This window comes from Bubalus bubalis, chromosome 24, assembly GCF_019923935.1.
Source record: "Bubalus bubalis isolate 160015118507 breed Murrah chromosome 24, NDDB_SH_1, whole genome shotgun sequence".
NCBI lineage: Eukaryota > Metazoa > Chordata > Mammalia > Artiodactyla > Bovidae > Bubalus > Bubalus bubalis.
Window position 1 is genome coordinate 20,878,517 of NC_059180.1, and position 102,297 is coordinate 20,980,813.

General features: G+C 45.0%; 4 protein-coding genes and 1 non-coding gene across 9 annotated transcripts; 3 read left to right on the top strand and 2 right to left on the bottom strand.

The window, feature by feature from the left end:
- Window positions 1–826: 826 nt before the first annotated feature.
- Window positions 827–24,936, top strand: ERN2 (endoplasmic reticulum to nucleus signaling 2). Its single transcript, XM_045164267.1, has 22 exons — window positions 827–992; window positions 3,205–3,310; window positions 3,650–3,683; window positions 3,908–3,980; window positions 9,007–9,079; window positions 9,219–9,326; window positions 9,649–9,750; window positions 11,284–11,548; window positions 13,589–13,667; window positions 13,760–13,907; window positions 14,010–14,131; window positions 15,784–15,939; window positions 16,200–16,374; window positions 21,127–21,211; window positions 21,341–21,530; window positions 21,612–21,711; window positions 21,787–21,986; window positions 23,479–23,626; window positions 23,716–23,843; window positions 24,359–24,482; window positions 24,566–24,633; window positions 24,724–24,936. The coding sequence occupies exons 1-22, from the start codon at window positions 909–911 to the stop codon at window positions 24,934–24,936; spliced, it is 2,781 nt and encodes a 926-aa protein (XP_045020202.1). The 5' UTR covers window positions 827–908.
- Window positions 24,937–25,026: 90 nt separating this feature from the next.
- PLK1 (polo like kinase 1) lies at window positions 25,027–36,671 on the bottom strand. 2 transcript variants are annotated; one of them, XM_006071163.4, is made up of 10 exons: window positions 34,800–36,659; window positions 33,971–34,139; window positions 32,705–32,849; window positions 31,674–31,767; window positions 30,207–30,426; window positions 27,470–27,625; window positions 26,381–26,458; window positions 26,037–26,191; window positions 25,757–25,939; window positions 25,027–25,520 (listed from the first exon to the last, which is right to left on the bottom strand). In XM_006071163.4, exons 1-10 carry the CDS (start codon window positions 35,199–35,201, stop codon window positions 25,314–25,316), a joined length of 1,809 nt encoding a protein of 602 aa, XP_006071225.1. In that variant the 5' UTR covers window positions 35,202–36,659; the 3' UTR covers window positions 25,027–25,313. The 2 variants fall into 2 exon arrangements, with proteins under 2 accessions (XP_006071225.1, XP_025130945.1); XM_025275160.3 differs by lacking the exon at window positions 26,381–26,458 and having other exon boundaries at window positions 34,800–36,671.
- Window positions 36,672–46,331: 9,660 nt separating this feature from the next.
- LOC112581903 lies at window positions 46,332–46,438 on the top strand. The gene has a single exon (XR_003106578.2). It is a non-coding gene; the product is annotated as a U6 spliceosomal RNA (small nuclear RNA).
- Window positions 46,439–47,819: 1,381 nt separating this feature from the next.
- DCTN5 (dynactin subunit 5) lies at window positions 47,820–77,092 on the bottom strand. The gene is made up of 6 exons (XM_006071168.4): window positions 76,935–77,092; window positions 76,118–76,186; window positions 61,192–61,310; window positions 58,152–58,263; window positions 52,275–52,377; window positions 47,820–49,171 (listed from the first exon to the last, which is right to left on the bottom strand). Exons 1-6 carry the CDS (start codon window positions 76,980–76,982, stop codon window positions 49,074–49,076), a joined length of 549 nt encoding a protein of 182 aa, XP_006071230.1. The 5' UTR covers window positions 76,983–77,092; the 3' UTR covers window positions 47,820–49,073.
- A 113-nt stretch (window positions 77,093–77,205) lies between these two features.
- PALB2 (partner and localizer of BRCA2) lies at window positions 77,206–100,668 on the top strand. Of its 4 annotated transcripts, none has more exons than XM_006071169.4 (13): window positions 77,206–77,414; window positions 79,582–79,641; window positions 79,777–79,879; window positions 82,022–83,512; window positions 85,699–86,513; window positions 86,846–86,917; window positions 88,864–89,025; window positions 90,091–90,176; window positions 90,434–90,595; window positions 91,717–91,833; window positions 94,623–94,710; window positions 96,833–96,981; window positions 100,161–100,668. In XM_006071169.4, exons 1-13 carry the CDS (start codon window positions 77,340–77,342, stop codon window positions 100,366–100,368), a joined length of 3,588 nt encoding a protein of 1,195 aa, XP_006071231.4. In that variant the 5' UTR covers window positions 77,206–77,339; the 3' UTR covers window positions 100,369–100,668. The 4 variants fall into 4 exon arrangements, with proteins under 4 accessions (XP_006071231.4, XP_006071232.4, XP_025130939.3 ...); XM_006071170.4 differs by having other exon boundaries at window positions 85,846–86,513; XM_025275154.3 differs by lacking the exon at window positions 88,864–89,025.
- Window positions 100,669–102,297: the final 1,629 nt, after the last annotated feature.

Genomic DNA, 102,297 nt, shown 5'->3' on the forward strand with positions numbered 1-102,297 from the left:
AACCAAAGGATTCATGATGTACCTATTTCTAAAAGAAGTTTTGCACCATGAGGCAGTTGGGTTTTCCAAAGCTAACCATGTTGATGGTTAGAGGATGTTTTAGATCTGGTAGGTTCTTAAAAACAAAGCCAGAGACAGGAATTCTTGCTCAAGTGCTGGGGATGGGGAAACTATATGAGAAGGCAGTGTGGGATATCCATGGGATTTCCCAGGCAAGAATATTGGAGTGGGTTGCCATTTCCTTTTCCAAGAGATCTTTCCGACCCAGGGATCCAACCCACATCTCCTGCATTGCAGGTGGATTCTTTACTCCTGAGCCAACAGGGAGGCCCATCTAACGCTTGGGAATCTGTAAGTATTGTAAAAACAGGGACTTTATCTTTCCTGCTTCCCAGGCTGAGATTACATGGTTAATTTAATTAATTTAACGTAATAAATATTTATTGAACGAGTAATTGATTTGTATTTCATCATCTCTCAGTAGAGGCCGCTAGCATAGTAACAAACAGCGCAAGCTCTGAGGTCAGACATGTGAGTTCGAATCCGAGTTCTGAGCCTCAGCTTTTACCTTGGAAGTGTCGTGAAGAGTCAGTGAGTTAATGACGGATGTAAAAGCACTTGGTACAATACTTGGCAGGTGGGAAATTCTCCATAAGGGCCTCCGTTGGGAAAATGCCTTTCCCAGGAAAGCTCGGAGCCATCCTTCGCGGGGTGTCCGGTGGTTGCGGGTGTGAGTGCGATGGGAAGGGCAGGGGAAGGAGGGAAACAGCCGCTGAGGTTGCGTCCTGGCTCGAGCACCCAGCTGGCCCAGCCTGGGGCGGAGTCTCCTCCGGGCGGGCGGGGGCCGGGCGGTTCCCCGGAGGCACCGAGGGACCGGGCCAGCCGTGTGGCGGCCGTCTACGCGGGCTATGGCGAGCGCGGCCGGGGGGTCCGGCCCGTGGCTCCCGCTCCTGCTCCAGCTCGCGGCGCTCCTCGGGACGCTCAGGCCCCAGGTGAGAAGCGGGCGGCCGCGGAGCCTCCAAGCTCCGGTCGGGGGCGCAGGCGTCCGGGGGTGCGGCGGGGCCACAGGGGGCGCCTCGCCCTCCCCCGGGTCCGGGTGGCCCCAAGTCAGCCCCTAGCCGGAGAAAACCTCCTCGTCTGGGGGAGTTGTTAGTTGCCCCACGAGCTGCAGAGGGGACCCAGCATCCCGCCCCTCCTGCGGCGTGGGGGTGTGGGAAGAGGGAACAGACCGAGGGAGGGGGCCCTCGCTTTCCTGCCAGGCCTCTTAAAACTTCTGGAACCCGGCTTCCTTGGAACTTCAAAGGTCCCCTGTGGAGAAGTGCGCCCACACACCGATTTTTACAAATTCAGGGGGATCACAGCACTCCCCCTTACCTGTGACTGGACCCCGAACTTACAACCTCTGGGATAAGTAAGCTGGACTTATGGGAATCTGGTTCAACCGTGCCGGGAGCGGAAAAGTCCAGTCTTACAGAAATGCAGTGAGAGGGAAAAGCCAGGACTACAACCCAAGACTCTAACCTATAACCCCCAGAACAGTTATTGGGCTCCCAGAGGCAACTGTGCCCAAGTGGCTCAGATGGTAAAGAATCTGTCTGCAACCTGGGAGACCCAGGTTTGATCCCTGGGTGGGGAAGATACCCTGGAGAAGGAAATGGCAACCCACTCCGATCTTTTTGCTAGGAGAATTCCATGGACAGAGGATCCTGGAGGGCTACAGTTCATGGGGTCACAGAGAGTCAGGCACCACTAGCAACTAACATACACACACACACACACACACACACACACACAGAGGCAACTGCTCGTGCCACCCAGGCCCACTTCCAGCTTGAGACCCACCCCATGGTTGCCATCTAGGAATGTGAGCACAGTGTGGCCAGATTGGGTATTTCCAGGAAAAAAAAAAAATGAGAAAAAAAGCTAGAAATGACAAAAATTAGAAACTTGACTTTTTAAGTGAAATCTTTCCAATTTTTAGAAATTGGTAGCTAACTGTAGACAAAATTTTAAACCCCCTGATGGTCAAACAAAACTCAACTGTGGACTCAGTCTGCAGCTTCTTGCCCAGGACAGTCTCCCTCCTGCCATGTGGCAGATCACAAAACAGGGCGGAAAAAGAGAAGGCTCAGAGGCAGCTTCCTGACTCTACTCCAAAACCATTGGCTTGCCCCCAAACCTGAGGGTCCAGGGGCAGGATGTGGCCTTTGCAGAGGTGCAGCAGGGCCACCCGGATGTTAGAGTTCCTGCTAGGAGCTCAGCCCCACCCTGTTTGCTCAAGGAAGGGCTGGAGCAGGTGAGTTAGCTCAGCGGGGGCCAGCCTCCCTACCGTGGCCACCCCCAGCCTTGATCCAGGGGGCCCCCTGCAGGCTGGCACCAAAAGTAGCTGGGCCGGTTTGGGGGGCGGGGGCGCAGAATGGGTCTTCCCCAGAGAGGCAGACAGTGAAGCCAAGGAGAAAGGGACCAGGTGCTGGAACTAGAGAGATGGTGGTTCAAGTCCCAGTCCTGCCATTTATCTGTGTGGCTTTAGGCTGATTACCTAACTTCCTAACTTTTCTGAGCCTTAGTACAGTGGTAAGAATAATAGCACCTCTTTCTGGACTCCTGTGGTGGTCCAGTGCTGAAGACTCTGTGCTCCCAATGGCGGGGGGCCTGGGTTCGATTCCTGATCAGAGAACTAGATCCTGTGTGCCAAACCAAGAGCCCTCAAGTGAAAGTGAATGTGTTAGTCACTCATGTCCAACTCTTTGCGACCCCATGGACTATAATCCTTCAGGCTCCTCTGTCTATGGAATTCTCCAGGCAAGAACACTGGAGTGGGTTGCCATTTCCTTCTCCAGATCTTTCTGACCCAGGGGTTGAATCTGAGTCTCCTGCATTGTAGGCAGATTCTTTACTGTCTGAGCCACCAGGGAAGATCTCATGCTGCAACTAAAATCCAGCTAAGCCAAATAAAAATTTTTAATAAAAGCATCAGTCTCTTAGGGAGGCTGTAAGAGCCACTGATGTCCTTTTGTAAAGGAGCCAGGCTCCCAGCTCCCACTGTCGCCCCTCTCTAGGGTCTTGGAGATCAGGGGGTGGAGCCAACAGCTTTCCCAATCATCCATCCTTCTTTCTGTTTCCCTCTGGGAGACAGGGAGTCCCTGCCTGGAACAAGGACTAGGGTGGTGCCAGGCCTCTCAGAAGGCTTTGTTTCCACTGCAGGTTCAGAGCTTCACGCCAGAGAACCTCCTGTTTGTGTCCACCCTGGATGGAAGTCTCCACGCCCTGAGCAAGCAGACAGGAGACTTGAAGTGGACGCTGAAAGATGGTAAAGAAGGGCTGTCACTCCTTGGACCTCGAGCTGGGGGAGATCATCTCAGGATAAGAGCATGGGGTCTCGAATCCAATACTCAGGTGTCTTCAGTCAGCTTTACCATTTACCCAGGCTGTGTGGCCTTGGAAAAGTCACTTCACCTCTCTGAGCCTCAATGTCGTCACCTGTAAAATAGGGCCAAGGGTAACGACCCTCCCTACAGGAGAGGTATTACATTACGCTCATGACAAAATGCTCGCTTGGTGTCTGGCACACGGTAAGTACCAATGTGAGGTATGCCTTTCAACGGAGAGTCTGGAGGGACTGCTCATGGTCGTGTCCTTGTTCCTGCAGATCCCATCATCCAGGGGCCAATGTACGTCACAGAGTAAGTGGACTGGGCTCTCTCAGGGCACGGACAGCTGGGAGATGAGGAAGCCAGGGTTGCCTGGAGGGGCAGGTGGGCTGGAAGGAAGGGAAGAACTTTGGGTCTGGAGTTCTGTGGTGCCTCCTGTCGGGGTGGGCTCCTACTGGCAGGGAAGTTGGAGGGAAGGGGCCCTCTTGGAATCAGGGGGCATGAACAAACCTTTCCCCTGTTCCTCTGCCCCACAGGACCGTCTTTCTCTCAGACCCAGCTGATGGCAGCCTGTACATCTTGGGGACCCAGAAGCAACAGGGATTAATGGTGTGTTGCGTACTGTGCTTGGATGGGCAAGGATCGGGACTTCTGTAAGCCAGGGCACCGAGGGGGCTGTAGGGCCAGAATCTGAGTGTCCTGCAGAGGATGAAGTCTGAGAGCACCAGGGCGAGGCTGTCTGGAGGCTGTCTGTCGAGGTTGGGAGTGGGGGGCTGGCTCTGGCTGTATCTGTACAGCAGGCTGACTGTCAGGTCGCTGAGAGTGTCAGGAGCTTCTCTAGGGGCTCTGAGGGTTTTTAGGGGAAACCTATGTATTAGTTGTTTAGTTACTGTCATGTCCTACTCTTTGCAACATTGTGGACTGCAGCCCACCAGGCTCCTCTGTCCATGGGATTCTCCAGGCAAGAGTACTGGAGTGGGTTGCCATGCCCTTCTCCAGGGGATCCTCCCTACCCAGGGGTCGAACCTGCATCTCCTACAATGGCCAGTGGATTCTTTACTGCTGGGAAGCCCATGTATCAGTTACTTTTTGCTAAATAACACGTCGCCCCAAAACTCAAACTTCAAATGCAGACAGTTTATTTAACTCATTTTCGTGGGATGACAGTTGAGGCTGGACTCAGCCGGGTGGTCTTGCTCAAGCATCTGTGGTCAGCTGTCGGTCAGCCGGCTCTTTTTCTGAAAGCTGGTTGGTAGTTGGCTGGCTTTGGACAGGGGCCACTGGGCCAGGGGTCTCTCATCTTTAAGCAGACAAGTCTGGACTTGTTCACGTGGTATCAACAAGGGAATCAGAAGCAGCAGGAGGGGGCAAGGCCAGGGCATGAGCAGTTTTCAAGCTTTGCTTATTCTCTTATCCCTTAGTATCCACAGAGGATCAGTTCCAGGTCAAGCTCCCACCACCAAAATTAGAGGGTGCTCAAATCCTTTATGTAAAATGGCACAGTATTTGCATATAACCTAAAGGTATCCTCCCATATACTTTAAACCATCTTAGATTACTTATAAGACCTAATACAATGTAAATGTCATGTAAGCAGTTGCCAGGTGTGCAGCAAAGTCAAGTTTTGCTTTTTGGAACTTTCTGAAGCTTTTTTTTTTTCTTTCCAAAAAAAATATTTTCAATCTGCAATTGGTTGAATCTGTGGGTGCGGAACCCCTGGATAGGGAGGCTGCCTGTATCACATTCGCTAATGTCTCATCAGCCAAAGCTGGTCACGTGGCCAAGCGCAGAGGCCGGCAGTGTCTAGAGCTCTGACTGTGCCATGGGAGGCCTGCCAGGACGGGCTTACTCTGTGATTAGGAAACTGAGTTGATAAGAGATGTTGGTGTGTCCATGGTGTGTCCAACAGGCAGGCCGCAGCAAATAGACAGCACCCTCCTACTGGAGAGCTTAAGGACGTTTTATTAATGGGGTTACTTACAAAGATGGGGGCCTAGTGTTGTTGTTGTTCAGTCGTGTCTGACTCTTCGCGACCCCATGGACTGCAGCACTCCAGGCTTCTCTGTCCCTCGCCATCTCTCCAAAACATCTCCCGAAGTTTGCCCCAATGGTACTGGAGTGGGTTGCCATGCCCTCTTCCAGGGGATCTTCCCAACCCAGGGATAGAACCCAGGTCTCCCTCATTGCAGGTAGATTCTTTATTGTCTGAGCCACCAGAGAAGTCCAAGAATCTGGAATGGGTAGCCTTGCCTATGCCTTCTCCAGGGGATCTTCCCGACCTAGGAGCTGAACTGGGGTATCCTTCTTTGCAAGCAAATTCTTTATCAGCTGAGCTACCCACGGGGCCGAGGGTAGGAGAGGGTAGTACCATGGGGTGCTATTTATCAGCTCTAAGACAGTGGGGGGAGCAGTTATCACTACCTGGAGCTGGAAGGGCTTTGGGGAGAGGACCACGTGACAGGAGGCCTTTGGGGGAGAGGCACAGCCAGCCCACGATGACTCTGGGAGAGGAGCCCAGGGAACCCTCCCCCTGTCCCTGCCCCTTCCCTTATCCCAGCCCCACTGGAAGCCAGAGCACAGGGCGGCCACTGATGGGATCCACACGAGTGTGTCTCCCAGGAGAGAGGCAGAGAGCAGACCTCCTGTTCATCCAGCTGTGTGTCCGCCATCGGGTCTCATGGGGCAGGTGTGGCTGTCGGTGACATCACTCCCCTGCGTCTGGGATAAAGTCCAGTTGCCCCAACAAAGCACATCAGGACCAGCTCACTCCTGCAGCATCTTCACTCACCCACGGGCACCTATGTGCACACACACGTGCACACACTCACACTGATTAATTTCTTGAATATGCCAGCTCTGGGGCTTCACCCAGATTTTCCCCATAGGGTTCCAGACTGCCTGGGTTCCAGCTTGCTGCAGTAACAGCACATACATCCCCGTGGATCCACAGGGCTTGCTGTCTTGCTCACACCGTGTGACCCATGTGGGTCCTTGGGGGCTCTGTCCACTATGGTCTCTTGCAGACCCAAGCTGTCAGATGCTCCGTCTCAACCTGGGCTTCTCCCGCAGCAAAGAGTTTGGAAAGTGACATGGTTTCTTCTGCACCCTCCCTTCGGCTAAATTGGGTTTCATGGCTGTGCCCACTTTAAGCACAAAAGAAGGGTAATCTCACCAGGGCCCAGAAGGAGAACCAGAATATTTGTGAAACGTGCTCCCCTTCCTCATGCTGGTTCCTATTCATCCCCCAAGACCCAATTTAAAATCCAAACTCCTTTCCAGCCCGTGATCTTGCCTCCAGCTTGCCTCCACTTCCGTCTGCCCTTCTCCATCCCCACTCCCAGCACACTGGCTGTTCCTCAAACATGCCACTTGGGCTTGTCAGTAGGTGGCCCTGCTGGTGGTCTCAGCATTCTGTCCCTCTGCCCTCCACATGCTCCTGAGCCTCACTGCTCCCTTGGATTGAGTTCTTACTCTCTAGCCTCCCTATGTGAAATAGCGCCTCTAATCACTCTATCCTAGCTTTCTGAGTTTGTTTTAATAACAGTTACCATTACCCGGCATCGTCGTTTATGTGCTTTTGTTTGTTTATTATCACACACACCGGAAATGTAACTCTGTGCAGAAAGGCACTTGGGCCCCAGCACCCAGCTAGTAATAGGTGAAATGACTGAATGAATGAACGCACCACTGAACGTCCTCCTTCAGTCCTTCCGTCCTGCCCACCTGCATCAGGTACCCTCAGCTTCTGCGCTCCCCTATCACAGCACTAACCTTACACGCCAGCTGTAGGTTGTATTGCCTTCTTTTGTTGTCCGTTCTGACTCAGTACATGTTTGTGCCTGGGGCACTGTCTTCTAAGAGCTCTGTATGTGGAGTTTAGGGATTTTTTTTTTCACTTTGATATAATTTCAAACCTAAGGAAAAAAAATGCAAGGAGAGTACAGAGCAATTGTTTATTCCCTTTGCCCAGCTGCATCGATTTTTTTAAACATCTTATCACTTTCACTTTATTATTCTCTCTTAGTAGATAGATATAGATAGATAATATTACATGTATGTGTGTATATATGTGTATATATACATATATATATGTATATAAAGGTCTTCCCTGATAGCTCAGTTGGTAAAGAATCTGCCTGCAATGCAGGAGACCCCGGTTCGATTCCTGGATCGGGAAGATCAGATGGAGAGGGATAGGCTACCCACTCCAGTATTCTTGGGCTTCCCTTGTGGCTCAGCTGGTAAAGAATCCGCCTGCAATGCGGGAGACCTGGGTTTTATCCCTGGGTTGGGAATATCCCCTGGAGAAGGGAAAGGCTACCCACTCCAGTATTCTGGCCTGGAGAATTCCATGGACTGTCAATGGGATTGCAGAGTCAGACATGACTGAGTGACTTGCACTTTCACTTTCATATATATAAAATTTGTATTATTCTATCTTAATAGATAGATATAGATAATATTAAACATGTATATATAAAATATATATTATTCTATCTTAAGAGATATAGATTGATAATATTGCACATGTGTTTATCTATAGATATAGACAGATACTATTACATGTGTATATATAAAATTTCTTTTTCTGAACTCGTTGAGAAAAAGTTTCAGACATTCTACCCCTTTATTCCTAAAGCATCATTGTGTATTCCTAAACAAGGACTTTCTCCTATACAACCTGAGTGTAAATTCTCAAAATCAGGAGATTTAACATTGAGGCAATAGTGTTATCTAATCCACATCCATATTAATGTTTCATTTTTAAAAAGACTTTATTTAATCAATTATTTGTTTTTGGCTGTGTGGCAAGCGGGAGCTACTCTCTAGTTGCATCTCACAGGCTCCAGAGCACTCAGGCTCAGTTGTTATAGTGTACGGGCTTAGTTACTGTGGAGCATGTGGGATCTCCCCATAGCAGGGATCAAACCCGTATCCTCTGCATTTGCAGGTGGATTCTTAACCACTGGACCACCAGAGAAGTCCCACATTAATTTTTTCAAGTGTCCCAGTGGTGTGCTTTATTGTTTTCAGTCCAGAACTTGAACCAAGACCACCCCTTGCATCTGGCCCTCATGTCTCTTGAAAGTGAAAGTCTTAGTCGCTAAGTCGTGTCCACCTCTTTGCAACCCCATGGACTGTAGTCCACCAGCTCCTCTGTCCATGGAATTTCCCAGGCAAGAATATTGAAGCAGGTTGCCATGCCCCTCTCCAGGGGATCTTCCTGACCCAGGGATCAAACCCAGGTCTCCTGCATTGCAGGCAGATTCTCTACCATCTGAGCCACCAAGGAGGCCAGCCTTGTCTCCTGGGTGTCTCTTAATCTGGCACAGTTACCCAGCATCTCCAAGGCCATCATGGCCACTGAAATTTTCAAGTCTCAGCGAGTGTTTCTGAGGTTGTTAGTCCAGGAGCGAATGATCAGGTGGCATCTTGGTGCTGGGGGTGGGATTTACTGCAGCTCCTTCGGAGGTCATGTAGCAGAGTGGTTAATTGTGCAGGTTCTGGAAGCTGGCTCTGCTACTTACAGCTGTGTGACATTAGCCAAGTGACTCAGCTCTCGGGAAATGGATATGATCATTGTTGTGCCCAGCGAATAGGTTGCATGTGTTTCTCTGCTCTTCCCGCTCCCCAGAGGCTGCCCTTCACCATCCCTGAGCTGGTTCATGCCTCCCCATGTCGCAGCTCTGATGGCGTCTTCTACACAGGTAAGCATCCCTCCAGCCCGGGGTCCTAGTCCAGCAGGGATAGGACCAAGGTCCAGCCAGGCCAGCGGGGCATGGCGCGGACAGGCTGCATGCCCTATCTAGCCCATCTAGAGAGCAGGCACCCTTCCTACCTCCACAGGCCGGAAGCAGGATGCCTGGTTTGTGGTGGACCCTGAGTCAGGGAAGACGCAGATGACACTGACCACAGAGCGACCCTCTACCCCCCGCCTTTACATCGGCCGGACACGTGAGTCAGACCCCAGCTGCTCCCCAAGCTCGGGACAGCCCCCGCTTTGGCTCTGCCCAGGCCTGGCAGTTGCTCTCCACGCTGAGTTCGAGCCAGTGAATCACTCTGTCAGTCAACAAACTTGTCACTGAGCACTGAAGGAGGAGCCAGGGACACGGCAGTAACAAAGCAAACCTGGTCCGGCCATGGTGATGCTCACAGAGTCCGGCCTCCAGGCTGGGTGCTCGGGAAGCCCCTGCCTCCACAAAATGAGGTCCCCCGGGTAGGGGTGGAGGAGCGTCACGTGGGCGTTCCTGGTAACCCTGCTTCTGGGTGTCCCCAGAGTACACGGTCACCATGCACGACCCCAGGACCCCGGCCCTGCGCTGGAACACCACCTTCCGCCGCTACTCCGCACCCCCCGTGGATGGCTCGCCTGGTAAATGTGAGTGTCTCCCTGCCCTGGCCCCACCTTAGAGCAACTCAAGGAACCCTGAGTGGCATCCACAACTAAGCCCCACCACCTTCAGACCCATCTCACCCCCTGAGGAACCCCACATACTGAATGCCACCCTCTTGATGGACAGCCTAGGTCACCCACTCAGCACACAGCCTCTGACCCTCCTGTACCCTGAGAAGCTTTCAGCATCCTGAGTCCTTCACACTTGCAGTGAGCTCAGCCAGGTCACCCTGGGTGCTACTCAGACCCCAAGTGACCCCCAAGCAACCCCTGCACACCTGAGCAGTCCCCATCTGTGTGCCCCAACTGACCCCCAGTGTTGACAGAGATGAGAGATGACCCTGAGTGACTGCCCCTAGAGTCACCACCCTCCTTGATATAATGACTGCCCTTTCCTGTGTGGGCATGCTTCCTGCTGCTGCTACTGCTGCTAAGTCACTTCAGTCATGTCCGACTCTGTGTGACCCCATAGACAGCAGCCCACCAGGCTCCCCCGTCCCTGGGATTCTCCAGGCAAGAACACTGGAGTGGGTTGCCCTTTCCTTCTCCAATGCATGAAAGTGAAAAGTGAAAGTGAAGTCGCTCAGTCGTGTCTGACTCTTCTCGACCCCATGGACTGCAGCCTACCAGGCTCCTCTGTCCATGGGATTTTCCAGGCAAGAGTACTGGAGTGGGGTGCCATTGCAATCTTGGGTAGTATAATATTACAAAGAAATTGCTTTTCTTCTGTTATTGTTCAGCTCAGTCATCTTCATATATCTTTAATCCATAGTAGTCACTTGTGTTATTTCATTTCCTTCTGTTTTGGGTTTTTTTTTTTTTTCATTTCCCTTAGTATATCAATATATTTGTTACTGGTTTCTAAGAACGCATTTATGACTAAAGGTGTCAACCATTTGTCATGCAGTATAAATGAAACACCGTATTTTATTGCCATCAATTTACTCTGGTATTCGGTATTTTGGTTGTGTATTAAAATATAATCATGTTGTGTTTAAAAAAATAATAGTAACTGCCCTTCCTAAATGCCTGAATGACCCCAAAGGTACCCTAAACCACTCCCAGACCCTGACTCCACCATTCCACCTGAGAATTCATACAGGCGACCCTGACACATCACAGGTGACACCCACAAGGCCCCTAACTGAGCCCCCTTCACATTCTAAATGACTCCCATGTTACCCACATGTGTCCAGACCACCCTGACTGACCAAAAGCCAGACCATGACTGACTTCCCCACATCCTAAGTGACAAGGACTTATTCGCACACCGGAGTTGCCTTTGGATGACCTCAGCTTACCCCTACATCTTACACAACTGTCCCATTGAGCCTGATCAAAGTGACCCAGTGAACTTCCCATGTCCTGATAACCCTCCAGTGATCTCACCTGACCTCCACACACCTGAGGGGCCCTGCTGACAGCCCATCCTCAAAGCAGCTTCCCCACCCCAAGATGCTCCAAAGAGCCTCAGGGCAGGGCTCCCTGACCACATCTCTGCACCATCTTTCCTGGCAGACATGAGCTACCTGGCATCCTGTGGGATGGGTCTGCTGCTGACCGTGGACCCAGGGAGCGGGGCAGTGCTATGGACGCAGGACTTGGGCGTCCCTGTGGTGGGCATCTACACATGGCACCAGGAGAACCTGCGCCAGCTACCCCACCTCACACTGGCTCGAGACACCCTGCACTTCCTCGCCCTCCGCTGGGGCCACATCCGACTGCCAGCCTCAGGCCTCCAGGACACGGCCACCCACTTCCCTGCCTTAGACACCCAGCTGCTGTAAGTACCCATGTCTGGGGGCCAGGGAGGAGCTTCTGGAAGTATTTTGACCAGTGTAGCCCAGGTCCAATGGGCAGGTGTGATGTCCAACCATGACAGACCAGTATAGCTGGACCAAGGGTCACAGTATTTCAAACAGTTTGGTAAATAACCAGTGCCCTGCATGCCCACCATGTGCTCCCAGGACCCCTGGATAGCCTCACTGTTCAGCAACTGGTAGGGTAAAATCTGGCCAAGGGAGGGCCTCCGTATCTCCATCCCAGTGCTACAGCAGGCATCTGTTCTGATTGGTAGGTACTGTGTGTTTATTGGGGCTTTCCCGGTGGCTCAGTGGTAAAGAATTTGCCTGCAATGCAGGAGATGCGCGTTCCATCCCTGGGTCAGGAAGATCCCCTGGAGGAGGGCATGGGAACCCACTCCAACGTCTTGCCTGGAGAATCCCATGGACAGAGGAGCCTGGTGGGCTATGGTCTATAGGGTCGCAAAGAGTTGAACTCAACTGAAGCGACTGAGTGCACAGGCACATGTGTTTATTGATTTTTAAAAACCTTAAAAATGACCCTTCCTTATAACACCGAATACCTTAGTATCCCCATCTTGGGGAGCCAGGAGACAGACTGGGAAAATCAGGGATTACCCATTAATTCAGTTGGTTCTCCCAATATTAATTGAGCATTTGCTACGTAGCAATCACTTGCTAGGCTCTGGGAGTACAGTAATATAGCCAGTGTTCTGACCTACAGAAATCTCAGAGTCTAGTGCAAGAGACAGGGGTGTAAAGAGGTAATCATGATATGGTATGATAAGGGAAGAGATAAGAGAAGTATACTGTATCATGGGAATGTATAAAAGGGCACCTAAATCAAGACTTGGGGCAGGAGGCAATCATAGAAAGTTTCCTAGAGGAAGGGACATACAAGTTGAAACCTAAAAGGTGAAGAGAAAACAAGAGAGACAGATCATGGCAACCAGGAAACAGAGTAAGTTAACAAAACAAGGCTGGAGAACAACTCTGAGCAGAGAACAAGGTCTGAGGCTGTTAAACAGGGATCTTATCAGATCATTTGAAGGGTTTAGGATAAGGTTAAGGAGAAGGCATTGGAAGGTTTTAGATAAAGAAGTGATTTGATCATATTTTCATTTCAGAAAGATAACTGGCTACAGTGTTAAGTCATCTTAGTGCTGTGGGGATGAAGCAGGCACAGAACATTGCCTTAGTTCAGGCAGAAGACACTCTGGACTAGGACGGAAACAGTGGAGATGGAAATAAGTGGAGGCTAACACATATTAAGAGGAGAAGACAGTATTTGGTGATTAGAAAGTTTGATGATTGTGAGCAAGGAGTCACCAATTACCATCAGGTTTCTAGAAGCACATGAGTGCTGTTGTTTTCAAAGGTAGGGGGCACTAGAGGAGGAAGTGGGGGAGGAGGAGGAGGAAGAAGAGGGGAGGAGGAAGAGAAGCAGGTAAGGAATGAGGTGATGAATTCAGATTTAGAAAACTGAGCTCCTGGAAGAGGTCTGGGCTAGAAACAGATTTAGAAGCAATGATTGTAGAGTTTGTATCATTAGCTTTTGCTGTATAACCAATCACTCCCCAAATTTAGGGCTTCAGAATGAACATTTCTTATTTTTCAAGATTTTGTGGGTCAGCTGAGTGGTCTTCTGGTCTGGGCAGCCAGCTGGCAGCTTGGCTGAGCCTGGACAATCTAGAATGGCTTCACTCACCTATCTCATACTTAGTGGATTCTTTGGCCTATGGGGTATCAAATAAGGCCTCTCATACGCTGCACAGTAACCTTGTTTTCCTCTTGTGGTGGTCTCAGGTTCCAAAGAACCCCATGAGAAGGCAAGCCCCCATGCACAAGCATTTCTCAAGCCTCTGATTGTCTCATTTGCTATCATCTCATTGGTCAAAGCAAGTCACGTGACCCAGGCCAGAGTACGTGTGGGCTGGAACAATAGAAGGACACCAGTACGATGGGACTGAAACTGCCTGCCACCTTCACTCATTCTTCTCCCCTTTCCTCTCCCCCACTAGGATGACCCTGTATGTGGGAAAGGATGAAGCTGGCTTCTATGTCTCTAAAGCACTGGTTCACACTGGGGTGGCCCTAGTGGTGAGAAAGGGCCTCTGAGGGGCTGGAAAGAGGGGATGAAGCAGGAGAGAAGCCCCCCGCCACCACTCAGGACTCTCCATCTTCTGCCATAGCCTCGTGGCCTGACCCTGGCCCCCACCGATGGCCCCACCACAGAGGAGGTGACACTGCAAGTCTCAGGAGAGCGAGAGGGCTCACCCAGCACTGCTGTCAGATACCCCTCAGGCAGCGTGGCCCTCCCTAGCCAGTGGCTTCTCATTGGTGAGACCCCTTCCACTCAAACTTAAAGGACCTGTGAGCCCAGCTTCTGAGCTAGAAGGCTGAGGTCACCTTCAGCCCCCTGACCTTGTCCCTGCCCCTTAGGACACCATGAGCCACCCCCAGTCCTGCACACCACCATGCTGAGAGTCCATCCCACCCCAGGGAGTGGGGCTTCTGGGACCAGACCCTCAGAAAGCATCCAGGCTCCAACTCTCTTCTTGGAGGTCAGTGTTTGATGGGCAGAGGGCCTGTGGGGAGATGCCGCAGGGATGGGCAGCCCTGGACCTTTTCCTCAGGCTTCTAGGCATAACATTTGAGGTGGGTCAACTGACCTCACAGTTTCTCAGAAGAAAAACTTTTTTTGTTGTTATTGCCAGAAAAAAGCATTACAAGTGTCAAAACGGTATTGGCTATCTAAATTGTGAAACATGGGTCACGGTTTTCTTTATTCTTCAGTTTAGAGGTGGCAAAAGATTTATCAAGTGAGAAAATGAAAATGGAAAAACTATAAAAGTATGCCCTCCTGGGAGAGGACTGGACAAGAGTCGCTAGTAGTTCAAGGTTAGAAGGAACAGACATGCTCTGTTCTCAGAATGACATGATTCTCAAATCTGGTTGCTCATCAGAATCACTTAGGAGCCCACTCCAACCTCACTGAATTCAGAATCTCTGGAGGCAGATACTTGTATTTTTTGGTGATGGCAGGTCAGGAAGCAACAGTTAGAACTGGACATGGAACAACAGACTGGTTCCAAATAGGAAAAGGAGTACGTCAAGGCTGTATATTGTCACCCTGCTTATTTAACTTATATGCAGAGTACATCATGAGAAATGCTGGACTGGAGGAAGCACAAGCTGGAATCAAGGTTGCCGGGAGAAATATCAATAGCCTCAGATATACAGATGACACCACCCTTATAGCAGAAAGTGAAGAGGAACTCAAAAGCCTCTTGATGAAAGTGAAAGTGGAGAGTGAAAATGTTGGCTTAAAGCTCAACATTCAGAAAACGAAGATCATGGCATCCGGTCCCATCACTTCATGGGAAACAGATGGGGAAACAGTGGAAACAACGTCAGACTTTATTTTTTGGGGCTCCAAAATTACTGCAGATGGTGACTGCAGCCATGAAATTAAAAGACGCTTAGTCCTTGGAAGGAAAGTTATGACCAACCTAGATAGCATATTCAAAAGCAGAGACATTACTTTGCCAACAAAGGTCCATCTAGTCAAGGCTGTGGTTTTTCCACTGGTCATGTATGGATGTGAGAGTTGGACTGTGAAGAAGGCTGAGCGCTGAAGAATTGATGCTTTTGAACTGTGGTGTTGGAGAAGACTCTTGAGAGTCCCTTGGACTGCAAGGAGATCCAACCAGTCCATTCTGAAGGAGATCAGCCCTGGGATTTCTTTGGAAGGAATGATGCTAAAGCTACTTTGGCCACCTCATGCGAAGAGTTGACTCATTGGAAAAGAGTCTGATGCTGGGAGGGATTGGGAGCAGGAGGAGAAGGGGATGACAGAGGATGAGATGGCTGGATGGCATCACTGACTCGATGGACCTGAGTCTGAGTGAACTCCAGGAGTTGGTGGTGGACAGGGAGGCCTGGCGTGCTGCAATTCATGGGGTCTCAAAGAGTCAGACATGACTGAGTGACTGAACTGAACTGAACTGAAGAGTATCTGGGTTTTTTAGTGACACCCCAGGTCTCCTGGGGCACCACAATTTTCAGCACCACGGAGAGCGCCAGGTTTGCCATCATGTAGACCACTCACTTTCCACCCCTTCAGCTAAGCCCAGCCCTGTACTGCATGATAAAGAAGGGTTAGGGGTTCCATAGCAGGAGGGGCTGCTGAGAGTGAAAGCCCCTTTGTCCTCAGCTCCTGAGCCTGAGCCGGGAGGAACCTCCGGACCTGGAGCTGCATCCTGAGAAGAAAACCTCAGCGCTGTATCCAGGCCTGGGACCCCAAGACCTGCTGGCAGCCAGTCTCACTGCTCTCCTACTGGGAGGATGGATTCTCTTCCTAATGAGGCAGGTAAGCCCATCACCTCTGACCTCAGGTCCATCTTATGGTCTTCCTAGAGGAACTCTGCTCCTCTCCAAGACCACTTAGCGAGTTTCTCCACACCCAGGTCCAGTTCTACCCCCTGCCTTCCTCTTAGCAGCTCCCAGAGCCCTCGATACTGTGCTCTTTATGTCAATGCTCCAGGGACTGGCCATCTCAGGCACAGCTTCTGGGCCCATCATGGGGCAGGGCTGGCCAGGGCTGAGCCCTCTTCAGCCCCCATATTTCAGCAGCAGCAGCAGCAGCAGTTGGCAGAGAAGCAGCAGCACCAGGCTCCCCTCGCACCTGCAGGCCCTTCTGACATCTCACAGGATGCTCAGCCCCAGCCCTCCAGTGCCACCCTTCAGAGCCAGAAGAAGCTTCAGAATCCCCCAGAGCAAGGCCAGCCACTGGAAGACCCTGAAGGTGAGCTCACATGAGCAAGAAATGTCAGAGTCAGGGACAGAAAAGAGAGAGGCAGGTTTAGCTCCAGAATCAGATTATTGGAACAACAACTGCTGTTGTTCAGTCCGTGAACTGAACAAGTTGTGTCTGACTCTTTTGTGACCCCATTGATTGTAGCCCACCAGGCTCCTCTGTCCATGGGATTTCCCAGGCAACAAGACTGGAGTGGGTTTCCCATTTCCTTCTCCAAGGGGTCTTTCTGACCAGGGATCCAACCCACATCTCCTGCCTTGGCAGGTGGATTCTTTACCACGAAGCCACCAGGGAAGCCAACCCTAAGTGAGTTAACAGGAGAGAACTTTGAATAGTGCCTGCTGTGAAGTGGAGCCCTCTAGAAATGTTTGCCATCATTTTTGCTGTTGTCATTATGTTCAGGGACCCTGGATACAGATAGAACTGGTATAGATCTAAGTCCACTGTTAATTTTGATAAATTGCTTGACTCCTCTGAGCTGCAGTTTTCTCATCTGTCAAGTGGGAATGATAACGCCTACTCCATTACATCACCTCATATGACTGGTTTACCATCAACACTATTATTAAATCATGCCAAGCTGATGTTATTAATATGTGTTAAAAGAATATCCAATTTGGTAATAATAATAATAATAGTAAATTACCTAGGTACCCTTTGGTTCCTTTTCCCTTTAGGGCTTTTTATTTTTTTTTTTTTAACATTTTTCCTCTCTTCTCTCAATTTCATCCTATAAAGAAGCCCTTTCAGGCTTCCTCTGGAACCTGTGGGATGCCCCAGGGGAGCTTACATGTGCTTTTATTGGTCAGTCCACGCTGCTTCTCTCCTGCTTCTTTGGCACTGCTCAAGCCACTGCCTCCTACCTTGGAGCTACTCTGCTGCACCGCTAACTCAGCCTGAAGTCCGCCCCATGTCTGGTGGGATGCTCCCATGCTGCTTCCGAAGTTCCCCCTGTGTTCGCCACCCCCCCCCCCACATCCTGTGCTGAGAGGAAAGCAGCTTCCTTCCTGGGGGCTCAGATCCTGTAGAAAGCCCCCCACCGCAGAGTTGCCTGAGCCCTGTAGGTTGCAGTTCCAGTCACTTTTGTGGCTCTGGGTGGGTCCACCCAACACTCCATTGCACCCTGAAACACTTCTTCTTGGACCTTGTGACTCAAGCTGAGTCTTTCCCCAGATGACCCAGATTCCATGTCGTCCCAGGTGGTTCTTGTCAAAAGACCTTACTGTCCCTCACCACCACGGTCTACTAGACCCAGTTATTGACGGGATGGAATTCCTTCCCCCAGACATCTCTTCAGTCCCCTCATGGGGCTGTAGATACCACTAACCCACAGAGGAAAAGAGAAAAGAGGATGTTGAATTCCAACCCTGGTTCATCCAGGCTCCCCTGTTATATGAAATACTTAAACTTCTTTACTCACTGTGAAAAAACAATCAAAGTATTATCAGTGCTTCAGGAGAAGAATCTAAGAAAATAAAATACCCAGCTAGAGTGTGGTCATTTTGTGACAAAACTCAGTGGTAACAATCTCTATATAATATTGAGTTCCCTCTGCACCTTAAAAGAAACCTTTCTATTTCTTTTACTTTCTTTAAAGTTTCAATAAGCTTTACTTTGGTATTTTCATAACTTCTAGGAAAGCATGGAAGGGACAGGTAATTATTAAGTGCTGTGATAAATGCTGTGATGGGGATGGAAGGATACAGGGAGCTGTAGGAACACAGAGGAGGGTCATGGAGCTCTGATGTGGGGACATAGGAAGTGTCCTCAAAGTGAAGTTAGGCTGTGATCCCAAAGAGAAGAAGAAATTACCCAGGTGAGCAGGGCAGAGTGGAGCAGGAACCTTCCAGGTGGCCCCAAGAGCACAGGTGAAGGTTCAGAAATGCGAGAAAGCAGGGTGCACATTCTGGAAGCTGAGAAGAGGGTTGCAAACTCATGCTTCCGGGTGGGTCAGATGGATAAAGCAGAGAAGTGAAGCAGTCACATAGGAGAGAGAATAGGGAGTGGTGGGGACTGTGGCCAGCTGGAGAACCGGTGCTCGGGCTAAGCCTGCCTTGCTTACTGCTGCAATCTGGACCAGAGCTTGACTCAGGAATTATCTGTTGAGTTAGTGACTGACACTGGCCATCAGAGATTCTTAGATTAGACAGCACTCTTAATAAATATATGCAGAGTGAATATGTGCTAAGCAGGTATGAGGTATAGGCAGAGTTAATGGCTAGGACTTGCCCATTCAATATGCAGCAATTTGGAGTCCAGTGTATCGAAATCTTTCATGCAGGAAGAGTCAAATAAACACATGTGGCAGATGGCAGGAAAGCTTCGAGAACCACTCTCCAAAAAAGCCCTCCACTCCTATGGCAGCCCCTAACGTGTTCTTAGGACATCTATGTCAGGAACTCTGACCTTGGAACCTTTGGTCCTCCTCTCAGTGCAGAGAAAGGAACGTTCCTCAGGACCTTTTCATGGTTCACAAAATCTGCAGTGGAGCTCTGCCCCACTCTCATTTAACCTCCACCAATGCATCTACACGTGCTTGGTAGGGTGTCCTCCAGGACTGCTGGCTACATGGTACATTCAGCAGCAAGTGGGCACAATCAAGCTGGCACAACCAGCTAAAACTGAGAGCTAACATTTATATAGCACTTACTGTACACTGGGCCCTGTTCTAAATATTGTGCATGTATGAAGTCATATTCACAAGGTGGATACTATCATTATGCTGATTTTATAGAAGAGGAAACTGAAGGCAGAAAGGTTCATGACACTCCCACCCCGGACTCACAAAGCCAGTAAGTAGCAGCCCAGGAACTCAAAAGCAGGTCAACTTTGGGATGATATCTGTTTGAATTTTGGCAATGCCCATGAAGTAGGTAACCTGCTTGAATGGTTTCCCAAGCCGTGTAAAAGAAGCAACGCAGTGCCTCACATATTTCTGGGGATCTCAGAGGGGATTCTGACCATACATCACTTCCCCACCATGTGACAACTTTTGATTCCTTTAGAAATTCTCCTGTATTTGTTGCTTCTCTGTTATCATGATATAGAAGGCTGAGCAAATGATGGTGAATATGTTTGTGCAGACTGAGCCTCCTGATTCATTATTTCTGCATTCAAGAACTTCATGGCCAGAAGTCTGGCCTCCATCCCAGCACTGAGGGTCCTCCTGAATCTAGAGTTAGTTCTGAATCTAACCCAGAAAGCACATAGTGAGTGTTCACGAGGGCATCCAGGCAGGGGAGGCAGACATGCAAAAAGACAGGAAACCAGCAGAACCAAGCGAGTGGTACAGAGTGGTACAAAAGAGGAGCCGGAAGCACTCAGGGACCCTCACCTGGAGCCAGCTGAGCAAGGCTTGTCCAAACAGGCTTTCCGGTAACTCTGCCCCTGCTTTCTGAGCTGCCAGAGAGACAGGCCCAGCTTACCTGTGTGTGATGTGCTTCCAGCACGGCCCCAAGACCACACTCCTGAGGGTGGAGTATACACATTTCAGGGTACACACATTTCACTTACTGCCTGCATCTCATCAGCAGAGAGTTTTTAAGCAAATAACCTAGAGCAGTGCTGAGGGACAGCTTAATACTTTGCTCACAGATCTCTGACGCTGATTTTCATTTGCTTTTTTCCTAGAGCTGATTAGAGACTAAAGCTGCCAGCTCTTCCTAGGGAGAGTGTTCTCAGGACCACGGAGGGGCACACAACTCTAGAAGCACAAGATGCACTTAACTGTGTGCATGGGGCCCCCTGGGTGCTGAGCAGGAGCCTGCCCTGTGCCTGGGTCATTGTGAGGGGTCTCTCCCAGGTGACCCGAAAGGAAGAGCAGTAACCACCCAATTCCTCCACTTACCTGAGCCAATCACACCCACCCTTTCTTAAAAAAAAAAAAAAAAAAAAAAAATTATTTTTGGCTGTGCTGGGTCTTCATTGCTCCTGAGGCCTTCCTCTAGTTGCTGCAAGCGGGGGGCTACCTCTCTAGTTGCGGTGCACGGGCTTTTCATTGCAGTGGCTTCTCTTCTTGCAGAGCACATGGGCTCAGTAGCTGCAGAGTGAGTTTAGTTGTCCTGTGGTGTGTGGAATCTTCCCGAACCAGGGATCAAACCCGTGTCCCCTGCACTGGCAGGCGGATTCTTAACCGCTGGACCACCAGGAAAATCCAACCCCACCCTTTGTAATGGGAAGCCAAGGCCTTCTGGGGGCTCCCTGCTTCCCTGGAACTAATTCTAGACAGTTCAGCATCCACATGCCCACTGCTCCCCGCCCCTCTTAACCCCCGCCCAGGACAGTCTTTTCTGCCATGGCCTTCACCTTCATCATGCTTCCGGCTGACAAAATTCACTTTCCTATTTGAAGCCAATACCTTAGTCGAAAGGGTTTATTAGTAACTGGTGGAGGTAAGGAAAGGAAAGAAACCTGGGCAGGAAATGCCAGAAGAGGGAAAAATGATAAAAGAGGACAGCAGAGCAGACCTCCCCCCCACCCTTTTTTCCATTAATCCTCACAGTAATATTATGCAGGATCCTTGACATAGTCCCACTTTACAGATGAGAAAACCGGGGCACTGTGGTTAGGTCACTTGCCTGGAGTAAGTGGTAGCCTGAGGCACTAGACCCTGTCTGGCACCTGGAGGGGCATGGAAGCCGGAGGCTGGAGAGAGATCGAGGTTGGGGAGACGGGTCTGGACTGGGCGGGGTGGCAGCCATGGGCAGAGGCCCCCTGAGACCCCCTCTGCTTTCCCCCTAGCCGAGCAGCTCACCGTGGTGGGGAAGATCTCCTTCAACCCCAAGGACGTCCTGGGCCGCGGAGCCGGTGGGACTTTTGTTTTCCGGTGAGTGGCACCCAGGAGCTGGGCTGAGGTGGCCACTATCCCTTGGAGAGCACCTCTTTGAAAGAACCCCCAAGGTGGGCATGGATCCTAACAATTCCCTTTTCGTCTGCCCTCTGGACCCCCACCCAGGGGACAGTTTGAGGGGCGGGCGGTGGCGGTCAAGCGGCTCCTCCGTGAGTGCTTCAGTCTGGTCCGGCGGGAGGTGCAGCTGCTGCAGGAGTCGGACAGGCACCCCAACGTGCTCCGCTACTTCTGCACTGAGCGGGGACCCCAGTTCCACTACATCGCTCTGGAGCTCTGCCGGGCCTCGCTGCGGGAGGTGAGGCCTGCGCTCAGGGGTGGGAGCGGGGCCAGGCGTCCTGGGCCGCAGGGTGATGCTCTGCCCCTCACTGCTCCCCAGTACGTGGAACACCCGGAGCCAGACGGCTGGGGCCTGGAGCCCGGGATGGTGCTGCAGCAGCTGATGGCGGGCCTGGCTCACCTGCATTCCCTACACATAGGTACCGGCCCCTCCCGGCCTCCCTCTGAGCCCCTGCCTGCCCCCCTCAGCTCTCAGCTCTGCTCTGCTCTCACAGTGCATCGCGACCTGAAGCCAGGAAACGTCCTCATTGCGGGGCCCGACAGCCAGGGCCTAGGCAGAGTGGTCCTTTCAGACTTCGGCCTCTGCAAGAAGCTGCCTGCCGGCCGCTGCAGCTTCAGCCTCCGCTCGGGCATCCCGGGCACAGAAGGCTGGATGGCGCCCGAGCTCCTGCAGGTCCTGCCTCCGGACAGCCCTGTGAGTCCTGCCACCCCAGGCTGCAGCCATGCCTCCCCACCCAGTGTCTCTGCTGCCTGGGCTCTGGATCACCCATTCTGTGGCCTTCAGTGACTCCTCCCAGATGTTTCTTAATCTGTAAAGTGGGGATAACTCCTCCCTTTTTCCCCTAGGGCAGTGGTTCTCAACCAGGGGTGACTTTTGCCATCACTGGGCAAAGTCTGGAGACCTTTTGGGTCGTCCATCTGGCAGGGAAAAGGAAGTTGCTACTGCCACCTAGTGGGCAGAGGCCAGGGATGCTTGTGAGACACCCAATGCACAGGACGGTCCTCCAGGACCAAGAATCATCTGGTCCAAAATGTCAACAGTCCCGAGGTTGAGAAGAGCTAGAAAATGGTTTTCATCTCTACTGTGGTGTAGTCACTGAGGAGCTTGAAAAAATCCAAGTGCCCAGGCCCTACACCCAGTAACTGACCCCCAGCGACTTTACTGTGAAGCCAGAGTGGAGAGCCACCCAGATTGGAGGGTTTGAGGGAGCATCAGATGAGCTAATGGTTTCCTCAGGTGGTGCTAGTGGGAAAGAACCTGCCTGCCAATGCTGGAGACTTTAGAGACGCAGGTTCAATCCTTGGGTCAGGAAGAACCCCTGGAGGAATAAATGGTAACCCATCCCAGTAGTCTTGCCTGGAGAATCCCACGAACAGAGGAACCTGGCGGGCTACCGTCCATAGCATCGCAGAGTCGAACGCGACTGAAGTGATTTAGCATGCGCACATGCACATGAGCTAATGTAACTGAGTCATAGAGCAGTGTCTGACCCCCGGAGGCACTTGGAGACCCAGGATCACAGATTTTTGAGTCAGTGTTCAGGGGGACGTCATAGGCATGGATGAGAGTAACACACAGGCAAACAGACAGAGTCACCCCCACCCCTGAAGTAGAGCGAGAGCTAGAAGTGGCAACGTGGAGGCCCAAGAACCAGGGCACTGATGTTAGGAGCCTGTGCGGGTTTTGATTTTTTTAATTTGCAGCCACCATTTTAACCTCGGAAATTCCACATAAAAGTCTAGATTTCTGGATTCTTTTGCAAAATCAAAAGCTCTGCCACCCGAGAAAGTCCCCTGGAAGCAACCAGCTGCAGCTGAGTGCCAGAGGCCAGCTGTGGATGGGGATGGTACCAGATCACTGTCCCCACTGCTGCCTTATTGCCTCACACCCAGCTAGCTTCACTCGGACATGTCAGCATCACCCACCAGACCTGGAGGAATAACGCGTGGAGACCTCAACTAGAGGCTCAGTGGGTGCAAAGATTCTGGATAAAAACCACACGTCCCCTCCACTAGTGCAGAGGGGAGGGAATGTAGGGCCACGAAGATGCCTCTTGGGAAGTATCCTTGAGTTCTAGCCTGAACCAAATCCTGGGCTGCTGCCACACCAGCCCCGGGCAGAGCACAGCCAGGCAGACTTCCTGGAGCAGAGACCTCCTCCTCATCTTTGTTCCTCTGGCCCCCAGACCAGCGCAGTGGACATCTTCTCTGCAGGCTGCGTGTTCTACTATGTGCTTACCGGTGGCAGCCACCCCTTCGGAGAGAGTCTTTATCGTCAGGCAAACATCCTTGCGGGGGCTCCCTGTCTGGCTCACCTGGAGGAAGAGGCCCACGGTGAGGGTGACCTGGGCTGGCAGAGGAGGGGGGTAAGCAAGGCAGAGGCTGGGCGGGCTTGAAGCCACCCCTCCCTCTTGCTCCTGCAGACCAGGTCGTCGCCCGGAACCTGGTGGAGGCCATGCTCAGCCCCCTGCCGCAGGCTCGCCCCTCTGCTCACCAGGTGCTTGCCCACCCCTTCTTTTGGAACAGAGCCAAGCAGCTCCAGTTCTTCCAGGTCAGTTGGAAATATGGAGAGAGGCCTCAGAAAGTTCGGGTTCTGAGCAAGGGAAACCAGGTTGGCTGGGGGAAAGAGACTCATCTGTGTTCCATGCAGCCCAGCTCTTTGATCTAAACCAAGACAGAGCCCAGATTCCCAAACGCTGCCCTCTCAGCCCTGCATGGTCTCCTCAGCACCGCTTTCCAAGCTCAGCTGCCCCTGGTGTGAGGACATACCCCATTCCTTTCAGCCCTAGTTATCTCTCATGCTATTCCCATGCCCAGACAGCACATTCCACTTCTGTGACCTTGAGTCACTGAGCCTGTTTGCTCGTCTGTAAAATGGGGAAAACAGCGCCTCCGTCACAGGTTGGACTAGACCCTGTGTAGCAGAGAAGCTCCACTCGACAGGAGGCAACAGTCCTTTACCCTGAGCCGAGCAGCTCTGGCTGCTGCACGCCCCCAGCCATTGGACCCTCCTGGCCTGTGGCCTCCAATCCTGGTCAGGAGGCTCAGCAGCTCTGTGGGTCCTAGGACGTCAGTGACTGGCTGGAGAAGGAGCCTGAGCAGGGGCCCCTGGTGACGGCGCTCGAGGCAGGAGGCTCCGAGGTGGTCCGGAGTGACTGGCACAAGCACATCTCGGTGCCACTGCAGACAGGTAGAGGCCAGACTTGGGGGGCCCAGGAGGTCAAAGGGACGCCCCAGCAGGGACGGCTGTGCCAACGCCTTCCCTGCCCACAGATCTGAGAAGGTTCCGGTCGTACAAGGGGACGTCGGTGCGAGACCTGCTTCGTGCTGTGAGAAACAAGGTGTGTTCCAGGGCTCGGTAGGGGCCTGGACAGTGGGGAGGCCTGAGGCCTGGTCCGGCTGAGCCCCGGCTCTCTGCTCCGACCCTCCAGAAGCACCACTACAGGGAGCTCCCAGAGGAGGTACGGCAGACGCTGGGCTCTGTCCCTGACAGCTTTGTCCAGTACTTTACCAACCGCTTCCCACGGCTGTTGCTACACACGCACGGTGCCATGAAGAGCTGCGCCTCCGAGAGCCTCTTCCTGCCTTACTATCCGCCGGCCACAGGGGTGAGGGGGCCGAGCCCGGGGGCAGCGGGGAGCTGAGCCCGCCCGGGTCGACAGACCAGCAGAGGCCAGGCCGCGGGGGCCACCGGAGCAACAGCATGTGCCCCTCAAGGAACACAAGAAGGAAAGGAAGATTCACGTATGTTTAATGCGTATAAAGGCAAGCACAGTCCCGAATTCAACAGCCACGTTCTGTACAATTCATAGGGTGGGCCTGAGGGCAAGGGGAGAGGCCACAGAACCCACACGGAACATGTACAAAAATAACTTACACAGCAGCCCCCACCTGCAGGGATGACGAAGGTCTCGCCCCGGCCCCCAGGGCTGGGGACACACTATAAAGTGGCACCACGGTGCTAACCAGCGCGGGCCAAGGTGCTAGTTGGGGAGGAGGCGCCAGTCCGGGGGGCGGGGGGCTATGAGGAGGCCTTGAGGCGGTTGGCAGCCGAGCGCGAGCTCAGCAGCTTGTCCACCATGGCGCGGGCGTAGCGCAGCCGGCTGGCCAGCTCCTTGGAACAGCCATACTCCTCCAGGAGGCTCAGGCGGTATGTGCGGAAGTCCCGCTTCTCGTCGATGTAGGTTACGGCGGCCATCAGTGGGCACAGGATGAGTTTGGTGTGGTCCTGTGAGGGAGAGGGCAAGAAGATGGACAGAGGGGGTTATTGGTGATTGAAGACCCCAGCTGCTACTGTGTGTTGGCAGTAGAGGGAAGATGGGCCAGCTGGTGGGAGGGGGACACGTTTATTTCTTTCTACTGCTTCTGCCAAGGATGGGTCCATGCCCCCCACTCCCCACCCAATTCCGTGGGCTGGCAGAGAGGCACAGACACCCTACCCCAGCCTTCCAGGGCCCAGCTCACCTGGAAGAAGTTGATCTGCACACAGCCATTACTGAGGTGCAGGATGATGGCGCTGCGGGTACGGAACCAGGTCCGCAGGTAGGGGAGCCGGGCCAGCTCGTCACCTTCCCGAGGCGTGATGTTGGCGCCCGCCTTCAGCAAGTGCTCGCTCATGTAGTTTCGGAAATACTTCAGGAGGGTGATCTGGTTGGAGGGTGAGAGAGGGAGTCGAGTCAGAGCCTGTCCCCGGGCACAGCCCTCACTCTGCAACACAGGACCGCACAGGCCAGCCAGCGCTCACCTTCTTTATCAAGGAGTTGGGGTGGGACCTCACGGTGAGGTAGGACTCTGAGCCGTCGCGCTCGATGTACTGTAGGCTGTCGCCGTCACTGTAGAGGATGAGGCGCGTGGAGTCGTTGAAGAGCACCCCGACGCTGTTGTCGCACAGCTGATACCCTAGTGGTGAGGGGGAGGAGACCTCAGAAAGCGGGAGGAGGGGCAGAGAGGGCCTTGGAAGCTGGAACTAGGAGGCCTGGGATGCAGACAGCAGAGTGTTGAGGAAAGAGGACCCAAGAGTTAAGAAAAGCAAGTGCCTGTAACAACTCGGAGGGTCTCGAGCTACCCACCCACCTGGGAGAAACCTACCGAGGCCATACTTGTCCGAATAGTCCACCCACTTGCTGACCCAGAAGATGGGGATGCAGGCAGGGTCCTCGGCCTCCTCTGGGACAGAAACAGACAAGACAACCAGTCAGGACAAGCCTCTTCCCCTCTGATGTGCTCGGGTGGCCCACACCAGGGAACTCGGTCCAGAGGCCTGGGGCCCCAGAGGAGAGCAGAGCCGGGCCTCTGCCATCAAGCAGCTTAGACAGGCAGCACTGAGACAGAAAGTCACAGTGCAGCCGAGTCTACCTGTGCGTTCAGCTGAGCCGTTTAGCAAAGGCCCACTGTGTGCCAGGTGCCGTCACAGGCATAGTGAGCAAAGACAAAACCTACTTCCCGGAGCCTGCAAACTGGCTCCAGGGCTAGAGACCAATCAAAATAAATATGCACAGAAATGTAAGTTACTTATAACTATCATGGTGAGAATCAGTGAGTTTTGAGTGATTAAAAAGTTTTAAGAGAAGCTAATTTCAGATGTATGAAAATGTGATGTTCCATGCATGCTATAATCCCCTCTTTCAAATACAATAAACAAATGTGGAAACTTCATGTTAGATGGGAAGTGTTGTGGAGAAAACATAAAGCAGGTAAGGGGGAGGAGAAATGCTAGGGGTTGGGGGCAGGGAGATGCTCACAGAGGTAATGCTGGTAGAAGCACGTGAAGGGGTGAGTGTCAGCCATGCAGGGATCTGGATGAAGCGAGTGCTGGGGGAAGGAAGCGGTGTGAGCAAAGGTCCTGAAGCTGGAGCACGCCTGGGTCTATTATTCCCACTGTCTTGAGGCCACAGAGGAATTCCCTAAGCAGAAGAGAGAGTGTGTGCAGAAGCACACAGCCAGCATATGGAGCTGCTGAAAGGTGGGGCACTTGTGGAGACAGAACAGATGAGTCACAAAAAGAAAGGAGAGGCCTGACCATGGAGGGCCTGAGCCAGGAGGCCAACTTCCCTGGGCTGTAATGTATAGGAAACAGGAGAAGGAAAGGCATTGTGGAGCTGGGGGCCTGGACAAGCTGCCAGCATTCTGGGGCTGAGACCTCCCTGCCCTCTCCAGGTGCCCTGCCCCAGCGCCCACCTTGCCTCACCAGCCCCCGCTCCGAGGGCTTGGAGGCGTTGACGCTGTGCAGCTGCTGCAACATGTCGCCGAGATGGCAGTCGATGGGCTCACTGGCCTCCCGCACCACTGGTTCCTCTTTCTCCCGGGGACGTTCAGGCATGGGGTTCTCCGTGCCTGTAAGGAGAGCAGACATGGGCATTAGTTAGGCACAAAGGCTGCAGGATTTTAGGGCCTGGGACCCCAACCACAGCTCGAGAAGCTCTTTACGCTGCCACTGCTTTAGGCAAGCAGCAGGTTATTAGAGCAGGAGCTGCCCTGCTGGCTTCATGGCCACACACAGCCATAATGCTTCAGACACTCAGGCCTCTGACCCAATGCTGGGCCCTGCTGGGCACCTCTGGTCTTGAGCAGCTTGTAGCTGCCTGGCTTCAATCTAAGAATGAAAAGCATCTTCTGTATCCAGGAAAATGGGAGGGCTCAGTAAATTGCAACCCATAAGTTGGCCTAACAGGCATTTAATGAAAACATAAGAGGTTTCCCCCATAAAATCTGCTTTATGTACTTATATGTGACTGAAATCTAAAAAGATACACCCTGAAGTTTTAAGACTAGGTGTATTTGGGTGGTGGAATCATGGATGATTTTTATTGCCTTTTATGCTTAAAAGTTTAATTCTTTCCCAACCAACATGAAATTCTTAAAATATTTAAAGATCTGAATTTTCAATTAAAAAAAATCTATGCTATGATAAAGACTTAAGTTTGAAAGAATAGAATATTTGAGACTTGCTTTAAAAACTCTAGCAAGAGAATTCCCTCAGCTCTTTCACTGCCGTGAGTTCAGTACCTGGTTGAGGACCCACAAACCACAGGGAAGAGGAAACAAAACAAAACCTCCCCCCACCCCCCAAAATATCTAGCAGAAAGAAAAGGAAGAAGGTGGAAATGATAAAAACAAGTATAGGCAGACAATGATAATTATTAAAAACAGATGATGAAAAATGGGATTTATGTATTTCCCAAAAAGGTCATTCTACTTCTGGGTTTTGCTTTATGTCCAAAATCTAAAACTAAAAAAAAAAGCAATCCTTTAAAATAACAATATTATCTTATAGCTCTAAGAATAAATATCCATGAGTCCATATCAACCAAATAAATGAATGGGAGAGAAGTGACAGCTCTTCCTTACAGAAGAATTTTGATTAATAGATGATAATTTTGATTAATAGATGACAATAGAAAAATCACCATTAGAATACCACAGTAATAACTGCTGCTGCATCCACCACGGATGCTAACATCAGTGAGCTGAAGTCTGAGAAGCAGTATTCTCTCAGAGAAGCTCCCCATGGGGCTTAAATTAATCACCGAAGGAAAATCAGTAACTATGCAGTGGAGGCACCACCTTAACCAAGTGATCACCATTCAAAGGAAATACTCATATAATCAAAGAAAATATCAAACATTAAAGCAAAAAGAAAAAGGTAATCCTTAAAACAGCAGTGTCATAACTGAAATGAACTCATAAAGTTGTGCTATATCCACACAGAGAAATAAAGTATTTCAAGTGGCTTTTCTTGGGGTTTGTGTGTGTGTATGTGTGTGTGTGTGTGAGAGAGAGAAATATAGTCTAAGGACAAAAAGAACTGCATGGAAATAAACATAGTTTCATAACATACTTTATATATGTTGAAAATTCATGTATACCGTGTAAGCAAACAAAGTTTTCATTGTAAGAGAAAAAGAAATACAAGCATAAAATTAAAGTAAAAATCCTATAATATTAAATTAGATACTTACAAATTACCAAAAGAGAATTAAAGTAGTAATTTCACAGTGGAGAAAAAGACTGCTGAAGGACAAGTTTGCATCAATTTCAATTTCCTGAACTTGATAACTATGTCCTGTGCTGTGGTTACATAAAAGAATTGTTTTTAGGAAATACACAGTGAAGTACTAAGTAGTAAAGGCCAGAATGTTTGGGTCAAAAACAATACACACACATACAATGAGAGATAAAGCAAATGTAGAAAAATGTTAATTGGTGGACCAAAGGGGGTACAAGATACAGGAGGATTTTGTCTATTCTTATACTTTTCATATTTTGAAATAATATCAAAATAAAACACTCAAAAATGTGAATCAGAAATGGTGTAAATCCAAGGTCACCCCCCACCCCAGTTATGTATTTTCTAATTCTGCTCTCTGAAGAGACCTAGAAACAATGACAAACCAAGCAATGAGATGCGCTTTTGTAAGAAAATGTCCATCCTTTTAGAGAGATGCGCACGGAAGTTCCTGGGGGTAAAATGGCAAGATGTCTGGAATTAACTTCAAAAATACTTCAAAGGAACAAACAAGGAGCGATGAAGCAAACATTACAAATCTTAGTAAGTGTTGACTGTGGTGGCGATGTGGGTCCCACGTACATTGTGCTCCATATGTGTACCTGAAGCTTCCCAACATTTTCCCCAATGAACCATGCAGGGCGATATCAGCGATTTAAAAAAACAAAATGTTAAGAATTGTTCAGGCATGGCATTTAGCCACTCTCTTCTCTCAGGACATGACAGGTCTGATTCAGTTACAGTAAGGTCTGTCTTTCCTGACTGGGCTATGGGGAAAGGCGTTTGCCACATGAGGATGGGGACCATGGATTCAAAGACTGGGGCCTGTCCTACTGCACACCGGAGCTTTGGGGACCATCCAGTCACACACTGAGGCAGGCAAGGCTGTCTACCCACACTCTGGTTTACCTTTATTGAGGACGGTGAGAGGCTTCCGGTTGCTGGGGTCCAGGCTACTGGGAGCGATTGAAAACCTCGGTGGAATGGTGAGGCAGGTGATGGGGAGGCGGGCAGGGATATAGCCGGAAGTGAAAAACTCGTCATTGAGCAGCTCGTGAATGGTTGGGCGGGCAGTGGGATCTGGCTGAAGCATCTTCTTGATGAGGGAGGAGGCCACAGGGTTGATGTGCTGAAGGGGAGATGGGGAGTCATAAGCAGGATATGACACGGGACCTGGCTGCTGCACCACAACCCCCTACCCAGCCTCAAATACACCATGTTCAGTGGCTATAAATGTCCCAAGTTTCCACTGGCAGGTTTCCTAAGTTGACAAGTTGCTCACCACTAGAACAGCACTTGAAAACAAAGGCTTGGAGGTCATAAAGACCTGGTATAAGTCCCCGTTCTGTCCCTTAACACCAGCTGTGCCAACCAACCCAACTTTCTGGGCCTCTGTATCTTCATCTATAAAGTGGGGACACAGCACCAAGCTTGGAGCCCTGGTAAGAAGACCCAACCCAGGGTAGGTCAAATGCACAGTAAGCCTAGCATCAACTATGTACTTACTATCTACCAGCAAAATACTGTAAGCACTTCATGTAAATGAACTCACTTAACCCTCAGAGAAACACCCAAGGAGTGAAGCTCTCTAGTACCACCCCTCTTTTGCAGATGAGGAAACAGGCACAGAGAAGTTAAGTGCCTAAGATACATCCCGAGTGAGTGGTGGAGCCAGTACCCACACAGAGGCAGAGTCAGGGGCAACCCCCACACTTGGAACCACTCTGCTCGGCCCAATAATTGACCCTCTGTAACAGATTCAGCCCATCTGTCCTGATGGAGACAGGGCTCTTGGCTTCACATAAGACAAAGATGCCAAACTGGGAAGCAGCTGTGTGCCAGACTGCTGCAGACTATCCCTCCCAATGCACTCCTGCTGGTGTCTGCAAAAGCACGCCACTGTGCCTTCACGGTGGCTCGCGATTCTGTGAGCACTCGCCGTGTGCAAGATGCTCTAGGGCAGGGACTCCATTTTACAGACGGGCAACTGCAGCTCAGAAGACTCAGGCCATTTGTCCATTGTGATCTGGCTAAAAAGTGGCAGAGCCCATCTGAACCAAGACAGTCCACTGCCAGGCTAAGCAGCACTTCTCCGTCTGCCCCCTACTCCAGCTCTTTCTCTCTGTTTTACACATCTTTTGGGTTATCTGCCCAACCGTTGAGAGCCTACAAACTCTCATCCCAAGAAAAACTGTTTCTGTGCACATGCGTCCGACTCTGTATGCAATTTCAGACAGGACCCTCTAAAGCTCTTACGCTTACCCTAGGGGTGGCATTGACCCATCTCTTTCCCCAGGATATGGCTGGGCTCCGTAAATCACTTGGTGGGGGAGGAATTAAATAAAACAAATGTAAACTTAAAGTGGTTTTAGTCACCTTGGGAATACTGTATTCATTGTTCTTGATCCGGAGGTAGGTCTCTTTTAGGCAAGAGGTCTCAAAAGGTGGCTTGCCCACTAACAAGGTATACCTGTAAGCACAAGGAGGGATTTGGCTCAAGGCTCCCAACCAAAACCCAGATGCAGGGAGGAATCCTCCCAGGGCCAGAAAGGAAGTCAGACATCTTTTGGGCATTCACTGTGACTCTGGGGCCCCAGAGGACAATTCACAAGTTCACTAACCAGCCCCAGGAGCCACAAACTGGCAGGGAGGTGCCCTTGGTAGAATACAGGTGATGAGACTGGGTTCTAAAATCAGTGACTTTTTAGCTATAGCCTGTGGTAATCTAGGAGCCAGAGGCTGCTGGATAACATGGAGCAGGTCCAAGCAGGGGCCACTTGCTCCTTCAGAGGCAGCCCCACAGTTAACAATTCTGTACTTTAGGCTACAAGTTTTCATGTGGGAAATTCCAATGCAAAGAAGTAGGAAAGCCATTTCTAACTCTCCAGTATCCAGGGAACAACAAAAGGGGTAACACCTGAACAGGCCAACCTCTGCCCACCACCCACCTCTGATGGCCTTGACCCAGACGGACCACAGGACCTCCTCCTGCCAGCACCACTCCTGGCCTAATTCTTCCCACCCAATGCTGCTTTTTAGATCAGTGGTTCTAATACTTTATTGTGCATGGAAATCACTCAAGGGTCTTAAAATACAGATTGTGATCCAGTTAGCCTGGGTCTTGAGATTCTGCGTAACAAGTTCCTAGGTGATGCTGCAGCTGGTCTGCCATATTAGAGCAAGTTTGTGGAGACATTCCCTCCCTCATTCCCTGAACCCACAGCCTAGGCTGCAGGAATCCTACAGGATATACCAATTCAGCAATGAGGCTTCCTTCGGAGGCCATCTGTCCTCTGGAGCAGCCTTTCCAAAGGCGGAAAGGTCTGCAGGATAAAGTCTATCAAGTTAGAAATGTCCAGAAAGTCCCTTGCTGAGACTGGTGGGTCCTGAGACAACTCCCAACTTACATGATGCACCCAATGGACCATACGTCCACCTCGAAACTGTGCCCCTTCTTGCTCAGCACCTCAGGAGCTATGTAATTAGGAGTCCCGCACAGGGTCTTCTTCCGTTCCCCGTCATACTCCACTTTGGTTGCCAGTCCAAAATCCCCTGGGACAGAGGGAGGAAGATGGAGGCTCAGATGCCAGCTTCTGTCGTCTGTCAATGCAGACAGCTGGTTCAGATGTAACCATCAAGACCCAGGGTCAAGTGATCTCTCAAAGCCTCTAGTCTTTGTGTACGGCGAGGCTTACCCAGGAATCCTCCCACCATGCTGGCCCTAGGGAGGGGCCTCCCAAAGACCCTCTTCACCCCTCCCCTTAGAAAGGGGGGGGGGTTACTTCTAAAAGGGAACTGACAGGGATAGCAAAACTCAAATGCCTTCAGGGATTAAGCAAGTAAATGTCAAGATGGCTACTTGGCAAGTTTGTGAGGAAGTGATACAGAGGGGTGGAGACTGTGGCAAACCATAGGGCATCTAAAGGGAATAGCTGCTGTTCAGTACAGCAAAGAGCTGTCCTGAGGGAACGCTACCCCTGTACTGTTGGAGCTCTGTACTGCTGGAGTGTTTAAAAGGAGCTCCAAATTCAAAATTTTACATCAAGGCGCTCAGTTTAAAAAAGTGAAAATGAGGGGCTTCCGTGATGGCTCAGTGGTGAAGAATTCACCTGCCAATGCTGGAGAAAAGGTTCCATTCGTGGTTGGTGAGGATCCCACATGCCACAGAGCAACTAAGCCCATGTGCCACAACTACTGAACCTGTGCTCTAGAGCCCTGGAGCCACAACTGCTGAAGCCTGCACACCTGGAGCCTGTGCTTCACAACGAGAAGCCACTGCAATGAGAAACCCGCACACTGCAATGCAGAGTAGCCCCCACTCACCGCAACCAGAGAAAGGCATGCAGCAGCGGAGACCCAGTGCAGCCAAAAATAAGTAAATTAAAAAAATTTTTTTAAAAAGTGAAAACAAATCCAAATTCTTAAAAAAACAAAACAAAACTGTATAGAAGAACACACCCCCCAAAGCACATCTGCAGACAAGACACTGGTTTGTAGCTCTTTAAGTTCCCGTCCTAAAGACAGGATTCTAGAGGCAATCAACAGCCCAGACTTCCTACCATCCTCTTCCTCCCTCCCTTGTCTCTTTCCAAATTTCCTCTCCCCCACCCTCCCTCCCAGCTCCTCCTCATCCCCACTGCATGTCAAGTGCCCCTGCAGTCCCAGCTCCTTACCTATTTTCACCTCCAGATCCTCGTTCAGGAAGAGATTGCCCAGCTTGAGGTCTCTGTGAATAACGCGGTTTCCGTGCAGGTACTGGCAGCCCAGGACGATCTGCCGCAGGTAGTAGCGGGCCTCGGGCTCCGTGAGAGCTTTCCTCCGCTTGTGCAGCTCCAGGAGAGACTGGGAGCAGGAGGGAAGGAGAAATGGGAGCCGGTGCTCAGACCCAAGGCAGGGAGGGGGTGTCATTAGGTAAAGGCAGCCAGTACCCTACTACCCATTTCTTCTCCAGGACAACTATGATCCAGACTCCCCTCCAAACCAGGCCGCAACAGTTCATAGCAACCCTCTCCCACTGGCTCCCTCCCAAGTCCCTTACCTGGGACCCCTCTCTCAGCCCACTCCGGAAGCTCAGAGTCCCCAGTATCCCGGTCCCGGAACTCTCGGCAGCAACAGGTCCCTTTCCTACCTCTCCCCTCCCCCGGAAGCTCTGAAGTCTGGCTCCAACTACCCTCTGCCTGACCCAACCCCACTCCGGAAAGTGAGGGTCCGCAATACCCCTTACCTAGCAACTCCGGAAGCCCTGGCGTCCATAAGCAAGGTTTTCCCGCACCTCCCCCAATCCACCCAACTCCTAGCGTCCAGAAGCCGCCTTCCCTAGAGGCCCCAAGTGCCAAGAACCTTCTCTCTCCCTAAGACTTTCTCCATTTCCAGTTCCAGGTTCCCAGCACCTCTTCCCCAGCAGCTCCGAGCCCCGGGGCGCCCCTTCCCCAGCAGCTCCGGTTCCCGGCGCCCCAACCCCTGCCCCCAGGGCAGTTCCAGTTCCCCAGCAGTGACACTCACCCTCCGGCGGCAGAGCTCCAACACCACGAACACGAAGTCGTTGTCTTCGAAAAAGCCGTGGAAGCCGACGACGTGCTGGTGAGCGAGGCTGCGGTGAATGGATATCTCCATGGACATCTTCTCCTTTTGGTGCGGTTTGAGCAACAGCGACTTAGGCACGATCTTGCCCGCGAACACCTCCTTAGTGTCCGCATCCGAAATCTCAAAGCACTTGGCAAAGCCACCCTTCCCCAGAAAGCGACCCCGTAGATAGCGCCGCCGGCTGCGAGGGTCCACTAGGACCTCCGGGATCTCCTTCGCTGGCGCGGCGGCCGTCGGAGCCCCGGGAGCTGCAACTCCGGGCGCTTTCCCTGGGTCGGCTGGTGCCCGCCCCAGCTTCCCTGCAGTTGCCGCCGCACTCATGTTCCCGGAGTTGCCCAGCGGACCTAGCAGGCTCTAGGCAGAGGCTTGGCACGGCTCTGCCTCTCCTCGAATTCAAACGCGGCGCCGGGAACGTTACAAGAGCCTACGCGCTACTGATTGGCCGCGGGGATTTAAAATCCAAACCCGCCCGCCGCGCGGCACTCTGGGAGCGCTCGGCACTGCAGCCGCCTTTAAACTCTCACCCAGCCCCTGGGAGGAGCTTGATTGGCAGGGATGGCGGACGGAAGACACGTGGGATGCCTGGGAAACCATAGCTGCAGTGGGGTTGCTGAGACCCCGCCCCAGAAGAGGGGGAGTTCAGGGTTTCTCCTTTCTCGGCAGCAGGGGAAGCGCCTGCAGTTCGCGAGTACCTCCTCCAGGAAGCTTTTCTCAGCACCTTCCTTCCACCCCCCACCTCGCCTTCTAGATTATAAGCTCTTGAGGACAGAGGCCTAGCATGAGAGACTGCATGGGGGAGCCCTAATATCAGCCTCGGAAGTCACCAGCTGTCTTCCAAATCACCCCATAAACTAAAATCGAAGTATAAAGAGGATGCTTGCCAGGCAAACGCACCTTCCAGACAAACCCCCTACTCTTCTTCAAATAACAGCAGGGGCCACCAGCATCATCAACACCTGGGAGCTTGTTAGAAAGGCAAAGCTTCAGGCCTCAACGCAGACCCCCCCAATTCAGAATCTACCCAGTGATTCCCACACACTGAAGTTTGAGAAGTGCAGTACCAGAACCCCACCACCCCCGCCAGGGTCATTCTGCAAGAAAATTGTCTGGCTGGCTCACTGCTCTATCTCCCAGTGCCTAAAATGGTGGACCCTCAATTGTTTTGTAAGAGGGAAAGATGCCAGGTTGGCAGAATGCCTGGCAAACTGGTAAGCCAAGGTCAAATTTGGCTGCAGAGGTGTTTTGTTTGGTCTTTCACTTTTTAAAATTTGGATTCATAGACAGGACTGAAAAAATCAAGAGCGCTCACATAAAAATTAAGCTTTGTGGCTTTTCCTTAAGAAAAAACTATTAGCTGTTGCAACTCTATGCTTAACATACCTTCCCAGTTTGTCAGAGTTCCCTGCTAACCCTCCTTTGCCCCTTTGCCTTTCTGGCTTCCACAGATACTTAAGTGGCAACCCTGAGAATCACTCAAGTTATAAGCCCAGCATCCTATGATGTCTTTGCTGCTGCTGCTTAGTCGCTTCAGTCGTGTCCGACTCTGTATGACCCCATAGACGGCAGCCCACCAGGCTCCCCCATCCCTGGAATTCTCAAGGCAAGAACACTGGAGTGGGTTGCCATTTCCTTCTCCAATGCTAGGAGTCAGCAAAAGTCAGTCATCTCACAGTTATCTCTTACATAACTCCCAATAAACTCAGAGGCAATGAAGACATCTTTCCTACCCCATGTCCCAAGCACTCAGCACAATGCCTGGCAAAAAGGAGTGACTAAAATGCTTTATAAAAAAAAGGAAGTTTTTTTTTAAATTATTATTTTTTAATCCCTGTGGTGTGTAATATTGTTTTATGTTTTTATAAAGTTGAATCTATGTACCAAAAAAGTATATATCTGTTAATTGGACAGCTCAGTGAATTTTCACAAAATGAGTACACCTCATGTAAGCAGCACCTCATGTGAGCTCAGTGAATTTTCACAAAATGAGTACACCTCATGTAAGCAGCACCCAGACTGAGAAAGAGTACACGACCAACAACCCCGTAAGTCCCCCTTGTGCCCTGTGTTGGGGGGCCCCAAGACCATCCCCCTACAGGACTCAGCATATAGTCCTACTCATAGATGGCTAGGATTTATTACAGTGAAAGGTTATGAAGCAAAATCAGCCAAGGGAAAGGTGCACAGAGCAAAATCCAGAGGAAACCAGGCACAAGCTTCCCAAAGTCTTCTCCCAGTGGAGTCAGTCACACAGGACACACTTAATTCCTCCAGCAATGAGTGTGACAACATGTGTGAAATGTTATCTACCAGAGAAGCTCATTAGAGACTCCAGCCCAGGGCTTTTCTGGGGCTTGGTCACACAGGCACCCTCTGCCTGTAACACACCAAAATTCTACATTCCTGGAAGGAAAGCAGGCATGCAGCATAAACCACACTGTTTACACAGTTTAAGTTCAGTAAGCAACTCCTATCATTTAGGGAATGGTGAGAACTCTCCTGAAATTCAAGAACCCAGATGCCAGCTGAGGGCCAATCTTCCAGCTGATGGCACTGGGAGCTTTCCTTCAGGAAAAGGGGAAAGTTTCCAGAATATTTCTGAGAAATGAAGATCATAAATGCTCTCCCCGGCCCCCAAAGCTCCCTAGGTGCCAGGCTTTTGATCAGCAGTACTAACCTGACATTTTTTCAATAATCTTTTATTCTCATCCAGGCCTTTCCTCCAGAAGGGCTGTGTGCAAGAGACATGGGAATAATTTTGAAGATAAATATTTTAATATAATTTAACCAGAAAAATATTCAGGAATTGATCAGGATATGTTATGGGCTGAACTGTGTTTTCCCCAAATTATATGCTGAAGTCCTAACCTCCAGTACAGAATGTGACTGTATTTGGAGATATGGCCTTGAAAGAGGTGATTAAAGTAAAATGGGTGGGCCCTATCCAATATGACTGGTGTTCTTATAAGAAGAGATTAAGACACAGACAGACAGAGGGGCAACCGTGTGAAGATACAGTGAGAGAAGGCTGCCAGCTGCAGGCCTAGGAGACAGGCCTTAGGAGAAACGTGCCAACTGCTTGCTCTTGGACTTCTAGTCTCTAGGACTGTGAGAAAATATATTTCGATTTTTTAAGCCATCCAGTCTGTGCTATTTTGTTATTGCAGCCCTAGCACACTAATAGAGGATGAAGTCCTCAATGTAAAAATTTTCATAGTGGGTTTATATAACCTTCCACCCCTTTTTCCCAGAGACAGCCTAGAAAAGATCAGTCCTTTTCCAGAGACAGCTACACCAGAGCAGTCACTCTGCCTTACAAGGTGTGTGTACAGAGGGGAAAGTGAGGAGGCGGAGTAAGCCTATCAACCCGTAGTAGTAAAGTTGCAGCTCACCCAGGAGGCTGAGCACACAAATCAAAAGCATCGAGTCACCCCCAGGGAAGGCCCAGATCTGATATGTCAAAAGCAGGAGGCGGCCGGCGGTCAGAGTCCCTGTGATGTGCCCTCCTCCAACTTGCAGGTTTTGGCAGGGATCACAAGTCAGGATGCAATCAGCCTCTGCATTAGACTTAAACGAGCTGATGAGCAGCTTGTTTTGGACGGTCCCATCAAAGAATGGCTCCTTCCTGTGGGCATTAGTATGTGACCCAGTCGGTACAGCCAGCATCCACGATGTATGCTGTCATCATTTAGAGCTCCAGAGAGGGGCCCTAAATCTCCAGTGGTCCCCGAGTCTGCCTGAGTTCTGCTCAGGGAGCCTGGGTCTGCTTTCAGTTCAGCACTGCTCCTTGGGAAGCTGAAAGAGTGTACTGACAGCCAGCGTCAGGTTTCAGCTTAGAGTGAGGTCCAGGCAACGAGGGTCAGTGAACTGGGGATTCCAATCAAGGTGGGTACTTTTCTTCAGCAAAGGCGTGCTGCAGTGCCAGACAGCATGGTACCCCTTTTGTCAGTCTCAGAGTCCAAACTGACCCATTCAAAAACATGCATATCAGACTGGACAATCATCAACCTCTAAGGGTCAGACATCTGATTTCAACAAGGGCCAATTAGAAACTTAACTAATTGCTTTTTCAAAATCCAAATGTGTATTTCTATTCAGAGAGTGCCTCTCTTCTTATGTTGTCACCCTCTTTCCAGAGGTTTCAACAGACACAAATCATAGCAAAAATCATCAGGTATGGAGACTTGTTCTGGTTCTAAAAATCCAAAGAATTTAAATTCCAACCTACCTATGGATAGGAAAAGCAAGGAAGCTATACCCCAGCAATACCTTATTAATTTAAATGTTGTATGTTTGAGATGGCTCCACTAGCACTTATGGAATTACAAGCATGTAACATTATAAATCAATTTTATCTTATCTCCAGATAAAATGGCCACAAAATACAAAGCCATTTTTTAAAAACTTCCCTTTTTTTCTCATTGCAAATGTACTCAAACCCCTAGTAGTAAATTCAGCAATGTACAGGGTTATCATCACAGGCCAGCAGTGTTTACTCTTTGCTGCACAGGCCCCCTTTCAGTAATACTCCCCCACCAAGGATATCCACTATCATACATTTTTCAGCAACAGATTCAACCAATTAAAAAAAAATTAGGGAATTCCCTGGTGGTCCAATGACTGGGTCTCCCAGCTTTCACTGCCAAGGGCACAGGTTCAATCCCTGGTCGGGGAACTAGGATCCCACAAGCCTCAGGGCGTGGTCAAAAAAAAATTTTTTTTAATTTAAAAAGTTAAGACTGTTTTTCATTCGTACATGCAAAGGCCTGTTGAGCACCCATTTGCATGTATGTTTTATTTATTTCATTCAGGAACACTTATTAAAAAATTTATGAAGCATTAAAGAAACTTAATTCCCTTTCAGCCATCCTTTAACAACTGTTTTCATATTTCCTTCTAGTCCTTATCAACAGGGAGTTTCAAATTTATATAGCTGCAACTGTGTCATGTTAATACAATCTATCTGCATGGTATCAGTAATAGTAACACTAACAGTGAGCCTTTATGGACTTACTATATTCCAGGTACGGGGCTAAGAGCTTTATAGAGATGATTTCTTTTAATCCACACAAAGACCCTAGGAGAAAAGGATTACTTTTCCCACCTAAAGATAAGGAAATGAGCACTTCTACATCAGGTTACTTGCCTAAGGTCATGCAGGCAGGAGGTAGCAAGCTTGAATTCCAACTCAATTCTGCTAACTCCAAAGCATACCTGTTGGCACACTGCCTCTCAGGGCCTTGTTGTTCTGGGAAGAACCAAATCCCAGGGCTTCCCTGGTGGCTCAGCGGTAAAGAATCTGCCTGTCAATGCATGAGACACTGGCACTGAGACAATCCCTGGTCCAGGAAGATCCCACATGCCTAGGAGCAACTAAGCTCGTGTACTGCAGCTATTGAGCCTGTGCTCTAAAGCCCAGGAACTGGAACTACTGAGCACGTGTGCCCTAGAGACCATGCTCTGCAACAGGAGAAGCCACTGAAATGAGAAGCCTGAGCACTGCAACGAAGAGTAGATGCCCTGCTCTTCGCAACTAGAGAAGAGCCCGTGCACAGTAACAAAGATACAGCACAGTTCAAAAATAAATAAATAACATTATTTTAAAAAAGAACCAAATCCCAGACTCCTTTGGTTCACTAGCTCACTCACTCACTCATTCACTCCTACCAAAAAGCAATATGATATGCTTAAACTCACGGTCTGAAGAAACCCCGGGTTCAAACGCCATGTGACTTCAGCAAGTGACTGAACCTCTCTCTGCCTCAATTTCCAGGTCTATAAAACAGGGATGGTTACGGTGCCCTTCTCCTAGGATTCTATCTAGAAGATGACATGCCTATCGCCTAAGGTTTTCGTGGAGAAATTCTAAGAGGAATCTCTTAGAATAATGTTGTTATTATTACTGAAATAAAAAGAACCTGTACCTAATCCCAGGGAGCTCGGAGTCTTCAACAGGACTTTCCAGTTCCTGGGCCTCTCGAATTTCCATACTTCTCGCCTCTCCTCTGGTCATACTGTTTCCTCAGCCTCTTGCTACTTCCATCGAAAACCAGAAAGTCCAACCAGCAGATATGAAAGGATGAGATGAATGTAGCTAAAGAAAAGTTGGCAGGGCCAAGAAAACCCACACAGGCTTCAGATTTAGGATCAAAGTCAGAGAGGAGTGAACACCATTCCTGTGTCTCTTTCTTGAATGATTTTCATATGCACAACCATCTGCCTGGTATCCAATGGCCTTGGAGGTACAGAACAAGCTGTTCAGTCTCCTTGGGGAAGCAGGATGTCCTGGGCCGCCTCTTCTCACTTTAGGATTCAGGTCAGAGTGCATAACGAGAATAGGTGTGGCCAACATGCAGCAGAAACTTCAAGAAAGCAAGGGATAACCAACAGAGCAGCAAGCGCAGTCCTCAGGTTAAGGGCTTTGCTGCATAAAACATGGACTTTGCAGCCAGATAAGACTTGGCTTTGATTCCAGCTCAGCCATTTATTAGCTATGTGATATTGGGCAAATTTACCTAACCTCTCTTAAGATTGGCCTCCTTGACACTGTATGCTGGGTTGTAAAAATCCCTACTTTTTTTTGACAGTTGGGAGGAGTAAAGGTTTTCTAATAAGTGTCTGACACCCCACAGATACAAAGCAAGGAAGGGTGATTTATTTGCCCCGCCTTTTCTTTGTGATGAAGGGAAAGATGATAGGGAAAGATGGTCTTAATTTCACTTTAAATTTTTAAAAATATATAGGAATGCCACACCTTACACTATAAAGGGTTCACTTCCTAACAACAGTGTAAGACATACATAAGGGGCCGGGACACAAGATCACCAGGTCAGGAAGATCCCCCAGAGCGGGGGATGGCAACCCATTCCAGTATTCTTGCCTGGAGAATCCACGGACAGAGGAACCTGGCAGGCTACAGTCCATGGAGTCAAAAAGAGTTGGACACAACTAAAGTGACCAGCATGCTCACATGCACACATAATAGTATGGCATACCCATATACTATAAGATGTATCATTTCTAATAATACTAGTTATAACTACCATTTACTGAGTGCTCACCCTGGGTCCCTACACATGCGTCACATATATGAATGCATTTAATTATAATAACCCCTATGAATCTTCCCCATTTTAAGGATGAGATATTTGAGTTTCCACAAGGTGAGATAACTAGCCCAAATTCACATGGCTAGAGAACAGCAGGGCTGGGATTCAATCTGCTGCCCCCCAAGACCCTCAAGAAGAGCCCCTCATGCCTCCACTGGAGAACTGTTCTGTTTACCGGGCTAAGCCGTCAGATCCCTACAGGCAGGGACTGGCTCTGTCTTATTCTTCACTAGGCCAGCGCCTGACACTCAGTCGTGGCTCAGTGAGTATTTGTTAAATGAATAAATAAGTGTTGCAGCATGTGGTCAGGCCCCCCTCCCCCCCGGCCCCGCCCCCAGCCCTAAAGGGCAGCAAAAGCAGGAAAGCACAGCGCATCACTGGGGCTCTAGAAGCGTTTCAGTGATCATGGACTTATGGGAACTGGTCCAAGTTGGCAGGACATTTTGCCAACACCTGTTTTGAAATAACCACGCCTCTGAACACACTGTTCTAACATTGCCGTTGCCATTACAGGGGCCTTACAGCCCTACAGCAGCTACCACTAGGAGACCAGCCAGCTTGATGTGACCACCCAGAACCACTCAGCTTTGTTAGATGCAATCTGTCCTTAATGGCTGAGAGCGAGTCAGAATGGGACGGGAGCTCCATGTTCTGGACACCCTGTGGGCTCACCAGCCAGATCCAGACACCAAGGAAAGCTTCCCGAGCCACCAAGATCCCTGCTTTACAGCTGAGAAATTTCCAAGGATGTGGAAAAGGCAGCAATGTTTGTCTGATTCATTTCCAAGTCTGTTATCACCCAGATGGGCCCAAGTGACTAAGAAAGTAACTGGCCTCAGCTCTGAGTGAACTGGCTCATGCAGAAGTGACTAACTCAGAACCCACCACAGACCCCAACAAACCACAAGGGCCTTGTGCAGCCATGTGAAACAGAACTGGCCAACAGAAGGAAGTCAATCAGTCAACCTTGTTCCCTGCACCCAGGATCCTGCAACATGAGACTTATCTGGGGTGGGGTGGGGACCAGAGGTAGGGGGACTCAAATCCAGGTAATCACTCCATGTGCTGGAAAACCACAGGCTCACGCCTGACTCCTCAGGAGTTCACAGCTAGTGTGGGTTCAGACAAGAGCACAGGCATGTAATTAAAATTCTACCTAGACTCTGAAAAAGGTCCCTTTGTAAGGTGCACAGGGAAGCAGTTTCTGGCAGAAGTGCATACGCGCTCAGTCGCTAAGTCATGTCCGATTCTTGTAACCCCTTGGATTGTAGCCTGCCAGGCTCCTCTATCCGTGGGATTTTCCAGGCAAGAATACGGGAGTGGGTTGTCATTTCCTCCTCTAGGGGATCTTCCTGACCCAGAGATCAAACCCGTATCTCCTGCATTGGCAGGAGGATTCTTTACCACTGAGCCACCTAGGAAGCCCATCCAGGCAGAGGAGCATCCTCCAAATGGCTCTTTCTTGAACACTCCACTTTGGCTAAGCAACCGTGTTCCCAGTTCAGGCCAAGATACCCCTCAGGAGGTATTTCCCAAGACCAAGAGTAATGAGAGATTGGACAGGAGGTAAGACTGGGCAAGAAAGAAATCTGGAGAAGGGGAAAAGGTCTGAACTAGACACCTCAGAATCTTTCCGGCCCAGCACCCATTTATCTCCTGTTCTGGTAAAATACAGCCACCAGGCACCAGCTCCCAATCCATATGGGTACGTGCCCCGGGGCCCGGCCAATCAGTGAATTCCATCATCCTGGCCACAGTGGTTACTTGAGGCTGGACACTTCCATCCTGGGCTAGTGATAGTCAGGTCCACGGGCTTATCGGAGAAGGAGCGCTCTTTCTACCAATAACTGGAGCTGCAGGGTCACATTGTGAAGCCTGGAGAATGAAGCCAACTCAAAGGAATGCAGAGTCAAGAGCTGAAGAGAGTCAGGTCCCTGGTGACCCTGTGAGTTCTGAGTCCTGGGATCCAGCTCGATGGCAGCTCTAGACTTGGCCTCATCAGCTCCATGAGCCAATAATCCCCTCTCTGCCCTAAGTCAAATGGAAAGCGTCCCAACCCATGTCTCTTCCACCTGCTCGCTCTTCTGGGAGTATTCTGAGGACAAAGAGACTTTTTTCTCTGGGGTTAAAAAAGTAATTGTCTGGTGACAGATTGCCCCTGGGGTGAGAGCCACCATGGAGACAGAGTCCAGCTGGCTTTTCCTAGGATACACACGATTGTCAACACCTTTAAAGCAGTATCAGTCTGTAATTAAACACTCACTTACTAATTATAGTAGCTAGTGTTTTGTCTTGCCAGCACCTTGTTTTGGAAATACGCTTTGCTGTTTCTTTGTAATGCTTAGGACGGGAGGGAAGGAAAGGTCATGACCCAGATCAGGTTAATTATAGTGCCATACATTCTTGGTCACAGGGGGCTCACGACAGCCCGATGAGAAAGTTTCTTTCAGTTCAGTTCAGTCGCTCAGTCGTGTCCGACTCTTTGTGACCCCATGAATCACAGCACGCCAGGCCTCCCTGTCCATCACCAACTCCCAGAGTTCACTCAGACTCACGTCCAAATTAGAACTCAAGCAAAGAAACCTTTCAGGGCCATCAAGCTGGGAGGATGCCAGGCTGGGTCTGTCAGCTGCCACGTGCCCTAACGTGTGGAGCAAGACCATGTGCAGCAGGAGAAAAGGAACCAACACACAGGCCTAGAGAGTCTGCCTGCTGACTCTCAAGGTCCACTCTCTCCCTCTCCTACTACCAGAACCTTTTTCCTCCGAGTTTTGGCTGCCCAGCTAGACAGTAAATTTACAGCCTCCTGTGCAGTTACATGTGGTCATGTGACAAGAAAGTAGAAGCCTGGGTGCCTGATGACCTCGTGGAGCCCAGTCACCTACCTCTGCTGCACCACTTGCCTATCCCTGCACTGTGAGGTCAGCGAAATTACCTTCTCTCTCATATTCAAATAGTCTTCTGTATTTTGATGGTTTCTTTGTTACCACAGCGCAGTCTATACCTCCACTAATGTAAAGATGAAAAACATATAAAAGCAAAGAGCCCTGTATCTCTGGATAGGGTTGTCTCTACAATGATAGCTGATCACTTACAGAGTGCTTCTAAGCGCCAAGAATTGCCCTTACTGTTTACACGTAGTAAATACTACAGTTAATCCATTAACTGAGGTAGTAAAAACCTCCGTTAATCCATTCCAACTCTGTGGATCCCCACTGTTACAGCCTATGATCCCCATTGTATAGCCTATGATGCGAAAGCACAGAGAGATTAAGTAACTCGCCCAGGGTTCACACTACATTGCTTCTCAAGCTGATCCTTTCTGTGATCGTTGTGTAAGTCAATAAAACCCCTTTTTTGCTTAAACTGATTCAAGCTGGATTTCTGCCACTTGCAACAAAGCGTTGAAATTCGATTTTTGTCTAATTTAGTTTGTATATTCTTTTATAGCTTGCTAACTTGTGCTACAGAACTGTAAGACACCATTTAATGGCCACAAGCAGAACAATTCTTTCAAGAAACCAGCTCCCACTTAACTAGTCAGAACACAGTTGTAGCTACAACAAGGCCCAGGGCCAGGCCATCTTCTCAGAGGGGGCACTAGGCTTCCTGCCTATGGCAGACATTTGCAGATGGGCCAACAATACCCAGTCCCAACCCTCTTTTCCTTGCCTGCCTGAAATGCTTTCTGTGCAGCAAAGGCTCGCCAAATGATTCCATTTGGGGCAATGAAAGGTACTGTGCTTCCTGATAGCTCAATTGGTAAAGAATCTGCCTGCAATGCAGGAGACCCCAGTTCGATTCCTGGGATGGGAAGATCCACTGGAGAAGGGATAGGCTACCCACTGCAGTATTCTGGCCTGGAGAATTCCATGGACTGTATAGTCCAGGGGGTCGCAAAAAGTTGGACATGACTGAGCGATTTTCACTTTCACTTGCAAAAATTATTAGAACATGGAAGGATTCTGCATAATGATTTAAAGTATGAGCTCTAGGGCCAGAATGCCTAAATTCACCATTGTAGATGTAGAAATTTGGACAATTTATCTCTGCTCCTTAGGGAGAAAAACTGGACCTATCTCATAGATACTGTGAGGATTCAAGGCATCAATAAAGGTAAAGAACTCAAAAGAGGGATATTTCCTGGGTGGTCCAGTGACTAAGACTCCAAGCTTCCAATGCACGGTGCCTCAGTTCAATCCCTGGTCAGGGAACTACTAGATCCCACATGCCACAACTGAGAGTTCACATGCTACAACTAAAAACCACACGTGCTGCAACGAAGACCGAGGATGCCACATGCGTGCTGCAATTGAGACCCGGCAGAGCCAAAAAAAGAACTCAGGTGCTCGCTTCGGCAGCACATATACTAAAATTGGAACGATACAGAGAAGATTAGCATGGCCCCTGCGCAAGGATGACACGCAAATTTGTGAAGTGTTCCATATTTTGCCATTTCACCCCTATCTATATCCATAATCTATTCATATCAGCTTTTTAGCTGTAACTCGCTCATAAGCAAGGTAACTTAACCCATCGAGGGCCCCTGGATTCAGTCTGCAATTCCTCCTCCAAAAAAAAAAAAAAAAAAAAAAAAAAAACTCAGAAGAGTACTTGGTACATGGTAAACAACATATATGTTAACAATTGCCATTTTTATCACCTGTATGTGCCAAAATGGAACAACCTCTAAGATATATTGTTAAGTAAAAGGAGAAAGATGTGGGATAGTACATCCGTATGAGTACAGAGGCTGGTGTGGACGTGTGTATCTGTTCATGTCAAGAACAGACTAAATGGTACAACAGTCTGAAAATTATTCTGAGTGGTTGCCTGTGGGAAGTAGAGCACAGGACTGGATTCTGGATCGGCAAAATCTATTACATTGTATGTCCTTTCTTTAGTAACTGGATAGGATTTTTGGAATTGTGTACTCAAATTACTTGGGCTACCCTAGGGGCTCAGCAGTAAGGAATCCACCTGCAATGCAGGAGATTCGGGTTCAATCCCTGGGTCAGGAAGGGAAAGAAGGTCCATTGGAGAAGGAAATGGTAACCCCCTCCAGTATTTTTGCCTGGGAAATCCCATGGCCAAGAGAAGCCTGGCGGGCTACAGTCCATGGGGCTGCGAAAGAGTTGGACATGACTTAGCGACTTAATGACAACAGCTCAAATTACCTAAAGATTTTTAAAAGGCTCAGGAAAATAAACACCCCACTTTCTGTTAATTTTGGTTGTTCATCAACAAAATGGATAGTCAAAAAATCATGTCAGTTATAAAATAAGTAAATAAAAGAAGAAAACGGACAGTTAGTCATGTCAAGTGGCAAGCTTCCTTTTGGAGGTATTCAAACATGCACTGGAAGGGAATCTATCGGACACGCCCTGGAAAATTTCTCTAGGGAGCAAGAGGTTAGCCAAAGGCACATCTAAGCTCTGCCAACTCCAAGATCCTCCTTTTTAGTGGTCCAAAAAGAGAAAGGAGCTAGGGTATATGGCTCCCCAAAAAGCTGCAACCATCACAGACTGCCGGCATGAGACAGGATGCAGTGGACTGTCCCATCTCACCGTGGCAGAGCTTAAGAGCGTGGGCTGTGGAGCCACACACACGAGTGTGACTCCTTCACCATGCCAATTAGACCAAGTTATCTAACATTTTTGAGTTTTTATCCTCACCAGTGAAGTGGCGATAACATCCAGCTTATAGGGCTGCTGTAAGCTCTAAGTAGGCAAGTGACTACAAAGTCTGTAGGAGGACACCGGGAACACAGTGAGGTGCCCAAGGAAGACAGGTCGCCATTGCTGGAGGTGAACAGTGATCATCTTCAAATGACTTGTTTCATGTGTCAGCCTTTAATGTACAAACATAAAAAATAAGAAACCAGAAAGCAGTCTTACATTCAACTAGCAAAGATGACTACATACAGTTCTTTTTGCAAACCCCAGACCGGATGTTAAGTCAAGACAGCTGCTGCTAGATTCTAACCTTTGAGGCTGAACTGTCCTACCCCATTCACAACAGCACTAGAGCATCGAGCAAGGCCAACCTTTTCAGGCCTTCACTTCTAAGTCTTCCTACTAGAGCAGAATGGGAAGGGCTGAGACATTACCTAGAAGATATGGATAGCACTGGCAACTTTGTCTACTCCTCGGGGTTCCATGCCCCCAGAATGATTTTAAGAGGCCCCCATGTACATATGAGATTGGGCCAAAGTATAGATATTTTGGTCTGAACTGTGAGGTTTATGGCAAATGTAGTGTAGTTTGAATGGTTCCAGGCCAAGGAGCAAGTGTCAAAAATGCTACATCTCCAGTGAAATAAGACATACACTGCTTCCCCTAAATACCATGAGACAAGGAGTGGCTGCCAGTCTAGTCCATCCACATGGGACACTTAAACCTGGGACTTGGCAAAAATAAAATCTGGATGCTAAGGGATGCTTTCTGGATGCTTTCACTAAGCTTTTAGTGAAAGCCAAGGCCCTAGAATAGAATGCTAGAAAGTCTTTAATTATTCACCCCAAATTAAGATGATCGGGTTATTTTGGAAAGAAGAGAAATACTAACCACCCTCCCTTCAAGTTTTAGCAGCCAAGAGGAATCTGGGCTCTGAAAAGTGGCAAACAGTTTTTTTGCAGATGACAAGCAGCTGAGGCAACTGGCCAACTGCATGAGCAGCAGGGACGCCAACAGGGATGCTCGCTGTGGCAGCTCACGGCCATGGGCCACACACAACCTCCCCACTGGGGCAGAGTGCCCTGCTCCATCCGGCCGTCCGCAGGGCCAAGGGGTGGGAGTGCTGGGAACAGATGAGTCTGTGCTCCCCACATCATGGTACAGAGTGACAGTGAATAGATACAGTTTAAGCACAGCATTTGGAGACAACCCTCCAGTTGTTCTGTTAGTAAAGTCTTAAGAACTTAAGAGCCTGGGAGGACTGAGAAATTCTAAAGAATGAAACCAAAATAAAAAATAAAGAGGGTGGGAGGTGTCAAAGACACAAGAGCTCTTTGTAGATGCTGTCTGGCTCACTTTGTCCCCAAGTTCATCTCAGAGCTCAAGCAAATTCGAGACACAAGGCAGAGACATTAGACCTGTGTCAAGGGCAAAAACTTCTGGTAGTAGCTCTTGGTGACGTCAATCATCAGCTCCTGGGTACATTCTGGGAGCTCCCCTGAGAAGAGTCCTGGGGAGAGAAAGACCTGGTCAACCACAAGGAGCCAGAGGAGGCCCACATGCAGCTCTGACTTCTGCTGAAACCTCCAGAAGCCTTCTTTAGCTGCAAATGTCTAAATACTAGGTTTTCCATCTTTGGTGCTAACAGAGTATTTCCTGACCATATATTCAAGATAATATGAATCTGTGTGTGGAGGGAGTTGGGGGTGGGGTGGGGAATAATACTGTTCTCAAAATGCAGAAATATATTCCAAGTAAAAGAAGTTAGTACATTACTGAAGAGTTAAGGAAATCTGACTACATCAGAGGCTGTTCCAGGTAAGGATTCATCTATCCCCTGGATTCTGGGGTGATGCCTGTGGGGCAAGCCAAGGTGAGCGCTCTTCAGGGGAGAAACTGCCCTGCTATTCATACAATGAAACTGAATCCAAGGCCTGAGCAGTTATATTCGAATCATAGATGGGAGTAGAACAGAAATGCCCAAACAGACAAAAGATGGGGGAAACTTAATGAAGAATTTCCAGGAAAGAGGCACTCACACAGTATGGTATTAGTATAAACTCACACAGATGTTTGAAGAGCAATGTAGGAATAACTAGCATAACTTAAAAGTTCATACCCTGTGATCTGATAATCCAACTTTTAAGAATTTATTCCACAGATAATCTTGCCCAATTGCACAATATAGATACAAAAGCATTAATGCAGCAAAGTCTCTAATTATAAAAAACCAAGTATAACTTTTTTTGATCCATTATACCAGAGGATGATTGATTATACCATGGGATAATTATGCAATGCAAACCCTATAGCCATTAAAAGGAATGAAATAAATTGCTCCATACTGACAAGAAAAGATGCCCAAGATATACTAAGGAAGCAAGTTTCCTAACAGAATAGAGAGTGTGAGTCTATTTTTATATATAAAAAGTTTCATATTATATATACAAATACATACACAAACACACATATGCATACACTCATAAACATATAAACACACACACATATACTCTTGTATACATACAGAGAGAAAACAGGAATGAAAAAATGGTCTTAAAAAAAATACACAACTCTCGCAGGCACCTTTTACAAATTAGCAGCACATTAAGATTTCCAAATATATATTGAATCTGTACAGTATTTAATCTACTAAAAAAACCTGGTACTCAACACATAAAAATTCAGATTTTTAGCTCCTCATGAAACACCAGAAGTTCACATAATATCATGCCTGTATGCTTAAACAGCTATGATAGGCAATTACTTCAACTATTTACATATTTTGTCTGGCTCCTGTGGGCATCTGAGTTTTTGGTTCCTAACTCAGAATCTTTCTGGACGCCTCGCCTTTCATTCTGGGGAGCCTTCAAAAAATACGCTAGTTTTCCTGCCACCCCACACCTCTTGATAAAGAGGGAGGTTGTCAACAGTAGTATCTAGATGGTTAGCATTTGTTTGTGAAACTACACAAATAAACATGAGAAGTACCCTGCTAGTGCAAAAAGTACTAGACTCTAAACAAAGAGTCTCGGGAGCTCTGTGGTGGTCTAGTGGACTTGCTGCTTTCACTGCCCCGGCCCAGGTTCAGTGCCTGGTTGGGGAACTGAGACTGCATAAGCTGAGTGGTCAAATAAAAATAAATAAATAAACAAGGAGTCTTAAGTGCTTGTCAAAGCCTCCCCGCTAACCAGCACTGACACCCTGGACAATTCAACCTCTCCAGGCCTCAGTTTCCTCACCTACACAATGATCTCTAAGATCCCAGGCAGAACCTCCACACACAGAATTTACTGGGATTTCAAATACCTAGAAGTGCTTCCCTGCAATCTGCCATCAACGTTCAAAGATCATAAGTTGGTTCTAAGGGCCTTGACTAAGTTAGAGGAGATGAAACTATTTTTCCAACAACATACTTCTCACCTCAGATCAGATGTTTGTCTCACAAACACTCAAAACAATTTAAGACTGTTCTGATCTAGCACTTGCTAAGAACTGTTAAGCTGTTTCACAGTGGGAACTCAGTATGGGGAGAATTACTAAATGAGTCTCTTCCTCCTCTACAAATGCAGAGATGCATGAAAGTGCAGAATGGCTCATTTCCTCCCCAAAGAATCTTAGTGGATGATTTATGTATCTCTTTGAAACTCATATTCAATGATCTGAGTAATGAGATTTTTTTTATATTGGAAAAACAATTAAACCACCCAGTGGCTAGATACCATATACTGTCAAATCCTCTCTTCATATCATCTTCCATCTGTGAATCTGTCACGTACCTCTGTATGTTCTAGGATGTTTCCACTGAGTGAAACAACAGGTAGAAGAAGAGACTATCTTGAGGTGGGGGTGGGGGAATGTGAGGTTTTTCTTTTTCTTTTTGCTTTTCAGTGTTTTCCAAGCTTTCTACAATGAGCATGGATTGCTTCTGTTTCCCCACATTTGTAATCTGCATCTCTTGAGCTCATAAGGACTTTGCCTGTGGGCATTTCATCAGCCAAGGTCAAATGATAATATATTTGCTTTTCTTGGGTATCCCAGAGCTCTCACTGGTCTTTGCCATGTTTTATGGTAATATTTCAGTTAGGGCATTTCTGAGCAGGCAGGAAGTACAAGTTCAAACCCCCAACCACTGTGAGGATAAGGCCATCATCTGGAGAGACTTTCTTTTTCCACCCAGAGCCCAGGCCAAGAGAGACACTCTTCTTTGTACTTTTCCTGTGTTGGGGGCAGATTCATCCTCCATCAACTTTTTACTGAGGGAAAGCCCTTCAAGAGGATCTCGTTGCCCTGTGTGGATCCGAGGCTTTATCTCTCATGCCACATGAGCATCAAATCCTAAACCATACAACTATAGAGATGGCATCACCTGAAGCATCCTTGAAAGTCTGCATTTAGTTTCCACTTTGCTTCTGATTCCTAATAAGTTCCTTATGAATCCGATTATGCATGTAAAAAGATACAAGTTATATTTTGGATAGCATTTATAGGTACTCTGTATCAGAAGAGTATTTCAGTTAGCTAGACTAACATACTGTTAAGAGACAGAAAATACATGCATGACTTTTGTGAAAGAAAATAAACGTTAGTTTTAATAATTAACACCTGCGGGTTACCTGGGCAGCCTGAGAAGATGGTGAACGGTGGGACCACAGTTTCTGGGGGTAATACTGTGTTGTCGAGAATTTTGCAACAGTCTTTCAGCACACACCGGCGCCCCTGAAATTAAAATCTTGTTAATAGGAAACAGACCAGGAAATGGGAGTAAAAGTTGTCTTGTCTGCTGTGTTATTGTTGTTTACTTTCCAGTCATGTCTGACTCTTTGCAACCCCATGGACTACAGCCCATCAGGTACCTCTGTCCATGGACCTCTCCAGGAAAGAAAACTGGAGTAGGTTGCCGTTCCCTTCTCCAGGGGATCTTTCCAACCAGGGGATCGAACTCAGGTCTTCTGCATTGCAGGCAGATTCTTTACTGTCTGAGCCATCTGGGAAGCCTATAATCGTCATGATCAGGGACAAAAGGGTTGGCCACAATCCCTACTGCAGATGGTACCTGACAAGCATGAGGTAGAAACATTAGTGTGTGTGTGTGTGTTTAAATTTGAAGTGGGGGTTGTACACTAGGGACAGTTCAGGCTATCTTAGGTATTTCAGACTATATGAAATTTGATCTTCAAGAATTCTGTTTAATTTTCTTTGCTTTTACTTAGTGGATATCTGTTGTTGCGCTTGTCCGACATCCATTTCCCTTTCTTCTTGTAACAGAACTTATATTTTTGTTGGATACCACCCCATCCCTATCTCAGTTCATGTGCTTCATCTGTCATCCCAAACTCTAAACCCCAAGCCTGGCTGCAGCCACTGGTTTAGGGAATTGGTGTATGAACCGTGATGAATCTCAACATCAGGGCTTCTGCTGGGACTACTGGGAAAAGAAGCTCTTTCTAGTAAGGATTCTAGATAGGACAGAATCTTGAACCAGCCACTGGTTTCCATCACTAAAGGACCTGCCTGAGAGGTTTCCAGAGGAAACTAAAAACAAGAAGGAGATTAATTCACATGACATCAACTGAGATGTCACTTGGAGCTGTTTGTGTATGAAATTAGGATCTACTTCTGTGACCGTGGTTCATATTAGCCAGTACGTTTGTTTTGCACCTACCAGTTTAAGGTCTGTCTTTTTTTTTAAAGGTTTATTATTATTATCCTCTTCTTTTTTTTTAAGATTTATCTATTTACTCATTTATTTTTTTCCGCACTGGGTCTTTGTTGCTGTGTGTGGGCTTTCTCTAGTTGCGGTGCATGGGCTTCTTATTGCAGTGGGTTCTCTTGTGTTGTGGAGCAGGGGCTATAGGCACATGGGCTTCAATAGTTGTGGCTCATGACTCTAGAGCACAGGCTCAGTAGTTGTGACCCGTGGGTTTAGTTGCCCTGCGGCATGTGGGATCTTCCCAGACCAGGGATCAAATCCGTGTCTCCTGCATTGGCAGGTGGATTCTTTACCACTGGACCACCAGGGAAGCCCGTTTGTTCTTCTGTAAACTCCAACTGGGCAAGTCTTGGGAAATTCTTCTGGGTATGAAGTTAAGAGTTCACTTATTCTGCCATGGGTAAACGGTAGTTATTAGGTAGTCATTCAATTCTACCATCACCCACAACAATTTGGGGGCAAGAAATAAGGTTTGGGAGAGTCACGTGTTTCATGACTTAAGGAAAAGGAGACACTTCTGTATATGGTTAAAGCTGTATCTCGGATGCCTTCCATTTGGCATCTCCCTTAGCAAGAAAAACCACAGATATGCAGATGATACCACTCTAATGGCAGAAAGCGAAGAGGAACTAAAGAGCCTCCTGATGAGGGTGAAGGAGGAGAGTAAAAAACCCAGCCTAAAACCCAATATTAAAAAACTAAGATCATGGCATCTGGTCCCAAAACTTCATGGTAAACAGAAGGAGAAAAGGTGGAAGCAGTGACAGATTTCCTCTTCTTGGGCTCTAAAATCATGCAGTTGGTGACTGCAGCCATGAAATTAGAAAAAGACTGCTTCTTAGCAGCAAAGCTATAACAAACCTAGACAGTGTGTTTAAAAAGCAAAGACACCACTTTGCTGACAAAGGTCCATTTAGTCAAGGCTATGGTCTTTACAGCAGTCATGTACAGATGTGAGAGCTGGACAATAAAGAAGGCAGAGTGCCGAAGAATTGATGCTTTTGAACTGTGGTGCTAGAGAAGACTCTTGAGAGTCCCTTGGAAAGCAAGGAGATCAAACCACTCAATCTTAAAGGAAATCATTCCTGAATATTCATTGGAAGGACTGATGCTGAAGCTGAAGCTCCAATATTTCAACCACTTGATGTGAACAGCTGACTCACTGGAAAAGACCCTGATGCTGAGTAAGACTGAAGGTAGAAAGAGAAGAGGGTGACAGACAATGAGACTGCTGGATGGCATCACCAATTCAGTGGACATGAACTTGGGCAAACTCAGATGGTGAGGGACAGGGAAGCCTGGTGTACTGCAGTCCATGGTTTTGGGAAGAGTCAGACACAGCTTGGCAACTGAACAACAATGTGTCTCAGATGACTTGCTGAGTAAATGCAAGTCTTGGTCTTTACCAGTTGCATTTGCATCATCCAAGCCTATAGTTCACTCGTGTTCTGGTCAGAATATCAGATAAAACATACTGGGCTGAGGATGTGGAACACATAACAAATATCAAGATAATGCTAACCCATCTAGATCTCAGACTTTACCAAAGAATAGGAAACACTTTGATTTCATTGTGTTCAAAATTTCCCCCAATATTAAGTACCTAAATCATATGTATGTCCAAGAGCTCCTGGGTAGATTGCCAAATGAATTTTTTAAAAAGCTTATACTTTGAAGGTCTGAATTTCTTCAGTTGTCTCCAGCTGGGTGGATAATAGCCAAGTTGGGCAACATCTTTAGGTCAGAAGCAAGTTATATCTGCATATCTTCACTTCTCCTTGGAAAACTCTCTTCCATGAATCACCTGTTATTGGCAATATCAAAAATGGAGCAGATGGCCAGCTCCCCTGGTGACTCCCAAATTAACTCAAAGATTCCCTAAGATGCCGAGGCTCCTAAAAACCCAGACCAAGCACGTGGGGCACTGAGCAAAAGGAAATGAGGTGCTGCATGTGGCAGGATACCCTCACAGACAGGGATCCACAGACAAAGGGCCCTGGAAAAGAAGAGCAGTGGAAAGGAGCTTTCCCACTGTGTACCTCGGTTACCAAACAGCCGGAGGGCACCTGCTTGTCTAGTTAGCCATTCTGCCCACTCAGAGAAATGTGCTCATTTGGGTTTCAGAGAATTCTGGGTAAACTGGTTGATTCCACAGCAGCAAAATAAAAAATGCAGGTACTTCTTAGGCATGAATGAGTTGCCAATAGCCGAGGAGGTAAACAGCTGTAACTGCTTCTTTATTCTTTCCTGGAGAACTTTTCAAGAAGGAGTTAAGAACTACATGTTGCTGGTATTACACCTACCCTCATCTCCTTTGTTTTGGCTGTTTTCTTTTTTCTTCCTTTTTTTCTTTTTTTTGGTTGCACTGCATGGCATGTGGGATCTTAGTTTTCTGACCAGGGATCAAACTCGTGCCCCCTGCATTGGGAGTGTGGAGTCTTAATCACTGGACTACCAGGGAAGTCCCATATCTCTTTAACCCAGTTATGTAGCAAATTTCTTCCATCCTGTGAAACAGCATGTAAAACCAAGCCTGCTGGGATGCTATTAAGATTAAAGATAAATGTAAACCTCAAGGCATGATAACAGTTGACCCGTAATGCCTGTTAGGCTTTTCCTGAAGACTTTTGGGCAATTCTGATTAACACTCATACCTTCCCATATCCAAGCAGAAGTTACAGTACTACATGAGATGCTACAGGAAGGATCTGTGTGTCATGGGGACAGCTGGACTCTAAAGAGTTCCTACTAGCTTTGAGATTCTCAAAGCATCTTTCTCCTGAGAATTTGTAAAGACTCAGCAAATAAGTACAGCCAGTGCCAAACAATGACAATACCAGGAGTTGATGCACTGAAAAGTGATATAAAAAGCAGACGCTGAACAATAGGACTAAAATTTCCTAAGCATTGGGAATAGCATTTGGATATTAACTATTCAGACATCTGGCTCTGGACCCAAAGGACTAAGCTACTATGCTGATATCTTCACATTACTGTGAAAATATCAGAAAAATTCAGCTTTGGCTTGGAAAGCCTGCTCTAATCAAGCAGTTAGTGAGGAAAGAGGATGGATTTCACTATCATCTCCCTCTCCTCAACATCAGGCTGAACCAAAGACATTCTGTCTCTAATACATATTAAGGAACTCCTCCAGAGAATATTTGGCAAAACAACTGCTCCCCTTAATTTTGAGTAACAAGTCAGACTGGAACATGGTTCTCTGCACTGTCCACCTTTGCTGTAGCCTCATGGCTCCTGGAAAGTGACTGCATGGTTTCTGCAGATTTTCTCATACTTTAGGGTCTGAGTTTTATCCAGAGCAGAGAGCTGACTTTGTGTTAACAAGAGCAGCCATTTAAAAACAGGAAAGGGTAGAGAAGGCAATGGCACCCCACTCCAGTACTCTTGCCTGGAAAATCCCATGGATGGAGGAGCCTGGTAGGCTGCAGTCCATGGGGTCTCTAGGAGTCGGACACGACTGAGTGACTTCACTTTCACTTTCCACTTTCATGCACTGGAGGAGGAAATGGCAACCCACTCCAGTGTTCTTGCCTGGAGAATCCCAGGGACGGGGGAGCCTGGTGGGCTGCCATCTATGGGGTTGCACAGAGTCAGACATGACTGAAGCGACTTAACAGCAACCTAGAAATGTATTAGAAACCCTTCCTGGAAAAGGCATGGAATTAGTGTATATCATGCTTGCTAAGTGCTTCCTAGGCTTTGTTTGGTAAGCCTTAAAAGTCACAAATCTCACATCATTATATCAAAAAATGAATATCTTTCTCTGTACTTTTGATGTGTATTTAATCATGGATCATACTGTGGATTATAAAAGGTTTTATTTCAACTATGTGTGAAATTAATACATGGTTATTAATAAAAGTGAATGGCTTTTAGTGAAAAAAATAAATAAATAAAAACAGGAGAGGGGTCTTGGCTTTTCCTAGAATCTGAGGGGCAAATATAAAATGTAGGAAATATTTTCCCTGAAAATTTAGGAAGTTTGCCTCTCATCATTCTCACTCAGGATGGACTCAGAAATCCGAATTGAAATCAACCTCTTCATCTAAGAAATATCAAGAAATTCAGCCTTGGAAAGCTTTGGCTGGGTTAATGTTTGGCATTAACAAACTAATGCCATGGTGCCTGTGGACCTGTGTCCTACAGGTTCTGCTGAGCGAGAGGCCCACTAGCACCTGGCAGGCCCAGCATCTTGAACCACGTGCAGCTCCTTTGACGTCATGCCCTTTGGTGACTGTGACCCTTACACATGCCAATCTCTCCCCTGAAACACTCTCTCTCCTCTTGTCTATGAGCCAATTTTGATTCACCCTTCAAGATCCCCTCACACAACTAGACTCTAAGATTCTCAAGGTGAGGTGACAGGGAGGCCACATAGTGGCATGGCTACTCACACCACAGGGGTTCAAATTCCAACTCTAGCATTTACTAGCCTTGTCAAATCCCCTAATATCAGAGGTCTTCAGTCTCCTCACCTGAAAATAGGGATAATTACAGTCTATCATCCTTGGATGGTTGTGAGGATTAAATGAAATAACCAAAGGCAAGAGTTTAACATCATATAGAAAAGAGTCCATAAAGGTTAGCCATGATTACTAGTGCCTAGGAAGAATTCCAAATTTAATAACAATTCTGGTAAACTAGTAGACCAGAAAAAACTTCTACCCTGCTTGATGACAGAAGCAAAGGCCCACTGATGGGAGGGACAGGAGCTCAAAGGGGAGTGAGGCTGCTCAGCCAGCCAAGCCAGCATACTCACAATCACACAATTCTTGCCAACGTGAACGTAAGAGCCAATCTGAGCTGCGTTGACCACACAATCTTCCTCAATAAAGACGTGGTCCCCAATATGTAAAGGAAAAAATGCAACGCTATAGAAGAAAGAGAACAAAGAACAGTCAAGGTGATGTATTTCTGGTCAAGGTTTATAAAACTAAAGATCATAACTGCAACTCCATCTTGTCTTAATAAGACTGCCCCTAGCAAGGAAAGAATCCTCATGTTTGAGGAATTCTGCAACATTGAAGAAGATGCATGTGACTACTAAACCGAAATCAGAAATGTTAGACTACAGAAATGTGAAGCAAATAGCAAAAGAGCAAGGGCAAGACCTTCAAAGTTAGAAAAGCTAGCATCAAATAAAAACAAATGAATGTTTTGCTCATTCCAGCCTCCTCTGAAAATGCCCACAGATCACATTTTCATTAATCTTCTCTATAATGCTTCAGGGGACTGATGTAATGTTCATGGGATATAATTCCCAACATGCTGAAAATTTATATATTGTCTGGTTTTACTGCCTGACTCTATGCTAGGAACTGGGGAATACAATGGCGAGCAAAAGGGACTTGATCCTGCCCATGAGGAGATTACAATCAGGAGAAGAGAGATTAAATAAATGATTAAATAAGTAATAAGTTACAACTGTGATAAGGGCTACAGAGGAAAAATAACACATCATGAGGGCATGACAAAGAGAGTTTATTTAGACTGGAGGTTTGGTAAAAGCTTAATTGAAAATGACATTTAAGCCAAGACTTAAGGAGTTAGTAGGGTTTCTCTAGACTTGTGACATCATTCGCATTCTCCAGGACTCCTCAAATGTAACTGATAGTGGTCTGTGATCATACTTCCAAGAAATTTCAGTTCTTGGATGTAAAATATTGGGACTAGAACTAATACAAAGCACCTGGATACTCACTGGCTCTTTCCAGTCCTGTGTTCTATTTTGTCAGGAATATTTTATCAGAGATGATACCTGTCTTCCATACACCTATAACTTATTTAAATCTTCCTTAGTTTATTTGCATTTTTAGTCTAGACCCCTTGGGTAACAGTGGATTCCTTAATTTTATCATAGTCTATAGCAGGCTGTCAACTCTTCAATTTTAAACTGAAAACTCTTTACTCTTCTCTGGTTCTGGTATTGAGACATACAGGGGAGGAAATCGACATTCACCTTCTATGCATGTGTTGTATTTCTGTATTTCTCATGAGGACTACTTTTTTACTTTTTATTTTATATTGGAATATAGCCAATTAACAGTTTTCTGATAGTTTCAGGTGGACAACAAAGGGACTCTGCCATACACATACATGTATCCATTCTTTCCTTAAACTCCCCTCCCATCCAGGCTGCCACATGTGGACTATTCTTATTTATACATCCCTCCATTCACTGAAAAGACTGTTCATTTTCAGTCTTCTTCCTGGACCATATCCAGCCCAATAATGCCTTTATTAGGAGGTGGAGTCAACAATTCCAGCAGAGCATCAGTTACTGTATGAAATCATGAAAAGGTTTTCCGGCTCCCCCTCAAGCACCTTCTGAACTAATGAGCAAATGTTTTCATTCGAATTTCGTATGATATACAATGACTCCCTGCTCCAATTGTTGTATGTAATGAAATCCTGGAGTCCAGCATCACTACAAGAAATGCAGACGACTCCTGCATGATATACACCCGAGTATTACTGTCTGAATTAAGTGCCCTCTTCTGTTCCTCCCTAGCCATGCCCATACCCCAGGGCCAGCAGCACCCTAGCACACAGTGGCTATCCTGCTGCAGCGTTATATTCCATAGTAGCTGTTCAGTCAGTCATCTCTACCACAAGGTGGCGGTGATTGCTGTTGCTTTAACTGAGGTGTAGCTAATTTTATATAAGTTTCAGGCATACAACATAGTAGTTCACAATTTTAGAGGTTTATAAAATATTATCTATATTCCCTGTGCTGTATAATATATCCTTGTTGCTTATTTATTTTATATGCAGTAGTCTGTACTTAATCCCCATCCCCTATCTCACCCCTCACCCTCCCACTGGTAACCACTAGATTGTTCTATACACCTGTGAATCTCTCTTTTTTGTTACATTCACTTGTTTGTTTTATTTCTAACACTAGGTTTTGATACCTCATTTTATCCATATTTTATATGCCCAGATTATAACCTAGTGACTGGCGTAAGGAAAACACTCAATAAATGATTGTTGAATTATTGGATGGGAAGCAGATGGTGCCATGGGTAGGAGCCAGGAGGGCAAACAGAGAGGGAGGCAAAGAGAATACTCCATATCAAGCATAGCAGGCAGTCTTCCTGCTCTGCCCACAATTTTTCTTTGACAATCCTTATTCCCACTGAGAGATGAGTCAGCCTGACTTGACCATACCCTCTGGGTCAAAGCTGTTTGTAGACTAGGGGTGGGCACCTAACTGCAAACTAAGCCAATCAGATTCACTCTAACCAAGATTTTGTTAATAGGACAATTTAAAATCTCTGATTGGTATTTAGGCTGGAAGCCTAAATGAAGACGTGATGTAATTAAAGGGCTGAGGCAGCAAAGTTGGCTCCAGGAGAAAAGTGGGAAGATACAGCAGGAAGAAAAAAGAGGGAAGAAGTACAGAGAGAAGGACAGATAAGAAACTGTCTCAGTGGCAGAGCAGCAGACAGACAGAATAGTGGTCTTGATTTTGGCAAGCTGTCCAGCTCCAGGTTCCAGTCCCTTGTGAAACCTGGCCCCCTTTTTCTACCCTGAAATTCCATCAAATACACCTGTGTCTGTTTAATCAGAAGCCCCTCCACCCCGCCCCTGCTTCTGCCAGCTTACGTGGATTGTTTCTGGCAACTAACCACCAACTAGACTAAGACAACCACCACCAATTGTGCTCATTGTGGTGTGTTCTCACTCAGTGTTCCAAAAAGTATAGACCCGCTCCTTCTCCCATGACTCCACACATGCATTTCACCACCAGAAGCAGCATCTTGCTCAAGACTGAAACAAATGATTAAATTACATACCCTTTGCTGAATTTCTTGAATGGTGGCCTTATGACACTCCGACTTTTTACAACACAATGACGTCCAACTCTTACATTTGCCAGATCGCCTCGGATAATACAGTCATTCATCACAATGGTCTATAAAACAAAGCAGCACATTTTTAAAATGTATTTTAATTGGAGGATAATCACTTTACCATAATGTGTCAATTTCTACTGTACAACAACGTGAATCAGCTGTAAGTACACATACATTCCTTCCCTCTTGAGCCTCCCTGCCACGCTCACAATCGTACCTCTCTAGGTCATCACAGAGCACCAAGCTGAGCTCCCTGTGTTATAGAGCAGTTTCCCGCTAGCTAGCTATTTTACAGATCGTAGTGTGTATATGTCAATGCTACTCTTCCAATTTATCTCACCCTCTCCTTCCCCCATGTCTACAAATCTGTTCTCTACCATCTGTGTCTCTATTCCTACCCTGCAAATAGACTCATCAGTACCATTTTTCTAAAGTCCATATATATGCATTAATATATGCTACTTGTTTTTTTCTTTCTGACTTACTTCACTCTGTATGACAGAATCTAGGTTCATCCATCTCACTACAACTGACTCAATTTTGCTCCTTTTTATAGCTGAGTAATATTCCATTATATAAATATATACCACAACTTCTTTATCCATTCATCTGTTGATGGACATCCAGGTTGCTTCCATGTCCTGGCTATTGTAAACAGTGCTACAATGAAAACTGGGATACATGTGTCTTTTTGAATTATGGTTTTCTCAAGGTACATGCCAAAGTGGATTGCTGGGTCATATGACAGTTTTATTCCTAGCTTTTAAAGGAACTTCCATGTTGTTTTCCATAATGGCTGTATCATTTTATTTTCCCACCAACAGTGCAAGAGGGATTCCTTTTTCCCACATCCTTTCCAACATTTATTGTTTGTAGATTTTTGGATGATGGCCATTCTGACTGGTGTGAGGTGATACTTCAGTGTTGTTTTGATTTGCAGTTCTCTAATAATGAATGGTTTGCTTGGAGACAAACAGAGATCATTCTGTTGTTTTTGAGACTGCCTCCAAGTACTGCATTTCAGACTCTTTTGTTGACTATGAGGGGGTAATCCATTTCTTCTAAGGGATTCTTGCCCACAGTAGTAGATACAATGGTCATCTGAATTAAATTCACCAATTCCTATTCATTTTAGTTCAGTGATTCCTAAAATGTCAGTGTTCACTCGCTATCTCCCGCTTGACCAATTTATCTTGATTCATGGACCTAACATTCCAAGTTTCTATGCAATATTGTTCTTTACAGCACTGGACTTCACTTTCAGCACCAGGCCCATCCACATCTTAGCACTGTTTCCACTTTGGCCCAGCCCCTTCATTCTTTATAGAGCTGTTCCTCTGCTCTTCCCTAGTAGCACACTGGACATCTGCCAACGTGGGGAGCTCACCTTCTGGTGTCATGTCTTTTTGCCTTTTCATTGTGTTTACATCCAGCATTACAGTAATCCAAGTCTATGCCCCAATCACTATGCCAAAGAAGCTGAAGTTGAACAGTTCTATGAAGATCTACAACATCTTCTAGAACTAACACCAAAATGATGTCCTGTTCATTACAGAGGACTGGAATGCAAAACTAGGAAACCAAGAGATACCTGGATTAACAGGCAAGTTTGGCTTTGTAATACAAAATGAAACAGGGCAACGATTAACAGAATTTTTCCAAGAGAAGGCACTGCTCATAGCAAACACCCTCTTCCAACAATACAAGAGATGACTCTACACATGGACATCACCAGATGATGGTCAGTACCGAAGTCAGACTGATTATATTCTTTGCAGCTGAAGTTGCAAGCCGGAGAAGCTCTGTACAGTCAGCAAAAATAAGACCTGGAGCTGACTGTGGCTCGGATCATCAGCTCCTTACTACAAAATTCAGGCTCAAGTTGAAGAAAATAGGGAAAACCACCAGGCCATTCAGGTATGACCTTTATCAAATTCCTTATGATTATACAGTGGAGGTGATGAATAGGTTCAAAGGATTAGATCTGGTAAACAGAGTACCTGAAGAACTATGGATGGAGGTTTGTAACACTGTACATGAGGTGGTGACCAAAACCGTCCCCAAGAAAAAGAAATGCAAGAAGGCAAAGTGGTTGTCTGAGGAGGTCTTACAAATAGCTGAGAAAAGAAGAGAGGTAAAAGGCAAAGGAGAAAAGGAAAAATACACCCAACTGAAGGCAGAGTTCCAGAGAATAGCTAGGAGAGATGAGAAAGCTTTCTTAAGCAAACAGTGCAAAGAAATAGAGGAAAACAATAGAATGGGAAAGACTAGAGATCGCTTCAAGAAAACTGGAGATAACAATGGAACATTTCCTGGAAAGATGGGCACAATAAACAACAGAAATGGCAAAGACCTAACAAAAGCAGAAGAGATTAAGAACAGGGGGCAAGAATACACAGAAGAACTGTACAAAAAAGGCCTTAGTGACCTGGATAATCATGATAGTGTGGTCACTCATCCTGGAGTGTGAAGTCAAGTGGGCCTTAGGAAGCATTAACTACCAACAAAGCTAGTGGAGGTGATGGAATTCCAGTTGAGCTGTTTAAAATTCTAAAAGATGATGCTGTTCAAGTACTGCACTCAATATGTTAACAAATTTGGAAAATTCGGCAGTGGCCACAGGACTGGAAAAGGTCTGTTTTCATTCCAATCTCAAAGAAAGGCAAAGCCAAACAAAGTTCAAATTATCATACAATTGCATTCATTTTCACACGTCAGCAAGATTAGGCTCAAAATCCTTCAAGCTATGCTTCAGCAGTATGTGAACCGAGAACTTCGAGATGTACAAGCTGGATTTAGAAAACACAGAAGAACCAGAGATCAAATTTTCAACATCCGTGACTCATAGAAAAAGCAAGGGAATTCCAAAGAGCATCTACTTCTGCTTTATTGACTACACCAAAGCCTTTGACTATGTGGATCACAACAAACTCGAAAATTCTTCAAGAGATAGGAATACCAGACCACCTTACTTGCCTCCTGAGAAACCTGCATATAGGTCAAGAAGCAATAGTTGGATCCGGACATGGAACAACAGACTGGTTCCAAAGTGGGAAAGGAGTACGTAAAGGCTGTATACTGTCACCCTGCTTATTTAACTTATATGCAGAGTACATCATGCGAAATGCCAGGCTGGATTACTTACAAGCTGGAATCAAGATTGCTGAGAGTTAAATTAGCAACCTCAGATATGCAGTTGATACCACTTTAATGGCAGAAAACAAAGAGAAACTAAAGCACCTCTTGATGAAGGTGAAAGAGGACTGCAAAAGCTGGCTTAAAACTCAACATTTTAAAAAAGAAGATCATAGCATCCAGTCGCATCACTTCATGGCAAATAGATGGGGGGGAAAGTGGCTTGGGCTCCAAAATTACTGTGGACAGTGAAACTAAAAGACACTTGCTCCTTGGAAGAAAATCTATGACAAACTAGACAGTGTATTAAAAAGCAGAGACATCACTTTGCCGACAAGATCTGTATAGTCAAAGCTATGGTTTTTCCAGTAGTCATCTATGGATATGAGAGTTGGACCATAAAGAAGGCTGAGCACCAAAGAACTGATGTTTTTCAACTGTGATGTTGCAGAAGACTCTTGAGATTCAACTGGACAGCAAGAAGATCAAATCAGTCAATCCTAAAGGAAATAAATTCTAAGTATTTATTGGAAGGACTGATGCTGAAGCCCCAGTACTTTGGCCACTTGATGCGAACAGCGGACTCATTAGAAAAGACCTTGATGCTGGGAAGGATTGACAGCAAGAGGAGGAGGAGGCAACAGAGGATGAGATAGTTGGATGGCATCACTAACTCAATGGACATAAGTTTGAGCAAACTGAGGGAGAGAGTGATGGCCAAAGAGGCCTGGCATGCTACAGATCATGGGGTTGCAAAGAACTGGATACAACTTGGTGACTGAACAACAATAACAACAATAATGAATGATGTTGAGCATCTTTCCTTCTGTTTGTTGGCCATCTGTGTGTCTTCTTTGCAGGAATGTCTGTTTAGGTCTTTCGCCCCATATTTTGATTGGGTTGTTTTTCTGATAGTGAGCTGCACGAGCTGGTTGTATATTTTGGAAATAAATCTTCTGTCAGTTGCTTTGGTTGCAATTATTTTCTCCCATTCTGAGGGTTGTCTTTTTATCTTGTTTACAGTTTCCTTTGCTGTGCAGAAGCTGTTAAGTTTAATTAGGTTTCATTTGCTTATTTTTGTTTTTATTTCCATTGCTCTAGGAGTGAGGGGTCAAAGAGGAAACAAAGCATATTTTACATAGCCTAAAACATAACAAAAGAGTAGGAAACAAGACACTGAGAGTTATGCTATACTCCACTGAATCACATGTTCTGTCAAAAGGGAAAACTTTTTAACGTGAAGAGAATTGCCTTCATAATGTTGACTGTTTTTCCAAGATGTTCACAGTACATCACAAGCTTTGCCCTTATAATTTCCATGAATAGGATTCAATGGATGGACAAACATTTGTTGAGAATACCTACAGCAGACCTGGTCTATGCACCTTCTCAGATGCACTCATTCCACCTGCCCTCCTGTCTTGGCTGTTTGCCCAGGGAGAATCACAGCTGCCCCCATCTTTGTCTAATCTCCTAACACTACTCACTGCCTCCAGCTTCATGTTCTCAGGGTGAATCCACTGACGTTCTTTTTCCTTTCCCAATTTCTGGACTCAGATTAAATGCTTCACTTCAGGATGTGACACATGGCTTCCCTAGACATTGCCAGGAGGGACTGAATAACATAATTAATTAATTATGGGGGGATTATTAATTTCCCCCAGAAATTGGGGGGAATTAATGCCCCATATTTGGTAAAGAGTAGGAGAAGGCAATGGCACCCCACTCCAGTACTTTTGCCTAAATAATCCCATGGATGGAGGAGCCTGGTAGGCTGCAGTCCATGGGGTTGCGAAGTCGGACACGACTGAGCAACTTCACTTTCACTTTTCACTTTCATGCATTGGAGGAGGAAATGGCAACCCACTCCAGTGTTCTTGCCTGGAGAATCCCAGGGACGGGGGAGCCTGGTGGACTGCCGTCTATGGGGTCGCACAGAGTCGGACACAACTGAAGCGACTTAGCAGCAGCAGGCATTCTTGAAGTGTCTGTTGAATAAATGAGGTTAAAAAGTGCATGAGAGGCTTCCCTGGTGGTCCAGTGGTTAAGAATCCACCTTGAAGTACAAAGGACACTGGTTCATTCTCTGCTCCAGAAAGATCCCACATGCTGCAGAGCAACTAAGCCCATGTGATACAACTACTGAGCAAGCAGCACTCTAGAGTCCACAAGCCACAACTACTGAGCCCACACGCCTAGAGCCTGTGCTCCGCAACTGGAGAAGCCACTGAAATGAGAAGCCCACGTACCACAACCAGAAAGTGGTCCCCACTCGTTACAACTAGCGAAAGCCCACGTCAGCAGTGAAGACTCACCACAACCAAAAAATAAAATAAATAAGTAAAAAATCTAAAAAGAGTGCATGTGGCTGGGGTTACAGCTGAGAAAGTAAGCAAGGACCAGATCATGAGGAATTATGTATGCTGATTATAGAAGTTTAGACTTCTTTTCCATAGAGGATATAAGAAATCAATGAAAGATTTTAAGCAAAGGATTAACACAACTGAATCTTCATTTTAGAAATATTACTCAGGAAGCAGAGCCAACTCACTGGAAAAGACCCTGATGCTGGGAAAGACTGAAGGCAAAAGGAGAAGAGGGCAGGCGAGGATGAGATGGTTGGATAGCAGCACCGATTCAATGGACATAAACTTGGATGAACTCTGGGAGATGCTTAGGGATAGAGAGGCCTGGAGTGCTGCAGTCCATGGGGTCGCAAAGAGTTGGACGTGACTTAGCAACTGAACAACAACAACAAAATTATACTTGCAATTTGCTTCAAAATATTCCACTCCGAAACTGGTTTGAATTTGGCATGTGAGTATAGAGACGAAGGAAGAACGCCAGAACACCGCTAACTGTAGAAGCCGGCGAATAAACACATAGGGACTCATTTTGTGTTTTCTCTACTGTCCCAAAGTTCCAAATAACACTGCTCATCTATACAAAGTAATGAGGGAGTTCCTTGGTGGTAGTAGTTAGGATTCCAGGTTTTCATTGCTGTGGCCTATCCTACAAGCCATACGGCGCAGCAAAAAAAAAAAAGTTTAAAAATAACCAACTATTGGGTCAGCCAATAAGTTCATTTGGGTTTTCCCATAGGATGTAACAGAAGAACCCAAATGAACTTGTTGGCCAACCCAATACTAATCCCTGAATATATCCAATGACATGGATAAATCTCAAAAACATTATGCTGAGTGAAAGAAGCCTGACTCCCAAAATAGTACATGATTCCAATTATAGGAAACTCTAGAAAATGAAAAATTAACCTATATTAGTTTTACACAGGTTACCCAGGTGGCTTGACTGCAGAAAGGCAGAAGAATTAGAGTGATGGGGATATTTTGTATCATGACTGTGGTACTAGTTGCTGAGATGTCCACATCAGCCAAAACTCATCCAACTGCATATTTAAAATGGGTACATTTTATTGTACATAATATACCTAATTAAAAATTATTTTTAATATTCCATTATAAAATATTTAAAAAGAAAAAAAAGAGATTCTATATGACTTGGTCATTGTTCAGATGTTGGGCAAGAAAAAGAGAATCTAGGATGAGGTGAGCAATTCTGGGGATTTGATGATAAACTCAATTTTGAAATGTGGAGTTTGAGGGTCCTATGGGATGACCAACAGGCAGCTGTGAATAAAGGTCTGGGGCCCAAGATAGAAGGTCAGGGTACAGAGGTAGATGGAAACACCTCAAATATATGTGAATTTAGATAAATCACTGGCCAGAACACCAGGCTCTGAGAAGATACTAAAAAAGAAATGCACTCACACCTGAAAGAGCTAACCAATCTGACCTGCATATGTTCAGCCCATAAAACCCCTATCGGTAAAAAGAAACTTTCACATCTGCTGCTGATTGTAAAGTACTACAGTTCCTCTTGGTTTTTGCTTCTTTTTGGTCAAGCCTCACAGCTTGTGGGATACTAGTTCCCTGACCAGGCACTGAACCCTGGCCCCAGTAGTGAAAATGCTGAGTCCTGACCACTGGTCCCTTCTTCACGGATCACTGCCTTGTCATGGTCAAGGGGCTTGTGTAACCCAATGAAGCTATGAGCCATGCCATGTAGGGCCACCCAAGACAGCAGGGTCATAGTGGAGAGTTCTGACAAAATGTGATCCATTGGAGGGATGGCAAACCACTCCAGTATACCTGCCGTTTATACCTCATGAACTGTCTAAAAAGACAAAAAGATGTAACACTGAAAGATGAGTCCCCCACATTGGAAGGTGTCCAATTTGCTACTGGAAAAGACTGGAAGACAAGTACCAGAAATAATGAAGCCACTGGGCCAAAGCGGAAACAATGCTCAGTTGTGGATGTGTCTGGTGACGAAAGCAAAATCCAATGCTGCATAGGAACCTGGAACATTAGGCCTATGAATCAAGGTAAACTGGACATGGTCAGGCAGGAGATGATAAGAACAAACATAGACATCTTAGGAATCAGTGAACTAAAATGGACTGGAAAGGGCGAATTTAATTCAGATGACCATTATATCTACTACTGTGGACAAGAATCCCTTAGAAAAAATGGAGTAGCCTTCATAATCAACAAAAGAGTCAAAAATGCAGTACTTGGGTGCAACCTCAAAAATGACAGAATGATCTTGGTTCATTTCCAAGGCAAGTCATTCAACAGTAATTCAAATCTATGCCCCTACCACCAATGCCGAAGAATCGTAAATTAATCAGTTCTATGAAGACCTCCTAAAACTAACATCAAGTAAAAGATGTTCTATTCATCAATGGGGATTGGGACGCAAAAGTAGGAAGTCAAGAGATACCCAGAGTAACAGGCAAATTTGGCTTTGGAATACAGAATGAAGCAGGGCAAAGGCTAACTGAATTCTACTAAGAGAATGCACTGGTTACAGGAAGCAGCCTTATCCAACAATACAAGAGATGACATTACACATGGATATCACCAAATAGTCAATACCAAAATCAAACTGATTACGTTTTTTTTTGTAGCCAAAGAGGGAGAAGCTATATAAAGTCAGCAAAAACAAGACCTAGAGCTGACTGTGGCTCAGATCATCAGCTTCTCACAGCAAAATTCAGGCTTAAACTAAAGAGAGTGTGGAAAACCACTAGGCCAGCCAGGTATGACTTAAATCAAATCCCCAATGAATATGCAGTGGAAGTGACAAACAGATTCAAGGGATTAGATCTAGGAAACAGTGTGCCTGAAGGACTATGGACAAAGTTCGTAATACTGCACAGGAGGCAGTGAACAAAACCATCCCAAAGGAAAAAAAGGCAAGAAGGCAAAGAGGTTATCTGAGGAGGCTTTACAAATAGCTGAAGAAAGAAGTGAAAAGCAAGGGAGAAAGGAAAACGTACATCCAATTAAACACAGAGTTCCAAAGAATAACAAGGAGAGACAAGAAGGCCTTCTTCAATGAACAGTGCATAAAAATAAGAGGAAAACAACTGAAGGGGAAAGACTAGCGATCTCCTCAGGAAAATCAGAAATATCAAGGGACTATTTTGCCCAAAGACAGGCACAATAAAGGACAGAAATGGTAGAGACCTAGTAGATGCTGAAGAGATCAAGAGCAGATGGAAAGAATACATGGAAGAACTGTACAAAAAAGATCTTAATGAACCTGATAACTACGACGATGTGCTCAGTCACCCAGAGCCAAATATTCTCGAGTGTGAAGTCAAGCGGGCTTTAGGAAGCACTGCTGTTAATAAAGCTGTGGATGCGATGGAATTCCAGTAGAGCTATTCAAAACCCTAAAGGTGATGATACCAAAGTGTTGCACTCAGTTCAGTTCAGTCGCTCAGTCATGTCTGACTCTTTGAGACCCCATGAACCGCAGCACGCCAGGCCTCCTTGTCCATCACCAACTCCCGGAGTCCACCCAAACCCATGTCCATGGAGTCAGTGATGCCATCCAGCCATCTCATTCTCTGTCGTCCCCTTCTCCTCCTGCCTTCAATCCTTCCCAGCATCAGGGTCTTTTCAAATGAGTCGGCTCTGCATCAGGTGGCCAAAGTATTGGAGTTTCAGCTTCAGCATCAGTCCTTCCAATGAACACCCAAGACTGATCTCCTTTAGGATGGACTGGTTGGATCTCCTTGCAGTCCAAGGGACTCTCAAGAGTCTTCTCCAACACTACAGTTCAAAAGCATCAATTCTTCGGCATTCAGCTTTCTTTATAGTTCAACTCTCATATCCATACATGACCACTGGAAAAAGCATAGCCTTGAGTAGACGGACCTTTGTTGACAAAGTAATGTCTCTGCTTTTCAATATGCCGTCTAGGTTGGTCATAACTTTCCTTCCAAGTGTTGCACTCAATACGTCAGCAAATCTGGAAGACCCAGCAATGGCCACAGGACTGGAAAAGGTCAATCCTCATCCCAATTCCCAAGAAAGGTAGTACTAAAGAATGTTCTAACCATCGGACAATTGCACCCATCTCCCACGATAGTAAGGTCATACTTAAAACTGTGCCTGCTAGGCTTCAGCATCATGTGAACCAAGAACTTCCAGATGTTCAAACTGGGTTTAGAAAAGGCAGAGGAACCAGAGACCAAGTTGCCAACATTCACTGGATCATTGAGAAAGCAAGGGAATTCCAGAAAAACATCTACCTCTGTTTCATTAACTATGCTAAAGCCTTTAACTGTGCAGATCATAACAAACTGTGGAAAGCATGGGAATACCAGACCATCTGATTAGTCTCATGAAAAACCTGTATGCAGATCAAGAAGCAACAATTAGAACCCAATAAGGAACAAGTGATTGGTTCAGGATTGAGAAATAAGTACGACAGGGCTGTCTGCTGTCACCCTGTTTCCTTAACCTATACGCTGAACACATCATGAGAAATACTGGGTTGGATGAGTAACAAGCTAGAAATAAGACTGCTGAGAGAAATATCAACAACCTCAGACGTGTGGATGATACTAGTCTAATGGCAGAAAGTGAAGAGGCTAAAGAACCTCTTGATGAGCGTGAAGGAGGAAAGTGAAAGAGCTGGCTTAAAGCTAAATATTAAAAAAAACTAAGACCATGGCATCTGGCCCCATTACTGCCTGACAAATAGAAGGTGAAAAGGTGAAAGTAGTGACAGATTTCCTCTTCTTGGGCTCCCAAATCACTGAGGATGGTGACTGAAATCAGAAGACGACCGCTTGTCAGCAGGAAAGCTATGACAAACCTAGACAGTGTGTTGAAAAGCAGAGACATTACTCTGCTGACAAAGGTCCATATAGTCGAGGCTATGGTCTTTTGCAGTGGTCACCTATGGATGTGACAGCTGGACAGTAAAGAAGGCAGAGCACCAAAGAATTGATGTCTTTGAACTGTGGTTCTGGAGAAGACTCCTGAGAGTCCCTTGGATAGCAAGGAGACCAAACCGGTCAATCTTAAGGGAAATCAACCCTAAATACTCATGGGAAGGACTGATGCCGAAGCTAAAGCTCCAGTATTTTGGCCACCTGATGTGAACAGCTGACTCACTGGAAAAGTCCCTGATGCTGGGAAAGATTGAGGGCAGGAGAAGAGGGTGTCAGAGGATGAGATGGCTGGATGGCATCACTGATGCAATGATCATGAACTTGGGCAAACTTCAGGAGATGGTGAGGGACGGGGATCTGGCGTGCTACAGTCCATGGGGTCGCAAAGAGTCAAACACAATGGGGCGACTGAACAACCACCGCCACCACCACTCGTCTCCTAGGGAATTCCTCTCTTGGTTTTAAAAGCTATCTTCTTTAAAAAAAAAAAAAGCTCTCTTCTTCAACCTTAGAGAGATGTCTATTTCTAGTACATAATTCTTTCATCTAAGATTTTTAATTTACTTCAATCATTGTTTTCTGCTTATGTTTCCATCTACAATCAGAGAAAATGACTTTTTTTTCTTTTAGAAGAAAACAGAATATCAAGAGTTCTGAGTATCTGGTAATGGCTGTTATTGTTTCATTGTGTTTTAAATAAAGACAACAGTCTTAATTTGGAAATAAAGAAAATCCATATAAGTCCCTCAGTCAGCCTAAATTACATTCACACTGAAGAAGCAAATACAAAAAAACATAAGAAGGAAATGATATCACAGATGGTCAAAGAGATTGAGCAAGAGGAATTCAAATTCTGGTTCCTATCTCAGAAGAATGGAGCTAAAGAGAAGTCAGATGAAAAACAGGGGCAACAGGGTGTTAAAATGAAAGAAGTGCCTTAAAAGACCTTAAAGGGAGGAAAACAGTGCTAAAGCAGAGTTCACTGAACTCAACAAGGACAAGGCAGAGGTGGCAAGCTGGAGATCTAAGGTTGCATCTAGAAACCATTTTGTTTACCCCTTCAGTCACTTTTATCATTTAAGTTAGAGGCTATTTAAATAGTAGGGTATTTTACATTTTTTTTAAAATCCAGACTTCCAGTGTGGGACAGTTAGAAGCTCTGGAAGTATATGTCTGCATTCCCATGTGGCAACAACAATCCACTTGAGCTTAGCTAGGTCCTGCATTCTCCAATTCACCAGGCCCCACCGCTCTCTCTGGTTTATACTAGTCCTCTTTACTCATACAAACCCTGTTTCTCCCTGCAGGCACTGGGACACCTGATATAAGGGCTTAGGAAAACAGAAATGTCAAAGTTCTGAAAGGGACAGGGGCTGGGGAAAAACAAAACAAAACAGATTGTTCATAATAACAAAATGCTGGAAACAAAATAACTATCCACCCATAGAAGAGGGGATAAATGGAATTGTACACAACAGTGAAAATGCATAAATCACAATGAATCTTAGAAACAGGAGTTGAGAACAATGTTACTTAGTAAGTGTAATGTATGTCTCCTATTGTTATCATTACAATAATTGAGTGTAATAATAGTAAGTCACAGAAAACCAAGTACAGCTGAACAAAATATATTATTTAGAAATACGTATGTACATGGTGGGGCTTCCCAGGTGGTGCTAGTAGTAAAGAACCCAGCTGCCAATGCAGGAGACATAAGAGACGCAGGTTTGATCCCTGGGTCAGGAAGATCCCATGGAGGGATCACTCCAGCATTCTTGCCTGGAGAATCCCATGGACAGAGGAGCCAGGTGTGCTACAGGCCATAGTGTCACAAAGAGTTGGACACGACTAAAGTGACTTAGCACACATGCATGCATGTATATGGCAAAAAAAAAGTTTTTGAAAAATAAAGAATTTATAAGACAAAAAATTCAGAATAGCGCTATCCTCTTGGAAGGAGGAAAGAAATAAGAGAGAAACTTCAGGTTGTACTGTATTATTATGCATTGATTATGTTCCAGTTATTCAGCTGGGTGGTGGGTTCATGATGTTGATGCAATTTTTATGCTTCATAACATATATATCACACATCAGTCTCCTGTGTGCACCAAATATTGCCAAATAAAACACCTTTCACAAAAGAAATAGAAGATCCAAGATAACCAAAACAATCTTGAAAGGAAGACTCATCTTTCCTGATTATAAAATTTTCTACAAGGCTACAGTAATGATTAAGTACAGATGATTTTCTGTAAGGATGACTAGACCATTCAATGGGGAAAGAACAATCTCTTCAACAAATGGTGCTGGGACAAGTAAATTTCCACACACTAAGAATTAATTAAATAGGATCCAATTTCACATTATATGCAAAAATTAATTAAGTTTAATTCAAACAAAAAATTAGCTTATAATGAATCGAGACCATTTCAATAAAAGTGTTAAAATCACAAACTCTTAGAAGAAATCACAGGAGTAAATCTTCATGATCTTGGGTTTGGTAAGGATTTTTAGATATATGACATCAAAAACTTAAGCAACAAAAGAAAAAAATAGATAAACTGGGCTTCATCAAAATGAAAAACTCTTGTGCATCAAAGAACATTATCAAGAAAGTAAAGACAATCTACAGAATGGTAGAAAATATTTGCAATCATAGATCTGACAAAGATTTAATATGGAGAACATATAAAAAAATACAACTTAACAACAAAAAGGCAACACAGTTTTAAAATGGTCAAAGGACTGAATAGACTTTTGCCCTCAGATGTGCAAATGACCAATCAGATAAAAGATGCACATCATCAGTAGACATTAGGGAAATGCAAATCACACTACTGTATATAAAAGATAACTAATAAGAACATACTCTATAGCCCAGGGAACTCTATTCAGTGCTCTGTAATGACCTATACAGGAATGGAGTCTAGAAGAAAATGGATATATGTATACGTATGGCTGATTCACTTTGATGTACAGCATAAATTAATACAACATTGTAAATCAACGATACACCAATAAAAAATGAATTAAAAAAAAACACAATGAAATACCTTTCATACTCAAATCCAAGAAAGAGAGAAAATAACATGTTTGTGAGGATATGGAGAAATTGGTACTCTCTTGCATTGCCATGGGATTGTAAAATGGTGCAACTTGACAGTTCTTCAGAAAGCTAAAAAATGGAACTACCATATGACCCAGCCACCTCACCTCTAGGTATAGACAAAAATAATTGAAAACAGCAACTCAAATAGATCTTTGCATGCCAATGTTCATGGCAGCATTACTCACAAAAGCAGGATGGTAGAAACAATCCAAACGTTCATCAACAGATGAATAGATAAAATGTACATAGACACAATGGAATATTATTCAGTCATCAAAAGAATAAAATTCTTATACATGCTAAAACATGGATGCATCTTTAAAATATAGTACTAAGTGCGATAAGCCAGCCCAAAGAATGACAAGTATTATATAATTCCACTTAAATGACATATCTAGAATAGGCACATTCATAGAGACAGAAAGTGGATTGAGGTTACCAGGGCCTGGGAGAAGGGAATAGGAGCTGTTCCTTACAGAGTTTTTGTTTGGTGATGAAAAAATTCTAGAAATAGATCGAGTGGTGATGACTGCAGAACACTGTGACTGTAATCAATGTCAATGAATTGTATACTTAAAACTCCACATACTTGCTAATGAGTCAGATGGAGTGAATTCAATTTTCTAATTTGGTGCAGAAACAGTGCATCTATAATTATTAATTATATTTAACTACTAAACTATATTTCCATTAAATCTCCTGGTATAGAGACAGTAATAGAGACAGTAATTGTGTCTTTACTGAAAATATCTGTGATCTTTTGACTACAATGAAATTATTTTACCTCTAGAAGTTAAAGATTTAATATTTCAAGGCAAATTGAGTGTTCCTAACAGCAGGAAGAAACTATGGACTTCAGTTTTTGTCAAGCTCAAATATACCTTGATATTTTCTCTGGTTCTTAAGTGTTCTAAGCCTTTCACATTCCATTTTTCAAAAGGATTTCATATTTCAGTTATCTTTCCTAATTCTCACATTAAGAGTTTTGATTAATAATGAACCATTAATTAGTAAATGGATAATTATATCAGTATCACTTTAGTTTTTACACTAAAATTTATGTTTTGTGTCCTGTAACGTAGAACACACAATACTATATAATAATTTCAGTTCTGGGTGCCATTGTATTTTGTTCCTGGAATAACAGGAAAAAGGCTTTCTGCTGCCTCCCTTTATTGAATCTTTTTTTGTATCCAATAAATCCAAGTTGGAGAATTCTTTTTAAAACAGAATTTTAGAATGTACATCAATAAATAGGAGACATGGCAACATTTCATCTGCCTTGCTGATTTGATAATGAGTGGAAAGAAAGCAGAAATATGCACCTTGGGGCTGACTCTGTCCCTTACCTTGCCATTAAGAACAATGTTCTGACTTCCACACAATACAGACTGGCGACTAACTTTGTTCCCAGATGCCTGAAAGAAAACAGAGGTGAGCAAAATCAGTGGATTCTAGGCTACAAATTTCCACCAAGAAAGCTCATATTGCAGAGAACAGGACTTGAGATGGGTGAGGTCTGCAATGGAATGAGTCCAGAATATCAAAAATGCAAGATGAATCAGGAAACTAGGGATTCAAGGAACAGATCCAGAAGTTGTATGTGCTACATACATAGGCTAGCAGCAGCAGACATGAATTTAGTCTCATTTCTATACTTCAGTTTTACAGATCTAAAACCAGGATAATGACTTTACCAATATCAGAGTTGTGAGATTTCAATGAAAAAATAAGAGTAATGCTGATTGAGCACTAAACCCGTTTCGAGCAATTTACATACATCATGTATTGACTATTAAAAACGAATAACAGTCCTCAGCACATAGTAATAAATCACCACACATTAGTTTAACCAAAAAAAATTTAAAAAAAAATTTTTTTTTTACAAGGCCTGAAGCCCAGAGCTGTAATCAATATCAGAATGAATGAGACTTGTCCTGCTTTCTGGAAGGCATTTTATCTCTACGAGGAAATCAGGAATAGATTAAAAAAAAAAAGCCTAAACTGGCCATGCAAGGAATAAATAACAAAACCAGACTATACAGGAACTCTCATTAGGTAATCTCGAACTAACGCCGAAAGGACCAGGGGTAGGGCAGAGACAGGACGGAGGCCTCAGAGAACGCAGGCTTGGAGAGGGGAGGGCAGATGTCTGGACACGCGCACCGTTTCGATGTACTCGGACTTATTGTAGAGCAGCTCGCCCAACTCCATGACCACCAACTCCTAGGCGCGGCTCTGGCTCCTGTCAAAGTCCGTCCGCCCGTCTTTCTGACTGGAACTCAGGCAACTTCCGGCGGCTCCACCACTTCCGCTCTGGGAGGCCGGGGTTATCATCCATAGTTCGGTTCTCCGCTAGGCGGCCTCACTCCATTGCTCTGCCGTCTCCGACTGCGCGTGCGCAGGCCGAGCGGCGGCTGTGATTGGCCAGGTTTGTTGGCGCGCCCGTCAGGCGTGGGCTATCTGGCCCTGTGTTGTCGTACTCCCGGGCTCCCCAAACCTTCCCCGGGGTGCCTTGGGGCCCAGGGCCAGCCGGGCTGTTTTCGTCCGCAGGCCTGGGGCCAGCGACGAATGCTCTTTTTGTTGGCCGCCGGCCAGATGGAAGAGCCTCCTGGGAAAACCCTCAGCTGTGAAGAGAAGGAAAAGGTGCCGGGGATGCGGGAAGGGTTGACTCAGATTTTGACCCCCTATCCCAGGATTTTAGGCTTGTCTTTGCTTCCTTCGACCGTCCAAGGGCGGCAGTGACCTCTAACCTACGCTTTTATCTGGATTGAGGGGGCACAGGAAGTGAAAGTGTGGGAGAGCGCCGTGCTCCCTTGGTGGCGTTTAAAGAACAAATTTTCTTTACAGCAGAAATGCAAAAGTACAAAATGTAAAACTGTAGATAAAGCTAAGGTCCCCTTTGACATCTTCCCCACCCCACCCTGCACACTCTCAGTTTTGGCTTCTCCCACCCCGCCCCGTTAAGTAAATCTCTCAACCATCTGGACTATAGATATTTTTGTGTGCCTGTGTGTGCATGTTGGGCGGGTGGTGGAGGTGTGGAGGGGCGTATTTGTATTCTCTTAATCACCAAAGAGTAATTATGTATTTTGGGGGAAGGTGAATGTTCATAAATGGTATGATCTAGATGGTTCTGCAACTTCCGTTTTGCTTCTCCGTGTTTAAAATCCACATGAGTCCTTGTTTGCTCCTGCTTCTGCTCAGTCGCTTCTGTCGTGTCCGACTCTTTGCGACCCCCTGGACTGTAGCCCTCCAGTCTCCTCTTTCCATGGAAGTTTTCTGGCAATAATACTGGAGTAGGTTGCCAGGCCCTCCTCCAGGAGATCTATCTTCCCAACCGAGGGATGGACCCCGCATCATGTTTACTTACCTTTTTTTAAATTGTTTTTTAAATTCTGTATAATACCCTACAAATGGAAGTGGCATCTTTTCTTTACATGTTTCTCTGCTGAGAGCCTTTTGTTTGCAGGTTTTCTTTCTACGACAGTGCTGCTCTGACTGTTCTTATATATGCCTCCTTGTGCTTGTGCCAGCAGATGTTGTTGTGGTTTTCAAAAAATATTTGTTTATTTGGCTGCCCCCCTCTTAGTTGTGGCACATGGGATCTTCTATGTTCCTTGAGGCATGTGGGATCTAGTTACCTGACCGGGGTGGAACCCAGCCTGCTGCATCGGGATGGCAAAGTCTTAGCCACGGAGCCACCAGGGAAGTGACAGATGTTATTAACGTGAATGTATCTTGCACTGGCTCTTCCAAGCGTGGTGCTAAAACTCTTCATTCACCATAACTCATCCGTCCTCTCCTCCCAGCCTGCCTTGCAGTGGTGGTGGAAAAGTTCATTTACAAATCAACAAGGTAATTCTCAGATGGTGATAAGGGTGGTGATAAGTACGAAGCTGTGAGAAGAGGTTACAAGCACAGACCCTAGAGCCAGACTGCATGGTTTGAGTCGTGCTGGTTTTAAATTGTGTGATCTTGGACTAATTGCCTTCCCTCTGATCTTTCCAAAGCTAGCTCTTTCCTCCATCAGGTTGGAGCTCATATGGTATTCCTCAGAAATGCTTCCCTGGCCACTGTCTCTAAAGTATTCCATTCTCCTGCATCCCAGACACCCTCCCATCACTCTGTTTGTCTAGGTATTGATTACCACATGAGATCATCTTATCTGTTTGTTTTCTTACTATCTGTATCCCTCACTGTATGTAAGCTGCCCACAAGCAGTGGCCTTGACCCCTCTGTAGATGTAGCACCTGGAACTATTACCGACATAGTGGGCATCAGTTATTGTTCTTGGTGCTGGAGATACCTGGATCAATAACTGACTCATAAGTTGAATGACTGTCTGAGGATGATAGCCCCTGCTACCCTCAAGGATCTCACAGTGAGGTAGGAGGAAACAGAGAAGTGAACAGACAGTATGTATAGTAAGTACTGTGATAAAGCAAGCACAGAGGAGAGGTGGAATCCTAACTTGGATTTGGAGAAGGACTTAGAAGTTTAGAAACTTCCCTACAAGTTTTCCTCAGAGAAATAAAAATCTAAGCCAAGGCTTCAGGAATCAGTAGGAATTAGCAAAGTAAGTTGGGGAAAGTTGCTCCAGGTGATAGGAACAAGTTATGCAGAGATGCATTAGAGAACTTGATGTTTTGTGAGAACTAAAAGTAGAGTAAGGCAGTGCCGCTTCCTCCCCACCTCCAGCTGAGGGACCTGCTGACCACTGCACACTGGTATCCAATAGGCCCTGCATCCCTTCTCTCTAATGCCTTCTTTCCCACCTGCTCAGTTTTGTTTGGTGTTTTTCCTCTTCCAGTTGAAAGAAAAATTAGCATTCCTGAAAAGGGAATACACCAAGACATTGGCCCGCCTTCAAGTAAGTAAAATCATATTCTCTCAACTTGGTGTTAATGCCACAAAGTATATAAAGACAGCTCTTTATTTAAGCTGTTAACAAAAATTTATTTTTTTTTTATAAAGTTGTTTTTTGAGTTGCTTTTGTTTTCTTTAGCGTGCCCAAAGAGCCGAGAAGTTTAAAAATTCTCTTAGGAGAACAGTGGAAGAACAAGATTCCTCACTCCAGCAAGAAGTTTCAACACAACTAACCCACGCAGGTAAAGCTAACCCATTCTCTTACACTTTATTACTCATTTCCCATGTAAATTTGCCTGTGATTCTCTTTTTAAATATATTTATTTATTTGGCTGCATCGAGTCTTAGTTGTGGCACACGGGATTTGTGTTGGGGCACACGGGCTTAGTTGTCCCCTGTCGTGGGGGAATCTTAGTTCCCCAACCAGGAAGCAAACCCCCTTCCTCTGCCTTAGAAGGCAGATTCTTAACCACTGGACCACCAGGGAAATCTCCTAGCTGTGGTTCTTTTTGTCACAATCAGAGGATAAGGAGTAACAGTAGACTCTTTAAAGTGTATAGTTCATTGCTCCTTTGTATAATCGTCATCAAGATTGTATAACCATCATCACTGTCTTAATTTCAGAACACTTTTACCACCTGAAAAAGAAACCCTGTACCCATCCTACCCTTAACCCCTGGACAACTACTAATCTGCTTTTTGTCTCTGTGGATTTTCCTGTTTTGCACCTTTCATATAGATGGAACCATACAATATGTGGTCTTTTGTGACTCTCTGCTTTCACTTGGCATAATGTTTTCAACCTTTATTCATCCATCTATATGTTCATCTAAGCGTGCATCAGTACTTCATTCCTTTTTGCAGTTGAATAATATTTCATTCCCCTTCATGGATCACAACCTTGTCGTGGTGAAGGGGCTTGTGTAACTCAATGAAGCTATGAGCCATAATATAATATGATATAGTTTGTATATCTATTCATCAGTTAATGGACACTTGGGTTGTTTCTACTTTTTGGCTATTATAAATTTTGGCTTTTATGCTGCTGTGAAGATTCATGTACAAGTTGTTTGTGTGCACATATATTTTCAGTTCTCTCTATATGTACCTAGGAATGAAATTTCTGGGTTGTATGATAACTCTGTGTTTAATTTTGAGGAAGTACTAAACTGTTTTCTACAGTGACTGTACCATTTTTCTTTCCTACCACAACACACAAGAGTTTCAGTCTCTCCACATCCTTGTTAATACTTGTGATTTTCTATTTTTAAAATTATAACCGTTCTGATAGATATGAAGTGGTATCTAATTGTGGTTTTGATTTGCATTTCCTAGTGACTAATGATATTGAACATCTTTTCATGTGCTTGTATATCTTCTTTGGAGAAATATCTGTTTTTATTAGGTTATTTGTCTTTTTATTGATGAGTTGTAAGTGTTCTTCATATATTCTAGCTATTGGACCCTTATCAGATACATGATTTGTAAATATTTTCTCTCATTCTGTGAGTGAGAAACTATACTTTATTTGGATTGCTTATTTAGTTGCTCTTTTTCTCTATTTTAACTTTTTTAACTATTTTACTTGAGCCCAAAAAGGGACATGAAGTAAAAAATCAGGTGAGATATGGGAGAAATGGGGATATGTTGGTCAAGGGGTTAAGAGTTACAATTATGCAGAATGAATAAGTCCTAGAGAGCTAATGTATGGCGTGGTGACAGCAGTTAATAATACTGTATTATATACTTGAAATTTGCTGAGAGAGCCGACCTTAAGTCTTCTCATCACACACAAAAAAATCATAGCTATGTGAAGTGATGGATATGTTAGTTAGCTTGATTGTGCCAGCATTTCACAGTGTATACATATATCAAAGCATCACTTTAACTGTGCAATTTTTATCTGTCAGTTGTAGTTCAGTAAAGTTTTAAAGAAGGAAAAACTAAGAAAAGATGATTGCAATAAAGAATAATCTTGCTTTAATATTTATAATTTATGTGGCTGCACCAGGTCTTGGTTGCAGCATGTGGGATCTTTAGTTGCAGCCGTGGGATCTAGTTTGCTGACCAGGGATGAAACCTGGGCCCTCTAACATTGGGAGCACAGACTCTTAGCCACTGGACCACCAGAGAAGTCCTAAGAATAGATAATTGTTTAGTTTGAAAATCATTTTCCCAACACAATTCCATTTTTGTTACATTTACTTAATATTACTATAGTTTGTAAGATTATTAAAAACTTACTTTGATCTGCCTGAATGATATACCATCGACTCTATGTTAAATAAATATTTAGTAATATTTGTATGTAATATTTAAAAATAAATATGGGGTAGTTTTTGTTTCATTTTAAAAATATTAACTATATAATTTTTCTTCTTCAGAACCTAAAAATACAGTATCTCCTCGTGACACGTTGCAAATCAACACCCATATCGATGAAGAAACTGGAGAAAAGACACCCAGCTCACTTGACGTTAAGCCTGAGTCGTTTAGCTCTGGACGTGTCTCAGTGGAAGGATCACGCATACAAGGATCAGATGATAATCAGGAACATTTTCCTTTCAGGGTCAATGGCCCTGATGCTAAGAAAAGGCAGAATAAGCTGCTGGGGAGAAGAAAGAAAGAGGAGAGAACATATATTTCACAGGAGAGAGAATCTCTCTCTGACATTGATTCGCTCATACTCTCTGGAAAAAGACTAAAAGAACAGGAAAAAATCAATAGAGAAAATCCTAGAACACCTGTAACTGAACTAAGAACTTACCCCCTTTCAAGTCCTAAATGTGCCATTCCAAATTCTCCAGCACCAGTTACAGAAACTAATGTAGGGAGTGTATTAATTCTACCAAGCACCAAACCACAGAGAGATGTTGATGCCCTCCTTAGAGGAAATGATTTCCCCAGGGCGACTACTCTTCCTCTGCCTACACCTTCAAATAGCAGTAACGGACAGCGCCTCGAACACAAGTGTCCTAAAAGTAACTGTGAACTTACTACTCACAGCTTAAGAAACATTAGCTCTGCTTCACCTGTAAACTTAGAGGTACAGAAGAAAAAAATGACTGTCTCTACAGATAACCCAGAGGTAAACAAAGCTGGAAGTACAAGTGGCCAGGCAGCTAGAAGTCCTAACTTAGAGGCAGATAATTCATGTTTTATAAATGAACTCACTTGTGATAACTTAGTGGAAAATGAAAACCGAAACTTAGAAGAACAAAATCACACAGAGATGTCTCTTAAATCTCCCAATGATGCTCTCGGTGGTAGAAATGAAAGTCTTCTGGAAAAAGAACTTCTAAGTCAGTCTAAGAATCTTAGCCTGGAAGTAATTTCTCCTGTTTCTACAGAAGATCAAATACATTCTTGCACAGTGCTTGAAGGCCTTCTCTTTCCTGCAGAATATTACGTTAGGACAACACGGCACATGTCAGGTTGCCAGAGGAAAGTAGCACTGGAGGCTGTAATTCAGAGTCATTTAGGTGTCAGAAAAAAAGGCTTTAAAAATAAGAGTACGAAATCTGCTAAAAAATTTAACGTTTCCAACGAAAAAACTAAGCAAAGTGAAATTAAGGTGTCTGACAAACACGCAGAACAACCAAGTTCAAGAAGTCCCCAGAAACCACTCTCATTAACTGAAGTCAGCTTTTCCACTGACTCCACAGAAGATGACTTTTCTAGGAAGACAGTTACCAAGCCATCAGGTAAAAAATGCAGAGGAAAAAGAAAGTCAGCATGCACCTCTCCGTTAGATCAGCATGAACTACTTTTGCCAGCTACTGGCACATCAGGTGTTAAGAAGTCCAAGGAAGAAATTGCCTTGCACAAAAATCAGAATGAAAAGGCAATTATTCACAGTAAGAAGAGAATTAAAGGTAAATCGAGATGTGGTTGGCGGTGGTGGCTGATGATGGTGGTAGCTAACACTATATGCTCGTCACTTTATAAATGTTATATAGATACTTACTGAATCATCACACCAACTGTACATGAGGCAGAATCTATTTTTTTATTATTCATATATATTTGGCAGCACATGGAATCTTTCAGTTGCAGCATGTGGAATCTAGTTCCTTGACCAGGGGTCAGAACCAGGCACCCTGCATTGGGAGTGCAGAGTCTTAGCCACTAGACCACTAGAGAAGTGCCCAGAATCTATTTTTATCCTCACTTTACAGATGGGGAATCGAAGGCCAGGTGATCAAAGTGTCTTTAAAGCCACAGGGTCAAGGTTCAAATCTGGCTGCATGGTGTCAGAGTTCACAAATATGGTTGAAAAAGCTGACACTGAGAGGGAAAATGTGTTGGATGTTTACCTAAAATTAGTGTTTATTCAATTACAATACAGTCTTTTATCCATGGGGAGAAGTAACTAATACAGGGAAGTATATTTGAAATGAAATCAATGTCAGAGTAAGAATTCACTGACAAACTCCCTTAGGAATGATTGTGTAATAAAATGCAACAGGTCTGAGCCACTTTGGGAGGTAAACTGTCTAATAGTGTCTCTGAGGTTCATGGGACACAAGATTTTGGAGGATATCAAGTGACAAGTTATAATTTAAACTTCTTTGTTTACTTGGGTGATGTATCTGATAAACTGAGCACAGAATTTAGATAATTCACTCCAGTTCTGTGTGAGAGCTCAGCAAACTTTCTATAAAGGGCCAAATAGAAAATACAGTCTGTGCTCAGTCATAGCTATTCAAGTGTAATGTGGAAGTAACCATATACAATGTGTAAATGTGCCTTTGTCTCAATAAAACTTTATTTACAGAAACAGGCAGCCAGCAGGTCTGTACCATTGGACAGGCTTTGACTTATGAGCCACAATTTATTAATTTAAATAAAGATAATAATCATGGGGACTCCACCAGTGGTCCATTAGCTAAGACTCCATATTTCCTGGTCAGGGAACTAGATTCCACATGTAAACTTGAAAGAGTTCACATGCTGCAACTAAGACCCAGTGCAGCCAAATAAATAAATTTAAAATATTTTTAAAAAATAATAATCATGACTCTTTTAATCATCATCTTTTATGCCAACAAGAAAGGAATTGGAAAGCGGGATAATCTAGTAATAAGCTTGAAATGTTGTTTTGTATACTTTGAAATAATCTACTGTGATTTCAATAACCTACAGGTACATAGAAAATTTTTTTTTCTTGAGGTAACCTTCATAATAACATAGTTAACTGTTTTAAGTTAAGTGAACAATCCAGTGGCATTTAGTTACGTTCACAGTGTTTTATCACCATGACCCCTGTGTAGTTCCAAAACATTTTCATCATCCCAAAGGGAAACCCCATACCTGTTAAGCAGTTTCTCCCCATTTTCTCTCGACAGTCCTTGGCAAATACTAATCTGTATTCTGTCTCTGTGGATTTACTTATTTTGGGTATTTTATATTAATGGAAGTATACAGTATGTGCCCTTTCGTGTCTGGCTGCTTTTGCCTACTTAGTTGGTTTTCGAAATTCATCTACATTGTAGCATGTATCAACACTTCATTCATATTCATGGCTGAGTAATATTCCATTGTGTACATGTAGCACAGCTCTCTATCCATTTATAAAGTATTGGATGCAGCTACATTTTGAATGATACAGAGCTCCTGTTGCTTGAAGTCTAGTAAATTAATCTTTGTTTGAAAAGGGAACTATGTTTTCTTCAAGAGAAGAGCCAGCATTTTGTAGACGATACTCGGATAGCCTGTTGAAATGATAATTGTGGATCAGAAAGGACTTTAGAGATCCTTAACCCAGCTCCGTCAGAAGGGACAAGGGGAAATGAGGTGGATTTGACTTGCCCAGGATAACATACGAACCGGGGGCAGAGCTGGCACCAGGCTGGCCGCAGCCAGTTCTGTCAGCCACACTGGGTTTGGTCCTCCAGAGGGGGAGCTGCTCAGTATGCACTAACCTGTGTCTGATTGTTGAACTGTCCACAGAAGTTTTAGAGTCCTGGGTGGGAAAACACCGCATGATGTTGGAGTTTAGAAACTCACTCTTTGTTGGGAATTGGTGAGTATCTGTTTTTGTTGTTGCTTTCTGTTTTAGGAAAGGAAGGTCACTGTCAAAAAGAGGACTTCCTTTGTTACAGTAATTACGCTTATTTCTCTTCGGATGATGATGCTTTCAGTGCTCCATTTCGTAAGAACAGAATGCTAAGTTTAAAGCATCTATCGTCTTTTCTCAAAATCACAGACTTTCAGTTACCTGACGAAGACTTTGGGTCTCTTAAGCTTGAAAAACTGAAGTCCTGCTCAAAAAAGCTGATGGAGACTTTTGGATCAAAAGTACATGGAGAGGGGCATCTTAAAGGGGAAAGTTATATTGTTGTGGAGGAACCAAGCCCTAAACAAAGCAATATAGAAAAGGAGGGCATGGAAGCGGAACTAATTACCCTACCAGGAAAGGCACATCCTAAAATGCCAAGCCAAAGAAGCCAGCCTCGGGGAAAGGACCTTTCTTCATCCATTTTACTTTTTACTCCTTTGAATTCTGTTGCCTCTGATGATAATGACAGACTGACAGCAGAGCTGTGCTCACCTGCTTTCCCCGTGTTAGGCGCTACTCCAGCTTTTGGCTCCCAAGCCCACAGAGGAAAGGTATCTGCAGAGGTGGTTGGACAAACCTGCTCTCCACCCCGTCTTTCTCACTTAAAAGCCACAGTCAGCCTGGCTGGCAATCGTAAACAAGGCAACAGCTGGAGCAGCCCCTTGAAATTAGATAGCAGCCAGCATGTGGCAGGAAGAGCAGGACAGCCTTCCTGTGACCCTGACGCTGGTCCCCAAGCAACAACTCTGCCCACCGAGTCTTTCACCTATGAAGCAAGTCAGCTCCAGGAATCACAGAGACATTCTGCTGAGCAGGTACAGACTGCATTCTTCATGAAATTTTCTCTGAAGAAATGACGTGTCTTAGTGAACATGGACTCAGTTCCTCAGTGTTTTAAAATGTTTTACCATGTTTCTTTGATATGACTTCACTGTAAATACTAAGTTCATTCTGGGGAAGTTAGGATTAATTAAAATATGTGTATTTTTAAGGGATGCTGTTCTCTTTGTTATTCATGAAGCAGTTGCATTTGGAGCTTTGCTGCTGTTACAGAAAATAAAACATAGGAAATAGTTTGAAGAATGCATGATACAGACAGATACCATATATAATATATACATTAATGATGTGACTTTTGTTTCCACAGACTGAAATAGCAGAGGTTCCTGCTTGGGATAGCTTAAACCCGGGCACCCTACAGCTGGTTTCAAAGTTAAAGGTCAGAAGACTTATCTCTTGTGTCTTACATGTGAAAAATGCAATGAACTGGTTGGAAAATTCAGAAGAATTTGATCCTTGATAAAATAGATTCAGAAAAACATTTAAATTCTTTTTCACAATATTTACCTGTTATATATATTCTGAGATCTTCTAAAGAAGTTTTTATGTCAAGCTATTGCCAAGAAAAGCTTAAGCTAGGGAGTTCAACTTTGTATCTAAGTTTAAATCAGGCATTTTGACAGAGAGGGGTCATTCATGACTCTCCTACCCAAATAATATAGTACTTCTAGAAGAATCACTTACTTTATAAGAAAATGGGTAACAGTTCTCGATTATAACATAGTGAATGGTTAATTTCCGTAGGCTGTGTGATGTATATGGTTCTGAGAAATATAAATAATATTCTGGTAAATCCTGTGAGGTGAATTGGACTCATGTCCTGGTTAACTTTTTATACTTGAAATAGGATGGTACACAGCGGGGGTCTTCAGTCTTACTACTGTTAACATTTGGGGCTGAATTATTCTTTATTCTTAGGGACTGGCCTGTGCATTGTATGGTATTCAGCAACAGCCATGATCTCTACCAGTCATAACCGCGCGCGCCACCCGCCGACTCCAGCAGGAACGACAGCAGTGTCTCTAAATATTGCTAACTGTCCCTCCCTGGGGAGGGTTGTGAAATCACCACCCCTAATTGAGAACAACTGGTGTCGGAAAAAAAAAGATTTAAATCCACATAAACTGTTTCTCCGGATCACTGGCTATGTGACCTGGCACAAGCTGTTTAGCCTCTGGGTTCCAGATTCCTTTTCTGTAAAAGATACACTTATGTTGTTTCGAAACTATTCTTAAATCAATTTTAATAACAGTTTCTGAAAGGAATCAGCCATTTCATTCATATTTCCAAATTTGTAGGTAAAAAGTTACTTGTTATAGTTTTTGGTCTGGGTATGTACAGTTAAGCCTCTCCTCACTCTCCATTTCTAAAAGTGGTTTGTTTTTTTTTAATTTACTTGCTTTATTTTTGACCGTGCTGGGTCTTTGTTGCTACGCACAGGCTTTTTTATGGTTGCACTGAGCAGGGGGCTGCTCTCTAGTTGCTGGGCGTGGGCTCTCATTGTAGTGGCTTCTCTTATTGTGGAGCCTGGGCTCTAGGGTGCATGGGCTTACTTGACCTGCAGCATGTGGGATCACCCTGCACCAGGGATCAGACTGGTGTCCCTTGCATTGCAAGATGTATTCTTAACCAGTGGACCACCAGGGAAGCCCTCTGAAAGCATTTTTTTTTCCTACATCAGACTTAAGAGGTTTGTCCATTCTGTAAGTCTTCCCCAAAACCTAGTTTTTTGTTGTGTTGATTGTTAATTGAGTTTTTGGTTTCCTCTTTCTTTTTTTTTTCCTGTTTTTATTGTTAGTAAGTCCTTCTGTTTTTCATTGTGCTTATTTCATTATTCTTTTACTAACTTCTTGAGCTGCTTGCTTACTTTATTTTTATCGGTATTAATTTTTAATAAATATTAACACCTTTATAATTATAGGAGTTTTTTTAAGTACTGCTTTGGCCAGCACATTCTGCATCTTCATTTAGAAATAGTATGTTGTTTCAGTTTTATTCCCTCTTCAACCTATGGGTATTTCATTAGAATGTTACATTTCCAACGGTTCTTAAGAAACTAATGTTTCAATTAGTTCTTATGGTCTGTTTTGAAGGTTAAATCTGAATCTGTTCCAGTCTGGAGCTACACGTTTTAAAAACTATCATTGTGAGTGTGTATGGGCAGTTTTTGTAGTTACATAAGACCCACAAGTCTCTTTTGACCTGCATGAAAGTTTAATTACATTCAGTTGGTATTTCATCTAATCCTTGTAATCGGTCACTGTTCATGTTTATTCTGCCCCCAAGAATCCCTTTAACGCCGTTGTTGTTGCCATTCTGTGTCAGAATCCTTCAGGTTCTTGTTCTGTGGATGTGAGTGCCACGTGGTGGGAAATAGCTGGTTTCAAAGAGCCGTGTATCGTTACTGCTTGTGAATACGTCGTTTCTCTTTGGAAACCTCTGGATGCTTGGCAGTGGGAAAAAATTTATTCCTGGCACTTCACAGAGGTAAATCAGAATCTTATAGCTGAAAGAGATCTTTGCAATCAGTTGCATGGTAATACAGATGGGCAGCTTACCAAAAATATGGGATCTGTGACTATGCAAGACAGAGCAGAAAAATAAGGTTTTTTTCCCCCAGTATTTAATTATGAAAATTTCCAAATATATGGGAAAGTGATATAGGGAGCACCCATATGCCCAGCATGTAGATTCTAAAGTTAATATCATGCTTTATCATATGTTTATCCAGAGGTGGATTTTTACACTGTACCTGCTGGAGAAGCTTGAAATTTCATGTCTATTCTGACTTCTAAACTTGCTGATACCTCTCACCAAAACGTTATTTCTGCTTTTTTTCTAGCTGTAGTTTCTTCTGTCCTTGTCTACCTTGGTATATATTTTACATGGTTGCAGTCTGAATATGCTTAAAATTTTTAAGCCTGTCTTTTCTTACCATATAAATATGTTTGCTTGTTTCTTCATATTCTTCCTACTTACTTGTTTATTTTTAATTTTATTTTTCCAGCTTTATTGAGGTGTAATTGACAAATGTAATATATTTAAAGTGCATAGTGTGATGATTTGATGTACATACACACTGTGAAAGCATTTCCATAATCAGGTTAATCAGCATATCACCTCACGGTTTCCTTTTTTTCCCTTGGTGAGAATGCTTAAGATCGACTGTCTTAGCAAATTTCGTTCTTGTTCTCCAGTATACCCATAGCCAGTAGCAGTGTGTTTGGCAGAGTGCTGCTCATAAATATTTGTTCAGTGCATAAACTTGTCTTAAATGGTTGCATATTGTTCCATTCGTTCACATACCAGAATTTAATTATTCTCCCATTGCTAGAAGCATTTATTATGTTAAATTAATGCCACGGTAAACATTATCATGCACATAGCTTATTTGAGTTTACATCTTGTAAAAAGAGGATGTTTGCTGAATGTTTCAAGTGTTTGAAACTAGATGTGGTGACACTAGAAAGAAATGTGACAAATTTTGGAAAATTTAGATTAATTAAAAATGAAATAACCAAATATAATTTGGGGCTGCTTTGTTTTATTTAGGTTCCGGTATTACAGATAGTTGCAGTGCCTGATGTTTGCAATCTTGTGTGTGTGGCTTTGGGAAATTTGGAAATCAGAGAAATCAGGTAAGTAATTCTCAAGGCGTGTTTTTTTTTCTTTACCTGGATCTTTGTCAGCTTGTTTTGAGTTTTGCGTGCAAATTATAACCTAGGCTTGGGTCTTGAAAGACTCTAAATTTAGGTCCAAAGAGAGATTCATTTTGAAAAAAGCTATCAATAGAGTGACATCCCTGACTGAAACTTCCTTTGAAAGTTTGAGCCTAGTCTTCCATATTAAAGGCTTGCTCCTGACTGCTCTGCATTTTCCCTTATATATGGTTTAGGGCACTACTTTGTTCTCCCGACGGTAAAAGTGAAAAGCAAGTGCTCCTGAGTTCTGGAAATATAAAAGCTGTGCTTGGCCTGGCAAAGAGGAGGCTCGTCAGTAGCAGTGGGACCCTTTGTGATCAGCAAGTCGAAATGATGACATTTGCCGAAGATGGAGGGTAAGCATTGGTTGAAGAAAAGCATTGGTTGATTTTACTATTAGATCAAAAATGATTTCATCACAGGGCTTCAGAGAAAGTTGAATCAGTAGCATCTTGTTTTCTCTGTGTGTATGTGTAGTTCAGCAGGTTCTGCCTCTGTCCTGGGCTGTTATACAGAAGCAGTGTAGGGAGGTGGAGCCAGACGTGGCAGGGAAGAGGGCAGGGAGCAGAGGGGCTCAGAAAGTGTAGTCTGTTCTTCCTTCAGTCTCCCTTGACCTCTCTGTATGTCCTTTCAGTGTTACAGATACCTTAAGATCCTGTGCACTTACCTGGTTCCACATACTTGGTTTCCATTGCTTCAGGTACCATCTGAATCCTGGCTGCTTGCAAACATATATTTCTAACTGAGCTCTTTCCAACCTCTGGACCTACATGCCTGTTTATTAGATATCTCATGGATACCTCAAATTCAACATGTTAAAAACAGAGCTCATAGCATCTTATATGTCTGTCATATACTCATTACACTTTATTGGATTTATTTGTCTTTCCTAATAACAGAGGGTATGAACCTCATTTGTCTTATTTATCCATGACCTGTTGCAGTAAATTGTTCGTTCGCCAAGTCATGTCCAACTCTTTGCAACTGCATGAACTGCGTTGCAATAAAACAGGCAAGAAATAAATAATTGTTTGCTTAAATTAGGAAAATGTTAGTGGAGGTGGGGAGAAGCAGTGGATTTGAGAGAGATGAGATAGTAAAGTCATTAGGACCTGGTGATTGAGTAAATAGAGAGGAAAGAGATAAGAATCAAGTCCCAAGTTTCTGGGTTGCTCATCTGGGTAGGTGGTGGAACAGTTAGTTGAGATAGCAGTGCTGAAAGAAACAGGTTTAAAGATAGAGCTGGTAAGTTTAATTTTGGAGATGATGAATATGAGGTGCTTACAATATATCCAGATAGATAATGTGAAAGTATATGTTCATTGTAGAATGTTTAGAATACACATGTTTCTGGGTGAATTTTTTTTTCTGTCATTAGGTTAGTGTCTATTATGTATTGTTCAATAATATGCAGAAGGGCTGCTTAGAAACTGCTTTGGTAGAAAAGCCTTGATTTTTAATACTGTTTTTAATACAGAAGCAAAGAAAAACAGCTTTTGATGCCCCCTGAAGAGACCATACTAACTTTTGCTGAGGTTCAAGGGATGCAGGAAGCTCTGCTTGGTACCACTATAATGAACAACATTGTTATTTGGTAAGCTTCCCCTTGAGAGCCCTATTTTTCTCATCTGTAATATAAGGATATATTTCTTAATTTCACAGGATTATTAAGATTAAATAAGAAACTCTGTAAATATGATTGTGTTATCATTTGTTTACTAACAGATGCTATATACTTATCTTAATGAGAACATCATATTAATTCAAATAGTCCCAGCAGACTACTTTAAAATAAGTGAAATTTTATTGCTGTCAAAAATGTACTCTTTCTGGTTAATGGCTGAGTAGCTTTCTGAGATTAACTCTTCTGCTTCAAATACTTATGAATTCTGTGCAAAAGATAGAGAACAAATATCTGAAAGCACTAAAGAGGGAGAAAAAAATATATACTGGAGGAAATTCAATACATAGAGGAAGGAAGTGTCACTGGGCAAATTTCCTGTTCGAAGGTGAGGCCCCAGTCTGCACACTTGGTTACAGAAAAACTTCTATCCTACTGCCTTGAAGGACCAAAGGATAGAAATCAAGGTGATTGCAGCAGCTAGAAAGCAAGAAAGAAAAATCCCGAAAAATAGACAGCCAGAAAAGGAGCCCTGCTGCTGCTGCTGCTAGGTCACTTCAGTCGTGTCCGATTCTGTGCGACCCCATAGACGGCAGCCCACCAGGCTCCCCCGTCCCTGGGATTCTCCAGGCAAGAACACTGGAGTGGGTTGCCATTTCCTGTTCCAGTGCATGAAAGTGAAAAGTGAAAGTGAAGTCGCTCAGTCATGTCCGACTCTTCGCAACCCCATGGACTACAGCCCACCAGGCTCCCCCGTTAGTGGGATTTTCCAGGCAAGAGTACTGGAGTGGGGTGCCATTGCCTCCTCCGGAAGGAGCCCTGAACTCTAGTTAAATATCTGGCTGACCTTTAAACTGCATACATGGATTATTCAATAATATGCAGAAGGGCTGCTTAGAAACTGCTTTGGTAGAAAAGGCTTGATTTTTAATACTGTTTTTAATGCAGAAGCAAAGAAAAGGTAAAGCAAAGAGAACTGAACTGGGTTTTCAGCATTTAGAATTTGAGTTTAGCCAATTTAACTGTTGACTATAGAGTTGAAAACAAAATCAGTATTCTTCGGAGGAGCAGCATGCAGAGTTTGTATGATGTGTCATTGTGTCTAGAATACAATCCAGAATTACTGGATGTGTAAAACTTGTTTGATTAGATAATTCACAGGAACAAATTTATGATAGGGAAATGACAGTGAAAGTCCCCAGCCACCTCTTCCCTGACCACAGGGGAGGGCCACACCAGGCCTTTTCACTTGCAAGGTTAGTTTGCGGTAGGAGAAGAGATTGATCTTTTTTCTCAGAAGACTCTCCAGTAATTACTCCATTGAGGCCAGAATGGGTCTTGGTGAGAGAAAGTTATGAGTGTCATTCCTACGTGCCCATTCTGCATCGTTCAGCCCTAACCCTCTAGGAATAAACTAGGCAAGTGTGGCCCGAGAGAAACTTTGTCCCCCCCGACCAGGGAGCCTCTGGAGTTTGACCCTGACCTAACCTACCAGGTTTCCATCTTTGGCACTTGCCCCGGGGTTTCTGCACGCAGGTCTTATTTCAGACAACGTTCTTTGCTAACGTTGTCTTTTCTGTTCTGTCTGCTGTTTCTGTAGTCTGGCCCTTCATTGTTTGGCTCCTAAACTATTAATATAATCTAGTGATTAGTCTCAATACTATTTTATACTATCACTTTACAAATACTCATTCTCCCATCCCCCCCCCAACACCAAATAAAACCTTCATTGGGCTCCATGTTTGCTTTCTCCACCTTCCATTTCCCTAATGTTTCATTACAAAAATTCTTTTCCAGCTGTTCCCTACTCTTTCCCTTTTTTCATTCCATCCTTCAGTTTCCCTCTTTTTCTAATAATAGCCTTTTGGCATTTTGTAAATAAGGGATCCCAGTGGAATTCGAGGCTGGGAAGGGACTTTTCTTAGAGCTTCTAAGTATCAGTTTAAGTTCTGAGTTTAAGGGGTATATGCAGCCCCACAGTTGCCTTAAGTTCTGTTGCAACGCCTCAGCGCTTCCCTGGTGGTCCAGTGGTTAAGACTCTGGGCTTCCATTGCAGGGGGTGTGGGTTCTGTCTCTGACTGAGGAACTAAGATCCCACATGCCATGTGGCACGGCCAAAAAACCGAGGGTTTCTTATAAGTGGAGTCACATGGTAGAACAGTCAGTCAGTGTCACACATCCTCATAGAACTAAGGAGTGGTTCCAACAAACATTTTTTTCTTTATATTCACCCTCTTCGGTCTTCCTTTTTCCATTTTTTATTCCATCTCTGTCTTCCCTTCTCTCTCTGTTATCTTAGTCTAGCTCTAGTATTAACATATTATAGAGCTATAATTACAAGTCTATTCTAGGTGTGGTTTCTCTCCTAACCACATTTGGTTTCCTGACCATTGACTTACATGGAAAATTTAGTCATATAACAAGAAACGTGATAAAATCATAATGATAGAGCTGTGCCCTGTGCCTACTTTCAGTACAAGTGAAGTGAGATCCTGGAAAACTTTTCTCCTGGAATTTGAAAAGATTTATCCCTAATGGCATAGCAGGTTCAGTCTAAAGCTAAACTATCAAATTACACTATTGGCAAAGTTAAACTGTAGTTCTGTTTTTAGCCAAATCAGTGGCTAATCAGAACTAAGGTCCTGTGTCCCTTAGTTTTTCCCTTGGTCACCTCCTGAAGGATGCTGTGATACATAACAATGTTATGTGAAAACCAGTTTGTTGGGAGAATGATATGAGCTTATTTATTTTTGGTGTCCAAGGAACTTAAAAACTGGTCAGCTCCTGAAAAAGATGCACATCGATGATTCCTACCAAGCTTCGGTCTGTCACAAAGCTTACTCTGAAATGGTAAGTCTTGATCTGCTGGGACCACTTTGTGTCTAGTCTGTGTGTTACTATTGCTCTCACTGAATGAGAGCAATAACTTTGTAAGTCATAATTACTAGGCCCTCAATGGTGCCTGTTTTTTTTTCAAAATTGGATAGCACTCCTTGCTCTTTCTTGAAATTTATGAGTGCATATAAGTGATGGTACAATATGACTGGGTAAAATTTCTGACTGTATGACTTAAGGGCAAACCTTGATTTCTAGACTGTACCTAGAAACAATATGCTGATTTTCAGATTTGGCTCCCAACCACATTGCCATAAATGATTTATGATGTGAATGAATCCCCTTAGGGAGGGTGATTAAAGGGTCCTCGACATGTTTTTCTCTCAGGCTTTAGCATTCCTGTATAGAAACAAACACAGCTTCTTAGGGGCTGTGTCAGTAGACTTGGCTTACAGTCCAGTTTTAACATCTGAACAGGCTGAAGGTACTGGTCCAGGAGTCAGAGGTAACTGCCTGAGTAACAAGGGCTGCTGAGCCACAAGCAGAGGCAGAAGCAGCCGGCTCAGCGCCAAGTGGAGACTGACTTGCCCAGCGCAGTGGCAGCCCCGCGCTCATCAGCACGCACAGGCTCTGAACACAAAGGGTGCCTCTCCCTCTAGCCTAGCAACTTCTGTGGAAATGAGCTCAACAGTTGTGTGGTCTTAGATAACCTATCCCATCATCTTGGGGCTAACTTTCTTTATTCTAAAATAAGAGGGTTAAGTTCATCTCTGGAAAGATTAAATACCCCTACTAAGCATTTAAATAATTTTATATTTTTGTTATTACGTTGATACCTGTTTGATATTAAAACATTTAATGTAGAAATGTATGATATAGGAAGTAAAATGTCACCATGAAGCCAATCTCCAGAAATAATAGTTAATAGATCAGTATAGGCATCAGCAAACTTTTTCCGTGAAGGGCCAGTTAGTAAATATTTTCAGTTTTGCAAGCCATGTGGTCTCTGTCACAACTCCTCTACCACTACAGCCCCAGGTCAGCCAGAGGTAACATATAAACAAATCATGTGACTGTGCCAATAAAACATTTTGGACAATAAAGCTTTCTGAAACTTGAGTTTCATATATAATTTTCATGTGACACAAAATGTTCTTCCTGTTTTTTCTAACTATTTCAAAATGCATAAACCATTCTTAGCTCATAAACCATACGAAGGTAAGCACTGAACTGGATTTGACCTGTAGGCCAGAGTTTGCCAACCCCTAGTTAAGTGTATAGCATTTAACATTTTTTGACTTTCAATTGTTTTTTTTAACAACCAATGAATTATAATGGTAATTAATTATCCTTATAAGAATTCAGTCATTACAGAAATGTATGAATTAGAAATGAATGTTATTAATCCTAAGATGGCCCAGTAATTAATTTTTCCCATTTTACCCCCCAAAATAATTACTTTCCCATTTTACCCCTGAAATAATTACTTTCAACAATATACATGTGTGTTTATACATATGTGTGACATATATATTTTCATACACAAAGATGTTATTATTAGAACATGTAATTTTAAAGTCGTGGGAGGTCTGTAACACATTTTCCCACAGAAATAACCATAGGTGATGGTGCTTTTTTTGGGTCATTTTTAGTCTATAAGTAAATAGGATATTGCAAACTGTCCTGAAAATCCTGTCACCACTGAAAAGATTGTTTTTATGGGAAAATGTGCTCCAAATTTTCAAAAACCAACTTACAGGTGAGCATTTCTGGTTTGAAGACTCCCTCCAAGTGTTTCTATGCCCTCTTTTCTTAACACCAGCATTTCCCCAGGTGGATGGCATGAATGTTAGTAGGCTCTAAAGTTGAGGAACCTGGTAAGTCAGCTAGATTCACACCTGCAAAGACTGGCTGTAAAGTCATGGGGAGCCCTGTGCTGGAGAAGCCCAAAGTCCAGCTCAGTGGTCCCCTCAGAGGTTCTGCCTGAAAAAGAGTGATCCAGGGATTAAAGCCTCGAGACTTAAGAGTCTGTTGGCCATTCCTGTGATTCTGTAGTTTTGTCTCTGCCAATGCTTTCTTCCCCCCCGCCACATACTCTTGATGATTTATTTGGTCGTTAATTCTTTTCCTACATCAGGGGCTCCTGTTTGTTGTTCTAAGTCACCCTTGTGCCAAAGAGAACGAGTTATCGGGAAGCCCTGTGTTTCAGCTGATTGTGATTAACCCGAAGACAACCCTGAGTATGGGTGTGATGCTCTACTGCCTTCCTCACGGGCAAGCTGGAAGGCAAGTGTGTGATTGCCGTCTAATGAGTGTGACATTGTGAGAAACATCTGTGCATATATAGAAACCAAATATTTTTCTGTGATGTGAATGGAAACATGAAATACTACAGATCATGGTAAAGAATACTAAGAAGTAGGTTGAAGTGTGGAGTTTACTAAATCTGAGTCAAAGTTCAGATTCCCGCCATCCTATGATTGCCCACCAGTATGGCACCAGATAGGTATTTTATGTATAGTCAAGCCTTGTTTTTCCCCACACCAAAACACTTCAGAGTAATTAATATTCTCTACAAGAAACGTATCGTATATGTTCTTTCCATAAAAGTTAAATTAAGGAAGTTTTAAATGCACTTAAGAAGATCTGTTAGACTTCCCTGGTGGTACAGTGGATAGGAATCCACCTGCCCATACAGAAGACCCAAGTTCAATCTGGGACAATTCCACATGCCATGGAGCAGTGAAACCTGTGCTGCAACTACTGAGCCCATTTCCTAGAGCCTGTGCTCTGCAACAAGAGAAGCCCCACAATAAGAAACTCACGCACCACAACTACGAGTAGTCCCTGCTGCCGCAACTGCAGAAAGCCTGCGTGTAGCAACAGAAAGACCCAGCGCAGCCAAAAATAAGATAAATAAATAATTTAAAAAAAAGAAGATATATGTACTTTGAAATGCTGACTGTACCTCCATCATGTAGGCAGTTGATATTTATCTTTTGATAAATATTTTATCTGTTGACTGATGAGAAGATCTATTTACCGATGCCACAGTTACGGGCATCCGAACAGTTTTCTGAGCTATATAAAGCTCTGAAGTAGTGCTAATATTCTTAGGTGAAGCAAGCAACATCGAAGGTATCATTTCTAAATACTACTTACGAAAATAGACCTAAAAAAAAAAGAAAAAGAAAATAGACCTAGTAAATCAGGATCACAAAGTTTGGCTTTAGTAACTCAGGGGTGAGCAACCTTGATGGTTATATGTGTATTTCTCTTTCTTTCAGTCTTGTGCAAAGCTTGCTAGGTGATGCGTGTTCTAAAAGTCCCTCTCCTTGTGTATGTAGCTGGCCATGGCATTTCTGCAAGTGTTCTTAGCGCAACAAGAACCTCAGAACTCTCATCTGTAATATGTGCTTACATAAAACTTGTTTTCTTGAATATAAAGAGAGAAGCATAGTCATAGGCCCAGAAATTGCAGGTGCATGGTCAAGCATTTCTTTTGGCCCTTTTCAAACCTGTTTGTTTAGCAAATCTTGAAAGCCTGTTTGGTGCCAGTCCTGTAGGAAACACTACTGTTTCTAATCTCATGGAAGTTAGAAAATAATGAGCTCAGGTGTTTGAGCACAAGTCACCTGTTCTCCTTGTTTGCTTGGCCCTTACAGTAAATCCTCCTCTGCTCAAAAAAGAAAAGAAAAAAGAAACAAATTTTTTTGCTGTTTGGTGTGCATAATGCCAGAAGGCTTACACTGTTTGGGATGGAAGGGCACTTTAATTGGCAGTGGAGGGTTGGGGAGAGACTGTCAAGGAAAACGTTACGGATTTTCAAAAGATGAGCTAAGAGACAGCTACACAAAGTTTGGTGCAAAAAAAACAAAAAACAAAAAGCAGTTGGGTGTGAGCCAGGGATAAAATATATCATTCAGTTCACTCACAATATTCACGTAGGGCTGACTGTGTACCAGGCCCTCTACAAGGCACTGGTGATGTGGCAGTGAGGAATAATTAATTTGTATTAAGGATTTCTTAAATCACTGTGGACGATGACTGCACCATGAAATTAAAAGGCGCTTACTCCTTGGAAGAAAAGCTATGATAAACCTAGACAGCATATTAAAAAGCAGAGACATTACTTTGCCGACAGAGGTCCATCTAGTCAAAGCTATGGTTTTTCCAGTAGTCACATATGATGTGAGAGTTATGGTTTTTCCAGTAGTCACGTATGGATGTGAGAGTTGGACCTTAAAGAAGGCTGAGCGCCAAAGAATTGATGCTTTCAAACCGTGGTGCTGGAGAAGACTCTTGAGAGTCCCTCGGACTGCAAGATCAAACCAGTCAATCCTAAAGGAAATCACTTCTGAATATTCATCGGAAGAACTGATGCTGAAGTTGAAGCTTCAGTACTTTGGCCACCTGATGGAAAGAGCCAACTTTTTAGAAAAGACCCTGATGCTGGGAAAGACTCAGGGCAGGAGGAGAAGGGGACAACAAAGGACAAGATGGTTGGATGGCATCACCGACTCAATGAACGTGAGTTTGAGCAAGAACCGGGAGATGGTGAACGACAGGGAAGCCTGGTGTGCTGTAGTCCATGGGGTTGCAAAGAGTCGGACACAACTGAGTGACTGAACAACAAAGCATTTCTTATGTGTTAAGTACTGCACTAAGCTTTTTATATCAACTGTTTTATTAAACTTCAAAGCAGTCCTATGAAGTAGATACTCGTATCATGTATCTCTATTTTACTGATGAAGTTAAATAACTTGCTGGGGTCACACATCTCTTTGTTAGAATTCAAACCCCAGTACCATCCCTGGTGGTCTAGTGGTTAGAATTTGGCACTCTTTCAAAGCCTGGTAGCTGACTGCAGAGCCCTGTCTTAAAAAAGACAGCCAGATTTGTTTCATGATGTTTACATTTTCTGTGGGACAGACAGCCCCCAAATATGGAAACGAGAATCTCACATTCATATTCTCACAGATACGGAAGCAAACAATCTCACATTGCTGTGATGGTAAAAAGAAGGTGCTGCGATAGACAGGGAGCAGAGTGTATATGTGTGTGCACGCTCAGGTTGCTGAATAGGTGTGACTCTTCTATGCGGGCGACAGGCCTGAACAGTGGCCAAAACCCAGCCAGGCAATGCCCTGGGGTTAGACCTGTCAGGGAGAGGGACAAGCAAAAGCAAAAACACCAAGGTGAGGCCAGGGTCGGCTGGTTTGACAAGTGGGAAGCAGGCCACTGTGAGCTGCTGTGAGGAGATACAGAGGTGCATCAGAGAGACAGGCAGGGCCGCTAGCAATCATGGCCAGCAGTCCTAGGATTTCACACGGACACATGCGTGTTCCCACGTGTCTTTGTTCTTGTTGCTTTAGAGACCGTGGTTTTGGCCTATTTTTGTTTTAATGTTTTTTTGTTTGTTTTTGATACGTGATTTGAATTGTCTCTTCTCTGCTTGCTGCTAGGTTCCTGGAAGGCGACGTGAAAGACCATTTCGCAGCAGCAGTATTGACTTCTGGAACCATTGCCGTTTGGGACTTACTCTTGGGTCACTGCGCTGCTCTCCTTCCTCCTGTCTCTGGCCAGAATTGGTCTTTTGTTAAATGGTCAGGTACAGATTCTCATTTGTTGGCTGGACAAAAAGATGGAAATATATTTGTATACCGCTTCTAAAAAGTTAGGGTAACTTGGAAAACACAGTGTTCTGGGTATTTTTGGCCTCTTAGTACTCTTTGGAGTTGCTGCTTTAAAGGAGACTATTTGAAAGAGTTTTAAAACACTTATTTACCTGTGTTCATTCTGACAGACTGTGTTCTGACGGTGGGGCACTACTGATCTTGAATGCTCATGTGTACTTATGTTGGGAGGGAGGGTATATAAGTGGATTTTTGTGATTCCTCACATTTGCACATTTCCTTTTAAAGGCATATGTACATAAAGCTTGAAATGTTAATAAATATTTATTTTGATACATCCTGTTTGGCATATTTTTTCCTCTCCTGTAAAGATGATTTTCAGAAACAAGAACTAATTATTTTACAGCTAGGATATTTAGTCAGTGATACTTACACAGTAAATCTCAGTTAACTCAGTGTACTAATAGGCAATATACTTTTGTTTTTCACTACACTAAGTCTTCGTTGCTACACACAGGTTTTCTTTAGTTGTGGCAAGCAAGGGCTACTTTCTGGTTATGGCACTTGGGCTTTTCATCCGTGTGGCTTCTCTTATTGTAGAGCACAAGCTCTAGGGCTCTCAGCCTTCCCTAGTTGTGGTGCATGGGCTTAGTTGCCCCACAGCAGGTGAAATCTTCTCAGATCAGGGATCAGACCCGTTTCCCCTGCATTGGCACATGGATTCTTAACGACTGGACTGCCAGGGAACAAAGTGAAAGTCACTCAGTTGTGTCCACCTCTTTGTAACCCCATGGACTATACAGTCCATGGAATTCTCCAGGCCAGAATACTAGTGTGGGTAGCCTTTCCCTTCTGCAGGGGATCTTCCCAACCCAGGGATCGAACCCAGGTCTCCCACATTGCAGGCAGATTCTTTACCAGCTGAACCACAAAGGAAGCCCAAGAATACTGGAGTGGGTTGCCTATCCCTTCTCTAGGCAGATCTTCCCAACCCAGGAATCGAACCTGGATCTCTTACATTGCAGGCGGATTCTTTACCAACTGAGCTATCAGGGAAGTCCTGCAATATACTTTTATGAAATTTGTAATATTTTCACATACCCACTAAAAGGAACGCAAAGCCTATTTCAAATGCTAATTTAGAAACGCTGTTGTTCATTTGCATTCTCACATGCATCCGGGATACCAGTACCTGCATTTTCACAAGAGTCACTTAGTCAACAGCACAACTGTACTGAGCACATCATCTTCACCTTTCCCTAAGTGGTTTGAGAGACAGCAATTTTTTTTTCAAGATTCTTTATTGGCTGTGATGGGTCTTTGTTGCTGTGCAGGCTTTCTGTAGTTGCAATGAGCGGGGGCTACTCTTCATTTCAGAGCATGGGCTTCTCATCGTGGTGACTTGTCTTGTGGTGGAACACAGGATCTAGGGCGTGCGGGCTTCACTAGTTGCAGCTGCTAAGCTCAGTAACTGTGGCACTGGGGCTTAGTTGCTCCAGGGCATGTGGGATTTTCCCAGACCAAGGATCGAACCAATGTCGCTTGCATTGCAAGGTGGATTCTTAACCACTAGACTTAACTGAGTACAGATTAAGCCCTAATCTGTACTCAATGTGCCAGGAAATTTGGAAAACTCAGCAGTGGCCACAGGACTGGAAAAGGTCAGTTTTCATTCCAATCCTAAAGAAAGGCAATGCCAAAGAATGTTCGAACTACCACACAATTGCACTCAGCTCATACGCTAGTCAAGTGATGCTTAAAATTCTCCAAGCCAGGTTTCAGCAATACGTGAACCGAGAATTTCCAGATGTTCAAGCTGGTTTTAGAAAAGGCAGAGGAACCAGAGATCAAATTGCCAACATCCGCTGGATCATGGAAAAAGCAAGAGAGTTCCAGAAAAACATCTATTTCTGCTTTATTGACTATGACAAAGCCTTTGACTGTGTGGATCACAGTGAACTGGAAA

Bases quoted from the DNA above. Each gene is read 5' to 3' on its own strand.
- PALB2 (XM_006071169.4), top strand. From the start codon at position 77,340: ATGCTCTTTTTGTTGGCCGCCGGCCAGATGGAAGAGCCTCCTGGGAAA. The intron at 79,880-82,021 runs GTAAAGCTAACC...TTTCTTCTTCAG, and splicing joins AACACAACTAACCCACGCAG to AACCTAAAAATACAGTATCT. The intron at 96,982-100,160 runs GCAAGTGTGTGA...GCTTGCTGCTAG, and splicing joins CCTCACGGGCAAGCTGGAAG to GTTCCTGGAAGGCGACGTGA.
- DCTN5 (XM_006071168.4), bottom strand. From the start codon at position 76,982: ATGGAGTTGGGCGAGCTGCTCTACAATAAGTCCGAGTACATCGAAACG. The intron at 52,378-58,151 runs GTGAGTATGCTG...TTTTAATTTCAG, and splicing joins TTGGCAAGAATTGTGTGATT to GGGCGCCGGTGTGTGCTGAA. The intron at 49,172-52,274 runs GTAACCCGCAGG...TTCTCTCCCCAG, and splicing joins CATCTTCTCAGGCTGCCCAG to GACTCTTCTCAGGGGAGCTC.
- ERN2 (XM_045164267.1), top strand. From the start codon at position 909: ATGGCGAGCGCGGCCGGGGGGTCCGGCCCGTGGCTCCCGCTCCTGCTC. The intron at 13,908-14,009 runs GTGAGACCCCTT...CCTGCCCCTTAG, and splicing joins TAGCCAGTGGCTTCTCATTG to GACACCATGAGCCACCCCCA. The intron at 23,627-23,715 runs GTGAGGGTGACC...TTGCTCCTGCAG, and splicing joins CCTGGAGGAAGAGGCCCACG to ACCAGGTCGTCGCCCGGAAC.
- PLK1 (XM_006071163.4), bottom strand. From the start codon at position 35,201: ATGAGTGCGGCGGCAACTGCAGGGAAGCTGGGGCGGGCACCAGCCGAC. The intron at 31,768-32,704 runs GTAAGTTGGGAG...TTGTGCTTACAG, and splicing joins TGGTCCATTGGGTGCATCAT to GTATACCTTGTTAGTGGGCA. The intron at 30,427-31,673 runs GTGACTAAAACC...TCTCCCCTTCAG, and splicing joins ATGAATACAGTATTCCCAAG to CACATCAACCCTGTGGCCTC.